This window comes from Gymnoscopelus microlampas, assembly GCF_963454915.1.
Source record: "Gymnoscopelus microlampas genome assembly, chromosome: 8".
Lineage (NCBI taxonomy): Eukaryota > Metazoa > Chordata > Actinopteri > Myctophiformes > Myctophidae > Gymnoscopelus > Gymnoscopelus microlampas.
Genome location: NC_139945.1, coordinates 37,511,585 through 37,633,480, shown reverse-complemented (window position 1 = coordinate 37,633,480; position 121,896 = coordinate 37,511,585). Strand labels below are relative to the sequence as shown.

The 121,896-nt window shown below is 41.8% G+C and overlaps 3 protein-coding genes across 6 annotated transcripts; all 3 read right to left on the bottom strand.

The window, feature by feature from the left end:
• Positions 1-21,703: 21,703 nt before the first annotated feature.
• On the bottom strand, positions 21,704-26,055 carry LOC311050567 (succinate--CoA ligase [ADP-forming] subunit beta, mitochondrial-like; the record flags this gene model as incomplete). The annotated part of the gene is made up of 2 exons (XM_084064653.1): positions 21,704-23,003; positions 25,847-26,055. 2 exons carry the CDS (start codon positions 26,053-26,055, stop codon positions 21,704-21,706), a joined length of 1,509 nt encoding a protein of 502 aa, XP_083920779.1.
• Positions 26,056-28,684: 2,629 nt separating this feature from the next.
• Positions 28,685-87,031, bottom strand: LOC311050392 (SPRY domain-containing SOCS box protein 4-like). Of its 4 annotated transcripts, XR_014601296.1 has the most exons (5): positions 86,811-87,031; positions 68,121-68,212; positions 48,825-49,710; positions 30,442-31,089; positions 28,714-28,782 (listed from the first exon to the last, which is right to left on the bottom strand). XR_014601296.1 is itself a non-coding variant. In XM_084064461.1 (4 exons), exons 3-4 carry the CDS (start codon positions 49,531-49,533, stop codon positions 30,962-30,964), a joined length of 837 nt encoding a protein of 278 aa, XP_083920587.1. In that variant the 5' UTR covers positions 49,534-49,710; positions 68,121-68,212; positions 86,811-87,031; the 3' UTR covers positions 28,685-30,961. The 4 variants fall into 4 exon arrangements, 3 of the variants coding, with proteins under 3 accessions (XP_083920587.1, XP_083920589.1, XP_083920588.1); XM_084064461.1 differs by having other exon boundaries at positions 28,685-31,089; XM_084064463.1 differs by lacking the exons at positions 68,121-68,212; positions 86,811-87,031 and adding an exon at positions 59,510-59,726 and having other exon boundaries at positions 28,685-31,089.
• A 4,549-nt stretch (positions 87,032-91,580) lies between these two features.
• LOC311051070 (solute carrier family 25 member 36-A) lies at positions 91,581-113,733 on the bottom strand. The gene is made up of 7 exons (XM_084065452.1): positions 113,292-113,733; positions 109,503-109,667; positions 106,625-106,702; positions 102,427-102,527; positions 97,594-97,660; positions 96,976-97,265; positions 91,581-96,191 (listed from the first exon to the last, which is right to left on the bottom strand). The coding sequence occupies exons 1-7, from the start codon at positions 113,330-113,332 to the stop codon at positions 95,998-96,000; spliced, it is 936 nt and encodes a 311-aa protein (XP_083921578.1). The 5' UTR covers positions 113,333-113,733; the 3' UTR covers positions 91,581-95,997.
• Positions 113,734-121,896: the final 8,163 nt, after the last annotated feature.

The following is a 121,896-nucleotide window of genomic DNA, read 5'->3' as shown; positions in this document are numbered from 1 at the left end:
CATACATGGGCAACTGGCGGCCTGGGGGCCACACCCACACCGCAGGTTAATAGGGATATATTGATTTCAGCTGTTCCAGTTCCAAACATGCAATCATGACCCACTTTAATTACTTCAGTCTATATTATTAGTTAAATGACTTTATGTCCAATGTATTTGTATTTAAGTTCTTAAAGTTACACTTAAGTATAAGTAAATCCATTTGAAATTACATTTAAAAAATACTTCAGGATTCCAATAAAAAAATACCCCAAAAGAATTCAGGATTCCAATTCCAAAATAGCCGATCTTCAAGCTCAAAACTAGAGCAGCTATTTTTGCTACTTTTGTGTGACATACTAGAATGACAAATTTAATTTACAAAGTAAAAATAAGGAGATAAGAGGTTTCTGCCCGACAGCAACAGTATGCAATGTGTCCCTCTGGAGTGAGTGTGGAAATATAGTGGCCCTCTACATCATCAAAGTTTCATCATCCCTCCACTATAGCTTAGGCCTACTTAAAAACTCTATTTTCTATTATTATTGTTATTATACAATATATTAAATGTAATGTTTGTTTATATCTGTGTCTTGCAGGTTAATCATGTGACCTTCAGCAGAGTGGACTAAATCTACTTCATACAGTGAGTTAAAAACGCTGAGTCATGGCTTCTAGCTATGACTCAGCGTTTGACTCGCTGTATGAATGCTTCAGGGAAGGTTCAAAGGATGGATGGAGTCATCAGGAGATAGCTGGTAATAGAGTGTCTGTAACTCAGGACAAGGGGCTTGAAGATGGAACCTCGATGGAGTCGACGCAGCAGCGAGCCCTGAGAGCTGAAACGTATAACGGTGCCAACGAACGCTCTCCGTTGAGATACAAGGCGTACGGTGCTCGGGACGTGGTGCCATACAACCTACGCGGCTCTATTAATACCAGCTATCTTCAACCACGCAGCGGGAGACCCCACACGGTACGTACCTCGATCACACCTGGCCAGCAGTGGTGGAAAGTAACTAGGTGCATTTACTTGAGTACTGTATTAAGTACAATTTCAAGGGATTTGTACTTTACTTGAGTATTTCCAAATTTCAATACTTTTACTACATCTCGGATCCAAATATTGTACTTTTTACTTCACTACATTTATTTGAAAACTTTATTTTTATTTTGACGATAATTACAAAAAATGTATTAACCACTTCAGCCATACGTTTTGGCCATTTGAAATTAGCCGATCTACAAGCTCACAATGCGATGCGACTAATTGTGAGCTTGTAGATCGGCTATTTTCAAGAATAAAAAGATTTTAATATATTTTGAAAACTTGTGAAACAGGATATTCTACATAATGTGTACTTTTTTATTTTTGGTACTTCAAGTACATTTTGATACCAGTACCTTTGTACTTTTACTCAAGTGAATTTTGAATTCTGGACTTTAACTTGTAACAGAGTATTTCTACATTGCAGTAGTGATACTTTTACTTAAGTAAAAACAAATCAGTATTTTCTTCCACCACTGCTGGCCATCATAAACTAGGGCTTATAAACGAGGGCTGTGTCACCATTACAAAATGGAAGTTGACGATTCATTGTCACATGATTGATTGTGATCAAAGATTTAATTGTGTTTGACGTTGAGCATTGGAACATTATGAATACAAATGTAATTTATTTTTGGCTTTTAGGGCTTCATAAACAAAAGTTGCACAAGGTAGATATGACACATAATATACATAATTTAATTACAACAAATGCATTCATAGACTAGTGGGATTAGCAGAGTGGAAATAGCCAATCTACAAACTCAAAACGTGTCGCATCGCAACACGTTTTGAGCTTGTAGATCTGCTATTTCCACAAAATGTTTGAAAATATATGAACATTTTTAACTTGGTAATGATTATGACGATTATGCAAAACATAATTGCAAGTAGGCTATTACGTAATAATTGTGACCGGTCTAGTATAAACCCTAGGGTTTTTATACTCATGGTAACTGATGGCTGATATCAGACATCACTTTGAGAGCCACTGGTCTAGCGGCTGAGAGCTGAACCAAGACGTCTGTGGGTTTTTTTTCAAGCCGAATCCCAACCCTCAACATTCTGCCTCCTCCAGTGTTATGGCGAAATTGGTGACCTGACAAAAGATGTGTCCATCGTGTCCATCACATGTCAAACATCCAAAGTAAATCACTGCTGTTAGTTTATGAACAGAGTTGCTCTGTTCATAAACAAACGGTTGTTATTTACATTGGGACATGGTGATGTTTTTGTGAAGTCCACGAGATGGTCGCATGTTTTCTGAAGGTCACCAATTTCACTGTAACACACAACCATGCTGGAGGTAGGAGGCACAAACTGGAGTTTTGGAATCAGCGGCCATATTGGAAATAAATCGGGCCTCTTCCTCATTTCCCTTCACAGGTGTTACCAATGATGCTAATGAAGGCTCTGTTCCAAATGGACCCTTACGGGTGTGTAACTCTTGAGTGTACAGATGGAAACAAATTACAGTCCATTTGGTTCCATTTGTACACTCAGAGTTATGGGTGTCCTTTGAGAACCACTGTGCTACACTAAATAGAACAGAGCCTTCATTTGTATCATTGGTAACGTGGTAATGTGAAGGAAGTAAGGAAGAGGCCCAATCCTTGGCCAAATGAATATTCATGTGGGGGTCCTTGATATGAAAACATTTGAGAGCCACTGTCTTTAGTTGTTTCTGAAACTTGATGAAATGATAAGCATTGTAGACTTTACTTGAACATGGTGTTTGATACAGGAATAGACGGCACCTCTTTGCTAAATTGGCAATGTTTCTCCCAAAATGTAAAGAAAATGAAGAATTTGCGGTCCGGGACCCAGAGTTACTACAGGGGGTCCGCCAAATCTTTTTTTACATTAACCACTTGAACCCTAGCATCCCTTTGCTGAGGAGAACTTAAGCCAAAAATAGCAGATCTACAAGCTCACAACGCCTCGCGCTGCAAGGCGTAGTGAGCTTGTAGATCAGCTATTTTTTAGCAAAGAGTTATAGGTGAAGAGGGGAAAAAAAGCAGCAAAAGTTTATCCCAAACACAATTTTATACAATATAGAGGGGGTCCCTGCTTCATCTCTCTCTCAGCTAGGGGGACCTTGGCCTGAAAACGTTGAAGACCCCTGTCTTAAAGGGATAGTTTAAAACAGTGGTTCTCAAACTTTTTCATGTCAAGGACCCCCTAATTGACACTTATTACCCCGCGGACCCCCATTTGAAAAGATAAGCCAGGGACCCCAATAAGAGAAGGTTTTTACGGCTCTCTAGCAGTGATTCTCAACCATTTTCATTTCAAGGACCCCCCAGTTTGACATGCATTAGGCTACGGACCCCCATCTAGTGGCATTTATACCTCTGGGACCCCAATTCACATTGTAAAACCAATGTCAATTTAACTCTGAGAGTGTACAAATGGAACGGGTCCATTTGGTTCCATTTGTACACTCTCTGAGTTACAGACCCATAAGGGTCCATTTGGTTCCTGTCCATCATTTAGCTGGGGACCCCCTGGAACCCCCTCAAGTACCCCTGGGGGTCCCCGGACCCCACTTTGAGAACCAACGGTTTAAAACACTTTTTCCTATGGATTAGTCACCCCATGGAGACATGGGGTGACTGCTATTTTGACTACAATTCATGAATATGTTTTTGTTTTTGTCTCATTCCTAAACCAATAATTTGATGACCGGCAGCGGTTCCGGTAGGAGACACAAAGAGTCTCCTTTGTGCCTACCGGTCCATAATTCAAGGTCCGTGGGGTGACTAATCGAAAAAAAGTATGTTTTTGGGTGAACTATCCCTTTTTTAAGTAATGTAAAGTATACATGATGTGAACATGTACGGGTGGGTACATCATTATCAGACCTAAAACGTATTGTTTTATGCCCACAGTGGCTGTAGGCCAGTCAAGCATCTTCAAAGCATGTACTTAAAGGAGTAGTTCACCCAAAAAATCACTTATTTTCTATAAATTGCACACCCCATGAAGCCTTGAATTCATGATTTAGTTTTTGTCTCATTACTAAGCCAATCATTTGATGACCGGGTGTATTTCCGCTAGGAGACACAAATAATTTACTTTGTGTCTCCTACCGGATACATTAGCCGGTAGGAGACGGGAATCTAATTATTGGCATAGGAATGCGACAAAAACAAATCCATGAATTAAGGCTTCATGGCGTGTGCAATTGATAGAAAATAAGTCATTTTGTGGGTGAACTACTCCTTTAAGTTACTTAATTACTTACTTTGAGGAATAGAAATGGCCAATTACACATTGAAGTGCCCACTTTTCCCGGGTGCCCACTCTTCTAGTTACAAAAATGTTGATTTATTTTCAAACATGTTCAATGTTCATGTACAATACAATTAAATCCTTAATCACAATTATTTGTGACAATTACTCAAGTAAAATGCCATAATGGTGACACAGCCCTGTCAGTGACCAGCTTATGGCTCTACAGACCATCTTGGCTTCCAAAATGTCACCCTGTAAGGCCTGCTAAACTCAACGTTTTTGTTTTCTTTTTTGTGTCTTTTCAGAACACGAAGATGACAAGAAGTAGACGTCCGTAAGTGAAGATGGCAGGAAGGTAGGAACCTTTTGATTGCAGCTGCTGCTTGTTAAGGGGGCTACATGCTACATGCTACCATACCATGTATGTGGTAATTTGCGTCGTCTATCGTTTCACGTCATTTGCATCGCGTCATTTGTGGGTAAAGCTTCATCACGTCGGTCCACATCACATAGGACCATGTGCCTTTCTGTGATGTGGATTAATGTGATTTTATTTATTGTTTCACGTCATTTGTGCCCAAAACTTTGATCACATCGGTCCACATCACATATGACCATATGTGGTCGTAACTTCTCCTCTTTTTCTCTATTCTTTGCTTTAATAAAGCAATAACAAGATTATTTGTTTTTATTTACTTTTGTGTCTGAGTTATTTGATCGATTTTTTTATTTTTGTCTATCTTTCTTTTCACAAACACATTTCTTTCTTCTTGCCTGTCTATTGCACTAGTTCTTCACTAGTGGTTTGTGTGTACAAATGTATGTGATGTGGAGCTATGTGATTTATGTCTGGTATCATTATGGTAGCATGTAGCCCCATTAACACTGTGTTAACAGTCATCTATGCTGTAGGTCTGTGCAAACTAAAAGAGAAAGCAAATGATGTGCGTTGTGTCATTTGCTTCTTTCTTAGTGTTTTTTTAATTTCATCTGCTGTTTGAGTCGTGGCTGCTGTTCAAGGTAAGTGATAGTAGTGACACGGTCTATCATTGGTTGTCGGGCAGAAACCATATATATATATAATGTTTTTTGTCGTAAAGACATTTCTTTACTTGGTCATACCGTGTGACAGTTTCACATACTAAAGCAGTACAAACAGCCGATCTACAAGCTCACAACGCAAAGATCATGATAATTATATTGGATCCATTGGAACACAGGTTATTTTGTGTCTATTTTAAAAAGTAACAATTTTGGACATACAAGGTTTCTGCCTGACCTCCATACTTTAACTTCCCCTCTTTTCTCTTCATTATTTGCTTGAATAAAGTTATAACTTTTTTTCCTTCTAGTGTGTCTTTGAGTTTTTTACAAATGGAACCAAATGGACCCGTCACTGGTCCATTTGGTTCTATTCGTAGTACTGACAGTATACGTATCCAGGCTGTTTATGTAATGACAGGGTACAGTATATGTAGGCCTACGCTAAGCTGTATAATATAGTGACAGGGTACAGTAGATGTATACTAGGTTGTATAATATAGTGACAGGGTATAGTATATGTATACTAGGTTGTATATTATAGTGACAGGGTACAGTATATGTATACTAGGTTGTATAATATAGTGACAGGGTATAGTATATGTGGCTCTTGGTCACATAGCAAACTCACATAGTTAAACCTATTTGTGCTTTATCTATTTTTGATAAAGTTAAAAATATAGCTTTTTTTTTGCCCTGTCATAGTATCAACTAAACATTTTTTTTAGCTTTAACTGTAAAATTTGCACTATCAGCGCCGCTTGCGTTGCGTCATTTAATGGGTGGCGGGCCAGCGGTTTGCGTCGTTTGCGTTCAATGCCCGTCATTCGTGAAGAATATGTAAGGGACTGGACCATTTTTTTAAATTATTGGGTCACGTCCAGCGTTTGTGTGATTTATGTCTCGTAGCATTTCGCGTCATTTGCGTTAAGTAATTTGATTTGCGTCGCGTCTCAGGATTTCACGTCATCCGTGCAGGTAAGTCTTCATCACGTCAGCCCACATCACATAAGTCCATGGTGTAGTGTAGTGTAGTGTAGTATGTGATGTGGATTGATGTGATGTATGTGTTGTCATTTCACAACACATGCGGGTAAAAATTACATTTGATTTCACGTCGCTTCCGTCATATGCAGGTAAGTCTTCATCACGTCAGCCCACATCACATATGACCGTACACGGGGGCCGTATGTGATGTGCATTGATGTGATGTATGTCTTGTGTTGTGTCATTTCACAACATATGCGGGTAAAACATCATCATGTTAGTCCACGTCACATATGAACATATGTGGAGGTATGTGATGCATGTCGTCCTTTACGTCGTGTGTCGTTTCGCGTAATTCTATTGCCGTTGTACCGTTTCAGGCTATTTGCGAGTAAAGCTTCATCACGTCAATCCACATCACATAATAATAATAATAATAATAATAATAATAATAATAATAATAATAATAATAATAACATCACATTACTGGTCGTAGGGTTAGGGTTATATGTGATGTGGATTTATGTGATTTTGTGATTATTTCACGACATTTGCGGATAGCTCGTCATTCACATCGGTCGGCAATTTTTTCTTTTAGGCGAGGTACACGCCGTTGTTTACAGTAGGTCAGAACAGGGAGAGATGTAGGGCCATCATTCATATCATATGCATTTAATGACTTTGGTTATTCCTTCCTGTTGCTTGTGTTGTATGTTGTGTGTTAATGTCATTCATAGTGTTGTATATTGTGTACTAATGTCATTCATAGTGTTGTGTACTAATGTCATTCATGCTGTTGCTGTATTGCTGACAAATATTGGCACAATTGATTTTGCGTTGCGTCATTTGCGGTAAAGCTTAATCACGCCAATCCACATCGCATATGACCAGTATGTGATGTGAAGGTGTTTGACGGATGTCGGCATGTGCATCACGTATAGTTACTCGTTATTTGTGCCGTCATTTGCGAGTAAAGCTTCATCACGTCAATCCACATCACATAATAATAATAATAATAATAATATAATAATATAATATAAACGATACATACAACCATATGACCAGTATGTGATGTGGACTTCGTTTCACGTTGTTTGCGTACAATGCTCGTCATTTGGCCGGAGAATAATGAAGAAAATGGACTGATGCTGGACTGAGACTGATGCAGAGAACATGAAACAAAGAATGCTGCTGCCATTGCGTCATATGCGCCTCGTATGATTTATGTCAATCGTTCACAAATGATGTAAATTATACGAGTCTCTCTATCTATCCCTCTCTCTGTCTCTTCATCCCTCATCTCTCTATCTCTCCCCCTGCTAAGTATGTTGGTGAATGTAATGCACATTACAAAGTGCTTTGGTTAAAGGTACTATAGATAAATGCACCATTTAAATTGAAACTTTGAATTGAACTCATAGGCATCAGCTAGCAGCCACTGTGACACTGTGTAAGAGGCAGTTCAGTCACTGTAGACTGTATTACTTCTGGAAAATAAGGTAAACATTAGTCATAACTGTGTGATTGCATTCTAAACATTACAGTCATAAACTGATGTCATTCAAAATGTGTAAGCTCTATATTTAACAGCTACCAGGCATTGTGCCACTGCAGAGGTTCCCAAACCTTTTAGCTCAGGACCCAAACTAGTGAAGATAATAGATTTGCAAGCTCACAACGAGCATGAAAATCTATTTTCACAACCTTTTTTTTTTTTTTTTCTAATTTATTGCTTAGATTTGTTGTTTTCACGAAATAGCACATGTTCTATTTTGCTTGCTTCTTATATGTGCTTTTAATTCATTTTCATTTTACTATTTGACCCCAGAAAAAATAGTCACTGTTTGAATCTGGATCTGAAATTATCAATAAACAAGCAATGGCAAAAACACACTGGAATGTAAACATTTCAGTGTAAAGATTTTCATAACGTTTTAGCTCGAGACCCAAAAGAGAAATGTGATGTCTCCCTGGGACCTAGTGAGAATAGCAGATCTACAAGCTCGGCTTGTAGATCTGCTATTTTCATTACTCTTATTTTAATATTTTTAATTTAATTTCTTTGATTTTTGTTTTTAAATGTATCGGGTTCTTTTGAAACATAAGAACGTTTTACTACTCTAAATATTGTATTTTATTCATGTAAAACAAATGTAGGATGCTTAAAGGAAAGAGGAATATTCACTGACTGATCTCAAAAACAAATTAAAACTGGCAGAAATAAAGACTCACTCCATAAAAACCTTAAGGAAAACTCCTCAGACAGAGACTAAGAACATATATTTTTATTTTATTTTTTCTATGTTCATAAAGTGCTCCAAGTGCTCAAAGTGAAAAGTGCAGCGACACACATTTAGGTCGTAGGACCATCGTCAGTGCAATTAAAGCTTCATCACGTCAGTCCACATCACATAATGACCGTAATGTAGTGTAGTGTAGTATGTGATGTGGATTTCTGTGTTGTCATTTGTGGGTAAAGCTTCATTATTCATGCCGGTCAATAGGCGAGGCACTGACGATGGTCCTTTGACCCAAACGTTTGCTGCTGCACTTTTCACTTTTAGCACTTGGAGCTCTTTATGAGCATGAACAAATAAAACACTAATATATTTTTTTAGTCTCTGTCTAAGGTGTTTTTCTTAAGGTTTTTGTGGAGTGAGTCTTTTCTTCAACCGGTTTTCCTTTTGTATAAAGATGTTAACATGGCTTCACATTTATGGTCTGTAATGATTAAATTATTACAAATTTCTAAATGTTTTTGTTTGGAAGAGTCAAGATTGTATTTCACACTTGTAAGTTCTGTGGATATTTTTGCTTTGTTTTTTTGATAAAAATATGATGTATTGTTTACCCGATGATTAAATGCATTATCAGGTTGTCATAAAAAAAAAAAGTAAAACAAAAAATCCACAGAGCTTTAAAAAGTGTTGAATAAAATAGTTTTTCCTTTAAAAACAATCTTAATTGTGAACTACATTTTGCTCATGTACAGAGCGTTAATCGATAGGGTTATGTTTTGATGTTGTAGATCTTTGATTTGATTGAATACTTTAACAGGTTTGGGGGGGGGAGGGGGTATTTACTCATGACCCAAGAAAATGTGTCCACGACCCACCATTGAGTCCCGACCCATAACTTGGGAAACAGTGGACCAGGGTCCATTTGTTGCCTTAAATGTATGAGGTTCTTTTGAAATATGAGAACTTTTTATTTCTGTAAGTGTTTTATTTTAAAAAAATGTAGGAAACTTAAAGGAAAAAGAGAAAGATTGATAGACAGATTAAGAAAATCTATTTTTGTTTTATTTGTTTCATGATCATAAAGTGATCCAAGTGCTCAAAGTGAAAAGTGCAGCAACACACATTTAGGTCATAAGACCATCGTCAGTGCTATATCATCAGATCTAATCATTTGCGGTTAAAGCTTCATTACGTCAATCCACATCACATAATGACCATAGTGTGTGTCTGGTGTAGTGTAGTGTAGTGTAGTATGTGATGTGGATTCATGTCTCGTATCATTTTGCGTAATTTGATTTGCGTCTCGTCTTATCATTTCACGTCACTTATAAGTCATTTGCAGGTAAGTCTTCATCACGTCAGTCCACATCCCATATGACCATAGGCGCTGTATGTGATGTGGATTTATGTGTTGTCATTTGCGGGTAAAGCTTCATTATTCACAGCGGTCAGTAGGCGATGCACTGATAATGGTCCTTTGACCCAAACGTTTGCTGTTGCACTTTTCACTTTTAGCACTTGGAGCTCTTCATGAGCATAACAAATTAAAACACTAATATATTTACTTAGTCTCTGTCTAAGGAGTTTTCCATAAGGTTTTTGTGGAGTGAGTCTTTTCTTCAATCGGTTTTTATTTTTTTTAAAGATGTTAACATAGCTACCCATTTATGGTCTGTAAATGATTACATTATTACAAATTTTAAAAATATAAAATTGGTTGGAGGAGTCAAGATTTTATTTCACACTTGTAAGTTTTGTGGACATTTTTGTTTTTTGATAACAAATATGATCTATATGTCATTTACCCGATTAAAAGCATTATCAGGTTTTTATTAAAACAAAGTAAAACAATGTCCACAGAGCTTTAAAAAGTGTTAAATAAAATAAAGTTCCTCTAAAAATGTCAATCTTAATTGTGAAACTTAATTACATGTTGCTCATGTACTTAATCCATAGGGTTAGGTTTTCATCTGCCGTAGTTGTAGATCTTTAATTAAATGTTCATGTACAGAGTGTTAATCCATAGGGTTATGTTTTCATCTGCTGTAGTTGTAGATCTTTGAAATGTGTAAATCAGTGGTTCTCAACCTTATTCTGGATCTGACCACTTAACATGGCAGCCGTGTTAAGTGGACAGATGGGTGGGCCTTTTCAGATCATGCTTTAAAGACCAATCAATCCATTGGTACTAACTTAGTATAAATGATTTATTTAGTATAACTTTTTTATATTAAATCTTAATGTTTTTGCCAAATATTCAGGAGGAGAACCACTGGTTTAAATTTCAACTAAATGTAAGTTGTATGTTAAACAAATGATTCCCCTACTTTATGGAATTGCTTATTTTTTAATTTACTTTATTAAATTAGTTTGAGCTTGTAGATCTTCACTCTTGTAGATTTTCATTATTTTCTTTTCTTATTTAGCATTTTCCTAAATTACATTATTTTGAATGTTTTTAGCGGTGCCAACCGCTCTATACGTGGCTTTGTCCGTATGTCCGTGTGTCCGGATGAGCACGGGATGAGCACGGCAAAGAAGCAAAGAGCTATAACTTCAGTTTGCAGCATGCCACCAAGTCCAAATTTGGTATGTGGACTTAGACCACCAATAGGGACAAGCATGAATTGATGACGTTATCAAAGAGGGGTCCAGGGACCCCCAGCGCCCGTATGAGCACGGGATTTTAAACAGCTATAACTCCAGTTTGCAGCATGCCACCAAGTCCACATTTGGTATGTGGACTTAGACCACCAACAGGGAGCAGCATGAATTGCTGAAGCCCCGCCCCCTCTGTCTTCCCATTGGCTGGCCTTCAAACAGCCATAACTCAAGTTCGCAGCATGCTATGGAGTACAAATTTTGTACATGGACTAAAGGCAGCAATAGGGACTAACTGTCATTACTTAAGCCCTGCCCCCTCTGTCTGCACATTGGCTGGGCTTTAAACAGCCATCATGCTACCAAGTACAAATTTGGTAAGTGGACTCAGACCACCAATAGGGACGAACTGAAATGAGTTAAGGCCCGCCCCAAAGGCACCGCTTCCTTCACAGAGGGTGTGATTTTTCTTTATTTTTGTGACATTGATCTTGTAGATTGGCTATTTTCACATTGTATAATGTTTTTTGGACATCAACAATATTCCAATATGTCATATCTGCTCTATTCAGAACAAACCAATGTCATTTTCAAATGTATTTAATACATTACAATGTTCAATGAACCGTAATCTACAGGCCAATCACCTGCTGGAAGCTTTGATTGAATACCTTATTAACAGGTTCGGGGGGGGGGGGGGGTTTATTTACTCATGACCCAAGAAAATGTGTCCACGACCCATTATTGAGTCCCGACCCATAACTTGGGAAACAGTGGACCAGGGTCTATTTGTTGCCTTAAATGTATGAGGTTCTTTTGAAATATGAGAACTTTTTATTTCTGTAAATGTTTTATTTAAAAAAAATGTAGGAAACTAAAAGGAAAAAGAGGAAGATTTATAGACGGAGATTAAGAAAATCTATTTTTGTTTTATTTGTTTCATGATCATAAAGTGATCCAAGTGCTCAAAGTGAAAAGTGCAGCAACACACATTTAGGTCATAGGACCATCGTCAGTGCTATATCATCAGATGTAATCATTTGCGGTTAAAGCTTCATTACGTCAGTCCACATCACATAATGACAATAGTGTATGTCTGGTGTAGTGTAGTGTAGTGTAGTGTAGTATGTGATGTGGATTTATGTCTTGTATCATTTTGCGTAATTTGATTTGCGTCTCGTCATATCATTTCACGTCACTTATAATTCATTTGCAGGTAAGTCTTCATGTCAGTCCACATCCCATATGACCATAGGCGCTGTATGTGATGTGGATTTATGTGTTGTCATTTGCGGGTAAAGCTTCATTATTCACAGCGGTCAGTAGGCGATGCACTGACGATGGTCCTTTGACCCAAACGTTTGCTGCTGCACTTTTCACTTAGCTCTTGGAGCGCTTTATGAGCATGAACAAATAAAATGAAAATATATTTTCTTAATCTCTGTCTAAGGAGTTTTCCTTAAAGTTTGTGTGGAGTGAACATGGCTACCTATTTATGGCCTGTTCATGAATTTTCCATGGCCAGTCATTTGGGATCAATAAAAGTAGGACAAAAGTCTGTTATTCTAGTCCGGACTTGTCCTTTAACATGGCAACCTTGTTAAGTGGATAAACTAAATTGGTAAATGGATGAACTGTGACGGGATAGATGAGGGAGGTCAGCAAGAGTTTTTTTTTGTGCAAATATTAATTTGAATATCTGTTAGTTTATTGTATCTTATCTGTATTTTGTTTTAGTTTTTCTACTTTTTTATTGTAATGTTAATTATTGACATGTATTTTGGGTTATTGTTTTCCTGTTTTCTTCTTGGTCGTCATGACTTCATAGGCTTGTCAAAATTACATAATAGCATTAGTCTTGGATATGGATAATATCATTGGAAATTATGTAATATTTGCACAAAAAATATTTCAGTTGTAATGTATGTTTTGTTTTAACTTCCATTTACTGTATTTGAATGTGATTGTATTCTATGTATGTGTTTACCTTGTTTATTGTGAGTCACTCTGGACAAAGAGTATAGATGCATATCTACATTGAAAATTGTGAAGTGACTTTACTGTTGAAATGTAAATGAGTGAATGTTACCATGATTTGTAAATAACAACATAAAAACAAAGGCTCTGGTGTGGTTCTCCTGGTTTACCGGGATGGGGTTCAATTCCCTGCAGTGCCCTACTCATAGTGTTGTATTTACCATTTTATATTGTCTGTTTTATTTATGTTCATAGTGTTGTATTTACCCTTTATGGTTTTATGTTTTATTCTTTATGTTCATTGTGTTGTATTTACCCTTACATGGTTTGTTTAATTCTTTGTTCATAGTGTTGTATTTCCCCTTATGTGGTTTATTTTATCTTTATGTTCATAATGTTGTATTTACCCTTACATGGTTTGTTTTATTCTTTATGTTCATTGTGTAGGGTTGGGATCCTTCATTATCATTATAATTGTTGATGACCAAATGGACCATTACAGGTCTGTAACTCTTTAGTGTACAAATGGAACCAAATGGACCCGTTATGGTGGTCCTTGAAACGTAAAAGTTTGAGGACCACTGGTATTGTAATGGTTTATCAGACGTGAAGTCCACACACCAGCTCTTACAGTGTGATGGATACGGTTCCAAATGCTAACGCAGCTACAAGCTCTTAGCCTGTCTCAAAGTGGGGTCCTTGGGGGGATTTCAGGGGGTTCCCAGCTAGAGTAGTTAAGGTAGCATCATAAACATTTTAACCACTTTATCCATTTACTAGAGTCTCGGGGGACTACGCCCCCCGAGACCCCAGCCGTTGCGCGGGGCTTTGCGTTCGCTGGTGCCTACGTGTGTCTGTCTTTGTGTTAGTGTCGCTGTAGCACAGAGTGGGCATTAAGATGGGATGTATGCTCCTTTAAGGGAGGTGGATCGTGGGATTCTGTTGTTTGCAAAGAGGCGTTGTGAATATTGGCTCATTGCAGACTCACCTTATTGCCACCTGATCGTGCGAGTGAGTGTTGTGTGTACGTAGGGCGGAATAGCTTGCAAGGTTGTGTGCTTTTTTGTTTGCTACTGGGCCTTGCATAGGAATGGATATTTTGAAAAGATGTGTTGTGATGACATGTGAAAAGGAAGTGCAATAATGTGAGATAAATGACATAGACGGAATTGCATGTGACGAAGTGAGGAGTTTATTTGCATGAGATTTTGTATTTGTAGAAAATGATGCAGGAGTGAGCAGGTGTTGCAGACAGTGGCAACGTGCTGAGGACGACAGCTTGTCATGGCTGGGCCTGCGGAATGGGAGAGAAGGAGAAGGCAGGAGTCAAGCACGCAGTCTGGCATGTCCATCAGGGAACAGGTGAAACGTAAGCTAGTGGTGTATTAGTGAAGTGGTGAGAAGCATTGTCTGCATCGGTGATGTAGGTCAATGAGATATGGCACAGGTGACAATGCAACAGATGTACCTAATTTGTGAAGGAGTACTTCCCCATGAAGGAATGTTGTGAGGGATGCAGTTTCCATCGATGGCATTCATGGCAGAGCCTGCAGAATAGGAGAAAGGCAGGAAGAAGGACATAATGTGGATGGCCAGCATAGAGTATGTAACAGTAAAGGAAGCGTCTTTTGTGTGAAGTGGTAGGCCTTGACAATTATGTAGTGCAAGCATAAATGACACATGGAAGAATGCAACAGATGTACCTCAATGGAGAAGAAGCAGATGTCCATGATGAAAGGAAGTTGGCACGTCATCAGGTTCCAGAGATTGGCAACGCAGGGCCTGCAGAATGGGAGTGAAAGAGCAGCCAGGAATCAACCACACAATGTGACATGTTGAAGAGGGATTATGTGAAAGGAAAGGCAGTGATATGTGTGTGAAGTGTTAAGCAGCAGCACTATTAGTTATGTGGATTCATGAGAAAGGAATGTAACAATGCATGAACCTTGCCTCAAGGGGGACGAAGCAGTAGTCCAGGAAAGAAGCTGCAAGGCCGGCAGGTGGCGCAGGTTGTCATGAGAGGCTCTGCAGAATGGCTGAATGGCAGCGGTGACTTTGATGACAGCGGTTGTGGTGCTGTGTGATGAGCAGAAGGGGGTTGTGACCTATGTGGTGCCAGAAGTTCTTGGAACAGTGCGGGATAAAAGTGTATCCCTGTATCACAACGACTTTGGCAACCACCAATTAGTCAGCTCATCGTCACGTTGATTAGGGGGGAAAACTGTAGTAATAGTAGTGTTTTCAAGTGGATTGTTTGTTTGACGGGGGGCCACTGCAGGTGGTGGAGGACTGCTGTGAGATGGTCTCTGGAACGGGCGCTGGTGTGCGGGCAAGGCAGTGAAATGTCTGTGAAGTGGTCATTTGCGTCATTGTCAGCAGCACTTATGTAGATGAATGAGAAATGGCACATGTGACAATGCAGCAGACGTACCTCTTTGTGAAGGAGCACTTGACCATGAAGGGAAGTTGCAACGGGCTGAGGTTACACAGATAGTCATCCATGACAGAGGCTGCAGAATGGGAGAAATGGAGAAGGCGGGAAGGAAGCACACAATGTGAGACGTCCACTATGGATCATGTGACAGTGAAGACAGTGATTTGTGTTTGAAGCGGTAGGTATTGTCAATTATGTAGAGCAATTACAAATGGCACATGGAAGAATGCAAGACTTTTACCTCAATGTGGAAGAAGCACTTGTTTGAAAACCACATTTTCAGTGTGGTATGTCTGGTGCGGTATGGCAAACGTCATGGCTGCTGGGTCACCCGTCCTTGAACTGGCAACATAAAGCTGTCCGTGGCTGAAGACAGGGGACTGTAGCCAGACTCCCACTCTTCTGAGGGTCTGCCCTTGGGACTTGTTGATGGTGGTGGCAAAAGCAGTGCGGATCGGAAACTGTCGTCTGGCCCAGTCAAAAGGGAACTGTCCAGCTTCAGGAAGGAACTTGATGCGAGGGATCAAGACTTCCTTTTGTGTGGCTGCGATTGTGCACAGCAGGAGCTTGTTGTTGAGGGACCTCTGGAAGAAGAGTTTGGTGCCATTGCACAGTCCGTCTTTGTGTCTTTGTGTCCGCTTTCAGGGATGGAGACGAAGTCGTTGGCATCATTTGCTGTGCCATCGCCAAGGCTGAGGGTCCACGTGTCGAAGTCCTCCAGACGTGGGTCTCCACTGGCCTTGACGCGCATGTTTTCTGTGAGGGAGAAGATGGAGAATTGGTAGCACTTTACAATAATGACCCGTTATAAAGCATTTATAAACGTTTATAAGTAGTTTGTAAACTATTAACAAATCATTAACAACCTGTTTGTTGACATTCGTAAATGATTACTAAAACCTTTATAACTACAGTTACAAATCATTTGTAAAGTATTAGTAAGTAGTGAACTATTCATGAATAAGCCATTTATATACATCTGTAAAAGATTATTAAATCATTTGTAACGACCTATTCTAAAGCATTTATAAACGTTTATAAGCAGTTTGTAGACTATTAACAAATCATTAACAACCTGTTTATTGACATTCGTAAATGATTACTAAAACCTTTATAACTACGGTTACAAATCATCTATAAAGGTATTAGTAACTATTCATGAATAAGCCATGTATAATACATCTGTAAATGATTATTAAATCATTTGTAACTGATGTTACATAATATATACAAGCTATTGGTAGCTTGTTCATGTTTAACATATGCTTTGTTAAACATTCCTAAAGTATCTATAAATCCTTAGTACATGTTATTATGTGCCCTATAGTAAAGTGAAGACAGTTCATCATTTACAACTGTCTGTTAATGTGTTTGTTCATGTTTAACATGCTTTGTAAAACATTCCTAAAATATCTATAAATCCTTTGTACATGTTATTATGTGCCCTACAGTAAAGTGAAGACAGTTCATCATTTATGACTGTCTGTTAATGTGGACTTCCTCCTTACCTGTTGCAAACTACCTGGCTTTCATGAATGCAGACACCAAACAATTACTAGAATTATCATTCATGTTAAGCAAATGATGCGTAAGACATTCGTAAAGAGTATGTAAACCATTTGTGGTGTTAGGGACCAAAAAAGTCACTACAAAGTACTACCAATCAACTCTAAATTGCCTGAAACATACTCCTAACAGGTTTTTGGGGGGACGATTTTGGCCTCCACACTTAGTGATTATTTCGGATTTAACTTTCGTTTCGGTGGTGACCAACTTTCGTTTCGGTAGTTTGATTACAAAATGTAAGTTGTGTAAAAAATAATCTGACTATACTAAGTTGTTATTTGTTTGTTTAAGTCAGGCTATACTCTACTCAGAGTCATAAGTTTACAAAATGTACTAAAGTACAGTGAACGTCTGTGCGGTTTGTCTTCATCACTGAAAATAACGTACATGTAAACTGATGTCATGTGCAGTTGGGGTGAAGAAACAAAACCATTTCACTCCTAATAATACCTATTTGATTTGACATCCTGACTTGCTGCTGTAGTTGAGGCTTGAACCTGTTACCTGCGGCTCACTAGTCAGTGACTCTATCCATTCACCTACAGCTGTTTCCTTGGAATCTGTGGTTCTGAAACGTTTTGTTGTCAACCCCCCAAATTGACATGTATTTGGGCAGTGGACCCCAATGTGAAAAGATGTAGTGTCAGGGCCCCCCATGAAAAAGATTTATATTTATGCTGTAACACATTTTTTAAAAGTTATTTGTCTTGTTTGTTGTTCAAGTCAAAGCACCAGGAAGGCTGTACTTGTCAGCCATCTGTTAGCTCAATGGGTTGAGACGCAGTATTCATGATCCAGAGGCCATGAGTTCAAATCCCATTGATGTCTTTCCTATGATTCTTTCCTTTGCAGACTGGCTTCCAGAAGATCAACTGAAAACTACCAGGAAGGCTATATTTGTCATCCAACTGTTAGCTCAATGGGTTGAGACGCAGTATACCTGATCCAGAGGCCATGAGTTCAAATCCCATTGATGTCTTTCCTATGATTCTTTCCTTTGCAGACTGGCTTCCAGAAGATCAAATGAAAACTACCAGGAAGGCTGTACTTGTCAGCCATCTGTTAGCTCAATGGGTTGAGACGCAGTATTCATGATCCAGAGGCCATGAGTTCAAATCCCATTGATGGCTTTCCTATGATTCTTTCCTTTGCAGACTGGCTTCCAGAAGATCAACTGAAAACTACCAGGAAGGCTGTACTTGTCAGCCATCTGTTAGCTCAATGGGTTGAGACGCAGTATACATGATCCAGAGGCCATGAGTTCAAATCCCACTGGTGTCTTTACTGTGATGCTTTCCTTTGCAGACTAACTTCTAGAAAAACAAGGTAAAACCACCAGGAAACCTGTAACTCTCAGCCAACAGCTTAGCTCAACTGGTAGAGCGTCTGTCCAATAACATGACTTGACTTGAGTGGGTTCGATTCCCACTCGAGTCAAGTGTCCCCGGTAACTTGAGGCAACGGATAAATTGACTGATGTCCTTAGTGATGCTTCCCTTTGCAGACTAACTTCTAGAAAAACAAGTTAAAACCACCAGGAAACCTGTAACTCTCAGCCAACAGCTTAGCTCAACTGGTAGAGCGTCTGTCCAATAACATGACTTGACCTGACTTGAGTGGGTTCGATTCCCACTCCGAGTCATGTGTCCCCGGTAACTTGGGGCAACGGATAAATTGACTGATATTCTTCGTGATGCTTCCCTTTGCAGAATAACTTCTAGAAAAACAAGTTAAAACCACCAGGAAACCTGTAACTCTCAGCCAACAGCTTAGCTCAACTGGTAGAGCGTCTGTCCAATAACATGACTTGACTTGACTTGAGTGGGTTCGATTCCCACTCGAGGCAAGTGTCCCCGGTAACTTGGGGCAACGGATAAATTGACTGATATCCGTAGAATAACTTGTACGAGTGTGCTGGTTCAAATCCAGTTCAACCCAGGACCGAGCGGTCCTGGGTTCGATTCCCACTAACGTCAAGTCCCCGGTTTTTCTAGAAGTTAGTCTGCAAAGGGAAGCATCACTAAGGATATCAGTCAATTTATCCGCTGCCTCAAGTTACCGGGGACACTTGACTCGAGTGGGAATCGAACCCACTCAAGTCAAGTCATGTTATTGGACAGACGCTCTACCAGTTGAGCTAAGCTGTTGGCTGAGAGTTACAGGTTTCCTGGTGGTATTAACTTGTTTTTCTAGAAGTTAGTCTGCAAAGGAAAGCATCACAGTAAAGACACCAGTGGGATTTGAACTCATGGCCTCTGGATCATGAATACTGCGTCTCAACCCATTGAGCTAACAGATGGCTGACAAGTACAGCCTTCCTGGTAGTTTTCATTTGATCTTCTGGAAGCCAGTCTGCAAAGGAAAGAATCATAGGAAAGACATCAATGGGATTTGAACTCATGGCCTCTGGATCATGTATACTGCGTCTCAACCCATTGAGCTAACAGTTGGATGACAAATATAGCCTTCCTGGTAGTTTTCAGTTGATCTTCTGGAAGCCAGTCTGCAAAGGAAAGAATCATAGGAAAGACATCAATGGGATTTGAACTCATGGCCTCTGGATCATGAATACTGCGTCTCAACCCATTGAGCTAACAGATGGCTGACAAGTACAGCCTTCCTGGTGCTTTGACTTGAACAACAAACAAGACAAATAACTTTTAAAAAATGTGTTACAGCATAAATATAAATCTTTTTCATGGGGGGCCCTGACACTACATCTTTTCACATTGGGGTCCACTGCCCAAATACATGTCAATTTGGGGGGTTGACAACAAAACGTTTCAGAACCACAGATTCCAAGGAAACAGCTGTAGGTGAATGGATAGAGTCACTGACTAGTGAGCCGCAGGTAACAGGTTCAAGCCTCAGCTACAGCAGCAAGTCAGGATGTCAAATCAAATAGGTATTATTAGGAGTGAAATGGTTGTGTTTCTTCACCCCAACTAACTGCACATAACATCAGTTTACATGTACGTTATTTTCAGTGATGAAGACAAACCGCACAGACGTTCACTGTACTTTAGTACATTTTGTAAACTTATGACTCTGAGTAGAGTATAGCCTGACTTAAACAAACAAATAACAACTTAGTATAGTCAGATTATTTTTTACACAACTTACATTTTGTAATCAAACTACCGAAACGAAAGTTGGTCACCACCGAAACGAAAGTTAAATCCGAAATAATCACTAAGTGTGGAGGCCAAAATCGTCCCCCCAAAAACCTGTTAGGAGTACGTTTCAGGCAATTTAGAGTTGATTGGTAGTACTTTGTAGTGACTTTTTTGGTCCCTAACACCACAAATGGTTTACATACTCTTTACGAATGTCTTACGCATCATTTGCTTAACATGAATGATAATTCTAGTAATTGTTTGGTGTCTGCATTCATGAAAGCCAGGTAGTTTGCAACAGGTAAGGAGAAAGTCCACATTAACAGACAGTCATAAATGATGAACTGTCTTCACTTTACTGTAGGGCATATAATAACATGTACAAAGGATTTATAGATATTTTAGGAATGTTTTACAAAGCATGTTAAACATGAACAAACACATTAACAGACAGTTGTAAATGATGAACTGTCTTCACTTTACTATAGGGCACATAATAACATGTACTAAGGATTTATAGATACTTTAGGAATGTTTAACAAAGCATATGTTAAACATGAACAAGCTACCAATAGCTTGTATATATTATGTAACATCAGTTACAAATGATTTAATAATCATTTACAGATGTATTATACATGGCTTATTCATGAATAGTTACTAATACCTTTATAGATGATTTGTAACCGTAGTTATAAAGGTTTTAGTAATCATTTACAAATGTCAATAAACAGGTTGTTAAAGATTTGTTAATAGTCTACAAACTGCTTATAAACGTTTATAAATGCTTTAGAATGGGTCGTTACAAATGATTTAATAATCTTTTACAGATGTATGTAAATGGCTTATTCATGAATAGTTCACTACTTACTAATACTTTACAAATGATTTGTAACTGTAGTTATAAAGGTTTTAGTAATCATTTACAAATGTCAACAAACAGGTTGTTAATGATTTGTTAATAGTTTACAAACTACTTATAAACGTTTATAAATGCTTTATAACGGGTCATTATTGTAAAGTGCTACCCATGTTTTTATTTAGCTTTTGAAAAGTCACTTGGTACACACAGCCTGTATCTAAGAGGCAGACAAATTAGTCTGTCTGACCTCTGCCCTTGCTACTCTCCAGTGCATACAGTTGTATATTATTCAGATAAATCTTGTAGATTATTACTAATCCATAATAACAGCAAATATGAAGGTGATGGGCTGAGTGGTTATACACACATACACACATTACCAGGAGTCACTCGCTAATGATGGACGTCACCAGCAAATGATGCAAAATTACGCAATTGACATGACATGAACGATAGGCATCACCCGCAGTGATGCAAATGATCATCATTGCCTTGCGAATGACAGGCGTCACACGCATAATGATGTGAATGACGTGATGTGTGTGTTTGACGCCGTCCCACAGAGGCTGAAGGCTCTGAGGGGTATGAGGTCACCATGGGTTCAGAGTGCATTGCTTAGATGGGAAACTGGAAGGTGACATCCACCCTAGCCTCCTTAGCTAGGGACACAATGTCAGACAGCTTTACAACCATTTTAGCAGCATCATCCAATTCATCACAGGCCAGGATCTTCAATGGGCTGGCGGCAAGCAGTAATTTGGCATTGTCCACATTTGTCCCTTGTAACCGCACTACAATGGGGATTTTCAGTTCCAGGTCGGTAACAGCCTTGATGATGCCCTGGGCGATGACATCACACCTCATGATGCCGCCAAAGATGTTGACCAGAATAGCCTGCACCTTCCTGTCAGAGGTGATGAGCTTGAAGGCATCTGACACCTGGTGGGCTGTGGCTCCACCCCCTACATCCAGGAAGTTCGCTGGCATGCCGCCATGCAGCTTAATGATGTCCATGGTAGCCATGGCCAGACCGGCTCCGTTTACCAGACAGCCGATGGTGCCGTCCAGTGCGATGTAATTGAGGTCAGCGTTGGCGGCCTGTCGGTCGCGGGGGTCTTCCTGAGTCCAGTCCTGCATCTCAAATACTTTCTCCTGCCGGTATTTTGCGTTGGGGTCAATGTTTATCTTGGCGTCCAGGCATATCACAATGCCAGAGGAGTGCTCTGCCATGGGGTTGATTTCTACCATGGTGGCATCATACTTGATGAAGACATTGTACAGTTTGATCATGTTCTCTGCTGCGTCATTGATAAGTGCTGGAGGGAAGCCCATCTTCTCTGCAAACTTGACAGCCTGCTCCATCTTGATGCCCTCCATAATGTCAATTGGCTCCTTGAAAATGGCCTCTGGATTCTCCGCTGCCACGTCTTCAATGTTCACCCCGCCCTGTGAGCTACCGATCAACACAGGGCCCACCATGGAGGATGTCTGCTCCATGGTGATAGCAAAGTAGTACTCGCTGAGTGGGTTCCTGCGCTTGCAGATGAACACCTGGTTACAGATACGCCCCGCCTCCCCGGTCTGCTTGGTGTAAAGCTTTTGACCAATCATCTGAGATGAGATGTCACGGGCCTCTTCTGGCGAGGAGACAGTCTTGACTCCTCCCTTTAAGCCGCCCTCAAAAGTCCCCTTCCCCCTGCCACCAGCCAACACTTGTGCTTTCACCACCAGATCCTTTGAACCTACATGTAACTGCTTGGCAACCTCATACGCCTCCTCCGAGGAGCTGGCCACCATGCCAGTGGGTACTGAGATGCCAGCCTCTTTCATCAGGCCGATGCTCCTGTACTCATGCAGGGAGAGGTTTCTCTTCTGCTGCTGAAGGTGGGGGCAGCAATGGAGAGCCACATAGCACCTTAGATGCGGTGTCAACTGTGGTTCTAGTCCCTAAATGTCTCAGGCTAGATGTCAAGCGACCACAAATTGGCAACATTGCCACGTGTCTCTTCCCCCAGGGTGGTATTTCTATGAGTGTACAGTCTCTATTGACTTCAGCATCTAAAATACCTTATATACCATATATCTGTCAATCTGTCAATGTCAGCAATGCCCAAATATGGAGTACAGGGCACTGTCAGGGCAGTCTATGACATCAGTACTATGACATCATATTGATGACATCAGGCTACTCGATATTGGGGATTTGTGGATTTATCAAGATAGATATGCGGGGGACACATTCACATGCGACACACTCACATGCATGCAGAGATATTTGGCATTCATAGATAGATTATAAAGCACGTATTAGTCCGTATTCTGCCACTACTAGGCCATAAATGTAAGAGTTTTCAATAACCTCCTATCTATCTATCTATCTATCTATCTACGAAAACTGTCTCTGTCTGTCATGCATACCTACTGCAGTTTACAGTTTAGGCATTTAGCAAACGATAATACATCATAATACACATAATACATCAAATGCTTAAAAATACTGTAGTAATCTAATAATAAAGTAATACATAAGTAAACCAATAATCTAATAATAACTACATATGTAAACCAAGAACCTATATCGTCAGCCTACATTGAAACTATACACACACTATAGGATGCTAGGTCAACAATGACCTGGCATCTGTCTACATAACATGCTATCTAAGTTACATTTTAGCCTTTGCATAATCCTGCAAGGTCGTCAAGGCTAGGACAAGTGCTACGGGCTGAGGTGGAGTCTGAAGAGGTGAGTCTTCAGATTACGGCAGAAATAGTGAGTCTTCAGATTATATAAATAAATATTAGATTAAAAATAAAATAAAAAAAACACAAAACTACAATAGTGTCCAAATTACTCTAAATGAAGTATTTCTACTGTCTCTCAGCCATCATTTTAAAGGGAGGTGTTATCATAAGTAATTGACTAGTAGTCTGACATTTCTATTAACCCACATATGGATGCATTGCAGCTATTGATTATGTTATCGATTATCCTATTGATTACTTTGTTTGGGGGGGTATCTTTTATATATGTCAAAAAGTGGTTAGCCGTTGCAGACCTATTGGAATTCACGATCCATTATACTAATGCATTTGGTGTGGAGGGACATACTAGAGAGGATCTAGTATAGAGCCCTGGTCTGGGGGACCCTGGTCAGCAAAGTATATGGTTTAAGAGGTTAAATGATTAATATATATTTTTTTAAATCATCGATTAATGATCAACAAGCTCAATACCAACTGCACCACTACACTTATTGAGCTTGTAGAGCTGATATTTTCACCAATTTTTCATCCCAGACTAGGGACGTTAGGGTACAATTGATTAAATTGGTTTGTTGGATTAACTGTTGTACTCCTAAACACACAGGTTATTCCAATGTCTCCTCCTCTTCACACATAGTACCTCCGTTATAGCACACTATTATAGCCTATTCTTACATGATAGGTTTCTACTTTCTTTGAACAAAATCTATAATCTATATTATTGCACCTCGAATATGGTCATGCAGAATATGGCAATAATAAGTGTTTTATAATGAGTAATAAAGAGCCAATATGCAACTAATATGCATGCTAATAAGCAACTACTTTTAATGGTGATATATTAAGTGTTTCCAATCATTCTTAACTTAATTTCTGGAAAAGTTCAATTAAACTATTCATCCAAAGGGAACAGGGATTGCTGTACCAAGACTAGGCTACCAGTAGATGTCAGCAGTGATTCAAACAGTTCTGAATTGGAGCTGCAGTCACTTGAATCACCATACACATGCAATGAGCCAAGAAATGTCCAAACAAACACAACAGAGTAAATAGTGGAGCAGCTTTCCTCTTCATCTCAGCAAGGCTTCTTCTTTTAAGGATATTCACTTTGAAGGTCACTGCTCATACTGTCCTTCTGAGTGTGTTTACATGCAGGCCTAGCATCAAAACAACAATGCTGCTAGTTAATGGGAGACATGCCAGGGGCACAAATAGCCATTGTGTGTATGAGAGACTGTCTGTGTGTTTTGATATGGAAGCAACCAGGTGGCGCGCCCGTGCACACACACACACACACACACACACACACACACACACACACTCACACACACACACACACACACACACACACACACACACACACACACACACACAGAGAGACACATGATGACACTGACCACGGTATTCTGTGTGTTCTGCTGAAAAAAATGTTTTTGAAGATTTTTACTGTTACATCCCTTTTGTGTGTGTGTGTGTGTGTGTGTGTGTGTGTGTGTGTGTGTGTGTGTGTGTGTGTGTGTGTGTGTGTGTGTGTGTGTGTGTGTGTGTATATAATACAGACAGACAGACAGAGACACGCGCACACACACACACACACACACACACACACACACACACACACACACACACACACACACACACACACACACACACACACACACACACACACACACACACACACACACACACACACACACACACACACACACACACGCACACACACACAGTAGGCCTACACATGCATGCTGTGGTACCACTTGCCAGATGTCAGCAGCTGAATTAGTTCATGGTTGGGGTGGCTGGGGTCTTTCATAATACTATGGGCTTTACTGGCACCATCAGCTCACATCATACACTGATCAAATCAAACTTTATCTTTACTGATGCTCTTGGCTGTCTGTACCACCCTCTACAGCACTTACGGACGGTTGAGAGCAGTACAGTTTCCATGCCAGTCGGTGATGCATCCAGTCAGGATGCACTCGTTTGTACCTCTGTAGAAGGCAAAGGATCGTGGGCCCCATGCCAAACTTCTTCAGCCGTTTGAGTTCAAAGAGACGTTGTTGTGCATTTCTCAGCACATGACCAATGTGCTCATCCCAGGAGAGGTACTTGGGGATGTGAACAAGTAACTGAAAGCTGCTGACTCTGTACAGCAGAGCCCTTGATGACGATATATGCCTCCCTCCAGCCTCCCTCATCTCTATCTGTAGTCCACAACCATGGCAGGTCCTTGGTGTTGTCGACATCTCATCATTGCCAGTGATCGTCACTGTCTTTGGTGAACTTAGCTAATCATCAGCTTGGAGCTGTGCATGGCTGGCCGTGTTTGTTTACTCTTTGCTGTGAAGCTGCTGTGAGATGTTCCTGGAATTTTGTTAACATACTTTCAAACTACGTAGCTCTTGTAAACATTGGGTCACAGCTGCTGGGATATTGTAATACTTAGCTCATACTAGCTTAGCTTCCTTATAGCTGTGCGTGACATTTGAAAAGGTTGAGATAGCAGGGGAGGAGGCCAAATTGGTACTCTCCTGGCAATATTAACAAGCACCTCCACGGGAAAAGATTATTTCTAGTACTCGCAGCAACTGGCAGAGTGAGAGAACTTGGTGCTCTTCTGGCTAACATGAGCGCTCTATTCCCTCCGACTGTCTCCTGCTCGATGAATAACAAGCAGCTTACAACAATGGGAAAAAGAAGAAAGCAGGGTGAAGGAAGGGAGAGGTTACGGAGATATAGAAATAGAGGCTACTGCTGTGTGTGTTTGTGTCACCGCTATGAGCTAGCTACAGTATGACTCAGTTAGGCCTTTGGCCGTAGTCGTAAATGGGTGCATTCAGTACCAATGCAGTTACAATTCTAATGTTAACCCTTGACCGGGGGTCCCCAGGGCACACTTGCAGGCAACTATTTACATGCATTCCCGCATATTACTCAGACTAACTGTCCCGCAATATGAGGAATTCCTCCATGTTAAAACATTTTGTGAACATTCTTTTGCGTGACAAACAGCAGTCCGAAATGACGGAAAATTGACAAACAGAATGTGCTTCTTTGATGATAAAATAGGCCATTGGAGTTGGACATCTATTGTCACCCTGCTCTCATTCGTGTTTGTGTGTGTGTGTGTGTGTGTGTGTGTGTGTGGATAGGGGTGCCAGGTTGAAAGTGACAGGCCAGTCCACAGAATGACTCGCAACGCAACTCCTTGCAACATGCAACTCCTTGCAAAACTTGCGACCATTATCACAATATGGCAGTTGCAAGAAGTTGCATTGGTGTGGACTGGCCTGAAAACGGTTTTGTTGCAAGGAGTTGCATTGGTGTGGACTGGCCAGTGAGACGGAGGAAGGAAGAAGTAGCTTATATTTGATGTACTTTTATTTGAAAAATGTTAATTAAAAATGATATTGATGGGCTTATATTTTTAAATTAAAGCAATTTTAAATCAGATAATCTGTAGCTATCGATAGCCATCTGTGGCCATCCATAGATACACATGGAAGCCACGCCATTATAAGACCATCTTGTTTTATTTGTACACCTCTCAATCCCAAATCCCTTTCTGTCCATGCATACAGAAAGGACAGGTGAAATATCACATTCCATGAACAGACAGATGGCTTTGAGACAGGCGAAGAGGAACATACTGTATGCGGCTTTGAGACATAAGAGGAATGTACTGTACATGCAGCTTTAAACAGCCTTGGTTGAGAAGTGAAAGAGGAAGATATAACAGAATATATAGTGGGCAGAATGCAGAGACAAGAAGAGAGGATGAGTGAGAAGGCGAGATGAATTTAACTGAAGCCCCCCCTAAGAAGCAGCTCAATATCCAGATCAAACACATTGCAACTCTTGAAGTCCACCATTCCCTTATCATTTTAGGAGCTGACCTGTAAAATCCTGAGTGTCATTTAAATTATGAGTGTACAAATGTAACCAAATGGACCCTTATACGCAGAGTGTAAGCAGTTGAGGGAGAGAGCTAGAGCTCATGATCATCAACACAGACATCTAAGACAGTGAAACAATAGATGTTTTGTTGGGCAGTTTAGGCTGGGCTGAAGATGAACCCCATAACTATCCTAAGGATAATTCCTTTTAACAGGTCGTTCATGAAAGTCCTTGCGGTCTTGTTTCCAATGAGAACCTGTGAGCAATTAGGGGTTAAGAGTCTTGCTTAGGGACAAATTTCATTTCATCGACACATATGCTGTCCTGGCCGGAAATCGTACCTGCGGCAACCAGGGCCTCTGGTTCCCTAGGCGGGATCACTAACCACTCAGCTATGGCCGCCCCAATCCTGAATATGAAGCCTGCCCTGGTATGAGGAATACTAATTTTGAATGGACCTCATCAACACTATAACTTAACAGCAGCAAATTATTTTAATTTGTTTGTAATGTTTTAGTCATTAATGCAATTCTCAATTCCACCTTGTACTGTAGCCTAGTCCCTTGTCTCCTCTGACCACTGCTGGCTGGTTTGATCTTTGGAAGGTTGCAACGCATGCAAAGAACATGCTTCTCCTCTCAGATCCGCGCATTGTTGAACAGGCACCCTGACCAACCTGTAAGAGCTGCTATGCAGTGACAGAGATCACCCTCCCCGTCCTGGCTCATATAGCTGAGGTTCAGTGTGGTCCAAATGTTTACTTTTTAGTGGTGACAAAGTGACATTCAATTATGACAAACATACCACAGAAGAAAAAGACAATACACCTTCCTCAATGGCCAATGAAAGAAGGCCTACATTAGGTGGACCCAAACATTGAGCAAATACAACAAGGTTTGGGGGTTTGGTTTGAAATGTTTTTTATTCACATTTAAAAAGATGCTCATGGCAGCACATTCCTCCACCTATTCCAGCAAGACATCATGTCCCACTAATCTCACTTCCTGTCCTGTGGACAAATCTCAAATCTGTAGAAAAAAAAGAAAAAGTAAAAAAAATCATAAAATAGAGAATGTTTGTGAAAGAACATCAGCATGGATTAAAAAAAACAAAACAAAAAACAGGGTGAAGAGGAAACAGAGGACGCAGAGGATTCAAGGTGCTGTAAGTTAAAATATCTGGTTAAAACAAAAAGTTACTTTTGAGAAAGTTAAAGCTCTCTATATAATCACTGCTATAGACTACAGTGTTTGTATCCTGTCTGTATCCTGTATGAGTTCTCTCTCCTGATTGGATTAAATTGGTATTCCGACCAGAACATTTATTTTCTGTTTAATAAAGACCTCGTACAGAGTGTTATTGAACAGTCAAACACTAGTCTATAGCAATGATTGCTATGGGAAATAGAGCTACTGTACTTATTTTAACAAAACAATATCACTTACAGCACTTTTAATTCATTCTTTAACTAAGCCCATCTCCTGCTATACCAGAGGTGTCATGTGCTATTTTTGTTGTAGTATCTCAGAGCAGGCACATTAGCAAGTCAAAGCGGCATTGCTTTCAAGTCAATCTCAATCAGCATTAGAGGAGCTGATAACACGTCGTACCCACATGCAGGCTTGAATCAGAGAATGAGAGAGAGGGAGAAAGAGAGAGACTGGAGGGAAGGACGGAGATTCTGAGTGTGGTGAATACCATACAGTAGTTATATACTCATAGATATACCACATTGGCCGCTGCTGTTCATTGGAGAGATGCGTCGACCCGGCCGCCATATGAGCAGGGGCAAGCCATGCCTCCTAACGCATGTACAGTATGTCTATTGAAGCAGGAGGTATCTCCACAATTAAAATCATTAGAAGTCGCTGAATTCTCAACCGATTTTCAAGCGGTTTGGTTTGTTACAAATGTCAGCCATGTACTTATGTTATGATATAGGATACCTGGTTATACTTAAAATGTGGGTTTGCATATCAAAACACATTATCTTACGTAGATAGTTAACAGTTACGGTTATACAATAAAAATGATAGTCTCAGGTAATATACGACTCAGGCTGCAGGCATATTTCTCGCGGTGGAGTTAAGGCAAGTTGCCCCAGGCAATATGGCGGCGACGTTGACGTACGGCACAGTGGCCAATGCAGTGTCTATGTATATATGTCTATGGTTAAAATCACCCTACATAGTTAGTTGGGGTTCGCCAGGGCTCTACGTATATAATGAACTGCAATTCTTTCGAAAATAGATCTACAACTTCACGACACTTCAACACGTTGTGAGCTTGTAGATCTGCTTATTTTCGCAGAATGTTCACCCCCAGCATAGGGACGCTAGGTTTCATGTGGCTGTAGGTTTGTTTTTGGTTCCTGCACGTCAGCAGCTTTCTTGTGATCTTACAGCACATGCTGAGGGGCGTAATGCGTGTATACAATCCCAGGCACACTCTCCCAACACCCACCCTCTCTGTGCTGTGTGCAATGTGTCTGTACAGTATATGTTCAAAGCGAATGTTCTCTCCATCTCCTATGGCTCCAAGCGACTGTTGGGTCTCTGCGGTGCCTGCTGTGTGGTTGGTTGGGTATAAATAGGAATATATAGATACCGACATGTTCAACAGACTCAACAACAGAGCCTGTTGAGGGTGGATGGATGTGTACACTGAACAAAAGCACTCTCTCTCACCATCTCCGTAGTTTCAACAGCTCACTCGCTCAGGGAAACTGACTTGGAATGTGTTGGGAGACAGGATTGCAATATTTAAACTGTTGCTGTCTCTTGCTCCTGTCAATTTGACTCTGTCCCACATTATCAATCTCTTTCTCATCCCTCTCTCGCTCTGGCTTTCATAGCCCCATTCCATCTCAAATGTTGGGTCAACTTTATTCTATCCATCCATCCGTACGCACGTACGTCTGTATGTAAGTCCATACGTCCATTTTGTTCTGTCCATCGAGGAAAAAGACAGCAGTGAGCAAACACAAGTAAAAAAACAAGCAAAAAAATAACACTAGGAGATGTAGGTCCTAAAAAGTAGAATCCCCTCTGGTGTTAACAGGGGTTTGACAGCAGAGCTCTTCCTCTTTTACCACCACCATCTCCATCGTTAAAATCGTCATCATCCTCAGCAGACACCCCGTGGGTTTGACAAGTTCGTTGTTGGAGCTTGGTCGTGACCTTGGCCTCTCCTTGCGTGTTGATGTGGTCACTGGTACTGGAGGTAGTTTTTGAGGGTCTGCGGCAGGGGGAGTGTGTCGATGTGGTGGATGCGTTCCCTCCCCAGCGCCAGGCGGGCCACTCGTCTGCAGAGGTCCATGAGGGGCAGGGGCTCCGCTATAAAGCACACCAAGAGAGACACACTGTTAGGATTGAGACAGAAGGACACCTGGATTGTTAAACACGTGAAACCTAGTGTCCGTGTTCTGGCCATGTTAAAGTAGGTGAACATTCTAGAAAAGTATGCAAGTGTTGCATTGTGACCTTGCAGATCAGTTGTTTTCACTATTTGACAACATACAACAAAGTATATTGTGCCATACCCCCCCCCCCCCCACCCCCGGCTAGCCTAGAATAGAATACTGCCAAATCCGTCCCTCTGTTTCTCCCCTAGATTAACACCCTCTCAGTTTTCCTACTGTCCATCTCAATAAAGGTCAAGTCAAGCTAGACCCACACAAACACTTGACCAATTGAACCCTACTGCGAAAATAGCAGTGTTTTCAGTGAAGACATCTGGTGTAGAGGGAGAAAAAAAGGACTGAACCAAGTATAGAGCCGTGGGGGAACCCGGTCAGCTAAATATACAGGGATTAAGTGGTTAAATAGGTGTTGATGTAAGCCAGTGTCTGCCCCCCTGGAAGCACCATCTGCTTCAAAATCACTCACACTGCTCAGACTGAACATTACACACACCGGCTGTGAAGGAGGTAACGCGCATGGCTACGTGCAGTCGTGCACACATTGCAGCAAAATGAACCCCCACAATTTCCGGAACACACACATAGTCTTGATTTACAGTGGATGCACTCACACTGTACACACATGCACTCACACGTGCATTAACACACACATGCACACAGGTCACGTGTATTACTGTCCAAGGACAGACAAGAGGCTGTCAGAGGGTCCGTAGGGATTCTTCTAAAAGGGCTGGTGCCATTGTGGCAACATAACCATTGGCTAGACCGTACACACGCGCACGCCCGCCCGCCCGCCCGCCCTCCCTTTGTTACCTTTCAGGATAGGGAAATTGATGATGAAATCGCGAGCGCTGCTCATTACGCAACACAACCAGAAGCAGAGTCAACTTCTGCTTCCCTCCCTTTTCCCAGAAAGCTTTTTGGGGGGGCTTCTCTGCCTTTATTTATAGTACAGTGAAGAGATGAAATGGGGAGAGAGTCGCCGAGTGACACGCAGCAAAAGTCTGTCGGGCTCAGGAATCGAACCCACGACCCGCTGTCAGGCTGCTTCAGAGCCTATATGGAGCACACCTTAACCACTAGGGCTTCGGCGACCCCCCATAAAGGAAATGCTTGACTGGCCCTGGCCTAGAGGTCCGGCACCTAAAGGCTCATAAGCAGTCTGACAGCGCACCACAGGTTCGAGTCTTGCTGCATGTCTCTCCCCATCTCTCTCCCCCCGTTTCCTGTCCATCTCTACTATGAAACTATAAATAAGGCAGAAAAAGGCCCAAAAATATCTTAAAAAAAAAAAAAAAAGTAAATGCTTGACTGTTATTTTGCTCTTGAAGGGCAAGACCACTTTGGTAGAGGTTTGGGTTGTGTAGTGACCTTGCCATGATGTAACTCCAAAGGTGGACAAGAAATCAAAAATAATTGCTCCATTGATTAGAAATTGATCAATCTAAATGTTCCTCACTTTGCTATTTTTATTAGGAAGAAAACCCGGACTGGATCCTTGGATCCGGATCTTCAAATAGTGAAATCAACAGGAAGTTGACATTTCTATTTAAAAAACAAACACAAACACTACTGGTTTGGTGATGTTCTATTGCCTGAATCAGCTTTGTTTGTGACTTTGAGAGCTGTTTCACTGTACAATGTAAGTCAATGAGGAGCATATTTTCAATGATCAGTTTCTAATCAATGGAGCAATTATTTTTGATCGCAGTCGCAGTTAAGGTGGACTAGACACGATCCACTGATTTAATACAGTGTGTCTGTGCCTGCGTGTTGATCGGTTAGGAATGTTGTATTATTCAAGAGAAAAATAAGCATTAAGTGCGTCCCTTGTAACTATACTGTACCAAGTAAGATGCACGTTAGTACCAAGGGACGACTGAAACCAATGCCTGTACTTATCACATCACATAAACATCCAAAACTCATTAGAATCGACAGACAGGGGTCCAAAAGGAACAAAAAAAACTAAAAACAGAAAATACAAACATTGTTTGGTGCTTACATGGCTTCAGCTGCTTAAATGTCAACATCCTAATTAAAATCTGATCAATGAAGGATTTGCAAATGAATATACCTTATAAAAGTCAACGGTGCAAAATCTGCCAGTACTAGAGAAATCTATGGATTAACACTACCAATTATGGTTTCAAGTTTGTGACAGCCCTCCTGCTTTAGCAGAGTCTGCTGTGTGTTTCTGCTTGTTTAACTGTGTTGTCTAGCAGGTCCCTGCTAGACGGAGTTCATCTGTGCACATGGGAGTACCTGGCCAGTCCCAGAGGTGTATTTAAGGCCCTGTCGCAGTCAGTGTTCTTCCCGGACCATGTTCGCGCTTGGCTGGCTTTGGCCGTGTTACTAGTACATTGCATTCATCACCCAGCCCTGTTAATACTGATTGTATAGATTCAGTATGTGTTTTAAGAATATAGCGGGGAAATAGCGGGTCTAATGTGAGCTTGCAGATCGGCTATTATTGCCATTTGTTGCACAAAGAACGGCATCAGTGTTTAAAAACCATGTCACTTCCTTTCTTTTGTTGTCATAGACCAACACGGGAACTACAAATTCCACGCCCACTTTTGAGACTTTTGAGTGCCTCCAGTCGAGGTCCGTTAGAACGATGTACTGCAGCTGCCAATGCATTCCCTATGAGAGGATATGAGAGTTAGCCTACTTTTAAAATTATCCTACATTAACTGGAGACGATATTGATTTAAATAAAAATATGTTTCTAAATGTATGGAGTGTCTTTGTCAACATATCTTCTTGTTTTCTTAATAGTTGATGTGTTTCACATTTAATTTGCCACTTTGATGGGTTACCCATAATGTTAACACAGCAGAGGGTAGACTGCAGACAGACACAGTAGTCTTTACGAGCGCCGAACGTCCACACTGAAGTGGGGAATTCTCATCCCAATCCCGACTGACTTTGTTCATATTTCTATATTTTGAACATCTCATAGGCTTATATTAATTTTCTACCCAACATGGAGCTCCGACGGTACATGACAAATGAAAACGTGTGGGTTTACTGTTGTTGTATTAACTTGCCTGAATGTAAGTTGGGGAAATAACCCAACTAAATGGAGGAGTGACATATCCCGACATTTTTCAACTACTTAGTGAATACTCCAGGTTAGTATTAATATACAAATAGTCTTGCAAGATGCTGTTTGGATAATTGTTCAAAATAAATAGCCTATAAAAATGATACATGAGAGACACAAACGTATGTGGGTATTGAAAACCTCAAGGGATGCGTCCATGACGTATATACCATGCGACCACTTAAACCTTAGATTTCAGACGCTAGAACTTTTGAGACACTGATGGATTGTAGTATACTGTGGGTTGTATATTGAGATGGCAGGTATGTCACATTAAAAAGGACAAATCAAACAAATGGGACACTTTATTAGAACACAAAAAAAATCGCTACAGCCTCAGTAGTTAACCAGTGAAATTAAGGTATTTTACAATGCCTCTCATAGAGATTGCATTGAGAGCTGCAGTTCATCATTCTAAAGGACCTTGAGTAGCGGCGCTGTGTGAAAAGTGGGCGTGAATTTGTAGGCGCCCCTCTTCCGGGCGTGTGCGTCTATGGCTCACCAGCCAGGTCATGAGAACTGCCACAAAATAAATGACCATTTGGGACATATTTTGGAGCTTAGCGCCAGATCTGAAGCAAAGTCTACCTGAATACCATCCTTATGGTAAGAAAGACATTTAAATGGCAGCATATGGCAGATAATTATGTGTAGCAGAAGAAATCGTCTCAGAGACACTGGAGAACAAAATCACAAAAGTTACTTACGCCATTTGACTGTAAAACTGCTATAATAAGTAGTGATAATCAAGATCATGGACTCATTTAGGAAGCAAACAGATAAAACGTGTTTCAAATTAGACTGTGACTAAGGAAGAAGGGTTTTATAAATGAGAATTCCCCAGAACAGCTAGACACACAATTTGCAAGAATATCACATCCCATTAAGCAAACACCCTTTCATCATCCTTTCCCTGCACACAAAAGAAAAAGGGGGAGGGGGAAAAAACAGACTGAGATGCGCATTCAATTTTTAACCACAAAAACAACCATCCCTCAAGAGTTTTTTCCCTGACCCTGTGAGCTCACCCTCTCCGTCTCCCTCATGAACAGGGGGCCTTGAGTGAGTGAGGCTGGTGGTTTACATGTTGCCTGCGAGGCACGTAGAAGCCCAGAGATGGATGCATCTTGCATTGGCCTAACAGCTCCCATCAATCAGACTCACCTCGAACTGCACAGCCCCCCCGCAGCCTCCAATAAGGAGTGGTTACCATGACAACCAGCTCCTCACACCTCTCTTCGAGTGATGTCACGCATGCTCTGCTTGTGTGTGTGCGGGTGTGTGTGTTAAGTGAACAAGACAGGGTCTAATGCCGGCATGGTTCCCATGTGGATCTCAGACTTCATGTCATGTCATCTACAGTATCATGTATTGATGACATATGACTCCATATATGGTCAAGGGTTTAGCCAGATCCGACCACCACACATTTCCATCATAAAATAAAAGTTAAATACATCACAAAATATAAAACATAATGAGGAAGTAACTGTATGGAGGTACTTCCTTGACCTACTGGCAGTGTGCACAAAAACCTTGGCACTGATCGGTCCAACAATGATTTCGAGATGTGTCGCCTCTTACAGAGCCACACCGTACAAATGTCGCTCTCCACTGTTGCTTATTGTTGCCTGTCAGGAGTCTAGCAGTCTATAACAATTGTGTCTGTGTGTCCATAGATAATCACATATCTCTGCTGTCCAGCCAGAAACTGCTAACTCCAAAACGCTCACTGGTCAGGAAACGCAAAAACAAAATATACGTTTTTCAGGAAATGAAGAAAACCTTATATTTTTAAAACAAAGCAATACTGCCTCATCAAAGTTGGTATAGTGACTTTATATATTGTCAGATACTTGCATGTGTCATTATATTATCAACACTTTAACCAAATCGCAGGTAAATCAACACTTTACCCAGCGCAAGTGGAGTTAGCAGTTTCAGATGAGCAGAAATCAAGCTGAAGTGGAGTTAGGTGTCCAAACAACAGTAGCTCCACTCGCTGCTGAGGGAGAGGTTTCAAAAGGGTACAAATTCTCAAAAGCTAACAATGGATCTCCAAGCTCACAATGCATCACAACAACGTGTGAATTAATGCCCTGATGCTTCATGCCACTTATTATATAGGCCTACAATAATAAACAGGACTTTAAATATTACAATAACTTCTGCAAAGAGGTAGTAGAATAGCGCGACAGAAATGCTATGAACACCTTTCTTCTTGTCACATTGCTCTCCTCATTAAACACTTAATAGATTTTAGAAATATAATTACTTGTTTTCATAACATTAGCGTCAGTGCTAAGTTTGATAAACAGGTACACTGCATAGTTTTAACAGACTACGGGGAGTTTGTTTACGTGGTCCTCCTCCTCGTTCACTGCGCAACGCGCTCTACTCATGCTGTTGAAAAGCAGCACTGTAGAGGAGAGGGGGGAGTTGTTTGTTTTTGACGGACAGTTTGAGGATCCAATGGAGTTGGGAGTTTTCGTCAGAGGCGCTTTTTAATACTTTTCATTGGTTCAAATGTTTTGATATTTTACACAGACCTAAAGGGTGTTCAATAGCCTTGATTTATGAAAAAAAAAAAAAATGAAAATGGAGTTAGCTGGTCCTGGCTGGACACCGACGATATGTTTTTTTTACTATAATAATTTTATAATGGAAGTCAATGGGGCTCTGATCAGCCTTGCCGAAATGTTGAGTCATACGTCATAGAAGACTGACGTCACAGGCTGGCCAGATAAAGTCTGAGATCCACATTGGAGCCGTGTCACTTTGCGACGCGTTTGTACAGTTGTTCAGCCTTTTGTTTTTGAGCGGTGTAGCCGCTCCTATAAGTGGGGTTGGGACACCTCATTTGTACACCCTTCGCTGTACTGTGATTTGCTCATAATAGCACATCCCTCTACATTAGTACACCCCTAGCTGTACTGTGATTGGCTGACTCTATTGGCTGACTCTATTCAGTAAATGAAAATAATAATCAGTATGTCAGTTCTCAATTGGCTGGTAAAGTACTTCTTTTCAACTGACGTGAGACCCTCTGTCTATACTGTAGCACAACAGTTGACATACAACTCCCATTGATGAGTGGAAAGTTCTTGCAGGTGAGGCTACATTCACTCCAAAGGATGACTTGTGAAAAGGATAACCTTTTCAACCATGTCACAGCATCAACCTGGTGACTGGAGACTTGAAGCTTTGTCCCCCAATGTTGCTGTCTTTCTTAACATCTCACCATCATCAACACTAGTAGAGTACAACTGGTATCTTGGGAACATCCAAGTTGTGTGGATATTATATATAAACTAGAAATTACTGTTCCTGAAGAAACAGTGTGGAATCGCTAAGATCCCACTATCTATTTATAGTACAAATTGTGATGTCACGTGAAGCTTGACCAATGCGCAATAATAATAGGTGCCAAAAAACGGGAGGAATAATAATAAATAGTGGGAATAACTAACTGTCGCTATAGCGATCCCACAATTATGAAATAAATACCAGGCCTGTATTCTGAGGACGACGCAGAGGAGTATTTAGTGAGTGAGCTTCTCCATGAGAGGTTATGAGGATGTTAGCTGCTTGTTGAGAAATGGCCAATCCCAGCTGACACTAGCTGGCTCTCCATGGTTGGGGTTGGTGTGGGCGATAAGTGGTCCTGTCAAACGGTGGTGAGAGTCTGAGCAGACAATGCATCAGCTGTCACTCAACAGACCCAATTAGGGCCTGATAGTACAATACTACAAAATGGTGTGTGTGTGTGTGTGTGTGTGTGTGTGTGTGTGTGTGTGTGTGTGTGTGTGTGTGTGTGTGTGTGTGTGTGTGTGTGTGTGTGTGTGTGTGTGTGTGTGTGTTTTGTGAGAGAGAAACAAACATAGACAGTTAAGGAGTGAAAAGATGTGCGCTTGCGTGACTGAGCGAGGAAAGATAATGTAAACACTATGTGTGTGATATTGTGAAACAAGTGTCATTAATTAGTCATTACAACTACTAACAACACTCACCATATGTACTACAGGCACTGGAATAATTAAGTCCAGCATTGTCATGACAGCACTCTCCGATATGGTTTAATCAACTTTATGCTTCTTGTTACTTGTCGGTTAATACCTATTTCCAGCCATGACTTGTAACAGAAGCTGTGTGTATGTGCATGTGTGCGCGTGCGCGCGTGCGTGTGTGTGTGCGTGCGTGTTTATGGAGAATGGGTGCAGACAGAGACAGACAAATACATTTTTTTTGGGAACCTTCTCAGCGAATCTGTTTATCTATTTATAAATATAAATATATATTCCAACAAATATTCCAACAGAAGAAAGATGAGGAGAAAGTGAAGGAGGGGGAGATAACTCACTGTGCAGGGGCATTACAAACAAAAGAGACAGGCCTTTGTGTCTGAATCCTGTGTTAAGGTGGAGAATTGTAAACAGACGTTTCAAGTTAAGAATGTAAAAATTCCACTGTAGCTGCTTGCTTATTGTTTTCACAATGCACCCAGTGTAATGAAATGCCATGGATTGACACAACATGCACTTGGCTAATGCTATGCCAATACGTGTACACTTAACCATTGTTAAATGGTATGCACAAATAAATGTAAGCATTTCTTAGTAAGGCCATGTGAACATTTTTTATATATCTCTGCTGTCCAGCGCAAACCTGCTAACTCCAAAATGCTCATTGTTCAGGAAACGAAAAAACTAAATGTAAGTTTTTCAGGAAATGAAGAAGACCTTATATTTTTAAAACAAAGCAATACTGCCTCATCAGAGTTGGTATAGTGACTTTATATATTGTCAGATACTTGCATGTGTCATTATATTATCAACACTTTACCCAAATCCAGCGCAAGTGGAGTAAGGAGTTTCAGACGAGCAGAAATCAAGCTGAAGTGGAGTTAAGAGTCCGAACAACAATAGCTCCACTCGCTGCTGAGGGAGAGGTTTCAAAAGGGTACAAATTCCCAAAAGCTCACAATGCATCACAACGTGTGAATTAATGCCCTGATGCTTCATGACACTTATTATATAGGCCTACAACAATAAACAGGACTTTAAATATTACAATAACTTCTGTTAGAGGGAGGGAGTTGTGTGGTATTGACGGACAGTTTGAGGAACCAATGGAGTTGTTAGGTTTTGTCAGAGGCGCTTTTTAATACTTTTCATTGGTTCAACATTTTTTTTTTACACAGACGTAAAGGGTGTTCAATAGCGTTGATTTATGGAAAAAAAAGAAGAAGCTGAAAATGGAGTTGGTTTGTCCTGGATACCGACGATATATGGATGTGATCTACGTATATATATTCCATGATTGAATTACAATTCTATAACAAGTTCCTTGTATTATACAATCTCATAAGGTAACAAGCTACAGCCTTCAACTTTGCTTGAAATGTAATCTCTTTGTCACATTATGAAAAGGTAGCAGATCAAACTCTTATTATAGGTGGCTAGCCAAAAGCTAATATGAAGCGTTACATCACCTTACTGTGCCCAGGTGTCTCTGTAGAATGAGACCTCAGGTCTCAATTATATTACCAGTATCCATCCGTTTTTACGTCTGGAAACTCCCGTCCAGGACAGGCTTCAGACGCGCCTCCTCAGGAGACTTGGCTCAGATCTGAACCCATTTGATTTGACGTTAGGAACCCGTTGCGACCGCATGCCCTTGCTGACGTCGACCCCAGGTAGGGTTCGAATCCACGCCCATCTGCACAAAAGACGTGTGCTCTAACCGCTACACTAGGACAGCCCTAATTATATTACCAGTATAAATAAAGATAAAAAAAATACAACTACTGAAAAGGTTTTTCAGTCAGCGTTACAAATATCCAAATCCAAAGTGTGTCCTTCAGTGCTCTAGGATTATGAAAATGCCAACAGGTCATAAATTCAGTGCAGCCTTGCATGTTCCCCACAATGGAAAGACCTTGATTGACTTTTTTCACTTCAATATACAGCACAAGCCAGATTCATAATGAATCCTTGTTAATGAGCTGGTGCAGGTGCTTCAGACTCAGAGTAGGAAGCAACAGTAATTTTCTATGCCTCCGCCCAGTGATGGAGCTGTCCTATCTATCACTTTTCCCTTCTCTTCTCGCCCTGTTCTCCAGCACTCTGCCTGCTGTGATGGTCAGAGGACAGCTTGTGACAGATTTATTGCACACTTAAAGGCCAGACAGAGTGTGGTCTACCACCGCCATGATCTGGTTAAGGATGAATGAGTGTTTGATGAGCTGCTGCATGGTCTTCAAGAAGCCCCGAAGAGGAAGACGCAAAGTTGGCAAACCCGGACAGACAGATGGAGTGACACACACACACACACACACACACACACACACACACACACACACACACACACACACACACACACACACACACACACACACACACACACACACACACACACACACACACACACACACACACACACACACGCTAATAAATGAGGAGTGAATGAAGGAATGGAGGTGAATTTGGGACAGCAGAGCGTCGGTGAGTCTGCTCTCACTGAGGTGGGACAGGTGACATGCCGATCTCTGACGCACACACAGTCCACTTCACACACACACCATAAGAGGCATGTGGGCCAATAAAAGTGTGCGTGTGTGTGAGCACGTGCAATATAAACAAGACCCACTTATGTCTAGCTCGGAAATGTGGGCCGCAAAAGGTTCCATTTCTCATCCTCCCCCTTCTCCGTTTCAACTCAGTACCTGTCTCTTCTCAGCCCCACCCTCCGAGAAGAGAGTGGAAGGCGACTGAAGCAAGAACTCAAACTTTTCCTGATACCTAATAGATTATGATCCACGTGTATATCGGCACTGCGTGTGACCTAGTTAAGATAAGTGCCAGCGTGTCTCCAAAAAGCAGTCCCGCATCGTGGTCCCAGAGTGTGTATCAGGGAGCGCACAGAGAGGGTTGTGGGGGGAATATATTTGGAAATGGACAGAATGAGTGCAAAAATAATGTGACAAAAAAAGGAGGGAGTAGGGGAGAAGGGCAAGCCATCACTCTCTCTATAATTGGAAATTCTAGTGTTCAAATTGAATCGTCCACTTGTGGTGGTATGCAATTGCTCAGCGAACCAACTCAAAGGGGTGTGTGTGTGTGTGTGTGTGTGTGTGTGTAGCAGGGAGGGGGATAATATCTGACTCACCATTACCTGGCACACTGGGACAGTGGGGGGCAGACAGGAACACACAGTCTGCTCTATTTGGCTGGCCACTGTTCCCTGAGGAGGTTCTCTGTCCTCCACTCGGGGCGGGGGGGGAGGGGGGGCGTTCTCCTCAGGCCAGTTTATATTGAGGACCAATCTCACACTACACTGCACTAATACCCAAGCCGTACAAGTACACACGCGCACACACCGCAGGCACATACACAAACACAGAACCGAAAAGCAGGCATCTATTTGTGAATCCACGTCACCTGTGTGATTAAGAAAAATAATAAAAAGTCAATATAATGACTGACTACTAAAAGTTGGAGCATCTGTCTTTAGTCATCACAGCTGTAGACAGGGACAAAAAGGACATTCAGTTCCTCTGGCAAGGCCCCAGACAACAAACTAGCGAGCATGCTGCCCAGCAAACACTCAACACTGTCTTCACAGACACAACAGAACACTAAGCCAGCTAAACTGTTTCCACGGAAACTACCTGCCACAATTAGGTGTGTATATGTTACAGGGAAATTGGCATTCCAGGGAAATTGAAAAAGGAGCGCTTGTTTTTACCACCCACCCAGGCAATTCTGTAGAACCAACACTAGAGGGCAATGCAAGCCACCCGCATGCACATGCGTGTGTGCATGCGCACACACACACACACGCACACATGTGTGTTGTCGTGGATAGTAACCCATGAAAAGATCTATTCTCCCCCTATCGGTTTACAACTCGGACGGCGCTGATTCGACTCAGCAGACCTTCGGCCGGTCGGCGCGGGCCCTCGCGCCTGGAGGCGCGAGGGCTCGCCTCCTCGGCCTCAAGCTCTGCTGAGTCGCCGCGCCTCCGTCATGGACAATATTATCACGTGTGCGTGTGAACGCGTGTTCAGCATTCCCCTAGCGTAGCTTCCTGGTTGTTAGGTTGGGGGGAACAACAAAAGCCAGGTCCGCCTCGCATCAAAGCTCCGCCTCGCATCAAAGCCCTGTCTCGCGCCTCCTCCTCCTTGCGCCGCCTCGTATCAAAGCCCTGCCTTCTCCTTCTCCTCCTCGCGAGCCTCGCGTAAAAAACCCTGTCTCAAGTGATTAGTATTATTTATTTTTTATTTTTCTAGTGTCTTGTCATTTGTCCTGCTATGACCTTGGGGGGAGGGTTGGGGATTGGGGGAATAAGTTGTCATATATACAATCATATGCTTGTACCTTGAGTGTAAAATGGAAAAATAAAAACAAAGTGTTTAAAAAAAAAAAAAAAAAAAACTGTCTCGAAAAGCCCCGCCTCGCGCCGAAGCCCTGTGCCTAAAAGCGGGCGCTCCTTTTTCAATTTCCCTGGAATGCCAATTTCCCTGTGACATATACACTGAAGGGGATTTGCCGAATTTATTTTTGGTCCAAAAAAAATTGGGCAAAGGGTCTGTGTGTGTGTGTGTGTGTGTGTGTGTGTGTGTGTGTGTGTGTAGGGGGTGGGTTGCTATGGTTGCAGCAAGACAGTAGAAAGAAAGGATGTGAGACAAACCACAATGAGCCGCTGAATAAAGTAAAAAGAATAATACAAAAAAGGGGCAATGCATCCTCTCTTGTTGGCCTTGTTTAGATGTAAACGAGGGCTTTTTGCAGTTAGCCCTGCTGGGGCCACTATGGTTTCTCAAAGTCTTGTTATGGTATGGAGAGAAAGATAGCATGCCTGAAAAGAGCTAGCGAACAAAGGAGACCTGGGGATTCGGCTGTACCTATTGTTTTGTATTCACAGGCTTTACCAAAGACAACGCTACATAAAAATCAATAGGAGGTATGGCATGCCTCAAGAGGAGTTAGGCTGTTGAGCATCAGGGGAGGCTGCGAGCCAAAGGACTAAATTGTCGAGTGATAGAGAGTGAGGAAGGACAAGAGAGCTGCATTAACGCAAAGTGTTAAGGGACAATGCAGAGATGCAGCGAGGGGGAGATTCATAGGGTTACTTATCTCCTCACACCTACCAGGGAGTAAGAGAGAGAATAAAAGCACCTAGAAGGGCGAGAGCGGGAAGAAGAGAAAATAATGTGAAAAGATTATGAAGAGCAAGAAAGTAACAAAAGAGCAAAAAACGTGGTGAGTGGCTAAAATAATTACGGTAGAACCTTTCCAAAGAAGCTTCAAGAAGTGTCGAATGCCGACTTGTGGAAACGGGGACCAGTGTGTCATTTTTTTCTCTCTCTAAATTTGTATCACACGATTTTGTGACCATCTTCAAGCATGCATACTGATGCATCCATTCTTCAGATAGAGATTATGCATCATTACTGCAACGTGGCATATGGATATATCATACACGGATGTCCCCTGTGCATTGTTGCATAAATGTCTTGGAACATCCACAGAATCCAGGCTCAATTGATTCCATGAACTGTGCATACTGGAAAACATGTCATTATTAGTGAAACTGCGAATATCACAAAGAATCACACAGAATGCTCTGTGATGAGACCTTGGGGAGATAACGAAGGGGGGAGAAAGGGCAGTAGAAGTGATTTCTTGCTTGTGACTCTAGGAACGTTAGAACATTAACACTACGGAGTTGTATGCCTGCTTCCTCCAAGCTTCATTAGTTTAACGAGACACGGGAACAGAAAAAGAAAACATCAAACAATTTGTGCACTTTTCAAGCCTCATTTACCCTATAAAGATGCTTACAACAGATACCAAAACAAAAGGGTAGAGATGATGTGTAGGTTGAGGGAGGAGGAGGAAGAGGAAGGGAGAGAATTCTAACCTACGTTTCTTTACCCACCAGCTTCATGCATGTAATCTGCAACAAAATGCACACCATAGCACAACCAGTGAACCAGTTACACTGGCTGCCTTGTGTATATCAGATGAGTGTATTGATGTCACATAATTGATTGTGCGGTAAAAATAAAAATAAAATGTTATCGTGAACACGCTTACTTACGCACAATTGTATGCTATTTAGCCCTAAATAGAGAATATACATTGGCAGAATACCTGAGCACTGTGAATGACCCAAAACTAAGGAAAGCCTTGACTAGGTACAGACTCAGTGAACACAGACTTGCAATAGATAAAGGCCACCACAGACAGACCCCGGTCCCAAGGGAAGACAGACTATGCACCCACTGCAAACAAAATGTGGAAACAGAGCTACACTTTCTAACCACCTGCTGGGCCTGCCCACTATACCAAGACATCAGCGACACATTATACTTCCAAAGCGAGTTTGAAAACATGACCAACGACAAAAAACTACCATACCTACTGGGAGAAATACAACAATGTGCGAACACAGCTGCAAGAAAACTGTTGTGATAAAAGAAGGTTAGCCAATGGAATACAACCACCCTAAGCATTGTGTTTCCTTCATCTGTACCGAGTATTTGAAGGCTTTTTGTATATATTTTAAATAGTTTTGGGAAAATTGCTGCCTATTGTCCCAAAGGTGACAGCAAAATCTTGAAAGATTTCTGCTATTTGTTTAAAAAAGCTTTATACCCTTACCAACATGTACATATATATAACTATAGCTCTGTTCAACACAATGCTGTACCCCCTCCAACTGTACATACTTTTCCAATTTTCTTAAATTGTTTTTATTATGTTTTGACACTAGCAATGTTTTCTCATGCCAATAAAGCTCCTTTGAATTGAAAAATGTAATTGTACAGTATGTACATATGTAACAAAACAACATACAGATGCACACGTGTCAAAATCATGACAAAAAAAGCCTGAAGGCGTATTTTCATCGTGGTCCTTTAAGAGACTATCCTATGCTTTTGGGGATTTTGTAAATATATGATGTCTATTACAACCCCTGAATGGGTTGTACTAGACTTTTTTTCTCTCTCTCATTAAACAACAACATGATCAAGTGATCTATTATTCACTACCAGCAGAAATGCTGATATGTAACAGACTCCAGAGGTAGGGAGAAACAGAGAAGCTCAGGGGGAATATCTATTTTTTTTGTCATGAAAATAAAGACTTGGACTGTTGCCAATTCATTATTTCTAACTACTGTACACAACGTCCTGATCTCTGCCTTTCCTTATATGCGAGTTGCAAACTAACATAAAAAATACAAGAAGTCAAATTACATTTCCATACGAGTCAAGGCAATCTTCAAAGTTCTAAGTGGCTTGGATGTCAGTCATATCATAATGGGTGAACATTAGGCAAAATTAGGTGAACATTCGGCGAAAATATACAAGCTCATATCTTGAGCTTGTAGATCAGCTGTTTTTGCTATTTTCACTCTGCCAAAGTAGATACACGGTGTGCTACTGTAGAAAGGTGGAGAAGTGAGTGGAAAACGGTGTGTGTTTAAGCAGCTTCCTATGAGTAAACAAAGCGGCAGCCACTGTCACTGTGGGCTTTTTATAGATCAATGCAGGGCACAGAAACAGAAAATCAGGTATAAATACCGTATGCAATTTGCATCTCTCGCTCGCTCACTCTCATTGTCACACGCAAAGCGTACAGAAGACACATACATAATATATATATGTATACTGTATATACAAGCTGCTTATATATGCATTCATGTACTGCTTTATTCTCAAGCATGTTTTTAACCTAAATCCTTTGTCAAAAATTTTAATTAGTCTTATTTATTTTAGTTTATTTTGTATTTGCAACTGTATTTGTTTATTTGCAAATGTGTAGGTATGCTATGCTATGGCACCAGCTAATGGGGATCCTTAATACAATCAAAATCTGGTAAACGTATGGAGTTGATGTCTTCTTAGTATGGTTTAGTATCTGCTGTGTTGTAGTGCTGTCAGTTTTCCTCTATAATCCCATTAAAATTTCAATGCATTACTATTTTTAATATTAAAATATATTTGAATATTTTAGTATATCGTCGGTGTCCAGGACAAACCAGCTAACTCCATTTTCAGCTCTTTTTTTTTCATAAATCAACGCTTTTGAACACTCTTTACGTCTGTGTAAAAAAAAGTAACCTATGAAAAGTATTAAAAAGCGCCTCTGACGAAAACTCCCAACTCCATTGGATCATCAAACTGTCCGTCAAAAACAAACAACTTCCCCACTCTCCTCTCCAGTGCTGCCTTTTCACAGCATGAGCAGAGCGCGTTGCGCAGTGAACGAGAAGGAGGATCACATAAACAAACTCCCCGTAGTCTGTTAAAACTATGCAGTGTACCTGTTTATCAAACTTAGCACTGACGCTAATGTTATGAAAACAAGTAATTATATTTCTAAAATCTATGAAGTGTTTAATGAGGAGAGCAATGTGACAAGAAGAAAGGAGTTCATAGCATTTCTGTCGCGCTAGTTCTACTACCTCTTTGCAGAAGTAATATGTGTAAGAAGTGTAATATTTAAAGTCCTGTTTATTATTGTAGGCCTATATAATAAGTGTCATGAAGCATCATGGCATTAATTCACACGTTGTTGTGATAAATTTGTGAGCTTGGAGATCCATTGTTAGCTTTTGGGAATTTGTACCCTTTTGAAACCTCTCCCTCAGCAGCGAGTGGAGCTATTGTTGTTTGGACACCTAACTCCATTTCAGCTTGATTTCTTCTCGTCTGAAACTACTAACTCCACTTGTGCTGGATTTGGGTAAAGTGTTGATAATATAATGACACATGCAAGTATCTGACAATATATAAAGTCACTAGGCAGTATTGCTTTGTTTTAAAAATATAAGGTTTTCTTCATTTCCTGAAAAACGTATATTTTGTTTTTTCGTTTCCTGAACAATGAGCGTTTTGGAGTTAGCAGGTTCGCGCTGGACAGCAGAGATATATAACATATATACATATTCGAATTATGATTGGATGATCGTAACTGTTAACAGCCGAATCTGTCAGCACCACTACCTTGAACATGTAATGTTGTTGTTAGTAGGGATAAACACAGAAGCACCCAGGAGGACTAAGAAAGGGGAGGAACCAAACCGAGTTCCTGTTTCTACACAAAAAAAGGAGGCGGTGCACACTTTTTTACCGAATGGGTTCCCAGATTGCATCTCTCCATATACACACAGAGCATGTGTTACACGGTAGAGTTGTCAGTTTCATCACAAGCCCAACAGGGTCCGAAAAGAACTGTCGGATAGGCCCGGTTTCACGCTGACAATTTATGCAAATTGGTTCGGCTGGGCTGGGCTCAAGCTGTGCAAAAACATTGATAAATACACAAGTGCAAGCACTGAGTGAACTTTTTGAGAAGACAGCACATTGACAGTGCAAGAGCACATCGCTGCAGGCCTGGCTGACACCTCACAGTGGATGTTTTCCCACTACCTCGACGCAGATAAAAGTGAGCTTCTCTTCTGACCAGGTAAGCCCTGCCCCATGCAGGATTTCACTATGCTTATGTGTCCGAGTATTTTCAGGCCCATTGAGAACTCTAGTGCACGGACGATGGGACCAAAAACATCTTCTCCTCACATTTGATTTCTACACCTTATTCCCTCAATACCTTCCTAGTACTAGCCATGGCTGTGTTGCTGAACTTTGGGTCGATTCAGCAGAAATCTGCCTTGGGGAAACACACTGCCTTGCCTCAGCACTTCTACATATAAGCAGCAACCCCCCAAACATAACATTGTTCTGCTGTGAAGAAATTACATGAGGAGAAAAAAAACATTGTGAAAAAATTACATGCCGACATCTGCCCATTCTCATCTATGCAACGCTGCATAAAAAACACATGCAGACCTCGCAAGTCATTTATAGTTAATATCATACCTTTATTGCCCCCGAAATGAAGCCCAATATGTGTGCATAGGCCTATGGCAAATATAGCTGTATAAGAGTTCAGTGACTGCTATATTTGGTAACAGGGTAATGCGTTTCAATATTTTTCATGAAGTTGCATGCAGAGTTCTGTTGATGAGGGAGTATGCTAAACTTCAACAGGGATTAGGTAGAAATCCCTGGAATGAGAATGAGGAGTTCATCGGAAGAATAGACATCCTCAGACAAGGAAAAGGGTGGGGGATGGGGGCAAGCTAGTGCACAGAACTTGCCAAGTTTGAATAAAATAAAGAGGTTTTCTCTGTAAGCTATTTGGTTTGTAAGCCTGGGACACGACACGGCACAGCACATAACAATTCTATCTGAAACGTATTTGCATCCAGCAGTTATACGTTACACAAGCAGAGGCAGATTGAGCAATGGTACAAAAGCACCATTTCTTAATATAAAAACACTTCCCTTCTCCAGTTTTTGCTCAACCCTAATGAAGAAGACTGAACAAGAGAACGTAAGATGCAGACAAACTGATGAAAATTAAATCATCTCTCCTTCTCAGAGTTCTCTTCCAATGCAGCACATAAATCATTACAGTGCAACTAGCTGGCTTTGTAAGCCGATGTGTCAGGTGTGTTTTACTTACGATCCAGCCCATTAACGTAGCGGATAGAGACCTCACAGTGTCCCCACACGGCACTGACGACGGGGTACAGCCTCTTGCCCTTTAACCCCCTAAAGGCCACGCCCAGATACTGTCCATCCACCATAAAGCTCAGCGTGCCCTCGTCCATATCCAGGATCACCGTCAGAGAGTCCGGCAGCACAAACGACTCGTCTGCCTCTAGGAAACAGGGGTAGGTGGGCGGCGAGGTGGAGGCGGGCCGGTTTTTCCCGTCATGGTAAAGTCTGTTCCGGCCCAGGTCCCAGCCCCAGGATTCAGAGTCCGAGCCCACCAGGGCCGTGTAGCCTACCGAGTGTAAAGGGGCCTCGGCGGAGGCCACGCCCACCACGGCGTGAGTGCCTCTTTGCCGGGCCGGCCAGTGGATCTTCCACACGTGGAGGCCCCGGGTGTAGCCCACCCTTCCCCGTATGCAGTCTGTGCTCTGTGCCACGGGGTGGCGGTGGAACGTCAGCTTGTCGTCCTCCTTAACGAAGACGTTGAGCGAACGGTCGTCGGGGTTCCACGCGTGGCGCAGCTGCGTCTCTGGGCTGGCCGGGGGCATGTCCAGCAGCAGGTCCAGCCGGGGGGGCCGGCAGAAGTCCGGGCCGCGCAGCTCGCGGCGTACCGGCCGGTAGGAGGGCTCGCCCCGCACATCCACCGACTTGATGCTACCAGAGATCTTCTGACCCATGGCTGGACAGTTTCAGCGGGGATGGATGGAGGGGAGGGACAGGGGGAGAGGTGAAGCAAGGGTGATGATGGAGGGGTAGGTTCCGCCGTTACCTCATGGACTCTGTGGCCACTAGGGGTGTCCTACCTGGAGAGACGCAGTCACACTCACTAGGTGTCTACCACCGACAGAAGGCTCCTGAAAGAAATCAAAAGGGAAAAAGAAAACATCACATACATGTATAATTAGAATTTACCCAACCGTAGGTGTGCAGTAACCATAGGTGATACATTTTCTCTTGCTGCTGGCAGTGATGTTGGCTAGTTTAATTAAAATCAACACAAAGCTGGCTGCATGCTGTTGGCTTTTACTGACAGCAGGTGAATTATGTTAAACTTGGCTATATAGGTTTATGATACAGACATTAGTGGCCATACAAAAAATGTACAATGTGTACGTTGTAAGAACTCAGAAACTATCTGTGAACATTCAAGAAGCAATTAGGAGGCTAATACTTTATTTAAAAAAAGCTTAGCTCATCAGCCAAGGGATTCCTCCCCTTAATCCAATGGAGTTAACGAGAGAGAGTGAGAACGCCCTGGGCTAATTCTGCAGCAGCTTCCACAAGGCCCCGGAAAAGAGGGAAGATGAGAAGGGAGAGAAAGGGGAGGATGAACTCCTCCACGCTTCTGAAGACACAGAGCACATTCCTCTCTACCTCCTCAGTTACCAACCCACACGCACCCTCCCCAAAGGCATGTGTACAAATGTATTTCTGTCACTGGATACAGTGAAACTGCTTTTCAAACTAGGCACCAAACATAAGCAAATGGAGGCATCTCTGCCAACCACACATTAACACATTCAGTAGACAGCCAACAACATGCCACACCACCATGGAAATAACTACAAAGTTGTCTGCCCATATGGTTCTGCCTTGTCCTCTCTTTACCACCAAACTACTTCTACCCCCCCCCCCCCTCTCTCTGTGCCACCCACAAAGGATGAAAGATGACTGAGGGCAGAGTGACTCGGCATGATACAGATTTCATAAGGAACCTTTCAGTCCATCTTCCTGTCATACAGGGAATCTATACAGGGACATCTATACTCACTTTCTGTGAGCATATGTCTGGCAAGATGTGCTCTTTCACAGTGGTGGAAGAAGTACTCAGATATTTTACTTAAGTAAAAGTAGCAATACCACAACATAAAAATACTCTGTTACAAGTAAAAGGCCTGTGTTCAAAATGTTACACTTGAGTAAAAGTACAAAAGTATTGGCATCAAAATAATATACTTAAAGTACCAAAAGTAGAAGTACAAAATGTTTGAAAATAGCAGATCTACAAGTTCACAACGCGTCACGGTGCAACATGTTGTGAGCTTTTAGATCGGCTATTTTCAAATATCCTAGGTATAAAATGGGGCTAAAGTGGTTAATTTGTGTTTTATAATATAATCATTTATATCTGCAAAGTAACAAGTAACTTGTGTAAAGTTTTCAAATAATTGTAGTGGAGTAAAAGTACAACATTTGCCTCTGAGATGTAGTGGAGTAGAAGTAAAAGTATTGAAAATTGGAAATACTCCAGTAAAGTAAAACAAATACCTCAAATTGTACTGAAGTACAGTACTTGAGTAAATGTACTTAGTTACTTTACACCACTGCTCTTTCAGAAACATGCACCTCGCAAAGCAAGCCCATGTGTCACCTCTGCTTCTGTACAAGACTCAGAACTCAGAACCAGCTGTTCCAAATCTGCTCCTCAGACATCAACCCCCACCCCCTTTATTTCATGCCCTCTCTCTCCCAGTCAGTTTCCGAAGGAAGAAACGGCATTCGAACAAGCAAAGAACAGTACAGTTGAAGTGGCTTTGACCCAACGTGTGAAGCCGGGGACTCGTACACCCACTGAACCCACACTACGATGGGGGAGGGCTCGCACATTTAGAGCAATACACAAAGTTGACTCGCTGTATCGCGCTAAGCCACCGAGTCGCTGGGATCTCACATACCATGATTCCATGTTGGCAACCGTAACAGAGAGTGCTTTTCTTTTACCACGACTGTACTGAACTAAGTGAGGAAAAACAAATAGACAAAACAAAAAACCTGAAGTTATTGTATACTAGATCACATATTGTAGTACAAGCATAAGATAGAATTGGATAGACAGAACCTTAATGGAAACAAGCCCTGAGGGCTTATCTGGGTTATCCTTTTAGCATTCTTTTGTATAAATCTGTGCCACGTGCCTTGTTTTTGCAAACTGTTAATAAAGTATTCAATCAATCAAAAATATATAAAAATCTGTTTTGCCAGCATTGCTGTGTTATTGCGCTGACAATGGATTGTGAAGCCGACGAGTCAGCATTGGCTGGGTTATTGCGTGGATGATATAGGCTCTCTCCATATATGGGTATGTGAACTCATTCACAACAGAAATCGTTGTGTTGATTTGCGCCGATGTTATTTCTATATATGGGCATACAACTGCTGCCTAACAATGTCGATTTGGGCATGTGACATGCCGATTTACACCGACATCGGGTACGTCCATATTTGGGGTGATGATATATTTGGGCAACGTGACAATTAACAGCCTGCCCATCGTTGCCGGGTTTATTGTGTTGACGGGCCCGCCTTCTGACCAAAACGTATACTTTATATAGTAGATATTCACTTAAGTATTAAATAATAAAAGTTTCCAATCGAAAATATACGTCACAATAGATGCGCCGCCATCTTTATTGTAGTTCAGACATAGTCAAGTCCAGCCCCTCTTCCATGCCCATTGGTTGCTTGGTTGAACCACACGCCGCTCTCTCCATCCAAAACCTGTTTTTCAGTTGCCTCATATTGATATTTAATGCATTTTAAATTCTTATTTTAAACTTGGTCTTAGTAAAAAGGAACATCTTGGGTTTAGTATAGTGACTGGGCATGTGTTCTTTTTACTCAGCATAAACAACCGCTGCTATGCGGAAGGAGCTTACGGATTGGTCGGTCAGGGAGTAACGGGGACAAATCAGAAGAAAACCTATGGAATGGAGCTTTAAACTCAATGTTTCCAGCTGTTGCTCAGTCTTGAATTCTCCTGCCATGGTTATTTCCAGTCTGGAGCACAGCACAGCTATTCAGTTTTTGTGTTTTCTTTTTTTTACCCTTGCTGACCTGAATTTGTAATTTTTGTCTGCCGCTTCAAGTAATCTCAGAACAGATGCAATGCGTGTGTATGGGGTACTGGTGTACCACATACACCAGTGCAAACAAAGAGGCCATAAGTGCAAAAGGAAAGAACAGACAGTACACGACTCCACATAATATCATACAATTACAGCGGCCTTTGTGTATTGATCAACTCTAGGCGCGCTATAGGGCTCTGGGTGGGTAAGAAGCCCAGGTTAAGGAGTTGTGTTCTGCCTCCTAGTGACCTGTACCTTCTGCCAGAGGGGACATGCTGAAAAAGACGGTGAGCTGGTTGGAAAGTTGGAAATCTGTGATTTTGATTGCTCATGAGATGCATTGTATTTACATGAGTACAATGTGGGGAGTTTGCAGTCTGTGTGTGTGTGTGTGTGTGTGTGTGTGTGTGTGTGTGTGTGTGTGTGTGTGTGTGTGTGTGTGTGTGTGTGTGTGTGTGTGTGTGTGTGTGTGTGTGTGTGTGTGTGTGTGTGTGTGTGTGTGTGTGTGACGTCACTACAAGGCACTTTTGGACGGCCTTTTGATAATTGGCTGCAGAATGAGCACGTGACCGGAGCAAGTGACCTTGTCTGCTGAAAACTTTGTCCACGGGTGACCTCGTCTGCTGGAACACGGCTGCAGCCAGCGGGCGGAAAACAGAAATCGATAGGCCACCACATCCGGAAAAACACTCAGGTGCCTTCTTTAAGCTCCGGTCGGATCAAGAACCAAATTGTTACATATTTCCATTAGGTCTGGTTTGTGTTCACACCGTCTCTGCCTCCCTCCAAGTAATTATGAAAGCACAATCTTTCTCTAAATTTACTGGTTAGATTTATCAAGCTCCAAAACCATCCAAAGTAAACTCTATTGTGCCAAATTACAATGAACTGACACAGAGGCAGTTATACCGTCCTGTGTTAGCAACAAAACATTTTTAAGCATTTCTCGGGAAAATCAATTCATTGCTATAGACAACAATGGAGCAACAGCAGTGTATTATGATAGCTGTCATTATTGTGATCTCCAATCAAATAACAGTGTGAGCACATCTCAATTACATGTGTTAATCACGGCCGCTTACATGACATAATAGTCAAAAGATAAGCCAAAACGCAAGCATTTCAGCAGCACAGAGAATGAACAACAACGGACGAACACACACAGTACAGGGATTTGAGATCAAAGGCTTAACTAACGATAGATACACGCCATGAAACGGGCAGAAAGTAATAATCAATGCCACCTAAATTACTTCGTAAAAAAGGCTAACATGTTCATGTTAGCCTTTTTTTTTACAAAAAAAATAAAGCCTAGGTCAAGAGCACAATTCAACACAATCACCATCACTGTGGTTGTTAATGGTGTAAGTCTATTCAGATGTAGGCTACTGTAGCTACGAGGATAAAGCAAGCCCTAGTGAATGTTCTCCGTGACTTGTAGAAGATGAGTGAGATGTAGCCTATGTCGGCACCAACACCAACATTGGAACCAACAACCCCTGAATTAATTATTGTCCCACTTGAATGAATCTGCTGGTGCACATTGCCTATTCACATTAATATTCACGCAACAACATAGGAACCCTACTCTGCAACTCCCGAATGCAACAGTATAGACCCAATGACAGCTGATATATATTGATACTTAAAGGGATAGTTCACCCATTTTTTTCTATCGATTGGTCACCCCATGGAGACTTGAATTCATGGATATTTTTGCTGCTTTTGTCGCATTACTAAGCCAATCATGTGATGACCGGCAGCGGTTCCGGTAGGACACAAAGAGTCTCCTTTGTGTCTCCTAACGGAACCGCTGCCTACCGATCCGCTGGTCATCAAATTATTGGCTTAGGAATGCGAAAGTCTCCATGGGGTGACTAATCGATAGAAAAAACATTTTTTGGGGGGTGAACCATCCCTTTAAGCGCACAGATCCTTGGAGAGAGAGAAAAGGCAGAGAAGCCAGTGGCATCTGATTTATTCAAATCATTCCTGTTTTTCAAGATTTAAAAGAACTAAGAGTAGCAACAGTGAAAGTTAGAGAAAGAGGAATGAGTGAAAGAAATTAAGAGGCAGACAGAATGATGAGGTGATCACGAACAGGTGCTTCATCCCCAACACAGCTGAGACAAACTGCAGTCCACACACACACTCCCAGTCTCATGGCCACTACAAATGAAAAGGTTTTAGTTTACATATTCATTGCTTTACAGCCATGAATGATGCACCCTAGCCATTTGGGAGAGAATGAAGGGACTATTTATCCCGCAGCATGATGTACTGAGGGACAAAGAGATTGTGATCACAGTGGCTCTGGGCTCAGTCACCGACTCACCAATGCTCTGTGTGTGTCTTTGTGTGTGTGTCATGAATCCAACACAAATTATTGCTTATATACATATACACAGGCGCTCAGTACACAGCGCATACACAATTGATTCCCGGGCCTCAAGGGAAAACACCGCATGGGCAGATAAGACAATAACATGACAAGCCGAAGAGAAGGACCCCTGATGCGGAGATAGAGAGAACAAGTGATGATAAAGAACAACAAGTAGAAGCAATTGATGGCGTGCCAGACCATTCCCAGAATCAGAGACCAATCGATCTACAGCTCATCCGAGATCCATACAGAGGAGTTTACAAACCAACCACCAACAGTCAGGACAAGAACAAAGCCATAATGCAGATGCACCGATTTGTTGTGACTCAGTCACACAAGTGTGGTGTAAAGTAATTAAGTACATTTACTCAAGTACTGTACTTAAGTACAATTCTGAGGTATTTGTACTTTACTTGAGTATTTCCAATTTCCAATACTTTTACTTCGACTCCACTACATCTCAGAGGCAAATATTGTACTTTTACTCCACTACAATTATTTGAAAACTTTAGTTACTAGTTACTTTTCAGATATAAATGATGATATAATGAAACATACATTAACCACTTTAGCCCTATTTTATACATAGGCTATTTGAAAATAGCAGATCTACAAGCTCACAACGTGTCGCATCGCGACGCGTTGTGAGCTTGTAGATCGGCTATTTTCAAATATTTAGTACTTTTACTTTTGGTACTTTAAGTACATTTTGATGCCAATACTTTTGTACTTTAACTCAAGTAAATTTTGAATTCTGGACTTTTACTTGTAACAGAGTATTTTTATATTGCAGTATTGGTACTTTTACTTAAGTAAAGAATTTGAGTACTTTTTCCACCACTGCAGACCATTACCACAAGTATAGCAGCAAACACATGTGTGTGCATGCGTGCGTGCCCAGTGTACACATGATCTAAACACACACACATCCCTAAACTCAAAGGACAGCAAGGTACACACACCATCTGGTGTTTACAAGGAGTTTCAACCAGTCCGACTCTCTGTTCGCTTTGCCAAACACAGGAGAGGGAGAGAATGGCAGAAAGAGAGGAGATTAATGTAGAAGGCTAGAAAATCCTGAGGGGGTCAGGAGATTAACGCAGGAGGTTACAACACACAGGGGCATGGCTGGTGGTGAAGGCTGGCCGGGCAGCTCTCTGAGGAGACCAAAGCGAGATGTACAGAACAGGAGAGATAGGACCTGTGATGAGAGCATATAGTGGCGCTGTCGGGGAGAAACCTTGTATGATCAAAACAGTTACTTTTCAGAGAATGGAAAAATCAGGACAGTTGTTTGATGATAAGGAGGAAGGCTGATGGAAAATACACCAACATATTTTGGATAAATAGAAGATAAACGACCAAGTAATAGACAGATTGTCAGAATAAAGAGTTCAGGGTCAGGGTCAGTTAGCGGAAATGCCAACATCTCTTTTCTCGCAGAGTGAAAATGTTCAAAATTCTTAGAGTCCTAGAGATCACCAATTACTAATGTTTTGACCAATATTTCTCTAAAAGTTAAACATTTTCTAATCAACCAGGCAAACAACTAAAACCACAAATAACCTTTTTATAGATCAAAAATTAACACAAACTTAACTTAAGCCCTATTTAAAATATGCGATCTACAAGCTCACAATGCGTCGCAACGCGACTTCGTACCGTGACCTTGCAATGCCGCACATTATGAGCTTGTAGATCTTCTATTCTGGAAGATATAAAACTTCTGAAAACGTTTGAAAAAATGTGCCTATAATGACATGCCTAAAATAGGGACACCAGGTTGAAAGTGGTAAATAAAATCGAAAGACAAATCGGCTGCACAATTGTTGATATTGAAATAATGTCCGATATGTCGGTCTGGATGATTTATCGGTGTGGATCTGCTTCCCTCTTTCCTTTCCTTCAGACCCTTCTCTCCCCCTAACAGCTCTTCCATAGGAGCTGCTGTCCACCAGCCACTGCAGGGCTTACTCAGGGTCAGTTCGCGGAAATGACTCAATGACTCAAAACTGACAGCATCACTATTCCCTCCCCTCTTTTCTGCTTGACTCAGTCCGTTTCTTCTCCATGAAATTTTAATTCCTCCCCACTGATTTTCTACCCCTCTGAGAGCAGGCTGGTCTATATACAGTAGTACACAAGGAGTATAAACTTGTTATCTGGAGAGGGCGAGAGGCCATCAAATGATGAAGGCCACTGGTACTGTGACGACCATTGTTAAGATATCAAACGCTCTGCGCCAGTCCAATGCAAACACACACCCACACACACAGCTCCAGGCTACGCAAGCACAGACTGGTGTGTGAGGGCTTTGAAGTCTCTGTCACACACATACACAAATGCGCTTATCTGTGCTCGGATGATAGAACATCAGCTGAGGGCAATGATGACATGGCACTGCACACATGTAGACCTCTCACACAGGCTGCCAATGTCAACCTGATGGGCTTATAGGAGCTGAGGGATAGACAAGCACAGTGGCACATGGTCGCTTGGATGTTTACTCCAAGGTCCAGGTCTATTTTCAGTGTCAAGGTGGGATACAAGATGACAAGGTGGGATAGTGTCCCCTGAAGGAGACACTATCATGCTTTTGATTTGCATTTCAGTTAATTGTTGATGATTATCATAGTGCATAGAAAGAATAATTACCATACAATCCATATTGACAGAAATTTCCCCTGTCTGTTTTGTATGCACGCACACGCACACACACAGAGAATATATAGAAAAATAATCTAACCGAAAACATCAACTGGCGAGCCCAAGCACCAGACGCTGGTCTCTTCCAATGCACTGCTTAATTTTCTTGGCACCGAATTTGCATTCATTTGTTTTGTTTGAAAATAGTACACTAAACAGTGTCCTCTTCTTATGACCTCGCTTCTCCACTCCATCCTTTCCTCCTCTCAACTCCCCACAGCCTTTCTCCTTCTGTTCCTTCTCTGTCCCCTACAGCTCTTCCATAGGAGGTGCTGTCCATCAGCCACTGCGGAGCCTACTGTAAATGGATTCCCATTAGCATCTTGTGTTGTCTGAGTTTCGGCTCATTGGCTACCAGCAGGGATCGATAGAGCTCCTATTGGAGCCAGGATGGCCCGCAGGGTCGACTGTATTGAAACATTAGGAAAACACAATGATACTGTATGTGGGTAGATGATGGGGTGTGGAAGCAAAGTCAGGGTTCGGATCGTGCTATGACGCAGGCTATTTATGAACAGTAGGTGGAGATTTTGTATGCATATGAACAGTGCTGTAAGATTTTGATGGTACATGTGCAAAAACAAAACACAGAGAAACACACACACATACACACACAAGTCTAAAATGACTCACAGTTATTCAACTTCAACGACCTCATATGCCAGGTCAATTTGAGATGTGTAATTAGGAGTCAGGACTGAACTAGCCTACCGTAGAAGAGGTGAAACACAATACAGAGCTGCTGGAGCAGTTCTAATCATATCTGACTCCTCCAAGCCAGGCGACCGCTCGGCCAAAGTGAAACACTACACTACAGGACGAGGAGTCAGCTTCTGTCATGTTGGGGAGACAGAGTGGCTGGCTACAGATGCAACCAAAAGAAGGAAGGCCCCTCTTCACATGCAGGTTCTTACAGGAAAAAAATAAATCATTAAACAATCATTTTATAATGTAATCGTTACGAAGATAGCACATGATAAATGACACTCTTTCAAAAGGCTTTCGTTTAATTTAATTGTAGTTGTTCCTTGATGTCTCCATAGTTGTGGTGATACATGGTTCCCATATCAACTGGTTGTATGGGAACAGTTGCTTAGCTTTCATCGCCGACTGAAATCACGTGTGATATATACAGTAATTGACACACCCACAGAAAATGGCAGCCTTCATAAGTGTTGGAACGACAGAAAAAAAAAATCAGAGGCATATACCGGCACTGTTTAGGTTTTGGAATATGTTTACTATAATTACACATATGAATATCATAACTGTATATCAGATTACACATTACCTATATATATATAAAAAGACCTTTGTTAAAGTTTAAGACCTTTGAGTGGACCTTAAATAAAAAGCCCTCTGAGTTACACAGCTGGGAAAAAGCTGTAGCTCGCACACACACTGTTGAACTGTGGAATTCTCAGTATGACAAACAGTACCACAGTCTTCACCAAAAAAAGAAGAGGAGAAGGAGGGGGAAGAGAGAGTGTGAGAGAGACAGAGAGAGAGAGAGAGAGAGAGAGAGAGAGATGCAGAGAGAGCCAGGGAGAGAGCGAGAGCGAGAGAGAGAGAGAGAGAGAGAGAGAGAGAGAGAGAGAGAGAGAGAGAGAGAGAGAGAGAGAGAGAGAGACAGAGAGAGAGAGAGAGAGAGAGAGAAAGAAGCATAATCAAGGGCTGAGAGATAGGGAAGGAGTCTGGGAGCCGGAAGAAGAGACATACATGTCTTACCATGAAAGCAGCTCCCCAGACAGGCAGGCAGCTCTAGTCTCTTTCACACAGCGATGTGAACACAAACACAGCAACCAAGTGGAGGAGTAGAACTCTCTAACAGCCTCGTCCAAAACGAGGCGGGAACGCGGCGAGCAGCCTGGAGAGTGCAGGACAGGGGCAGGAGAGACAAAAACGGTGTGTGTGTGTGTGTGTGTGTGTGTGTGTGTGTGTGTGTGTGTGTGTGAGTGTGATTGCGTGTCGGTGAGTTCCTGTTCGTGACGCGAGGACGGGGAAACAGCCTGGCTCTAGTCCCCCAGCTGAGGTAGGAAAACAACCGCTGGAGAGAGGGAAGAGAAGAAAAGATAGAGTGAGATAGACACAGAGAGAGAGAGCGAGAGAGAGAGAGAGAGAGAGGGGGAGGGCAGAGTGAGTGAGGCGCATGCTGAAAGTCTTTCCCAAGGATTACAAAAACCACCCACTCTCGCTCTACGCTTCCAGAGAAACGAGAGGAGGAGTGAGAGACAGAAGGAGAGAAAGCAAGCATGCACACGCACTCTTGAATGTGCATGAACGTGAATGTTGAATCTGCAGATTCACAGCTCACTGAGGGGGCTCATAACTGCCCTCTTTTCTCCGCTGCCTTGGACTGAGGCAAGGGGGAGAAGAAGTGACAGAAAGAGGAAGGTGAGGGCCGGGACACAGACAGCCCTTTAGTGTGGTCACATTTAAAGCATTGCAATGTCAAAAACAGTTGATACCTTGCGTCACCAAGCCATAACCTGGAGTGTGACCTATCTGGGTGCTACAGTGCCTCGCAGATAGCAGTGGTTCCAACCAAGTTAAATAGATATTCTTTCGCCAGCAATAGTGCCTTTCCACACAGAGTCTATTGAAGATGGTACTCCTGTTTTTAATATCATAAGCTCAGTTATTATGACAGTACACTTAAACCCGCCTTCTCACAAGCCCTTTTCTCCATATACATCCCTCCGTGGCTCTGCCACCATCCCCCCCTCTCCTCTCTCCAACCATCTATCTCTGCTTCTTCCCCTCTCATCTTTCTCTCCTGGGAGACAGAGAGCCCTCCCCCTCCACCACCCCCTCCACACACACACACACACACACACACACACACACACACACACACACACACACACACACACACACACACACACACACACACACACACACACACACACACACACACACACACACACACACACACACACACACACACACACACACACACACACACACACACACACACACACACACACACACACAGCATTCCTCTCCACCGGCTTGCACCGCTCTCCTTCTTGATAGGGACACACACTGCATTCCACATACCTACAAAAACACAATATCGCTCCTGAATTAAGTCAAGCAAGAAAAACAGGCTTCAGCTTTCACTGTGCCAGTAAAAACAAAAACGGAAAAAACAAAACTGCACACTCACCACTTTCAGAATGCATTGAAACAGCCCCGCCCACACTGTAAGCCGCTGCCTGCCAGCCACAGGGCAGCCTTGTTTTGACGTGGCCTGGTGTTTGGATAGGCCAGCACAGCGGGAAGCTAAATGACCTCAGTACAGAACAAAGGAGCAGGTCAGAGCCACACACATACTCATAAAATGAGGTCTACTGTGTGTCTGTGTTTTCATGGCTGCATTCATATCGTTTTTGGTGTAGAAGACGTGAATGAAGAAGGGAGAAGAGGATGTGCTCTCTGACTCCAGGAGGGGGAAGTACAAAAGCCACTCATGTAGGTATTGTACAAAAGCCACTCATGCAGGAGATCATAATTTTAGTGCCGTCTTTCCTCCTTCACTGCTGTGGATGCTCTGATGGTCACTGAGTTGGTCATCAAGGCTAACTCATCCACCTGTTCTCTGGACCCCATGCCCACAACACTAGTGAAGACGTGCCTACCCACCCTCTGTCCTTTCATCATGGACATCATCAACTCCTCACTGCAAGCTGGCACAGTACCCTGCAGCCACAAAATTGCCTCAATCACTCCGATTCTCAAGAAGCCTGGTTTGGACCCTGAGGAGCTGAGCAACTACCGGCCTATCTCCAACCTGCCTTTCTTCAGCAAAATCTTGGAAAGAGTAGTTGCCGCCCAAATTCAACAACACATGTACAACTATGAGCTTTATGAGCCACTCCAATCTGCCTACAGAACACACCACAGCACGGAGACCGCCCTACTAAAGATCACCAATGACCTTCTTATGGCTGCTGATGTAGGCCACATCAGCATTGTTGTTCTTCTGGACCTCTCCGTCTTCTGGACCTCTCCGCAGCTTTCGACACAGTCTCCCACACCATCCTCCTGGACCGCCTCTCCACCTATCTTGGCCTCACAGACACAGCCCTCGTCTGGTTCCAGTCATACCTCTCCAACAGACAACAGTTTGTCACTGTCAACTCTTCCAGATCACACCCAGCCCCAGTCAAACACGGCGTGACGCAAGGTTCCGTACTCGGTCCATTACTGTTCGCCATATACATGCTCCCCCTGGGTCAGATTATTCGCCACCATGGACTAAGCTTCCATTGCTATGCTGACGATACTCAACTGTATCTGAGCACCACACCTTCCAGTCAACTTCCCCCCCCAGTCCCTAGTCAACTGCATCACTGAAATATAAGCCTGGATGACCACTAACCTTCTCAAATTAAACAGTTAAAAAACAGAGCTCATGGTTGTGGCTCCCAAGGCACTGCTCAAGAAAATTGGAGATGTTCTACTCCATGTCGATGGCAGCTCCTTATCTCCATCTCTGGAAGTCCGCAACCTTGGCATTATTCTGGACTCAACCCTCTCCTACCAGTCACACATCAAATCCATAACCAAATCGGCCTTCTTCCACCTCAAGAACATCTCTAGGCTCCGTCCCTCACTCTCCGATTCTGTGGCTGAGACCCTCATTCATGCATTTGTAACCTCCCGTCTGGACTACTGCAATAGAGTCCTGTTTGGGCTCCCAAACAAATACCTGGATAAGCTCCAGTATGTCCAAAATTCAGCTGCCAGAGTTCTCACCCGCACCAAGCTTTGGCAGCACATCACCCCTACCCGTAAACAACTGCACTGGCTTCCTGTTCAATTCCGCATCCATTACAAACTCATCCTTCTCACCTACAAATGTCAAAATGCCCTTGCTCCACAGTACCTCTCAAGCCTACTCCATAAACCGAGCCGGTCACATCACCCTGCGGTCCACAGACTTGGACCTCCTTGCTGTCCCCAACACAAACATGCAAACTTTCGGGGACAGAGCCTTCAGTGTGGCAGCCCCCACCCTGTGGAACTCCATCCCAATAGGGATTCGCCATGCTCCAACACTGGACTCTTTTAAAGCTGCCTAGGTGTCTTACCTATTCTCTCAGGCTTATGGCATATAGTTGTTTGTTGTTGGTTTGTTCATTTGTCTGTTAGTTGTTCATTGTTCAAGCCTAAAGCGTCCTTGGGTTTATGAAAGGCGCTATATAAATTCAAGCTATTATTATTATTATTATTAGCGTTTAATGCAGTGCAACCTTACCTGCTTTTAGAGAAACTGAAGAATAGGTGTTAATACTACCCTGATTAGATGTAAGTTTAGGTTTTATGCTTTTTTAACTAACACGACAAAGCAAGTAAAGGTCAATGAGATTGCGACGCTGTCAGAGATTAGCAATACAATGTTGTGTGGCATCAGCTACACACAGGAAAGTACACCAATAGTTATATTATATAATTAGATGATTTTGAGCCATCTCCTCAAGGACATGGACCTTCAATGTACCACAATGAGACCTTCATCAAGAGGTGTGCACATTGATATACACACATTGATATACTGTGTAATAGAGTAATTTCTAAAGGCTTCTGCACTTCACTTTGTGTCCGTATTTGTCGTGTATCCATTTATATTATCCGTCATCCGATAAAAAAGCCTTTCCTGAATCCACAGACAGGCTATTCAGGGCAGCCTGCAACATACAGACAAGATGATGGATGATGAAAAACGTAGAAAATCAAACCTGAACATGATTGACACAAACGTGAGGTCGTATTAATTTTTTCCTGTGCAACAATTTGTGTGTAAGAGCCTTAAGAAAATTGAGCCTGTATGGAGTGAACAGGCGGATCATGATGTTCTACCGGATAATCCTAGAGTGCATCATTATAGATACAGAATTACAGCATGGTTTGGCAATGTAACAGTGCAACAGAAAAGCACTGCAGGCTTTCCAGTATGCACTAAATAGCTATAAAGGTAATGGGTAAGAAAGACTATGAGCCCATAAAGTGTAAATCAAACAGCTTGAAGCCATTCTTTGTTCCAGCCTACATCAAGCTGCCCAACTCTAATGCTAAATCTTTGGGCAACATGCAATAAATACGCTATGTTTTAAGCCGTCATCTTGTCATAGTTAGTCAAATGTCTCTTTTTTTGTCTCCACCAGGCCGAAGGCATCGCCGAGACTATGTTTTGCATCCTGTCTGTCTGTCTGTCCGTCTGTCCGTCCGTCTGTGAACAGCGAATCTTCGGCACTGTTGGCCTCATCAACGTGAAACTGTGCACACATACTCCCTGGATGCCAGAGCAGAACCTCTGCCCCGAATCTTTCACATGGGCCTGTTATAGCGCCACCAGGAGGCAGATTTTTGCAAAAAAGAAATGTTGATAATACTCCAACAGATTTTGTCCAAACATCCCGCAAATCAGTACACAGTATCTCTGTAGTAATTAAACCAAACGTGTCAGTCGGATTTTTCATATTCCATCCTGATTGGCTAAGATGGGCTTCCAAAGTTCTCAGGAGTGGTCCGTTTTGAACAAAATGCCTCAAATAATGAACGCAGCATGCGATTTCCGTGAAATTCTGTACACACATTCCCACCAGGCAGAGGAAGAAATGCCACTTGAAATTCAGCATCATGGTGGTAGCCTGGGACCAGACGAATCTGCCAGTGCCAAAAAAAAAAGCCTTCGGCTACGCAAGGCTATCAGGCCGATTCACGTTTTTACCTATAACTGCAGCGATCTGCGTAAAACTTGTATGCACACTCCCTAGTAGAGGCCAAGGAAAAACGTCTGCCCTGCATTTTTCACATCTGCCTTTTATAGCGCCACCAGCCTTATGTGAAACAAATGTTTTTATATTACTTCACATTTTATCCTTTTTAATTTTAACATTTTAACATCACGCAAATCGGTACACATGATCTTTATAGTCAAGTGATCAAGACGGATCTGTTAGATTTTTCGTATTCCATCCTGATTGGCTAGCATTGGCATCTTAAGTTTGCAGGAGTGGCCCATTTTGAACAAAATACCTCAAATCATGAACGCAGCGTCCCACTGCTGTTGCACGCACATTTCCACTACGTTGAGGAACAAATGCCACCATTTTCACATTTATACTTACACTATTATTTTGTCCAAACATCACGCAAATCCGTACACGTTATCTCTATGGTCATGTGATCAAGACAGATGGGTCAGATTTTTCCTATTCCATCCTGATTGGTGAATTCCGAAGATTGCTGACCCACAATAACCTACCTGACCTGGCGGAGACCTGTGCTCTGAGGAGCACCTTTTCTAGTGTTTAAGACGTGTTTATGTGAAGCAACTGTCTTGCATTGTGTCAAATGTGTTGTATGTTTTGTTTTTTTTTTCTTTTCATCACTGTGCCCAAAACACATTTCTCTCTGTCAAAACTTTAAAGTAAAGTCACAACAAGCTATAAATCAGAAAATTCAACCAAACCAATCTTTCACTCTCTCTCCGTCTCATACAAACAGGAGTTTATGATGCAGGGATCAAAGAGTCTGACCAGCAAAGGTGGTGGTGGGTGAAGTTCCCGGTCAATAATCGACCATTTGCCCAAATGACTTCCTTCTCCACAGACACACGTACAGAAGATAAGAGCACTCAGGCCACACAGACCCAGCATCTCCCTTTACATTGGAGTAAAATGTGTCTGCCACCTCCAGAGGTAGAAAACAGGTCTATCGATAAGTTAAGATTCTAGCTGTAAAACACGTTTTCTGAACAATGTCATTTAATCATGTACTGTGAAAACAGCTATACGCTTAACACTGAAACTTGTGTCAAAGTTCAATAATATGAGGAACTACCTCAGTCACCATGTCTGTCAGAGCCAGTAGCTAAGTATTTGGCAGGGCTCTTTATATCATACTAAAATATTTAGTATGCATTTAGTACACAATAGTTAGTAACATTTTGTGATTGACACTTTTTGGGGGACTTTACCGGTGGAATTGAACTAGTCTCTAGCCCTTGTTGGAGTACAACTTGAAATATTTGATGTTCAAATGTTATCAGTTTGTAGCATGGTCTCCTGACATTCTTAGACAGGGAGTCAAAAGCCTGGTAGCACCAGTTCATTATATTTTTATTTGAGCATAGCTACCGCATGAGCCTGGAAAATTGGCATTAGAGGCTATTGGCTGCTTTTCTCTGACTCCGCGTCATACCATCAGAAGAATGCACACGCACGTTCACAAACAGTCACACACATTGAATCTACGGTCTTATCTCATGTAGTCAGGCGGTCAGAGATCTCTGCCTACTGATATGTCTGGTGACATCTAAATTCAATGTAGGGGCTAAAATTGGGTGGCAACAATTGTGTTATTTCAAAAATAAAAGCATGGCAGAACCAATGCAAAGACTTTGTGGCGGTCCTTCATATGAGGATGCCATCCGGTTTGGTTTCCAAATCAGTAGGCATACACGCCGCTGTTCTATCCCATATATAGAATTTAGATCAGTATGCAGAGATCTCCGATTGGCTACGCAAGACTACCCATGGACCCATCACACATTCGTAAGTGATTATAAACGGGCGGCTTGCATATGAGCTGGAAAAAAACACAAATAATTCCTGGCATTCTTCAGCAGTGGCCGCTCAAATACATGTAAAAATCTGTTATTATCCAGGTCATCACAATAACTACAGGCACTGACAGTGTTTTCTTCTGATTTATTAGGCGTGACAATAGACAGGCTGACAGGGAAATCAAAGACCTTGAGTGGGGCCACTGAGTTCATTCTAACTAGATAGATCTAGATAGGAAAATCATGGTTGTAGGGCTGTTCATGAGGGATGTTCACCTGGAGTCAGTGTGCCTCACACACACACACACACACACACACACACACACACACACACACACACACACACACACACACACACACACACACACACACACACACACACACACACACACACACACACACACACAATGAGCTTCTTGTTGCGCTGAGCCAGTGGTTAGCAGAAGTAGCACTACTGGAAGTGCAACAGACTTACGTGTACTGTATGTGGTGGCCTGGTTTTCCTGAGTTTGAACCAGTCGTGCACACAAAGACATCTGTTATAGCCTTTACATGAATCACACACAATAGCTAATCATAAAGATCAGTGAAGGAGAGATTATAACCGTGATGTTTCCTCTTGTGCATTGTGTTCAACTCAGTCTCACTCCATCCATTATACAGAATACAGTGCTGTCAGTATGTAGCCTTCATATTGCCACTGCTGTCTTTCATACAGATTGATGGATCCGATTTTACAGACTGTTGTTTCAGTCATAAAACCACAACATTGTATCAACACATGGGCATCGGAGCTATAATATATTTTTTAACCCACCCCTTCAAGCTACTTCACTATGATTTTACCATGTTAAACATCAGTGCATTCCGTCTATCCACTCTGTGGTCTTTTCAGAGCATTTTTTCCATGTTGTGACAAATAAAAGCCTGGTTGTCCCAAAACTGGGTGACAAAATTGTTTGCAGTAACCATTATTTCTGTCACTCAAGATACTCTGAAAAGAGCGCTCAGCTCACATGCTTATACAGTAGGTTTGCTTGCACATAAAGTTGTAGAGTCCCAATGGACTTCCCAACACGCGTCGAGTCACACACAGATACTTATTTTAACCCTAAACCTAACACAGTTAGGAACCGGGTTACATACAGTATGTATGGTGATTAGTGTTGTTGGTTTATGTTCATTTAACCATTGTTTGTCATTATGAAACCATATGGTCGATAGGGGTGGCTGGCAGCAAGTACACTGGGCACTTGTAGTAGGTCCTCCATTGCACATCACTACTATCTTGTGTGCAATAGCTTCCACAAGTTGAAACCTTGGCCAACGCTTGTGTAAGCTTTCTCAGCTGCATTTGGGCCGAGCCCTGCTGAAATATTCAGCACCAGCACCAGCTCCATTTCCCTGCAGGTAAATGCGAAATAGTCTGATCAGGTTTCCCGGCATTAGGTCATAGAATTGAGGCCAATCATTGAAATGTCTCATTAGCCACTCAATCAGTCATCGGCATCAAGAATAAACCATTTGCTTCATTGGCCAGCTATTTCGATGTCATTTTCAAACATAGGCAAGCCACTTCTCAATCACCACATATATCAGCTCACAATGTCCCCCATTATGGCCACCTTTGCAGTTTGAATGAAGTTGGAATGACCAATAAAAAAAGAACAAAACCTCAAACATACAATGGAGGCAGTGTTGAAGTATCAAATGAATAGTGCATGAGACAGGTTGGCTGTGGAGCAGCGAGCTCACCTGTTAATCCATCTGAGAGCTGGAGTCCTGATAAAAATGCATCTCTGCCAGTCCAACAAGTCACAGGTCAGTGCCCAAGTTGCGCCCACTTCCTGTAAAGATATATCAAAAGCAACAAGCAACAGAGTTACATGAAGACATGTTGAAGGAGATTTAATTTGAAGGTTGGGGTTTTTTAATAGCCATGATAATGTGTATGCATGTGTATGCTATGTTTTTCTCAACCATCTACCTAAAATATCTTGTCATAATGCGTTGTTTATAGGAACAAGGGGTAAGTAATGAGAATATTAAAGTTAGAAAGTTGGGCACATGGTGGGTGCAACCGCTCAAGGGGGGCATGGTGATGAGCTGAAACACTAACACTCACTGGCAGAACCACAGGTCATGATCTCTGATAGCGCATACTGAATTATAAATGTAGAGGACGTTGGCTCAAGGCATGCTGAGTGAAGTTTTATGGGCACAGGTTCAGTTCAGGCCAAACTTCAAGGCAAGTCGAACAAGCGAGGACAAGGATTGCGAGAGAAAAACAATAAGAAGAAAGCTGGAAGAATGGGGAAGACCTCTGCTCTTATGGGTATTCATGAGGTGTTGCAATCTTAATGTTCATCAAATGTTAAGTCCACAACTCTTCAAACATTTATGAAATATGAATGAACGCCCAGCTGGCCTTTTGACGGTTAAATTGTCCATCAAACCGAAGAGGAACCGACTAAACAATTTTGTGGGCTTCACTTATGTTGTACCTTTGACATCTGTGAAAAATGCATTCATTTGAAACACACGCTTGTGTTTATAATCTACTTTATGCCATTTATTTACTCAAAAAAATATTTTTGTGCAAAATGTCAACTCTCTCATCTCTGATACTTACTTAAGCCGTTACAAAACACACACTTCATTTATTTGGATTCTGTGACTGCCGTAAGTACAAACTACGGGCCGTTTGGACAAAAAAGTCTCAGTCCATTTATACTGATGGATGTAAAATGTATCAATGTCTGGTTAAAATACCAAGGTCAAGGACCATCCTGTATATTCCATGCAGTGTGCATAATGCCTCCACAGCCAATCCCTCCATCCTTCCCTGGGTGAAGGGAGCTGTAGCGGAAGGAGTTCATACATCTGCTGCGTCTCCAGATGTTGCCGAGTGGAACTTGGGACACCTTTATAAATTAGCAGAGATGTCAGCACTGATTAATACTGCAGGCTGGTTCTCACCCCTCCACAAGAGGACTCACCTATATGTTAATTATACTCAAATGAGTAAATGCCGCAGAATATTGTTTGGCAGTTCATTGCCAAGTAAAAACATGGCCACAGAAAAGGAGTACTGGGTGGGTGTAGAGCAGTTTTGACCACAACAAGGTAGTAAAATGAATTGTCATTAATGGTGCCTTGTGAAATCTGATGCTCATTTAATGAAATGCCGAGCGGCAAAGTCTCAGCATCAGCTCAAGGTCTCCAGGAGGTATTAAGGTGATGACCACAGTACGTTTTCATTTTAGTAGAGTTTTATAACGCAAGCAATCTCTGTGACACAAGCATTTTAGCACCGTCTCAGAAATAACCTTTGTCCATACTAGCAGGCCTGAAAGCGCACCTTGACCATTCAGGTCAAGGTGAAATCCACAACAAATCTCAAGGTGAACTTCGATCTTCATGGAGGCTTAATTATGGAGGACTGGATAGAGCAATGTCTACGGGAGAAAGTCCACCTTAAAAAGAGGGACACTCAGAGCTGGAGAAAGATGAGATTGATGAACTTGGGCGGGGAAGAAATGAAGCACACACCGTTATGGGCCATCGAATGCTTTGATGGTGTCATCGAGTTTGAATCCGACTCCTGGTGTCTCACATGTCTCTCCTCTCTCTCTGCTATTAATTTCCTGTCTCTACACTCTCCTATCTAAGAAATATAGTATAATACAGGTGCAGAAGAAATAACATTAAAAAAAGGATTTAAATAAACAAAAGTCTGAAGCTGAATCCATGTTTATATTTATTTTTATCCATGTAAATTTTCATCTGCAACTTCTTTAAGATTCATAGCAACATCGCCATGGCAACCTAAGTCTCTTTATTGAGCTGTATGTAGCCTTGACACTTAACATAAAACGCTATGGTTGTAATAGGAAGTGCCGCAGGCCAGGAAGATAAAAAATAAATAAATAAAGCCCAGACCGATGCGAGTACGACTGGCATTTTCATCCAATTATATTATTTTGAACTTGGCCTGAGGCTTGGTGGATTGAAGCTATTGAACATGGACTTTGCCATTTCCCCCGGGGGCTGGACGTATAGTCAACTATGGAACATTTCACAATGCCCTTACCTCAGGCCTACAAAGTCATCACTGCTAATCCAGTTCCTGGTCGTGTGTTCCATGACTGACAAGGCAACAGGATGGAACAGCTTGCATTTACACTGAAGACTTCTTTTTATTCTATACCTGCCACTCTCCTCGCCACCTGTCTCTCCTCTCGCTTCCGTCACAGCGCTCAGGTCCATGCATACCCTTGTTACTGAGCCAATGTGAGAATGGAGTGGGGCCGCTCGGGTCAAGGTGGCCCTGACTGAGACGTGAATCAAATAGCCACACTCTCTACGCACGGCCATTTGAGAGGTTTGATTGTCACTAGTACTAGCATAGGTCATACAAAAACTAAAAGAAATGAGAAAAAAAGAGCCTTGGCTCGAAACGAAATGAGTGTGCAGGTTTATTCTTGTTCTACTAGCATAGCCATAGGTCATAAAATAAAAAACATATTAAAAAAGTATAGATTCAGGAACAGTGCTCACTTATAGGTTAGCCTCAAAGAGTCCCTCTTATGTAAGGGAAGGCAGGGTCTTAAGGGTGTACCGAAAATGACGTTCGATACAGTGTATCGAAATCAAAAGCTGTATCGCGATTCAAGGGTTAATTTAAAAAAAATACTCCCGCGCATGCGCACATCCGATTGCACGTCCGGGTGAAGCCATGCTCGAGCCGCTGTTATTGTTTTTCCGTGCATCGCGCATGCGTGCATACGACGGGGGAGGGAAAAAAAGATGACAGGACAAACCCACAGAGGAGTTTGGAGGAGACAGAGAGAGAGACAGCTGTAGCGTTGCGTCTGTACTTTACATTTCACCATGGCCACTGCTGAATGGTAATGATGATAATACACAAACGGGAAGAATTGGAAAACCCTCCCGCTTCCTTTAAGTCAAAAGTCTGGCAATATTTTGGCATCCCGGTGAATTATGAGGGCACCCGACGCGTTGTTGACAAAACGGCTACCGTTTGTCGATTATGCTCCACACGCTTATGACTTAGCTCAGGGGTCTTCAACGTTTTCAGCCCAAGGACCCTTGGGCCTAGTTGAGAGAGATGAAGCAGGGACCCCCTCTATATTGTATAAAATTGTGTTTCAGATGAAACTTTTTTTGTTTACTTGGTCTTCTCTTTTTCCCCTCTACACCTATACCTCTTTGCCAAAAATAGCCGATCTACAAGCTTGTAGATCGGCTATTTTTGGCTAAAGTTCACCTCAGAAAAGGGATGGGGTTAAGATTAAAAAAAAATCATATCACACAAAGATTTGGCGGACTTTTGTCTTTGGATCCTTTTTTCTTACATGTTCAACTTTGTATTTAGATTTTATTTAGTTATAGAGCTTCACAAGAATGTTGTTGTTAACTCATCTTAAAGAAGAATCTGAAAAGGACAGTTGTTGTAAGGGCATAAAACCCTTTTTGTTATTCTCATTTGATATTATTCAAATAAAAGGGACTTATTGAGAAACATGTTTTTCTTTACAAATCAAGACAATAGCCTAAATATATACCATAATCATATAGCCCTCAAAGCTGAAAAAAAGGATGTTTTAAAAATATATATCGTATCGAAAATCGAATCGAATCATGACCTTAAAATCGAAAGTCGAATCGTGGATTAGGCGTATCGTGACACCCCTACAGGGTCTCTTATCAAATAGAATTTCTCAAGAGGAACACCACGTTTTATTTCCCTGTGGAAATCCACTATATAGATCATATTGTCTCTTTCTGTCTCGGGTGTAAACCTTGTATGTCCAAAACAGTTAAATTTCAGGAAATGGAAAAACTAATTCCAGTTCCAAATAGATCCAATGTAGTTATTTAGTCAGAAACTCTTGTTAATGCGTTCCATTGATTAAACAAGAGAAAAGTGCCCTTCTGACCAGACACTGCCGGACCTCCTCCCAACTGTCCACATCACCTTTGAGTGTAATGTACTGTATATTTATTTTGTATAATTTTATAGATGTAGGCAGCAATGTTATTTTGTTTCTGAAAAGCAGTTTTTTGTTATTACAAACATTTGTTTGTAATAACATTTGTCACTTATTGACACAGCCCTTATAAACAATGTTGTCAGTCCCTAGTCATCTCCCACAATAAATAATTACGGTAAAGGGAATTATCTTGCTTTTCACCAAAAGGTTTCAGCGGTCCAACCATCATCCAACGGAACATCATATGTGATTGGTCTAACACTCGATGGGCTAGTGAAATTGTTTTATTTCCGCTATCTGCCAGCAACAAACCATGTACTGTTTTGAACAGTAAATGGTAAACTGTGTCTCATCTGTGTCATTATACATAATAACTTAGTTACTTGATTAAGCTGCATGGATGTAAATATCTACAGTTACAGTAGGTGATTATCCTTTTTTGCAGCTGAATGCAATTGTTATTATATAGCCTAATTGACTGTGCAGAAACTAGGAATGGCAATCAATGTTTTGTTGGATGTAATGAGGTGGGAATGTGTGGTTTTCTTTCAAGAAATTTACCACGTATGGGTTCAAATTGACACACTGACACAATGGTGGCATCGTTCATCTTGATTCATTCATTGAGATACATCGTTTTAAATAAACTCTCCTAAAGCCTCCTTCCAATAAAGGTCTGGTACCCTCTGCAGTTCTAGCAAATAAAGGCCCCGGACACTATTTGAGGAAATACGGGTATTAAGATATTCACTGCTATTTAAAGTAGTGCGTAAATGATACCTGTGCACAGGTATTTATGATTATTATTATTATTATTAAACCAGCATGTCCATGTGGGTACAACCCTCACCCTTGCCATTTGAACCACAGCTGCCAATTAAAAAGGCCAATCTGCACAGAGATTGAGGCACAGTTCAATTTAACTCCAACACAGCTGGATTAATTAACCACTTCAAAAATAGAAAATCTACAAATACAGCGCATCACATGCGCAAAATTGGACATGCCCAAAATAGGTACACAAGGTTGACAAATTGTGACAAATTGGCAACATAATTGCCAATACCTACGGTCGGTATGTCATCGAAAACGTCAAATAATGGCCACTATATTGGCCAAATCAATATTTCTGTCTGACTCTGCAAGAAGTGGTTTGGTTGGTTTGATATGCAGCGAACTATAGAGTAGTGCAGATTTTAATGATTTGACATCTTTAATGATGGTTGGAGGGGAGAAAGGGTGAACCATTAGTCACTAGAAACCACAGGAGACACAATAGCCTCTCTTTCCCTTTCTGTCCAATCAACCCTCTCTCTCCTCAATCTTCATCTCTCACTTTCAATCCTCCAAAACATTCCCAGGAAGCCAATCACATCCCTTGGAGAATTTGAGTGGTATATGAGCCCTGGCTGAATAGAGCGTCCGTAGGCTCAGTCATTAAATCGTATTCTAAAGAGGCTCGCGTCACGGCAATGTGGAGCACAGATAAATCACCTAGCCAGGAGCCTTGGGTGCATCGCTCCCTCTCCCACCCTCCTCCATTCACCCTCCATGTGCAACCCCCAGAGCTAAAAGCTGTAAATTAGCTCCAAAAATACACAGCGCCAAGTGCAGCCACACCTCCAGACATGGTGTCATCCCCAGAGCAGTGGAGCAGACGCTCTGAAACTCTGAGCACAAAACATTGCAGCCTGCGCCCAACAATCCATCTACAGCAAGTAAATAGGTCTGCAGCATAATACACAATTGGCTCCACAATGGAGAGGTCCCCACCAAAGTATGACGCTCAAGCAAAATGGCCATCCTGTAAATATGGTCAATGACTGTTTCCTGACTTGTTTGTTGCATTTATCTGTAGGGCCACTATGGAAGTCTTGGGATTGAGGTTGTATTGATGTTTATTCACATCAATTTTCAATCATCCCACATGGATCACGACACCCCATGTGTTGCTAAGTTTCATTACAAGAGTGCCACTAAATTAAATCCACAAATGCCGGGGACTTGACCAAATGTTAACACAGGCCTATTCAAATTTAGCCCCCATTTAAGAAGTCATGTGGAACAGACTGTGGATATTCCATTAACAAAGCCCCTGAGACTGATGTAGAATTTGGGTTAAGCTTGGGCAAACACACAAAGACAGAACAACGTACTGGGTAGGCTATGTTGCCCACAATATCTTATTGTTTGATTATCTCTTTTCCCCTACAGGGCAGGAATGTGGCTCATTCTGTTCAGTGCAAAGTCAAACTAGTTTTGTATTATCAAGGGAAGACATAATTAACCCATTTGCCATTTATAAGCACTTGAATTATATGACCAGAACCAGATAGACATGGCAAATACTTGTTTTGGCTCAGCATTCACCTATCTACCTATTATGTTGTCATCTCTTTTTTTCTATTTGCTGACTTAAGTGCAGTCAATAAGAGGACATTTGCTTTTATCTCATATACACAAAAAGTATTTATTGGCACAGAAAAGGACTAACAATCCTATTTAGGCTCAAAGTGTAAGTGTGTCAGATCCAAAAAAAACACCTACCAGATGGGACCAAACCACAGTCATCCTAGCATCAGTTTTTTCCCACTGACTCAGCTGTATTGATTGATCAATCTGCTTCCCTCAGATCGAGAGAGTCAGGTAAAAGTTATTTGTAAACTGGCAGCATGCCTGCCTTGCCTCAATTGGAAAATACTGATGAAGAATACAGTTAAAACGATACAGTGAGTCTCTTTAGAGAGCATGAGGCAAGACACAGGCTCATTCCTCCACGTGGTAACTGGTGAAGGGGGGCGTGGTGCAATGGCTATGATCAGATTCAGAAATGACTTTGCGAGTGCACTGCATGTAGGCCATCTGATGATTCTGATGACACTAAGCCTAATTGAATAGCATGTTAGCAGTTTCAAAGTGCCATGTCACTTCAGCAGCTAAATTGGCTCGATGTGATCAAGTCTTGCCCGAAGCTGTGTACGCCCCCCTGTGAAAAAAATAGTCATTAGCCGCAGCCATACGCAGCGTGTCTCCCGTTAGATAATTTATAGGTTGCTCGGCTCAGGCAATTGACTCAAGTCTTGATTAAAAGTGTAAAACTAAATTCTGAAGGGGGCGAGGACGGAAGCTACCGTGACAAAGTGTCAGTTCCATTTTTGTATGCCTTTGATCCCCCCCTCCCCCAAACGCCCTAGGACTGCTCTGCGTCATAAAAGGCAAACCTCAAGAGATCTCAACTGCTGAGAAGGACGGGCAACTGTCACTCAGCATACGGCTGGATCACAATGTTTAATACTGGAATTAAGTATTAAACTAGGACTAAGAGTCAAACATAAATAAATACTGAAGAATGTTTCTTCAGTATTTATTTATTTATCTTAGTGGACATGAATTGGTCTTTCATAACACATGTCAGCCTCCCAAAGAAATAACAGCATGAGGTATTTTTGCTTGTGACTCGCTGCTGTGAGCAAAGATCCCTGTGCTGCTGAAGCTGTGGTAAGCTGGGGACTCAGCAAGCAACAGAGCTGGGGAACGTCATCGAAGCAATGGACTCACTGTAGCACACAACACCGAACACAGAAGACAATTCAATTATTCATGCTGGTGCTGTGGGTGCCTAACAATGGCTTAACACAGGGGAAAGCTGAAAGTGGAACTAGGTGTGCGTGTGTGCTCGCACGCATGAACACGCACACATGTGAGAGCATGCTAAATGCTAAATGTCAGTGGACGGTGGAGAGCACATTTTCTATCTCAGCATTTCTGTCAGCTACACTGTGATGATTTACAAGCTGTGTGTGCAGATATGCAGCATTATCTATCTAGTCCTTCAGGTCTGGGACAAGTGTTCCACTTCCTGGACCTGGGATAAGGGTGGGTTGGGTCCAATGTCCTGATCAGGCTAGTATTTATTATACAAGTTTCAAGTAATTTCTGTTCCATCAGCAAGTAGAGTGGAGAGACAAGACAAGGGGGTAGCGAGAGAGAGGGGATGACATATGACACCAATTGTGAGAAGCATTTAAACACACGCAGGACTTTGTGATTAGGCATTTAAGGTCAGCACACCAACTGGTTGAATCACCACAACATCCTGGCTGGGTTACGTTGAATCTCACTTTATCACATACCCAGGCTGTATTTAAGATGGCTGAGGGGGGTGATAAGAAAGACAGAGGTAGAAATAACAGATAACTGATATCAGCCCAAGGGCTTATAACATATATAGCAGTAGCTGATCAATCAGCACAAGCAAAAAGTTCCATTGCGATGAACTGTCACAGTTAGCGACCTTGGTTACCAGGGTTACTGTATTGATCAGGGTATTTTCTCAGTCTTTTTGACTAAATAAGGTTATGGATATGTGATAACCCAATGATCACCCAGACATTCGTCATAGCCCTCGGTAACCAACCTCATGCAATGACAAACGCCCATAGTTGATTTTCTATACAATGACCTCAGACTAACGGCAAGACTATGTACGTAGCCACTCATCACACTGTGCTTAACCCTCAGGGCTTTTAAAGGGTCTGCGTTTCCTGACCTAATGGAAACTCATTGACGCTAGTAATTTGTGTTTAAGCTGTAAAACTGTGAAAAAAGTGGCTGCATGTACTTGTATGTATGCAAGTTAAACTATTGTAAATGCTTTAGATTGTCTTGTAGAGTATTTCTCAGTTATGTAAAGGACCTTGCACAACCTATGTAAGAGGACGCCACAAAAATTAAGTTCATCATTCCTCAGTTTATTCTTCTTCAGTCGGGTGAGGTCTTGAAAGATTGCTTTTCATACATCATTATATCATGTGAGTGACGCATTATTTCACCTGGGATATCTACATAATAATCCCGCTAGTGTTTCAGTAGTGCGAGTGTGGGAAAAAAAGACACTAGTCGCGGGTGCATTGGATAAAGATACCAAGGATTAGTCAGTGACGTCACTGTTATGCGACACGGTACATTCGACAGCGGATGGCACACGCTAGAGGCTTTCTTATTAGAAGAGCACTAGAACAGAGATAGCCCTTGGGATGGTGGGTCGTACCGGGACGGGCTTGTGGCAGCCAGGCTGGCGAGGCGCATCCAATGGTGCCCGGCCCGAGTCTGCCCGTCGCTCCCCGGCCAGTCTGTATGAATTTTTTGTTATTGCTGTAATAAATCACTGTTTACCGACGGTATGGCGGTATCTCCCCAAAAATGTTACGAATATTTTAAATAAAAACAACAAAAAAAGTAATAATCGAATCATGAACTCGACACCCCGGTACGCATTACACAACTGTGGTATGGCGGTTATTGTACCCAGCCCTACGGCCTGGCCGCTAAAAAGTTATCCCAGTCACAATTGATTGTTGTTTGTCTTTGTGAGGTGCATTTTGCCCTCTTGCTGACCCACTGTTTTAGGTACAAGTGCTTTGCATGGCATACAGTGCTATGAAGTGAGAGAGAGAGAGAGCGCAGACGATTAGAAGGATAAGAGAAGTGTTCTGAATGTCACAGTGAACACTTCCTGCTTCCAGGTGGGTGATTTAGTAGCGACAGTGAGTGAAGTAGTGAGCTGACCTCTTGATCCCAACGACAAGCATAAACGAGAGAGGAGGATTTGATTTAACACCTTCATTTACCAACGCACACCTAAAAATGGTGGATAATTGAGAACAACATACGATTTGTGCTCCCATTCCTATAGCAACGAGTCATCTCCCTGTGTATTTCCATCACAACGTATAAATAGGCTGTATTCAAGCTAGGACATTTTTCTACGTCCCGAAACAACAATCATCAACGGTTCCAGCCATCAACCATGCATGCCCCTTCATCCTAGTTAAGTACTTGTGATAATGACTACAGTTATAATGGTCCTACTAACTGCTTGATTAATGCAATGGCAGGAAGAAGAGGCAATCACGTTCTGCCTTCACTGCCGGGCCCCGCTCTCATCTCCTTACTATCCTGGTATTATTGATCACTAAAGTACTGTACTGTCCATCCATTGTTCCCCTCCATCCTCGTCTCTATCTGGGTCAAATGCTTATCATTGTTTCTCCTTGTATTTTATTTTTACTTTATCCTTTTACAATTTTTCAGTCACGCACGATGGATCAATGATTGCTGGTAGTCCATTTACTTGTCACACAACCATGTACCTTACATGATCTGTGCACAACAGCTGTGCTGACGTCTGTGCATGCTTCAAGTATGTCTTAACAAAACAAATATTAGGTGCAATTGTGTAGCCTACACTTTGTTTCATCAGTTCTCTCTGCTAATGTTTCGACTTCAAACAGTTTCATGGAAAGGGTGAGACAAACAAAACAGTCAAAACAGCATACATTTTTGTATCTCTTTCTAACTTGCCTAGCCTAGACTGTTAATACCAGTGATAAAGTAATGCTTGCTGAGCTCAGCAATCTTCTTCATAAGAAAGTTTTTTTTTAGTTATAGCATAGAGACACCTGAGAACAACGGGTTGAAAAGAATTAAGGCAGGAGTGCGCATTTACTGCGCAAGCGTTCACATGTACACATCACGTCCAGTCCGGATTAAGTTGCATTTTGCCCAGTCCGGCCTGTGACCTAAAATGAGTTTGACACCCCTGCCATAGATCATTCAGTGTGTATTGTCTGGAATTCATGCAAAACTGTCAGTAGTAATTTGCATGTCCTGTCCTTGCTGTTGACAGATGGAGGAAGAAACAGTGAGGTCACACTGCCCATCTAGATAAACATCACTGAGCCACTACACTGATCCAACAACAGATAGGCCTAATCACTCAAATACAATAGTAATAATGCACACTCAGGTATATCAAGCCAACCAGGTACATGAAATCAAGCAAATAAATACCGATTTTATTAGGAAATAAAGAATAACGGAGGCAAGAGGGAACGGGGAATGCTTTGAACAATCCAACATTGCAATTTCATTCATTATGTGTGTAATCACTGTAGAGGAAGCAGTGTTTCAGTGCACCTTACAGGCACCAGTATAGAAACATGTGTGGGTGGAAGTCAGTCACTTCCAGTAGCTCCTCACTCTTTTTCCACAGATCAGATCAGTGGAGAGAGAGATAAACGATTCCAGTCACTGCTGAACCATCTCTCTTCCTCTCCATTTTAATGTCCATTGGGAGATGCATTCATCATCGCTCCAGAAGGGCCAGGGTGAGAATCCAATCTGCACTATAGTATGTGACCACTGCATCACTCCCAAGGAGCCCCCAGGCAGCTCCAGCTTATGAGTGCCATAAACTATTCTGTTATAATAATCGGGCAAAGTGTGACCGCGGAATAAACTGGGGGAAAGATAGCCGTTCAATTAGCAGTGCATATTAGAGGGAAAAACCTCTTTTAAAAAAGGAAAATATCTGCTATTGAATCTAATCAGTGCAGATAGCCTGACAGCTGCTGGCACATTGCCACTGCAGCCAAGCTGCACCAGACAGGGTGGGTGGGCGTCGGTCAATTAACAACCTGTCAAGCTTAGTGCCGCTTTTGCGTCACACACCTGATTCATTGGGATCCAGGCAAAAAAATGGCTACCGTCCACCACCTGTCTGTACTCACAAAAGGTGCTGTAGGCAAACGTTTTGCATATTGTTCCAATGTGTTTAATTGTCCAATGAAATCTGTCAATGTGCACTTGAATACGAATGCATGGAAAAAATCATTCTCTGCTGTTCCACTGTAAAGGCAAGCATAGCGAACTTTATACGCTTTTTTTTTCTCCAATAATTAAATGCAGATGAAATCTTAAATAATGCAATCAATCAGTCCTTCACAGTTTAACAAGTCCAAACTCATTTTAACAATCATGAAGGGGGGTGGGGGAGCATGCCTGGAAAGGCGGAAAGGAGACGATTCAATTTAATTCAAAGCGCTCAAGTGATTACATTCTATTACATGGTGGGGAACACGAGGGCACGACTGGCCTTTTAAACAACCGTACTGTCCCTGAACACCCCTGCCCGGCCCCCGCACCACGCCACATCACTCTTAATGGGATTTTACAACATTAACATTCTTCCTGAGTCAGCATCACACACATATGCACACTGGCAACACAGCTCCCCTAGTGAAACAAGCCTGAGTTGGATTGTGTGTGTGTGTGTGTGTGTGTGTGTGTGTGTGTGTGTGTGTGTGTGTGTGTGTGTGTGTGTGTGTGTGTGTGTGTGTGTGTGTGTGTGTGTGTGTGTGTGTGTGTGTGTGTGTGTGTGTGTGTGTGCTGGGTAAGAGAGAGAGAGAATCAGAGAAAGGGCATGACTGGGCACGAATAAGAATTGAGGGATGCACACTCACTACAGCGAATGTGTTCTCACAAACACGAGCAGGTGGAACAAAGGGCGGTCAGGGGAGGTTAGGTGTGTCTCCTGCGTGGGGATTGCCAGGCCTGATACAGTAGCATGGGACCATGTTGCACAGATGGAAAGGCATTCATCATATTTGTCAAAAGCGGAGAGACAGACAGGCAGAAGGTCATTTAGAGGGGGCAGGGCTGAAGGAGCGAGTGAACGCTGTCGGCTGCCATGGCTCCAGGGACAGCGACCGGAGGGATTTGAGGAGTCTTCTTGATAAAAAAAAATCCCCATTCCCCAAAGTATTATTTGTGCGATGTCAGAACATAAAAGAGGTACATCTGTCAGATAGCCTTCCTCTTCAAGACACAGTAGGTGACACTTAACTCGAGATTAAAATTGCAGCGTGTCTTCAAATGCTCTCTTTTAATCTATCAAAACCTTGACTAGCAGGAAAAAAATCTATTACAGCCATTTTAAGTAGTGGACAGGGAAACAGCAAAGATAATGACTAAAATGGCAGAAAATGAGAGCACTAAAAAGGAGAGCCTCTTGATTATTATGCAATCATCCTTGTCTGTGGCAGCGACTGGTGCTCAACACAATAGAGGCCAGGCCAGGGAGCGACGCCGCAATCATTTGTCATCATCATTTACCCAAATATCCCAGCAGGAGAGCTGTCATAGCAATATGTGCCCAAGTAGTCCATATCAATTGTCATCTACCCCAATAAAGAGTTTAACTCAATTTCTAACTTGTGATGCATACATGTGTGCCTGTCTGTAATATTGTTAACTCCCAGGTGCAGTGTTATGGAGGCAGTGAGAACCAGTAGTGGCGTGCAACTCTGTCGAGTGACTCCCGACAAATAACACAAAGCCTCAGGCCCTGATGGAAGGAATCAATCCACCATAATCCCATTCCCCAAAAACACACATTCCAAGGATCTGAATGACACCAGTGCTGTGTAAATGCATGGAAAGAGTGGTGAGTGACCACCTCTCCAGCATGGTGGAGATACTGGATAGACTTCAGTTTGCCTATAAGGCAAAAGGGGAGGGGGTCCTATTAGACACGGCAGCCAGACACCTGGACTCAACACACCGACCACACTAGGATTGTATTCATGGACCTTTCTTCTGCTTTTAACATTGTACACACAATTACCCTACATCACCGCCTAATGGTGTTTCAGGTCAACCCAAAACTGGTGGTTTTATGCATCAACTGAGTCTCTGTTTTTTAACAGGACAGGCCACATTTATAACAGGTTCTTGTAAATCATTGTACATTGATTTCATCCTGGTACAACGCCATCACCTCAAAGGCTCAACCACGCACACGCACACACACACACACACACACACACACACACACACACACACACACACACACACACACACACACACACTCTGCATAAAGTTACAGTTCAGCAAAATAATTGGTTCACCCTCAAACTCTGTCATCTGAACTGATCAAGCAGGACCCCTCCCTCTCCCCCTCCACCAATCCTTCCAATTACTGCCATCAGGTCGACATTACAAAGTCCCACTGGCCCGGGAAAACATCTATAGATTTAATATTAATATCAATTCATTCATATTCACTTCCTCTGCGATCAACACTCTGAAGGAATTAAATAGGCCCTATTCTGACCTGTAGTGTTTAACACGTTAGGACAGAGAGAATGATATGTGCTTCATATTATCAGAACTTTAATTAAAGCCTCATTATTAGTATGGGGAAGAGAAGCTCAGATGGAACAAGGAAAAGGGTCAACTTCTGCCTGATCGCACCATATCGCACACCGAAGCTCTGAACGCACCATGCCGCACACCGAAGCTCTGATCGCACCATGTCGCACACCGAAGCTCTGAACGCACCATGTCGCACATCTACTGTACAAGCTCACAAAGCTTTGCAGCTAAATTCATTGTGAGCTTGTAGATCAGCTATTTTCACGTAACCATGTATAACTCAGGCCTACTACATAGCACCAGTGAACAAAGCAAAGGGATGGAACAAAACCGCACAGTGCACCATTGAACAATACACAAGGCGTGCGTTCCCTACCCTATAATGTAAATGCAATGGGCACAACATTTATAAAGTTGTGCCCATTGCATTGTTCAGCAGAGCAAACGGTGGTGGCAAATGCACTACTCTATCACTATCTGGATGTCCAGGACCCAAGAACACTCTCTCTAATGAAGCCCCCTTCAGTGACAGTCCTGAACAGATCAAGATTGATGCATGCCGTACGCAGTCCCAACTGCTATACCCAGAAACACCTAAACCATTGGCACTCACACAAAGTTGGACAGCAAAGAATATCCATCCCTGTCAATTGGGGCTGGAACATCTCACCGATTTATTCATTAATGTTCATGTTGGTTAATCGAATAATCGAGAAGCAGGTTTTTTTTATGATATTGTTGCATTTTTAGCGGTGCCAACCGCTCTACACTTGACTTTGTCCGTATGTCCGTCCGTCCGTATGAGCCTGACGGCAAAGAAGAAACACATACAAACACACGCACACACACGGACTTGGAGATTGCCTATGCCAACTCTCCTCTCATTGGCCACACGTGCCACTGGTTATCAAAGAGGGGTCCAGGGACCCCCAGCGTATGTTATGTCCGAGCACGGGATGAGCACGGGATTTTAAACAGCTATAACTCCAGTTTGCAGCATGGCACCAAGTCCACATTTGGTATGTGGACTTAGACCACCAATAGGGACCAGCATGAATTGCTGAAGCCCCGCCCCCTCTGTCTTCCCATTGGCTGGCCTTCAAACAGCCATAACTCAAGTTCGCAGCATGCTATGGAGTACAAATTTTGTACATGGACTAAAGCCAGCAATAGGGACTAACTGTCATTACTTAAGCCCCGCCCCCTCTGTCTGCCCATTGGCTGGGCTTTAAACAGGCATCATTCCAGTTTGCAGCATGCTACCAAGTACAAATTTGGTAAGTGGCCTCAGACTACCAATAGGGACACCGCTTCCTTCACACAGGGTGTGATTTTTATATATCAACGAATAGACATGAAAACAATTATAACAGATTCTTTTTCATAATTCACTAAATCGATTATGCTGATTAACCACTTAAGCCCTATATTATACTTTGTTGTATAATGGTGTAGTGGAAAAAAAAGCAGGTCTACAAGCTCAACACGTTGCGATGTGACACATGAGCTTGTAGATCTGCTAATTTCACTAAGATTTTTTTTTTTTTCAGAGCTCTATATTGTGATTATTGCTATAGTGTTTGTTCAGTCTCAGGGGTCTCTTCAGCTCAGAAAATGCAATTTCAGGTCAGGATACCAATTTTGTCTAATCAGGAGAGAGAACTCATTCAGGATACAGGATGAACAAGTGATGACACAAAGAAGTGAGCAGCCAAAATTTGAAATTTGAATACTATAAAACTGAAGCTGATAAATTGGTACTCTGTAGTCTCCAGCATACTGTTGACACCAGCCCCATGTGGCTCTGGGTATTGTTGTTGACACCAGCCCCATACGTGGCCCTGGGTACTACTGGTGACCCCACCCCATGTGGCCTTGGGTATTGATGTTGACCTAACCCCATGTGATCCTGGGTGCACTGTGAGTGACATTTTGCTAAGCACACCCCCATCGTTGTGGAGGCATGAAGACAGCGAGACCTTGAGGCTCATGAAGCACACCAGAGTGAGCGAATTCCCGCTCCGAGCAGCCGATGACCCCACTGTCGTCTGATTTGGCAAGCCATGGTGGACTAAATAGGTAATTGCCCGTTTCCAAATTGCACATAGTGTACTTGACAATGACGCTTGCATGATGTACACTACATGATGTAAACAGACCGGCTACCAGCGGGCACACATCACTTCCTCTCAGCCAAAGGAAGGACAGCGTAGCCAATTAAAATGATGGAGGCATGGTTTGCCTAAAGCACACAGGCCATCCACCCAGGCTAGAGATGTGGTCAGAGGTTAACTGATGTCATCGGGGTCAATGGGGTCAAACCCCAGATGGTAATAGTTTAGAGAGTAAGGGCATAGGGGAACAATAGGAGCTTAGAATGTAGGTGGTCCCTGTGGAAATTCAAGCCAACTCTCAACTTGTTTTGGGGGTAATTCCGAAGAACAAAGCAACACCTTAGTCTAGATTAAACGTATTCTCGTATCAGCCACAGAAAAGACAAACAATTAGCCATCCTATCTGCCAGCTATCCCCTCCATCTTACCATCTGCTGTGCTCCCGCCCGCCCACACAGAATCCCTCACTGAACACTTGATCTGGACAGTAGCCTGTCAGGGCCCTGGAGGGCAAGGCAGATGGTGTGTGGTTACAGGCAAAAACATTTAGCCTGGCTTTGAATAGCATGCAAACGGATACGTTTCAAACGGGCAATGGTGGAAAAAGGACATTTTTGACTTAAGTAAAAGTATCAATGCTGCAACGTAGAAATACTCTGTTACAAGTAAAATTTAATTGAGTAAAAGTACAAAAGTATTGGTATCAAAATGTACTTAAAAGTACCAAAAGTAGAAAGTACTCATTATGCAGAAGGTCTCATTTCACAAGTTTTAAAATGTATACAAATCTTTTGAAAATAGCAGATCTACAAGCTCACAATGTGTCGCATCGCGAGGCATTGTGAGCTTGTAGATCCGCTATTTTCAAATGGCCAAATTGTATACAGAGCTGAAGTGGTTCATGTATATTTTGTAATAATAATCCAAATCTACAAAGTGACTAGTAACTGAATCTTTCAAATAATTGTAGCGGTGTAAAAGTACAATATTAGCGTCTGAGATGTAGTGGAGTAGAAGTAAAAGTACTGAAAATTGGAAATACTCCTGTAAAGTAAAAAATACCTCAAAATTAGTACAGTACTTGAGTAAATGTACTTTACTTTACTGCAAACGGGCACAGAATCCTATACCATTCCACATGCTGTCTGTATACCGTATGTAGGTTTGACCAACCGTGTTTGCTCACCTGCCTGTGCAGGTGATGATGTCAAAACAAAAGAAAACAAACAAAACAGTCCATAGTGTTTCAAAGTTTCCCCATGATATGAAAGTAGATCCTGAAAGTGAAAGGCTACCGACCACACAGTTAAACACCACCAACCAAAAAGAAATGGTTCATCTGCAGGAAAGTGTTCTTGTTTATATAGAAGGTATATTGCATAGTACTGTATGTTATTGTTTGTCATTAAATGATTCGATGAATTGAATACACTGGAGCCCAATGGAAACAAGCCATAGTGCTTTCTTAGGTTTAATCCTTTTAGCATCCTTTTGTATACTTTCTGTGCTTTTTTTTTGCAAGCTGTTTATAAAGTATCAATCAATCAATGAAAAGGTTTCTTCTTAGGTTTCTCATAGGGTGGTTACATTACGAATAACAGCCAAGATCAACTTAAAAGATTAACTAACTGCAACATTGGCTTATAGTTATTAATTATTATGTGTTTCTAACATAAAAAGAGCCACAACATCAGTAAATATTATGTCTCAAATACACAGGTAGGCAAAGTTGTATGTTTGGCGTGTATTCTGTACAGCCAGCACTTAACAGAATGTAATAGGCTGATTATTATTAGTATTGTCGCAACACAGACACAGTCAGTCACTGAAGCAGTGGTGGAAAAAGTACTCACATTTTGTACTTAAGTAAAAGTATCAATACTGCAATGTAGAAATACTTCTGTTACAGGTAAAAGTACTCATCATGCAGAATGTCCCACGTTTTAAAATATATTAAATGTACAAACATCTTTTGAAAATAGCAGATCTACAAGCTCACAATTCCCATTGTGAGCTTGTAGATCTGCTATTTTCAAATGACCGAAATGTATACAGTGAGAGTGGGTAATGTATGTATTGTCATAATAATCAAAATCTACAAAGTAACTAAAGTTGTCAAATAATTGTAGTGGAGTAAAAAGTACAATATTTGCCTCTTGAGATGTAGTGGAGTACAAATAAAAGTGCTGCAAATTGGAAACACTCCAGTAAAGTCAAAATACCTCAAAATTGTACTCAAGTAACAGTACATGAGTAAATGTAGGCCTACTTAGTTACTTCACACCACTGTCAGTCAGAGAAAATAAGAGTATACTTACAGTTACACTCCTATGCAACAACTCAACCAAGGACCCTTGCCTCACGACGCCAACTTTCCTCTTTCTCACGCAAAAAAAACCGGACAGACTTCTTTTTCCCGTCGAAGGAATGTAGCGACGTGTTTTATAATAGACTGGTTGTAAAAAAAAAAAAAAGTCCGTTAAAGAAAAACTGAAAAAGAAGGAGAAAAGAGAGAGAGCGAGACGCTAGAGAACGTTGCTTTTTGGAGACGTGTTGTGGTTTTTTGTGTGCATGTGTGTGTGTGTGTGTGTGTGTGTGTGTATTATGTGTGTGTGTGAGTAGCAGGGTTTTCCCGTCGGTCGGTCGGCTCTCTTTGTTCACTCAGACACAGACGTGCATGTGCGTGTGAGACGCGCTGATTGGCCACGTCGCTGCCAGAGGGACGGGATCAGCAGTACAGTATATTATAGGTGATGGAGACACCATGAGCCTGGAAGCCAAGACAAGACTCTGTGGTGTAAAGTAACAAAGTACATTTAGTAAGTACAGTACTGTACTTAAGTAGAATTTTGAGGTATTCTTTTACTTTACTGGAGTTTTTCCATTTTTCAGTAATTTTACTTCTACTAGTTACTTTGTAGATTTATATTATTATTACAAAACACATGGGACATTCTGCATAATGAGTACTTTCTACTTTTTGTACATTAAGTACATTTTGATACTTTTGTACTCCAGACTTTTACTTGTAACAGAGTATTTCTACATTGCAGTATTGATACTTTTACTTAAGTAAAAAAAGTGAGTACTTTTTCCACCACTGAAGCTGCACTGGCTATCTGTCTTTTTAAGTGTGCCCTTTCCTTTGTACCCCCCAGGCCCTTGGGCCATATGGCACTAAATTGGATTAATTAGCAGTAACTCATTAGCTAAGAGTTTGAAGGGAGACCTGTATAGGATGGCATGCTGTGCAGCTGCTGTAAGACCTATGGAAGACCATTTGTGTCACAATTTAATAAACACACGAATAAATAACACAATTGGCCTAAACAAACTAATAAATGTGTTTGTTTGTTTTTATTTATTTAATTGTTCTTTATTTATGTAAAATACATGTTTCTTTACTTTTGTTTTTACTTGTGGCACATGGTCCACCATGCACATTGACAAGATAGAAGATACATGATAAAAGCTGGGAGGACATAATGTGTATTCTGACAGCACTCAACCCCGGTGACTATAGATAGAGAACAGCTTTGGCTGTCTAAAGTATTTCGAGAATTGAAATGGGCCTATAATAATGGTGTGCAATAGGCTTATTAGCGTCAGTGTAGATTAAGAGCCCATCTGTTTTGAGAGAACATTGTGTGCCTGCTCCCACACATTGTCTAATGATAATCAATTCCAAGAATAACATTATTTTAGTTGTACACCCTTGGTGTGCAATCTACAGTTGAGTGTGTGTGTGTGTGTGTGTGTGTGTGTGTGTGTGTGTGTGTGTGTGTGTGTGTGTGTGTGTGTGTGTGTGTGTGTGTGTGTGTGTGTGTGTGTGTGTGTGTGTGTGTTGCTGGAGTGTCAGGTGCGACTGACCATAAGGAGTAGTAATGGTATTGCTCGATTAATGTCTCCCTCTTCCTCTCCTCCTCTCCCTATCTATTACCACATAATTGCTTGCTGTGTGTTCCTCATAAAGTCAGAGACATAAGCATAATTCACACATTACATACACCCATCCAAATGGAGATGAGTCACAACCTTCATACACGCGAGTGTGTGCAGTGTGTGAATTTGTGCAAGTGCCAAACATGCACGTATGTTGGTGGGAGTCAATGTGTGTGTGCGTGTGTGTGTGTGGCCTTGAGTGCATGTGTCTGCCCATCTGTCTGTCTGTCTTTTGGCACAAACCTCAGAGACAGTTGCCATGAGTGGCGGTCTCTCAGAACTCCCTGAAACGTCCACAAGTCCTCAGACACCCATGTTTCATCATCTGGTTTCCGTTGTCTCTTAGTCTGCCTTTCATTATGTCTTCTCTTTCATTCTCTCTGTCTCTCTCTCTCCCTTCCTCCCTCTCTCTCTCTCTCTCTCCCTCACATACACACTCAGATTCTTTCTCTCCCTCTTCCCTCTCTCCCATCTCTCACACAACAGACAGACATGCACCACATACAAGTACTCACACTCTCTCTCTCTCTCTCTCACACACACACACACACACACACACACACACACACACACACACACACACACACACACACACACACACACACACACACAGTCTCAGGACCGCTCATGACGCTGCATATAATTGGATGCTGTATCGCTAGTCACACAATGTCACCAAGCCGCCATGAGGTTTTCAGTTCCTCACAACATAAAGAGGAGCACATTGTCTCCATCTGGCTGAACTCCCTTTCACTTTGCCTGTCTTGTGTGTGGGCGATCTGTGTGTATGTTTGTGCATGGGAGAGAAAGAAAGAGAGAAAGTCCCCCCACACACACCCACACAGTGTGCATTTCAGTTTCAGACACCCATGGGGGTTCAGACAAAGCTGAAGTTGAGTTTGCTTGTCTGTTTTATGAGTAGGCTATGTGTTGTGCATGTGTGTGCTTGCACGGCGCACATGTATGGATACCATATGTTGTGGCTGTGGTTTCTGTCAGACCACATTGTGGGCGGTAACAGCGGTAGATATCCGAAGCCACACTAAACTTTCCTTGGGTCCTGAGAGCTTCATCGCACCGCAACCCGTTGTGAGCTTCTTGTATATTGCCTATGAGAGATATGTGTAGAGGGAAATACCATACTAAAATTGCATAGTTTAAGTGGTTAAAGTCAAAGCTGGCTCCATTAGAACGTGATGTACTGCTCAGCCAATCATTGAGTCACCTGGAAGAGGTAAATGTCTGGGCTCCATAAGAGTTGCCCCACCCCTCCAATTACTGGTCAGGACAACTCTGAGATGTTGGGAATAGGACCCAAGGTACCTGGCGGCCTTGAGGGCTGGCACAGGCTCCCCCTGTGTGAGTTCACAATTCACATACACAAGGAATATCTTCGGTCTTCGGATGTGCAGGACATACTTTGTGGTAGAGAAGAGTTGTGACAGTGGTGAGACTCAGGAATCCTACCAGCACCCAGAATGGCTGCAAATTAACTGCAAATCACTTTAATCAGTTATATATATATATATATATATATAAATAAGAGAGAGAGAGAGAGAGAGAGAGAGAGAGAGAGAGAGAGGGGGGGGGGGGGGGGGCCATTAGGAAGAGGTTGGGACAAGAAAGCTGACAACGGCAAGTAACAGTGCCATAACAACCAGAGAAGAAAGGTTTCCCAGGCATTATGATGAAAACCTTCATCTCCGTTCTGGCTGGTTTGGAGGGCTTTTTTCCAGCATTTAGACAGTAGACAGAAAACACCACAGCCTAGGAAAAGTCCACAAAGGCCTGTTAAACTCAAATTAATACACTGATTTCCCTTCTCTGCCATTTTCCCCCGACCCAAAGGTGAACAAGGACACAGCCTGCCAGCTACATCTGTTTTTGCCGTTGTTTCATTTTGTCCCAAATAAACAATATCATAGCAAGGCTAGGCACTTTGTGGTATTACAAGAAGCCCATTGCAGTGTTGCTAGCATGTTGTGCAGCAGTGCCTTTGGGCCTCTGCTCCTTTAGACTAGTTTTGCTGTATGGCTCAGAATCCTGGCGAGTGGTTGAGAGTGACATGAAACAGATTAATTCATTCCACAATGGGTGTCTCCGGAAGATATGTCGCATCTTTTGGCCAGACAACATCTCGAACGAGGACCTGTACAAAATGACAAACTGTCGCAATGTTGTGCTGGAAATCAAACACAGATGGCTGAGATGGCTCGGACATGTCCTCCGAATGGATCAGAACCGCACCTGGAAAGAGGAAACAAGGGAGGCCAAAAACAACCTGGCGAAGAACTGTGACCTAAGAACTGAAGATGGCAAACCTAACATGGGGCGAGGCACACCATGCTGCACAGGATAGTACCAGATGGAAGCAGATAGTCGCAGCCTTATGTTCCACAGGGAACGAAGAGGATTAAGTAAGTGTCCTTTAGACACATGAAATGCCTGAGGTCTTGTTTAGGGTAATGTACCTAATGTGTGTATAATACTTGGCTAGTAAATTGGGACGGATTATTTTAAGGAATCTTTAGTTCATGAATAATTTCCTCATTAACTAACAATACAGGTTGTGTAATGTCTATGACTTCATATCATAGCTTTTTTTTTAGCACTATATTTGCAAGAAATACTTTTCCCGACTCATAGCAGAGTAGTCCCACCTGTAAGCCCAGGAGCTTAATACCTCTTGACCAGGAGGGATGGAGACCCAGGTTTGAAGCCAAGTGGTTACATAGGGGTGCTGACCTGAAATCCTTACTCACTTAAACTCTCAGTATCACGTTGATGTCACAGATGGTTAATTACACAAGGACCAGGGGTGCCATTCTACATTGCGGTTAAAAGCCCAGCCTCCATAGTTTGACCTCAGTACATTGTCTCCAGTGCTAAGAGCAAAGAGGTCCACATCTGCGCTTTGTGAGGTGTGTAACACATTTAAGTCTGCTTTTCATTACATCACGGTTTGGTCTGGAAAGAATGTGGTCAAGCGGGCAGACCACCATCACTGTCTTCTGTCTACCTGATAATGTGAGGCAATCAAGGTACAAGTCTACTCTGGCTATACTGCCCCCTTGTGGTTTTGAGTTTAATTATCACAATGTATTTGAATTTAAACACAATAAGACAGCTTGGCACCTGAATATATCTGCACTCTTTCCATTTTATTGAATTTTGTTTTACAAAAAATATGGGTGACAGAATGCATAGTGTGAGACACACTTCCAGTAGCCTCACCAAAGTTACCATGAGGGGGAGAGGGATGGGAAAACAATGTATTATATTATAAAAGTAAAATAAAAAAACACTGTTAGCGGTTATTCAACTGAGTGCATCCTCCTATGGTCTCACACATGCACACACAGGAACAATAACTGATTGACATACAGTATGAGGCAACTGAAGCACACACACGTACACAGATTAAAACATACACACGGTCACTGAAACAACGCAAACATTCAGAGGCAAGACAATAACCATGAGAGTTGTGAACGTGTCCTGGGACAAACGACATTGATACAGTTGACAGATGGATATAACTGTAGATTAAATGGCTAAAGTACTCTAGGTGCAAACAAGTGGACTCACCATTTGCATAGACTGTGTGAACCAGGCCGGTCTCAGGTCCATGGGAGTGTAGCCAGCACCGTGACTGAGGATACAAGTCATTACTAGCAGCAACACAAACGCCCATGGACGTAGAGCCCCAAGACTACTACATCAGCTGCAATGTAAATGGTATTGTCCAGACTCATCAATACAATATTTGTTAACAATTAATTTACATCAAGGCTATCTGTCTAATGCAGTGGTTCTCAAACTTTGAAATTTCAAAGACCCCATAACACTGACAGTATACAAATGGGACCAAATGGACCTGTTATGGTCCATTTGGTTCCATTTGTATACTGTCAGAGTAACAGACCTGTAAGAGCCATTAAGAACCCTCTCAAGGAACTCTGAGAGTCCCTGGAACCCACTGAGAACCACTGGTCTAATGCATCCATAATTTGCGCAGATATGAGTTAAAAGTAAAACGTTTTTTTTGATCACTTCACTTGGACTCTTTATAATGTCCGAGGCCCTTTTAGAGCCACAGACTAAAGCAGTTTGTCTAGTCTCAAGATGTTGAATGGCACAGAGTTAAGTTAGCATGTCTGAGCTGCACATAGAAGAGATCTCTATTAAAGCCTGCCATAATGTCCCCAAATGTTCCAAATAAGGTTGGAAAAGCATAATGCTGCACACTTACACTCAGATCTAATTAATGAAGAGTTTTAAGAAGTTATCATCGGAAAGTAATGGGGTTGGGCTATTAATGTGAGATGTTGGTTTCGGTCAAGACGTGCTCGATAGACATTGCAGCCTGTAATTGAAATGCAAACAGTGAAAGCCTCTTTGTGCTCATGTCAATGTCATGTGAGTGAGGAAAGGTCAGTAGGTAGGGCATCTCCATGGTTACAAGGCTGGATGCGGTGACAACAAAACATGTGTTTAACAGTTTAAAATTAACACAAAACCAAAGCAAAACCAATTAAATAAAACCGGTGGGTAGAGAGCAAGCATCGTTAAATGTCAAGGCAAGGACATAACAAACAAAACATTCAAATTAAAATAAACAAAAACAAAAATACAATGGTTCCCAAATTATTTATCTTAGTCTGGAAATTATTTTAAATGCAGCCATATTTCTTTTTCTCGAAAAACATGTTACAGCGAAACATACAGCATGGGGTGAGGAAACCGACAAAACAGGATATGAATGTCTCCAGTACGCATTTCACACACATACTGTACACTCCAAAGAGAACATATTCTTGCAATTTCTTCATCCCCACACAACACACCTTGCAGGCTAAAGTGTACAATTTTCCAGAGTCAACTCAATAGAGGATTGTCCTCGCCTGTAAAACTAGCCTGAATTCTGAACTTGAGGAAAGACACAACATGAATAAATGGTTTGTGAAGCCAATGGAAAAGTGCATAAAGAACCACAGTTGTTTGCAGAGGAGAAAACAACTAGTGAGGGCCAAAAAAAAAGAAAAAAAAAGGTTTGCATTTCCCGATAAAGGGCAGACAAACACAACATAGTCACATTTTGTGTGGACATACTTCAACTGTATACATCACTTAATATAGCCTTCATCAATATTACTATATTTCCGTTATAACGTATAATTTTATTTATTCATTCAGTTAATGTTTTTGTTTTTTGTATTCACAATTTTGGTCGGTGTTTCACTTCCTTGTCTAGTAAGTTTATTCATCATATCTGCTTACATTCAAGTATGTAGAATGGTAGACTCTGCTTAGGGTTAATCTGTTGACACTGTACCGTTGTCAGACCTCACAGACAATCCACTAACACAAACACACTAGAGATGAAATGGTCAGATTCAACCGTTGCCCTCTTGTCAGAACTGACCATATTGACCATATTCACAAAGCTGTAATTTTCTGGGCTGTCGAGTATGACATAAGCGCAAAATGGCCAAAGTGTGAATATGGTCAATCACAGCATGCTTTTGGTGTCAAGTAACTGTAAACGCATGTAAATGTCCATAATTGTGACAATATCATGTTGTCTTGAAAGTTAGGTCTCACAAAATCTGCAGACAATGGTGTCTAGGGCTATGCAATATATCAATATTGTAACCATATTATGGTGTGTGCATATATATATATATATATATATATATATACACACACACATATATATATATAGATACAGTGGTGGACAGTAGCAAACTACATTTACTTGAGTAATGTACTTAAGTATTTTTTTTTAAATTTTGTATCTGTACGTTACTTGAGTATTATTTGAATATTTTTGGATACTTATGACTTTCACTCCACTACATTTCAAAGACAAATATTGTACTTTTGACTCCACTACAGTTCTAGGAAGGGAAAAAGGTACAGTATGAATTAACTACTTAAGCCCTATTAATTATAGTGAAAATAGCAGCTCTACAAGCTCACAACGTGTCACATTGTGAGCTTGTAGATCGCCTATTACATTGATATTTTTTTGTGCATGCATAGATATTAAAAAGAAAATGTACAATGCAATTTGTACTATTAAATGCAAGTATTTTTTTTAAAGAATGTACATTTGAATACTTAAGTGTTATTAAAAGCAAGTACTCCAGCACTTTAACTCAAGTACAAATTAGACAGAGTAACTTTTACTTCTAGTTTAATAGTATTTGGCCAGGAGTATCTATACTTTTGACTACTAGTACTGGGGTTGAACACTTTGTCCACCACTGTATATATATATATATATCATATTGTCTAAATGAACACAACAAACCAATTACAATTAGCATGTCAGATGCATGTGATACACTTGCCAGTTTTTCAATGTGATTGATATGATCTTTATCGATACTGGGAACAGGTCCTATGGTTTATCATGCCCCCCCCTCCCCCATATTGCCTGGCCCTTTTGTCTGTGTGCGTATTCATCATGTACAGTGAGGTTGCTGACCATGTGTGTTGCCTAACACCAGTGTGCTACTCCATACACATGTCATATATTGTGACAGTGACCAGAACTACACCTTTCTCCGACAACCACTGTGCGTCTCTGTACAGTTCCAGATCACACTTTCACACAAGGCACATCCCCTCCACTCCATCCCTCCGTCCATACACCCACATCAAGCCTACAGCGCTGAACCCACTTTTATACATCAACAGCAAGAATCCAGATTATAGATTTTTGCTCATACACAGTAGTGACCATTGATAAAGTGTGGATTCTTCAGAACTTTGGGTCCGATGGTACAATGAAGCCTGATTTATACTTACTGATGTGCCGGTGTCTCACGCTGAAAATAGCCCATCTACAATATCTCTATGCGTCGCAATGCGATGTGAGCTTGTAGATCAGCTATTTGTGTGTGCGACACAGGCATGCAACCAAGTATAAAACAGGCTTAAGGGAGGAATGCTGCGCAGTAATCTAAAAGGCTCCCAAAGCAAAACAAATTTAAAAATACAATTCTCATAATAACCAAGAGAACAACACACCTTCTGCGTCTGAGGTTCTAAGATCCACTACAGGTAGTAAAGTAGAGGGATTACTTCTCTTCAATTATTAGTATTGTTAGCGCCGCGGCTTGTAATAATATAACTTAGATGCTCTCGTCTGTACATCGATGTGCTTCCACAAGCAACTCATCAAGGAGAAGCCAAGGGAGCGCAGCAGGATGTAAAAATGAGACATTTCAAAAAGAATGACGGGGGCTGGCCGTTGGCCAACCATCGCAAAAACCAGATCTCCAAATCAATGTGAAGATCCTACCGATCGCCTGTACCCATCCGAGAAACAAAAGCCCACAGAATTTAAAACAACTGCTACGCCGTTTGAAATTTACACTTTAGCTTTAGCTTTCAGTGAGGAATGTGGAGTCACCGCCTCCTGTCTGTTTCTAGTGAGGGGCGATCTGTTGCACATCGGTTCTGGCTGGCATTCTCTCTGTCTGTCTCTCTCTCTCTCTCTCCAGTTTTAGGGGCAGGGTTATATATAAACACATAAAACAGGACGAGCGGGGATTAACCCTTCAGGAGGTAGACCACCAGCTCATAGGTGCACATCATGATGGCGGTGTTCGGGATCTGACGGACCAGGTGTGTGGTGAGGCCGCGGTACAGAGCACGGAAGCCCTCCTCTTTGGGCACTGCCATTAGAGTCTGGAAGAAGGAGCGGTACTTGGTGCCCTCCTCTCGTAGCCTGGTGCGAATCACTTCTGCAAGAGGGAAACATGGAAACGGTGATCAAAATATTTATTCATAAATATATGTATTTATATTTAGCGACAATCAACTTGAATTCTCTACAAATGGCCATTAGGTACAAGACCTGTGAACAACAGTGGAACTAAAGCTGCGCTATATGATGAAAACTTGTCAGCAATATGGGATGCGATAAAACTAAGATCTATTAAAGTATCACACATAGGTTTTTCTGTACTAAAACTGAACAGCTCTACTCTTCAAAAGTTTGACAGAATTAAACTTTTGACACCGTCTTGCCTTGAATCAGGACCAGGTCATTTGTGCTCAGAGCAAAGATTATTGGTACTGACACAGGGCAAGACACCATCCAAAATACAAATACAAACTGGCCATCAGAAAAAGCAAAGGGCACTCCAAGTTTAGAGAGGCAAAATTATGCGCTGAAATTCTGACACGAGTGGACAGCTCGAAGGTTTATGGAAACGGTCTATTCTGCCATTTCAACCTTCTGACTTCATCAACCTCTGCCGTTATGGTATTAGAAGTCTTTGTGAGGTGTTTATTGTAGAGCCTGACCTTTTTATAGGTCAGTCGATTTTATTGCCCGATATTGGCTCATCACAGATATTTAATTTATTAAATTATGTTTACCGTTTCAGTGCACTGATCACATTTATGATAAAAAAACACGATGCATTGTGCAGCCCTAACTGAACACACAAGGTATATAGTTACCAAAATCTGAGAAAACATACAGAAAATATGAATCTATTTCGACTTTCTTCCTGCTCTCACCGTGAGGATAAGCAATGGATGTGGCACACGTCTTCGAGGTGGCCGCGGCGAGCATCATGCCCACAAAGTCGGATGGATCCCTGGTCCCCTCATCTTCCTCATCCATGTTCTGTGCTGCCTTAGACTCTAGGAGTCGCCGTTTGATGCTCTCATAGATCACAAAATGGATTACAGTCTCTGAGATACCGGCATAGGATGCGGACATGCCCCTGTAGAAGCCCCGGAGGCCGTCCGCCCTGTACACCCGCCGAATGCAATCAAACGCATTCATTTGCCGCTCCCCTCGGGTCCTAGGAAAGGACAAGAGAGAAGGATGGACTTAGAGAGGGAAGGCAAAAGAAGACAAAACCAACTTCACTTTAATTGTTCCCTTGTGGCTGTGAACCACAAGGTACTGTGGTCACATTGATGTTTTAGACACAATTTTAGAACGGTCTGAGAAAAAGGCCAAACCAACTAGATGCCTACTCAAAATCCCTATGGACCAGGGTAACGTATCTCCATTACCAGGCAAAAGGTTAAAGGCTGCCATGTATTATTCATAAACACATGGGGAAATGCACTGAATTAGGCTCGCTGTGACTGGTAAAGGATGCTGCTCTGATTGGCTGTGTGTACCTGGCATCCAGTTGTAGGCGAGTCTTTATCAGCCATATGGGGTTGGTTGCTGTGATAGCTGTGAACCCTGTGGAGAGAGAGAGACAGTTAAAAACAGTTGAATTAAGGTTTAAAACCCACTAATAACATGGTTGTCTAAAGTGCCTTTCTGCCAGCGGCACAACAAAGATGGCCCACAAATTAATAAGCTGCAGTCATGTTAATAAATTAACAAAGTATAAATTGTACATTATGTTGCATACATTGTATGAATGTGGACTTTTATTTAGCTTAAATCCAATGTAAAAGTCATAAAGGCAGCTTAGTGAGGGATCTAACCCTGTTCATCGTTAGCCTATGTGCGTGCTATAGGGGGAGAGATTAATACTGTAAAAGTTGTGTCAGTGCGTGCAAAAGACGTGTATTAACTGTGCATCTTATCCAATAGCCTAGATGAAAAAGGGAGCACAGGACAGAAAGTTGAGAGAGAAACAGGAGAGAGAGAGAGAGAGAGAGCGAGAGAGAGAGAGAGAGAAAGAGAGAGAGAGAGAGAGAGAGAAACACAGGAGAGGGAGAGAGAGAAACAGGAGAGAGAGAGAGAGAGACAGAGAGAAAAATTATAAAACAAAAACAACAGAAGAAGCACAGATCTGTGGTGAGTACTCACGCAGACCCAAGTTACTCCTCACAGATGCAGCTAGAGACCCCTGGTGGTGTGGGGGTCTCATGCCCTTGCGAGAGGAGAGCTACGGTAAGAGTAAAGGCCTAAAACAGACACAGGCGGGTGTGTAGCACACTGAGCGACATGCAACCGTCTCACTTCCCAACACCCCCCATCTTCCATAGGATTTACCCCACTAACCAAGCATTGGAAAAGAAATATCATCACCATTTCAGAGAGCAGAAGGGACATGTTGGAAGAATAGAGCTGAGTAACTGTTATTCAGAAAATAAAAGAAAGGAAACAAATGCTTTAAATTGTCTCCCAATTTATTCATTACCAATTGTCCCCTTGAGTATATTCCCTGTCATTGCCGCGTGATTTGGGAATGTACGGACCGGTTGGCAAACGCCGCCCCCGACTGTCTCCACTGAACCACTGAACCTTTCAAGCAGGCGTGAATCACGCCTGCTTGAAAGGTACATAGGTGGGCCTTGCTGTATGTTATGCCACGCAGTTAGTGACAGGAGACTGCTACTAAAAAAAACACAATATAAAAGACAGCTTTTGTGCATTTGTGCAGTAGGATAGGCATTCTCACATGCCTTATTTTCCTGTAGAGTTTGCGGTATGTACCGTTATTTTTTTTTGCGGAATAGACGAGTACAGTAAGTGAGATATATGACAGTACAGACTACTGAGACTAGGCATTTGGTGATAAGAATTATCAATATTAGCATCCATGATCCATCCATCTGCAGGCTGGCAGAGGGCTGTTACTTAATCCACTGAAATAAAGAAAAGGAACGGATGGTTTTCTGCTGAGGAAACAACAATGAAAGCGACCAATTCCAGAATAATCATTATCTCAATATATTATATTCTATATTCTATATATATATATATATCATCTATATTCTATATCATTATCACAGGGATGCGGGGGTTAACAGAGCTGCTCCGGCAGTCTAAAATCTCCTTTTTCCACTGGGGGGCGGGGTTTGCCAAACGGTCCCGTACGTTGCCAAATCACGCGTCATTGCCAACCCCTACTGTTGGTCTGAGGAGTGTGTAGACAACCACATGTCTCCTCCGATACACATGGAATTGCTAGCCACTGCTTTTCAGTTGACAGTGAGGAGCTTCAGCGGGAGGGCGAAACACGGACAACCATGCTATCCCTCCCCATTCCGCTCCCTGCTGAACAGGCCAGACCTGCAAACTCATGAGGGGTGTAAAAGGTTAGCTTGGAATGCTGACTGCTTGGCTACGTTCGGGGGATTTTGTTTCTCACTTCGCTTCTCAGTCTGGTCAGGGTCCCATTTGACTTGTATAAACAAACGTCACCAATTACGTAGGCAAGTCCGGAAGTGACTCGAGTTTTACATTGGAAAACACTGGTACCCCCCCCCCCCCCCCCCCCACAGACCAATCAGAAGCCACGGGACGTTTTCTCCTGTTTGTACATGTCCCGCTCCTTGGAAATAGGAGGCTAACCAGACTGTGTAGCAAAGTGAGAAGAAAATCCACAAACTTAGCAAAGCAGTCTGGATTCCAAGCTAGTAAAAGGTGTTTTTGTTCCGAAATCAATCCCTTGTTGGGGGGTTTGCAGCATGGCTTGATAATCTACTATCACAAATGTAGCCTAGCAGCCTATCAGAGTAAAACGGATATAATTTAGTGACATACTGTAGCAAACTGTAATTAAATCTACACACACACAAACTTTTTTTCAAAATCATCCCCAAACACCATCAGGCGTTAATATTTACCGGACTATTATATTTTAAAGATTGCAGCCATGGATAACCTTTTGTACCTATCATGTACTAACAAGAGCACCACAATTAGACATCTATAAGTATATTCTAACCATAGAAATCATACAAGTATAACATCTGAAAATGTATTGGTAACAATACTGTAATAGATACAAATCTTAAAATCTGTTTAGGTCATAAGATTGTTGTGTGTGTGTGTGTGTGTGTGTGTGTGTGTGTGTGTGTGTGTGTGTGTGTGTGTGTGTGTGTGTGTGTGTGTGTGTGTGTGTGTGTGTGTGTGTGTGTGTGTGTGTGTGTTTCATATCTGTAAATAGTGTGTGCTCCTACTGAGGAACAATTGTGAAATGAATTAATTTTATGATAGATTTTAACCTACAACTTTTATTTACAATAAAACCATATTTTGTATCCGTAGTTTACCACTAATGGCCCACTAATGACATAATTAAGCTTGCATCACAAGCCATGAAGCCTGTGGTGCACTGAAGCCAAAAAAGTTTCAGGAGCACTGCACTAGAAGACTTTGAAAATACAAAACTCTGACACCCTCTCACATCTAAAGACTAATGTGTCATAAGTCAAATAGACACAGACAATTAGATCTGGCATAGAGCAGATCGTATATTATCATCTTTGGAGGAAATAACAAATGCTGTTAATACATCTGGCACTGGTCCTGAAAGAAGTGTTTCTCAGTGTAAAGCCAAGTTCACAAGCAAAATTCCTATGCTGCAAATAAACTAAGTGGAGGGACTGCTGGGCCGCCCTCCTAGGTGGATCTGCGCTCAGGGTTCGCTTTGGGTCCGTGCGGATATGTATATACAGTACACATAGACTACACATGCCCTGTAGAGCAAAACCTGAGCAAAGGAGGTCTCTGCAGCAGTTATTTGCTGTGATGAATGATGCAAGGTGGGAATGCATGCCATAACTGGTTATGCAATGCCCATTGTACTTGCTGTCATGGAACACGTTGTACCCGTCAGAGTATCCAGTGCACTTTATTGGTACAGAGGCACAAACATGACGCAAAGCTTGGCTGATACGTGAAGTCGATGGTTTGGGTTTGCCAATCAGGGAAGCCAATGTCTGTGGACACAGACTGTCAGATACAGACATGTATGTGGATTTTCAGTTCTGGACAACCGCAGGTCCGACCAAATTCCCCCTCAGGCACACAACACAACCCCGGGTCATCGGCAACACACACCAAGTTTCACCAAGTCGATCGGTCTGACCGGGTCCGGGTTATGCCCAGGACAGTTACACACAAAGACAGACAGATTTCGTGAATCTGTCAAGATGAGAAAAAGTGAGATTGAGATTTATGAGCCAGTGAAATTGCTTGAAAAGTACATAAGCGTAAGGCTGCCATTATTCACCCTAAGGAGTTTACACTACATGTACTTCATTTGTAATATGAAGTATAACATGAGTATGAAATAGCTAAAATCACAAGATCAACCTGGCCAGATTGTACAGTGTACATAAATTATGACACTACAGTGAGTTTGTCTGTTTTAGTCCAGAGGATATATGATGTCAGGTCGATTCTATTCATATGAAGCCATGAGCCACGGGAGAAGGCAGCTTTCTGCTACTGTCTGTATCACACATCTACGTGCCTTTGGCAAACAGACTGGCTTCATCACTACCCTGTCAACAACTCATCGCTCTTAGAATAGAGAGGCTATTCAGTTGAGCTCACTTGATCTGTAGGGTTCGGTACTTGGCTGCTTTGCAGTCATCGGCCACTAGAGGGCCTTTGGCAAAACACAACTGACCTTGGATTTAGCAGCAGGAAGATCTGAGTCATGGTTTGTTCAAAGTTGGATACAGTTACCATTAACCTAAATTATTCTTGCACGCATACACACAATCTGTCCCACAAATGCATACAGTACGTATGCACGTGCATTCATACTCCTCACGTACTGTAGGTGCATAAGGCCTAACTGACCAACATTCTAAACAACTCTGTATACCATGCTCCAGTTCCACTAGGATCAAATTGTCAATCCAACACGATCCAGGATACATTTTAAGCTGTGAATCATTTACAAGTCCTTTGAATTAAAAAAACAGTGCCACTACTTGATATTAGGTAAGGCTGACAGATTAACGAGTGAAATGTGGATGCAGTTTCACATTGATGACCGGAGGCTAAACTTAATCAGTGAGTGCAATCAGTGGAACCTAGCACAAGTCAAGTGGATTATGATAAAAAGTAGGTAGGAATTCCAACACCTTTTCTTTTTTTTTTTACTTACCGCTACTAAACCAGGCAAGCTCCATTCTATTAACACTTCTAGCACACTGGAAATTACTGCTAAATTACATGCAATCCATGTGATATAAACATAAAAAAAAGAAAACTGTGCACCAGAATATAGGCCTGAAATATATTATTACCTGCCAGTGCAGCTGATAACATGTGCACCTGCTTGGAGTCTGGCTCCAACACACCGTTAAGTCTCTCTTTGGCACTGGAATACGCAGCAAAGTAAATGGCTCTGTTGGGAGTGAAAAGGAGAGGATAGGTTAACAGAAAAAACGAACATAATAGTTATAAATGAAATTGTCTTTTCTTTAGAAGAGAAGATTCAAAAACGTTCCAAAATTGTTCAAAAATGTTCAAAAACAGCAGATGTACAAGCTCGCAGTGTGGCACGAAGTGACGCGCTGTGAGCTTGTAGATCTACTATTTTTGAGAACCACTGTTCTAAATCCTAACAGTTTTTGGAGAAAAAAAAACATACAGTATGTTGCAATAGCTAAAATGACACAGATTCTTTCCCGGTTTTAATGGGTTAACTCCTTCAGGCACAGTTTGTACCTAATAAAGAAAATGAGCAAATGGGAGTATTTACAAGAGGCTTCGTTTATATGAATACTAATAATTCTGGATACCAAGCGAGCTAGTATCACGGTTAAGATGTTCAAGAGTTTAAATGATAGCTCTGTCTCTCATACCACAACAGAGAATTTGCTCTCTCTCTCTCTCTCTGTATGTCTCTCTGAGCAAACACACATGGCAACATTATACAGTAGTAATGTTATAACATGAGTCTATAATCAAGTTGCCAATGTTATTTTTTATTTCTCCAACAACCTCTGCTATGGTTAAATTCTACAATGATTTCTTACACAGTGCTGATATGCTATGCTTTGGGTTAGGGTTTCAAAGAAGATCAGATTTTTTTCCAACCATGAGAATTACTTTTTCATCATCCATGGTGATCATCTACCGTATATCTCATTAGTTATAGTTGACCCCAGTAGAGTTCAAAGAGTTAATGCAATTTGACAGGTCTTATTAGTTTGTGCTTAATTTCTGGTTAGTGTATTTGGTGTTTACTACAACAGAACAATGAGAACCGAACTGGGAATGGGCTTGACATCATTTGCTTATAGACTGCATTTGCCCTAGTAGTCGTTTGGCCTGTTCCATACATAGTAGTCTTGGCTCACAACGCTACTCACTGCTCTACTTTACTCTACTTGGCTTACTTTTCCACTGTACTCTGACTGTCCGGGACACCGCTCTTAATACCGCCTCCACCAGTGATTGTCAATTTGTCATCAAGCAACGCTCCCATGAAAACTGCCCTCCGTGCTTCGCCTAAACAACGCTAAGCTAATGCTATCTGGAAACTATCTCCACTTGAACAGCCCATCATAAACAGTATCTGGGAACATTATGTAGTCCTGGGGGGGTCTAATTATGGCATGAAATAGGCCATGCAGTTGCTCACCATTGAGTAAGAAAGATGATTTTTCACAAGTTCAGACAAGTACACTTATTGAGAAAACGGTCATACCATAAATATCTAACAAAAACATATTATATATTATAATATAAATTATTGATAACAAGCATTCAATTCACTCACGCCACAGTTTTGTCCTTAAATGACTTTTCCTATATGCTTTAAACATTGGGTGGGGTCATTAATGTTGTTGAACCTTAATAATGACTACACTGGAAATGCCTGAGACATTGTAGTAATTTCAATATTCCTTTATCAGCCTTTCATATCACATACACACAACACCCATAGGTCATTATTTGAGACACGTGTTTTTTGTAGTAGGATGCTAAAAGCGCATCAGTTATATTATACAACAGTATTTGCCTGTGTCCATCTGCCCGTCTTAAGCCTTGCATCACACCTCAGGAAGCGCAGGTACGGAGAGCTTGCATCAGCATAGAATCATTTAGCCCGTCAACAAAACACTTGACTTGTGCTTAGCACTAGCACTCGCTAGCTATAGCTTTAGTGGCAAATTAGCACACATGGCATTTTAATTGGTAACTCTTTCTGCCCTGTCCCGCTCACAGTTCAGCATGATGAGTGAGAAGCGCTTCTCTGATCCTCTTATGGCGTTGTCATTCAAAAAAAAACTACTTTCATGTTTTTTTCACTTCAGTGTCAGTATTATGTAACAGTATTAAAACCCTGTCGAGTGGGGTATTAATTTACTATCAGACAGATGGAGCAGAACCTCCCTCATGAGTTGGATTGATTCACAGCTCATGAAGCTAAGGAAGCTTTGAAAAGCTTTTAATAATATTGTAGCGCCGTTTATATTTCCACTAATTAGGGAATCTATTATTCATATCCAACACCCTTCCTGGCGTCTCTGGTTCAGCCTATGAAACGGACCCTAGCTCGCTTGTATTACGACAAAATTCTTAAAACAGTTTTTACATGCCTAATGCCATGTTACTGATGCTGCCATGTTCCTAATTATCACAAGACCAGTGCCAACAGTGCCGACCAAGGCAAGAAGATTACTGTGACATTTTCGATGAATTGAGTACAAAGGACCCCAATGGAAACAAGCCATAGTGTATTCTTGGATTTAAAATACTTTTAACAGACCTTGTATTGAACTGTACTTCCCTGTGCTTGTCTTTGCAAACTGTTAATAAAGTATTCAATCAATCAAAAACTGACAGGACCCTTTTGGACTAACAACTTACAAAGACTCCAGTGGTATTTAGCTAAAAGCCTGAATACACCAAGTTGTCTTGTCCTGATTATTACAGACTATGTTGGGAGATCAGATTGAGGGTTCAGAGCTACTGGTGGTGGCTGTGGCACTGTTCTGCTCCTGTGAGAGTATTTCATTATCCTACCGTATGGGCAAATATATGAATGATTAACGTTATAACGTTTAATATAACCCTCACAAAAAAAGGCAACTTGACAGCGACAGTTGGCCAATCAGGTGGCGAGTTCGAGTGAGCCCGAATGAACCCGAGTGCAGCCTGAGAGCCGACGACAAAAGACGAACGGCAGCCATTGTTGTTGTCCGAGTGCCGTCACTTCTTAGTTTCGTTCTTAAAACGGTCTCAAACTTCTTTTTTGAGGCACGGAATTTACTATTAACATATCGTTTGGATAGAATTTAGTTGTTTAACTTCATATATGTGGTCAATTAATCATGACAGAGCCTATTTAAAAATATAAATTTAGAGAACCGGCAGGGGCGGGGAGTGACACGCATGTATCCCAATAAGGCAACCTATTTTCGGCATGGCCGTCCCAAAAGTCCCGTTGCGTCACATAGTCTGGAGCTCGTCAAAATGAACTGCTCATTGGCTGAAGGGGAAAAACGATCATTGGTTGAAGGGGTTGTCAGTCAACGGTATTACTCCCGCCCAACTCCCGCCCAACTCCAGCCCACAGCGATTATTGCAGAAAGGCGTTTCAGACCAGACTCCTTCCTGAAATCAAATGGAAATGAGATTTCCGGAGGGAGGGTTTACCAGGCTAGGTGGCTGTGGCACTGTTCTGCTCTTGTGAGAGTATTTAATTATCCTACCGTATGGGCAAATATATGAATGATTAACGTTATAACGTTTAATATAACCCTCACAAAAAAGGCAACTGAATGTAATGAGTGTAGCTCTATGAGCTGTTTAACACACCTCTGCCTCACTCTTATCCTTCTCAGTCTGTACTGTAAGTCAAATGCACTCTTTTCCCTGACGCGTTTGCGTTGTGAGCTTGTAGATCTGCTAGTGACACTGTCATATGATGACGTATAAAATATAGGGAACTCATTTATGAAAAAAGTTAAAAACTGAAATATGGAGATACAAGGTTTTTGCACGGCAGTGAAAATATGAAACGTTTATACAAGCATATGACTTTAGATTGTATACTTCTACTGCTAGGGCTAACATTTATAACAAGACGCTCTTATTAGAGATCAACAAACTATTCCACTTTCTCTCATGTCCCAGATTGCCTGTGATACCCTCTATTAGACAATGCAGTTGACCTTGTGTAAGTCAGGGAGTGAGAGTAATCCACTAAACATCTAATCTATAAAAGCTTATCAAAATGCAAGGCAGAAACAGACAATACAATTTGTTTATCGTGGCACAGTCTATTATGTATCGTGGCACAGTCTATTCAGTGACGCTGGGCATATCTCAATTGACCTTGGTCTGTCTATAACCAGTGTTACTAACCTGCTACTTCAACGCCATAATTATTGGCCGCCATCAAAGACATGCTGTTCAGTCCACACTATTCATAATAAGTCGGATGCACAATGCTAAGAGTGTGATGAAAAAGTTGGAATATACACTTACCTGGAGGGAGCCACGCCCACCAAGTTAGGCCCCAAGCCCCTGAAGAGAGAGCGAGCTCCCTCCTTCTCCAGGATCAACCTGTAGAAGATACAAACTCAGTGTTACTATTGCAACACTTCTCCAACTCACGCAGGGGAATCAAGCCGGATTACACATGCATGTAGACGAGGACAAATATAGAACATTTTCCCGGTATGTATTTGCCATGGGAGGGGAATGATAAAGGAACAAAAAGGGTGATAAACTTGCGCCGAATGGTCATCTGCCATATCTTCCCTAGGGGTTATATTGTTGCTGACTAACCAGCTCAAGCTGCATCTTCTCTAGGGGTGATTCTCAAATCAAATGTATTATTATCATTATTAGCTCAAGACGTTATACTACACACCACAATGAACTGGCACTGGAACAGACTGCTGTTTTTATACTTTAGACTTTACATTAGATCTTTTGATAAATAGACAGAGGCCTATGCACATCTCTGTCTAAATTAATGGAACAAGACTCCAGTATTTAGTCTGAGTCATAAATACATGTACTAAAGGTACAGTATGAACTGTTTGGATGTGTGACATTTTAAATGCTTTATTCACTACAATTTGATTTGGACCGGTAATTTGGAGCCATTTGATGTGCGCATCTTTCTGCTCTAATAAACAAATTATGACCCAGCATCCGTTGTTGTCCACATATTATCCAACCTTGAGGAGGCAACATCAGCCTTTACCGAGACTGGGGCTGAGATGCCTGCACTCTGTGGATAAGTTAAACCAATGACCCAGGCAGGTGATATGTATAGTTAAATGTTGGAGAACAGGTGATATTCTGGCCATATCCCTGACAACTAGATGAATCTACCATAACAATAGATGTTATGCAACAATGTGATCTTGACAAAGATGTCCCATTGACAGCTATTTGAAAACACATGTCAGCTTATCCAACATGTTGTCCCATTTAAAGCCATTTGAAAACACAAGTCACCTTATCCTATACTTGAGGTTGCCATTCCTTGCATACAAGCCAGATAATGCAGACTAAGTTCCTGCAAGGGCAGGATTGTACTCTGAGCCCAAAACTTTTTCTTTCTCCCCACTGCAAAACCAAATAAAATGGTAGGCCTATGTTTTTTTACTGCATGTCAGGCAGACTAATTTAAACAGTTGATACCGTACATCACCAACATCTCTGTTCAACAATGCAAGGGACTGTATAAAAGAAATGATGGACCCTAAATCAGCCCTGGAGTTCCTGAAATGGCATAAATTGATTCTGAGCTGTTCAGAGAACTAATTAAAAAATTACTTCAGCCAGGGGACACTTTGCACAGTGGTTTATATGGTTATACAAAGCATGTACATATCCTTGAGCTTGTTTACATCTTAAAGGAGGAAAGTGTGTTTCTGTCCACTGTCTTTTCCACTATCGCAAAATTGCTTGCTCAGGGTGGGATTGTCGGGTCTCTTCTCTACATGTAAAGTGTCTTGAGACAACTTGTTGTGATTTGACACTTTAATAAAATTGAACAGAATTTCTGTCTTTGTAGATATTAGATTCTTATAATCGGACATAGAGTCTCAAGGTGCCCTACAAGCCTGAATCCATCTACAGGCTTAACAATGTTTGTTTTCTTCGATCCGTAAACACTAATCCAGACTGTAATTAACTTTTAGCATTTGGTGCAAATTTCATGTCAGAGAGAAGGAAAATAAATAACTTCTGCTCTTCTCCCCAATTAGATCCTGTTTTCCCATACTGTATTTACTTTCCCAGTCACTGAAACCTACCCTCCTCTTGATATACTGCATACCTGCTACCTCTCTGCACACCTCTCATGCCCTCTGTGATCACAGAAATGCTTTGAGGGCACAATAAACTGACCGTGCAAAACTTTATATTTTGATGCAGGTGATCTATGTCTTAGCTGCTCTGAATAAGATGGACAGCTAATATGCCTCAAGTGGAAATGTACTAATGTATCAAAATAACGGGACATAGAAATTGTTAAATTAACCCGTCTTCTGTCATTTCAACCAAATGAGGGATCGAATGAATAGGAGACAGCGCCTTATCTATCACATATTAAGTACACAATTCATGTCTAGTGGTAAAGTAACAACTACCACTGCTTGTAAAGCTAGTTGAACTGTTATGAATTTTGTGAGCGGCCTCGTGTCGTCAAATGCCCTCATTTTTTCCAAAAGGGTGGAACAGTCCTGATTTGACCTCTTTATAGAACACTCTGTTCTGTTCAGCATGAAGCAGCAACCAGGACAGTTTTTCATCAACGCCACAAGCGAAAATCTACCCAGTCAGGCCAGTCATAAAAGACTCACAGGGCTGCGAGATTTTGCTCATAAAATAAATAAATAAAATAAAAAACTATTTGAGAATACAATTGTGAAGTGTTCTGCTTGGCTAAGCTGACCAATGTGTACTTGTGCCCTGTGTGCAGCTTTCCCTGTGGGTATCGTTGTGGCGGTAGGTTTCAGTGATTGGTTGGCCTTACCAGGGGGACACCTGCCAGGCCAAACAACAACAAAACCAAAAACAAGGCTCATGCTGAAGAAGGAACGCAAACTCTGCAGCCAAAACCTGACTTGGTCAGCCAAGGGGGAGGAACAGCCGGGTTATGCACCAGGAATATTTACGCTAGCTTTGGTTACTACAGACTGGAAACAACCATGTAGCTGTGTGCAAATATTTCTTTAAATAATGATCATAAAGACACAAATGTTACTTACCACTTGAAATGCATGCTAAAGGCAGCCTATTGTACATAGCATTTTGTCCAAGCCTACATGAACATACTAAATGACACTCGATATCTATAGGAGACAGTAAATGGCTTTGTGATCAGCTGTGTTTAGGTACCCACTTGAGGCAGTGCAGGGGGCCAGGCGGGGACATGCGGGCAACACTGGCTCCATTGACCGTGCTGAGCTGCACCTCAGATACATAGAAGGTGACGGAGGACGACTGCAGCCGTGTCTTCACTACTTCCAGTGGACATGTCAATATGGCTCCTACCGTTCCCCCACATCTGGCAGAGGAACAGATACAACAAGGGGAGGTGGATATGGGAAGACAGAAGGATGTGGGTGGGGAGAATATGTATTGAACAGAGAAGATGACAGTTAGTTAGCACAGTAGTTTTCAAACCTTTCCATGGCAAAGGACCCCAAAAGGGAACCCCAAATTGGCCATTGTACAAGCTCACAACGCGTTACACTGTGATGCATTGTGAGCTTGTAGATCTGCTATTTTCACTATAAAAATTTTCACTACTGACATACTGTAGCGACACCAGGGTTAGAGTGGTGAAAACTGGCACAATACTCTAGAGAATTGAAATGTATATACATTATTTTTATATACCATGTATATTTTTTCCCTTTTCCTATCGTTTCCAACTGTCCCCCCTGGCGGTCCCCACTAACTTAGCCTATGCACATCTCTCTAAGTCTAAATGAATGGAACAAGACTCATTGTGTACTTTCCTCGCTCTAGTGATGCAAAAAAAGAAAAAGCTTTGCAAGGCGGGAATGCAAGACAGACAAGCACGAGTGTGCAGAGTGCTGATTCCAATACAGACATTAGGGATGGGGGCAGGTACACGGTTAACCGTGTTTACATGAAAATGATTCACCATCCATTTGATAAACCAAACATTTCAAATAAGAGAGAATATAAACTACTCAAATATTATATTTAATTATTCCACAAGCAGAGAAACACTTTCTTCCCCTCAAAGTAACGATTGGCAGTTCTCAGACTAGATGCTCATTAATTAGGTGTACACATGTTTGGTTCTAATATAGGACACACTTGCTATCAAAGTGCGGCAATGCCTACATGCGACAATAGTAACAGACGCACAAGTAAAGTCGATGTGCCAGCCAGGCTTTAGGTGTCTGATGGGGTATGACAATGAACCTCCCTACTGGGTCCAGAGCCGCCACAAAATCTACAGTACATTAATTTCAAAAGAAAGGGGGATATGCAGCTTTGTATTCTATATAAATCCCAGATAAAGTTTTACTTTAATTTTGAATGTCTTTGCTTAGACATAAACGAAGAGCATATCGCTGAAACCATAGCTGATGAAGAGGCAATTAAGAAACACAAGGCAATGGAAAAAATACATTTCCAGAAAGACAGATGACTTAAATTGAGCACTGTTTAGTGTTTACCTATTCACTGTTGCTGCATTGAAATATGTCAGCATAATGATGCAGTTGGTGTGTCCAAGAAACAAATGTGACGCCAATTGCAGGTAATCGACATTCCTAAGCTACGACACGTTACCAAAAAAATGGCGGCTGGCCATTACCCAAATGACCATCACTAACAGACATGGTACACAATTGCTGTTTCTGGAATTCTAAAGATCTGCGACACGTGGCTGTAGAATGGCCCAGCGTGGGAACAAGAGATCCAGTCAGGAATGTTGTTTTGTGTTTCCTAGTACAACACCACGCTTCTGGCACCTAACTTGATAAGTTAGTTACTGTAAGTTAGGTGTATTTATGGCCAAGTACATTAATTTACACATACTTACAATTTACATCCCAACTATTAGGAGCAGGCAGACAGGACTCACTCTAAGGCCACAGTGCCTTTTGATCAAAGGCACTGTTGGGGTATGTTCCTAAAAGCCATGTTTTTTTATCACATCTGTGTCAAAAAAGTTGTTTGGATAAATCAGTCGCTTCTATTAAGTTGACAGTCACATACAAATTGACCCTGTTGACTGAGTGTTATGTCACTCACCGCAAGTGTCCAATATGGCCCATTCCAACCTCTGGCAACAATATATACACCCAAACAAACCATAAAATTGTTTCATGTCTGCCAATTGCACACGTATGACCAAACCCTGAAATAGATTCACAATTTATTATCTTAAGAGAGGCCGTCTGGTAATCAGAAGAAGGTCACCGGTTCGCCCCCCCGGCCCAACCCAGTGAAGCTGAAACGCAGTATATTAATAAGGTCTACAAAATAATTGAACACATCCTCTCTGTTTGCATATGGAGGTCTTTCAAGGGAATACTACTGCCTTTTTGACATATTATAATGAATCAGGTACTTCGGTTTATGATGGAGACGAGCTGTATCCTCTTCCAGTCACACTGTATTATGAGGCAGATAACGGAGAGCACCAAGATAAGATCTGAAGTTTACCTACAAACTGAAAAACTATATAAGATCATAATGGGCATGGCAGTGCTTGACAGGGCACGGCAGGGCTTGACCTGCAGCAACTGAGAATAACTGACTACAGTTATCTTTAGTTGGGGTTAATATTAAATCAGTAGTAAACCAGCTGTGGTAGTTGAGGCAGCAAAGTCCTGTCAACAGAGTTTAAGCCAACCAATGCCAATGTGTTATCTTTAACATAACCTGAATTTTGAAAACTTGGTTTCCCCATGGAGATCAATGGGTTCATCTTACCTTATGAATAGCGGTATAAAATAAAATACCACTTGTTATTGGGGACCTTGGACTGTCCCTAATGTTTACAATTTCCATACAAACAGCTGAAGCATAGACTGTAGCCTTACAGGAAGTGCTGAAAATCATAATAGAACAGATACAGTGTGCTAATCATATAAACACTATGTATATGATTCAATGCATTTCAAGGATTTTACTAGTCCGTTTTCCTTTTCTTGGACACTGAGACATCATCTTGACACTATCCTGTTAAGAAGGTAGCATTCTATGAGCCTTCCCAATCCACTGCCGCTTCCTGATGCTTTATTCTTTAGGAAACATGTCCTGACAAAAAGGAAACTGCAAGAGTTGAGGAATGCGAATTGTTTGTTTCCTTTCCCCCCCTAAGCGTCTGTGTAAGATGATAAACCTTTATTGATCAATGACAACAGCATTCACTACTTTTAATCACCAACCATGTCTTGTGCCCATTTCACCTGCGAGTCTGACTCACAAGGAAGAAAGATGAAGCTAGACTGCAATCCAAATAAAACTACAGCACTAACTCCCAGGATTTTCAAAGGTGACGCTAAACCAATGAACCATGTGCCATTTATCTAAACATTGACCCGACTGCATGGATGTCCCTGTAATTTTATGCAGGCATGTGATCTTGGGTGATCTGGGCGTGTTTGTTTTGGTCGTCTTCTCGTTCTATCGCTTAGTATCAAACTACACTGACTGTGTTAAGATGATCGACACGATAACAGCAGTCGATCGAGGCGGATCGTGGGAGCCTAAATAGAGATGCTAGAAAATGGACATGCTACTAATAATGTATCAAATTACAATCAACGGTATTAAACTGAGTCGTAATTTCAAAGATCTTCCACCAACACACCACCCACCTGTCCCAGTCCTCAGTCAGTCAGTGGTGACACTGGATCTAATCTACTACCGTTAGTGATGCTCGCGAATGGGGGTTGCACTTGCAACCTTCTGCGACTCACAAACGGTTTGTGGTATTAATGTATTAGAAACCACCATTTGTAACCCACATGGAGCCATAAGGTGTGTGGCTAATAGATCTAGATAATATTGTCATCCTACCACATCCTCAACACGTATGTTTTGACGTGAACGTGAATTAGCTAACCACTGCAGCTAGCCCTGGTCTCGTCGCAGCTAGCTAGCTGAATCGTCGCATATGTCTGACATTTTCACTTACCCTCCAGCAAACAGATAAACCAGGGTGTCTCTCTGACTCATTCTTTAGCATTATTCAGGATCCGTCTCCTCGGGGACACCACTCGGGCGAAAGGGGGGAGTCAGTCACGACGACCAGGAAGCCTCCAGATCAGCTAGTCAATGTTATATATTCGTCTGTGTTGTGGTGGTGGTCGGTGGAGGTCAGTTGCCAGAAGAGAAAAATGTAAAACAGCTAACGGTAGCAGCCGAAGCTAACGTTAGCTGACGCTGCAACCCCCGGAGAAATACGCCTCGGAGTCAGCACAGCGGTTGTTGTGGGTCTGGGTCTCCTCCTCGTAAACAAGAATAATGCTTCACCATAATGTGTGTTTGTGAATATATATGTGATGCTATGGAAATTTCCCCCAAATGCCTTAATGAGTCGGCCTCGCATTCACGCCGTGACTGTCTGTCTCACTGAGCGTCCGCGAGACAGAGCTCACAATGTTTATCGACGAATGGGAAGCCGCACAACAGAGGCTCTGATTGGCTGACGCGTCACTCAGAGCCCGCCCATCACTACCTCTTCACGTGACAGCGTTGCCGTCACCGTGGCGAAAGGCAGAGATCAGTGTTGCCATGTCCGCTTATTATAGGCGACTTTGGGCTTGTTTCTCTGTATAAAGTCGCTTGTAAATATTGGTGGTTGCGTTTTTTTTGGCTTGTTTTTAAAGTGTAATTGCTTATTTGGCTTGTTTCCAATAAATAATACAATTATTAAAACCAGTGGATCTCACATATTTTCATGTCATGGACCCCAAAATTGTATTTAATTTGTCTCTGACCCCCATCTGAAAATATTTTATTTAGATTTGTGTTATGTTTCAGATATCTTCCAAATATTCCACATTTTATTTCATTTTTTGTTTTAAATAACCAATGCATACTGTACGTTTGCTTCTTTTGGTCTTCTTTTCTAGAAGTGGTTGCTTATTTCTCACACAAAACCTGGCAATACTGGCTGAGCTCATGATACCAAGGATGCAGCCATACCTTCATGGATGCGCTGAATGGCTCTATAAAATACTGTTGCGCGGAATGCGCGCCAGTGTGCTTTTGGTGTCGCTTGTCGACAAGAGGTGATGATGAAAAGTTGTCAGCTACAGAGCGAAAGTCTCCCCGGGATATGCTGTGAAATCAGAGAGAACCCCCAGCAAACCCAGTTGCTCCATTATGCAGCACACGTATTTTACATTACATTATGCAGTAGCGCAATGTACAATCACATCACAGTACGTGTGAATGAATGATGAGTATTGAGTATGAGTCATGTCTGAATTAGCCTCGGAAACCCATGCTTTTTTTTTTGCTATGTCTGAATGAACACGCTAATGCATTTCACATCCGGAACCAGAGCAAGCACTAGCAGCACTAGCACTAGCCCTGGTCCAGCTCTGGACCAGGGCTAGGGAAGCACATACTTGTCTCTTGTCTGGTGACAAGGATTGATGAGAGAAATCATCCTGCTCCTTGTTTCCAAGCTATTAGTGCCTTCTTGCAGTTATTTATCGGCCAAAGTTAACAACACGACTCAAACTAACTGGCCACTGCTAAAAGCACTTACGCCCGAACAGGGACTTGAACCCTGGACCCTCAGATTAAAAGTCTGATGCTCTACCGACTGAGCTATCCGGGCTCTGCAAGACAGTAGTAACACAGTTGATCTTATTTTTGTTTTGTTTTGTAAAGCGACTTGCTATACTTAGAAAAGCACTACACAACTTGAATAATGTATGTATTATGCATGTTTATTATCATTATTATGTGATACAAAGGGGTATCTTTCTCTGTTTACAGGAAGATCTCAAGGTGGTGGGTAGGTATCATTGAAGACAATTCTTGCCCGCAAAATAGTATAGGTACAGGCACATAAAGCCACTAAGTAACCCTTATTTTGGCTTCCACCTGTTCACTGTTGCTGCATTCAAATATGTCAGTTGCAAAACATGCAACATAAATGATGCAGTTGTTGGTGTGTTCAAGAAACAAATATGACGCCATCGCCATGTGCAGGTCGACAGTCTCAAGCGTACATTTACAAAAAAATCACTAGAACACAGGAAATTACATCTACTATGTTAAAAAAAAAAAATTCAGGGGGAGGACTCCCAAAAACAGAACTTTAAAGTGGCTTAAGATGCAAGTATAGGCTAAAGCCAAGCTGGATATAGGGATTGTATTTGTTTGGGGGTATTGAGAACTGCTGTTCTATGGTAATTGCATGTTATGTTCTGGAAGTTTTCTCTACCTCCATACTCAAGGGTCAAGAATGATGTCTTTTTCCAACACATAAACCTCCCTAATGGAAAGGTGTTACATAACCATAGTGGATTTGGCAAGCAAGAATGCAGAATTCACCAAAAGAAAGGATAGATTGTTGCAGCTTGTATATGGCTCATAGATGACCTGTATGGTGAATTTGGAAATTGTCCTTTGTTTTACTAGGCATGTGTGTGTGCGTGGTGCATGCGTGCGTGCGTGCGTGAATGTGTGCTTGCGTGTCTGTGTGTGTGTGTGTGCATGTTGCGTGTGTATGATTCTGCAATAAAAAAGTACAGATTTTGAGCCTTACTGGCATGTAGTATACTTCAGAAAATGCAGTTTACTCATTTGAACTGCAGAATAAAATACATACGCCCTCTTAGTTTCATAATTAGAACTGCTTATTTAACAAGGCCAGATCATGTGCCACGAGTTGCTGTGGCTGGTGTAGGCCTAATTGTGTTACAGACTGACTGGCCTCTGTATGAAAGAGACAGGGCAGGAGAATGGGTCGTCTGCGGTCCCTGACCCCAACTGCCAGGGTGTGTCATGCAAGACTCATAACACAATTTGATCCTTTGTCCACACAAAACGTGAAGTCAGCAGCAGCTCAGACATTTTTTCAGAGCATAGTTGCCATAGCTGACACTGGACATTATTGAAAGCAGCATCACACTTGATCGATCCAGTCATAGTGAGTCACTTCAACAGTCAATGCTATTGTCAAAATGCCTTTTGGTTCTCTGTTGTAAGGTACAGGCTGGGTAGCGTGCAACCTAGTGACAGGTCAATGTAGCCAACATATCCATGACAGTCCTCAATAGTACAGTACAACCACTCTTCTAATGACGCAAATAAATCTTAAGGGGATTACACATGATTCTGTCCGTGTGGGTGCCTATTACTGCTTTTATGTAATAGTTTTGTCTGTAGGCTCGGGTGGGCCTTGACACAACACCACCGGACCTGGGTCCTTTCTGACCATTTTGGTGCCCTAGGTCAGTCAGACACACTGTCGCCCAGTCCACACAAAAACACAAACACGCCACCATGCTTCAATTACAATGCAACAATGTGTTACTACAGCACCAGACATAAACACACCGACAAGTAGCCTACTCCCCAAAATGTTAATCATTAATCTGTGACATCTCACCTGTGTCTTCAATTTACGTCTTGTCTACACTTGTAATTGGATACATTGTGATAAAAATCTATAAATAATTTTATAGGCACTTCACCCACTTTCAACCTTATCTTCATATAAGTAAGTAGGTCGGAAACTAAACTAAACCCTTGCTGAGGTGAAGCGCCACAGTCACCTACCATCAGCTCCCAGTGCTTACCGCACATCTTAGTAACCCAAGCCGTGCTACTCATACGCTGAGTTGTAGATACCTGGGATCAAACCTAGAACCTTGTGGCCTTTGGCCCTCATTAATGCTCATTGTCTCCGCCAGGCCGAAAGGCATGGCCAGAGAGTATGTTATACCCTCCGTCCGTCCGTCTGTGTGTCCTGTCCGTGTGTTAGCAGCTAATCTCCGGCACCGTTGGCCCGGTCGCTGCGAAACTGTGCACAATCCCTGGATACCAATTCAGAACCTCTGCCTCAAAGTTTTCACATGGGCCTGTTATAGCGCCACCTGGAGGCCGATTTGTGCAAAACCCATTTTTTAATATTACTCCTACAGATTTTATCCAAACGTCATGCAAATCGGTACACAGTATCTCTATAGTCATGTGATCAACACGGATCTGTCCGATTTCCCATATTCCATCCTCATTGGCTAAGGTTGGCTTCCAAAATTTGCAAGATTGGTCCGTTTTGAACAAAATGCCTCAAATCATGAACGCAGCACAAACACATTCCCACTAGGCCACATTGGCCTGTTATAGCGCCACCAGCAGGTCTAATTTAGCAAAACACATTTTTGGAACAAAATGCCACAAATCATGAATGCAGTGTCCGATTGCCATGAACGACCTAAGAATAAATGGCACCCTTTTCACATTGGCCTATTATAGCGCCACCAGGAGGCCACAATAACGTACCTTATCTGGCGGAGACCTGTGCTCCGAGGAGCACTTTTTCTAGTTATAAGATGGCACTGTTTATGTCTACTGGCTCTGTGTCTCATAGACTTTTTCTTGACCACAAATGTTAAGAATCGTATTTAGATCATCAGCATGTTGTTTAGACAGATGTTTGATGTTTATCTGGTATCTTAGTTTCTTTGAAGCACTATATTGTTCTCTTTGCACTCCACTCATGAGACTATCTACTCTGTTGTTTGTTGATTAGGGTTCATGCCATTTACTCTGATTTCACACTTGCCTAAATGGTAAATTGGGAATTGATGTTGGGGAAAATGGCCATGTGAGCTGAACTTCAAAAAGCATGTACCAGACTCTCCATGTTTGCTTGAGAGCATAGTGTATTTTTAGTCTGTTTGCCTAGTTTGTTTTGTCAGGCCTGTATCTCTGTGTCTTTCAGGCAGTACTTTTGCTAAACGTTCAAAGTCTGAACTTTGAGAGTAAACACCCCTGTCTGGGCTTTTAGTGTGACACTCAGGCCCACAAAGCTTAATGCAGTAGCCTCACTTTAGTTTGTAGGCTTTACACATTCTTTATGTAAAGCATTTACAGTAACATCTCTTGAGGCCTACTTCATTTCAGAGCAGTCAGAGAAGTCATATGGTTTCTATAAATGTATAGAGTACATCATCAATTTTTATTTTAGCATGTATACTTCACTTGTACAGAGCCTGAAGCTCAAAACAGGCTTTATATGGTATATTTATTTTTTGTAGTGTCAAGTTCAGCTCACTTTATCTGGTGTGTGAGTCCCACTGACCTAAAACAAATTATTCAAACACTGAAGTTCACCCCACCCCTATTAGGTGGAGATACTCAATGTGTATCATGGGGCCACCATATTAGGGTGCTCCCTTATAAAGAGAATTGATTTGGGGAATACCCAACAGTGGTAGTAATCTTTGGTGGTTCTCTGTGTGACACCGTCACCATATTAGGACAATGCCTTTTGTGGTGGAATGAAGGGCAGCATCAGGTCCTGTAAAAATGCATTGAAGCATTTGGTTAGGATTCAGGATACAGGCTTGTGTTTTTATCTAATGCTATGTTACTGTAATCTCTTTTAATGTAGATTAGATTGCACATTCATGTGCAGTATGGAGAGGAGGGTGTTCAATCAGTACAGAAGCCAAGATGAAAGGTTGAAATTACAAATACATATATTTAAAAAAAGAATCCCATGCAAGATCAAATGATCTGACCCATATGTTACTTTATGACAATGAATAACTATTTTCATATGTTTATAGTTGACTTTTTGATCTCAAATGATAATTTCATTATTTGCACACATAAAGCAAAGCCATTCTGTGAACTTTATGTAATGCTCCCCCTTATATAATGTGCCCCTCTTTGAAAGGTTTTTATTATCTTAAATAATCAATCATCAACTAAAGTTTGATCATGTGGGCTACACGTGCATTGTGTGTGTGCAGTGTGTGTGTGTGTGTGTGTGTGTGTGTGTGTGTGTGTGTGTGTGTGTGTGTGTGTGTGTGTGTGTGTGTGTGTGTGTGTGTGTGTGTGTGTGTGTGTGTGTGTGTGTGTGTGTGTTTGTTTTAAATGTGCATTGCTGAGCCTTGTCAAATAGAAATGTCTATTACTTTGTAACAGACAATCGATTCTTGAGTCCTAACAAATTTGATTAATTATCCAAATCATAAAATGAAAATGCGAGTGAGGAAAATAATTATGTTACGACAAAGAGAATGATATGTAGTTCATATTCTATGAGTACTTAAAGTCTGATTATTAATAAGTGAAATTGTGTGTTGCTATGCAAGAAGATGTAACTTATGTAGGCGACATAAAATGCAGCATGGTTGTTTGTTTATTTGTTAGTTTATTTCTCATGTGATGCTTCTCATGTGCACCTTGACTGAAGAAGCTCAGGTTTAAAGATCAAAGTTCAGCTAGCTTTAGCTAAAAAGGGATTCTCTCCAAGAGTACAGCTGGCTGCTCTTTGAACAGAATTCAAAGCTATGCCCAAAATTCAAGGGTACAACAAATAACCACTGTTATTAGTGTGGTTGCCCGAATAGGGCAACCAGATAGTATAGTATACTCTTCCGACTTTATTATTCTAGATAAACTTTTTTCTGTCTCGCTATTTCTCCCACAGTTTATTTTTCCCACACAAATTGACCGGCTTCACCGAGAATAGACTGCTTGTACTTTGCTAAGAGATAGGTTGCATAGTTTAATTGATATTGATTTATTAGTGCATTAAATTTGACTTATAATGGGAATTGCAAAAACTCCCATTCAAGTATTTTTTTCTCGGAAACCGTAAGGGCTACAGTTACAAGACTTGGAGGGGAGGTTAATAGTTTATTGCAAAATGATTAAAAAAAGAATCACACCAGTCGGCCACATGGTGGCGCTATAACAGCCCACTTTACCTTTTGGCCTATAACTCTTGAACCGTAGGTCATAGAATAAAAAATCCCGGAATTTTGATAGTCCATACTGTTCGTCCGTAATTGGATTCCAAAGTTAGCGGGAGGGGCCCGTTTTACAAAAAATGCCAAAAAACACGAACGAAACGTCCAGTCAATCCCAAATTTGAATCACATGTCGAGGATGGTTTACTCAACAAATCCCCAAAAGCATTTCCACTTTGACCCATAGGGGGGCGCCACAAATGTGCAAAATGTAACCATTTGACACAAAAACATGATTTTTGGGGGGATCAGTTCTCTCAAAAAGAAAAGCAAGTGATCTCAGGAGTGACATGACGATGTCATTGGCCCGCTACATTTGTGGGAGGGGCCTGTTTCTTTAGTGGGAGGGGCCTATTTCCTCAAATCAAAATGTCAAGTGTCACGAATTCCCGAATTCAAATCGCACGTAACGCGGCCTTCGACGGTATTCCTCCAGGCGTATTCCTCGAGTCCCGGCGGCCGCGACCCGCGACCAGCGTCGGCGCAACCACACTTTGCAATTTCCCAGAATTGCGACGCGTCTAGTTTGTTACTTGTTATACTGTTGGAACTGTTTATTGTTTATTGAATGGATCCCCATTAGCTGACGCCGAGGTGACAGCTAGTCTTCCTGGGGTCCATATAAGATGCATATAAAAATAAAACATGAAAAATACATAATTACATTGCATTACATTACATTATACAAAAATTCAATACAAGACAAGATAAAGATACCGGTCATGTGGTCTGCTGCAACAAGTGTGTCTTTAACGCTATTTTGAAGGATCATTTATTTTGTATAAGATGAATGTGAGATGGTAACAAATTCCAGAAGGATATAGCGCTATATATAACTGTATGTTTGAGGAGATTAGTTCTTGGGGCAGGAAGTGTGAAAAGGCCACGGCTGGTCTGTGGCTCAACTAGACCCAACTATTTTTGTTTCAATTAATTAATACTTTCCCTTTTTGTTTTATATAAAAGCTCTTTACATAGACTCACCTACAAATAAGTAGGCTATACTATAAAATAATTAGACAACTTGTCTTTACTTGAATGACAGGGATAACCTAGTTAGAGCGTCTGGTGTGGCTCTTGTTCTCATGGGTCTTCAGCTTTAGCAATAATAATAATAATAATAAAAACTTTATTTATATAGCACCTTTCATGACATGAATGCAGGTCAAAGTGCTTTTAAGAACAAATACATAAATAAATAAAGCAGAAGTGCTTTACAGAAAAAGCAATAATAATATAACAATAAAGTAAAAAGAAGAGCAAAAAAATATTAAAACAATTTAAAATAATGGCATTAGTATAATGGCAAAAAATAATGGCAGAAAATGGGATCTCTCAGCCAAGTTATCACATAATCTGTAGGGTCCCAGTCATAGGTGGCCCATGTAACTTGATGAACCTCAAGGCTGACACCTGTTTAACCAGTAAATTTGTATGGTTGGGAGGTTGATGATTAAATAAATCTGTCTGAATCCCCTTTCACGCTGTCTGCAGTACAGACACCATTCAATTCCATGGCTTTTCTCAAGTAGCCTAATGTTATGCAAAGCCGCCAGGTAGAGGGCTATTGTTGTTGGTGTTGACGGCGTGTCGCCGACTCTCTCGCAGGCATGCATTTGCACCTTCAGAGCTGCGCCCCGCTATAGGCTCCACCACGGCAGCTGTAATGCTACTGTAAATTTGGGCCCTGACATCTGAGATTCTGATGGGGGCTGATCATTTCTGGTAGGGGCTTATGCCCTGAGGCCCCCACAGGATCGGCACCTGTGTGAGTGGCACACTTGAGTG

What these genes read in the sequence shown, in the direction of transcription:
- LOC311050392 (XM_084064461.1), bottom strand. Translation starts at nt 49,533, where the DNA reads ATGGGTCAGAAGATCTCTGGTAGCATCAAGTCGGTGGATGTGCGGGGC. An exon ending in CTACGTTAATGGGCTGGATC is followed by an intron (nt 31,090 to 48,824) that starts GTAAGTAAAACA and finishes TGTGCTTTATAG; the next exon opens with CGGAGCCCCTGCCCCTCATG.
- LOC311051070 (XM_084065452.1), bottom strand. Translation starts at nt 113,332, where the DNA reads ATGAGTCAGAGAGACACCCTGGTTTATCTGTTTGCTGGAGG. An exon ending in GTTTATCTGTTTGCTGGAGG is followed by an intron (nt 109,668 to 113,291) that starts GTAAGTGAAAAT and finishes TTCCTCTGCCAG; the next exon opens with ATGTGGGGGAACGGTAGGAG. An exon ending in GGCCCCCTGCACTGCCTCAA is followed by an intron (nt 106,703 to 109,502) that starts GTGGGTACCTAA and finishes TATCTTCTACAG; the next exon opens with GTTGATCCTGGAGAAGGAGG.